This window comes from Danio rerio, chromosome 25 (assembly GCF_049306965.1).
Source record: "Danio rerio strain Tuebingen ecotype United States chromosome 25, GRCz12tu, whole genome shotgun sequence".
Lineage (NCBI taxonomy): Eukaryota > Metazoa > Chordata > Actinopteri > Cypriniformes > Danionidae > Danio > Danio rerio.
This window is the reverse complement of record NC_133200.1, coordinates 26,250,871-26,395,000: the sequence shown is the minus strand read 5'-3', so window position 1 is coordinate 26,395,000 and position 144,130 is coordinate 26,250,871. Positions and strand designations below refer to the sequence as shown.

At 35.9% G+C, this 144,130-nt stretch overlaps 6 protein-coding genes, 1 long non-coding RNA gene and 2 other non-coding genes across 27 annotated transcripts in view; 4 read left to right on the top strand and 5 right to left on the bottom strand.

Annotated features, from left to right (window-relative positions):
- Positions 1-5,420: 5,420 nt before the first annotated feature.
- Positions 5,421-7,418, bottom strand: ccl35.2 (chemokine (C-C motif) ligand 35, duplicate 2). The gene is made up of 3 exons (NM_001129894.1): positions 7,300-7,418; positions 6,802-6,916; positions 5,421-5,541 (listed from the first exon to the last, which is right to left on the bottom strand). The coding sequence occupies exons 1-3, from the start codon at positions 7,367-7,369 to the stop codon at positions 5,430-5,432; spliced, it is 297 nt and encodes a 98-aa protein (NP_001123366.1). The 5' UTR covers positions 7,370-7,418; the 3' UTR covers positions 5,421-5,429.
- Positions 7,419-37,739: 30,321 nt separating this feature from the next.
- On the top strand, positions 37,740-37,812 carry trnaf-aaa (transfer RNA phenylalanine (anticodon AAA)). The gene has a single exon. It is a non-coding gene; the product is annotated as a tRNA-Phe (tRNA).
- A 435-nt stretch (positions 37,813-38,247) lies between these two features.
- Positions 38,248-38,319, top strand: trnaq-uug (transfer RNA glutamine (anticodon UUG)). Its single transcript has one exon. It is a non-coding gene; the product is annotated as a tRNA-Gln (tRNA).
- A 1,501-nt stretch (positions 38,320-39,820) lies between these two features.
- tsg101a (tumor susceptibility 101a) lies at positions 39,821-49,501 on the top strand. Its single transcript, NM_001002089.1, is given in 10 exon segments — positions 39,821-40,150; positions 40,648-40,735; positions 40,828-40,893; positions 40,975-41,138; positions 41,351-41,477; positions 43,086-43,143; positions 43,295-43,389; positions 48,379-48,581; positions 48,677-48,916; positions 48,997-49,501. Coding segments are annotated over 10 exon segments (1,173 nt in total). The 5' UTR covers positions 39,821-40,108; the 3' UTR covers positions 49,087-49,501.
- A 961-nt stretch (positions 49,502-50,462) lies between these two features.
- On the bottom strand, positions 50,463-58,827 carry ldha (lactate dehydrogenase A4). Its single transcript, NM_131246.1, is given in 8 exon segments — positions 50,463-51,695; positions 54,521-54,644; positions 54,894-55,011; positions 55,097-55,270; positions 55,353-55,526; positions 56,391-56,508; positions 57,400-57,534; positions 58,728-58,827. Coding segments are annotated over 7 exon segments (1,002 nt in total). The 5' UTR covers positions 57,529-57,534; positions 58,728-58,827; the 3' UTR covers positions 50,463-51,530.
- Positions 58,828-68,566: 9,739 nt separating this feature from the next.
- LOC100535114 (chymotrypsin-like protease CTRL-1) lies at positions 68,567-89,334 on the bottom strand. Of its 2 annotated transcripts, XM_073943190.1 has the most exons (6): positions 89,264-89,334; positions 88,383-88,569; positions 87,826-88,273; positions 87,463-87,664; positions 87,302-87,374; positions 68,567-68,710 (listed from the first exon to the last, which is right to left on the bottom strand). In XM_073943190.1, exons 1-5 carry the CDS (start codon positions 89,310-89,312, stop codon positions 87,340-87,342), a joined length of 921 nt encoding a protein of 306 aa, XP_073799291.1. In that variant the 5' UTR covers positions 89,313-89,334; the 3' UTR covers positions 68,567-68,710; positions 87,302-87,339. The 2 variants fall into 2 exon arrangements, with proteins under 2 accessions (XP_073799291.1, XP_073799292.1); XM_073943191.1 differs by lacking the exons at positions 68,567-68,710; positions 89,264-89,334 and adding an exon at positions 85,144-86,992 and having other exon boundaries at positions 88,383-88,563.
- A 5,537-nt stretch (positions 89,335-94,871) lies between these two features.
- Positions 94,872-112,380, bottom strand: si:ch73-182e20.4. 4 transcript variants are annotated; one of them, XR_012400420.1, is made up of 11 exons: positions 106,254-106,429; positions 98,123-98,250; positions 97,145-98,032; positions 96,936-96,959; positions 96,513-96,678; positions 96,328-96,406; positions 95,959-96,206; positions 95,764-95,784; positions 95,583-95,663; positions 95,421-95,485; positions 94,872-95,125 (listed from the first exon to the last, which is right to left on the bottom strand). XR_012400420.1 is itself a non-coding variant. In XM_073943189.1 (10 exons), exons 3-9 carry the CDS (start codon positions 97,293-97,295, stop codon positions 95,447-95,449), a joined length of 930 nt encoding a protein of 309 aa, XP_073799290.1. In that variant the 5' UTR covers positions 97,296-98,032; positions 98,123-98,250; positions 112,218-112,380; the 3' UTR covers positions 94,872-95,125; positions 95,421-95,446. The 4 variants fall into 4 exon arrangements, 3 of the variants coding, with proteins under 3 accessions (XP_073799290.1, XP_073799289.1, XP_009296334.2); XM_073943189.1 differs by lacking the exon at positions 106,254-106,429 and adding an exon at positions 112,218-112,380 and having other exon boundaries at positions 95,959-96,406; XM_073943188.1 differs by lacking the exon at positions 106,254-106,429 and adding an exon at positions 112,218-112,380 and having other exon boundaries at positions 95,583-95,784; positions 95,959-96,406.
- Positions 112,381-123,866: 11,486 nt separating this feature from the next.
- The window catches only part of brsk2a (BR serine/threonine kinase 2a), a 324,106-nt gene continuing 303,842 nt past the window's right edge, over positions 123,867-144,130 (top strand). For all 15 annotated transcript variants that reach the window (XR_012400417.1, XR_012400416.1, XM_073943185.1 and 12 more), the window contains exon 1: positions 123,867-124,277. Coding sequence is in view for 13 of the 15 variants with exons in the window: in XM_073943185.1 (XP_073799286.1) it covers positions 124,184-124,277 (94 nt within the window). In the remaining 2 variants the exon portion in view is untranslated. The remainder of the gene's footprint in view (positions 124,278-144,130) is intronic.
- The window catches only part of LOC141380971 (uncharacterized), a 12,324-nt gene continuing 271 nt past the window's right edge, over positions 132,078-144,130 (bottom strand). Inside the window, exons 1-3 of the long non-coding RNA XR_012400424.1 lie at positions 141,119-144,130; positions 138,108-138,373; positions 132,078-134,455 (exon numbers count right to left, since the gene is read on the bottom strand). The exon at positions 141,119-144,130 is cut by the window's right edge and continues 271 nt beyond it. This is a non-coding gene — a long non-coding RNA (uncharacterized lncRNA). The remainder of the gene's footprint in view (positions 134,456-138,107; positions 138,374-141,118) is intronic.

Here is a 144,130-nt window from a genome sequence, read left to right as displayed (position 1 = left end):
GAAAACAGTCCCTTTATTCAGATTCATAACAATAAAATGAAAAAAAAAAATTTAAATAAAAAAAGTTAATAATAATAATAATGATTATATATATATATATGTGTGTGTGTGTGTGTGTGTGTGTGTGTGTGTGTGTGTGTGTGTGTATGTGTATATTTATAAATTATACAAATAGTAATGGTTTTATTGTAAGCAGTAGGCTAATGGCCATGTGGTACTTTACTAATAGTAATATGTTGCCCTCTACTGGTAGCTTGTTAAAACCATTCTATCATAATGGAGTATGTCGCAAAATGCATTAGAGACCATTTAAATATACTCATGTTGATGGCTTATAATGATACATACAGTATGGCTTGTTTTTGAATTAGTAAATAAACTGCCTCAAGGGTTTTTCCTGGTTTAAAATGAGGTGGAATCCCAATCATGACATTTTTGCTACTTGAAACAAATACAATTAGCATAATTCTTGTTATCGTATTAAGCTAAACATTTACTTATTTAAAAAGGCTAACATTAAATGTAATGAAATACATGAAGCATCACTTGGGGTCTGTTGGTAGCCATGACTGCCTTCCTGATTTGTCAAAAGAAGGAGGTGGTACAAAGTTTAATGGAGATGGCCGCCTTATAATTCTTTCTGCAGGAAAACCCTGGCCCCATAAAATATTAATGACATGTGCCTTGTTTCTGGTTTAACCTCTACTCCAGGCTACTTTTCGTCTGTGTGTTTTATTTTTGCTGTATGTTTCATGAGGTCTTAACATTAAGCCAAAAGCCGTTTAATCTTCTTTTGCAAGCTAGCATAATCAATTTATTCTTACCTGAATAGCAGAATCTGGGCAATTTCTGCTGCTTCTTATGCGTGTTGTTGAAACACTTACATCGATTTAAAATGTAAACAGTTTTTCATCTTGCTTATTTATGGTCTTATTTTTGGCTCATTATTCACTTTTAGATAAAAAAAAAATCTTATTAGGCCTGTTTGACCTTTGAAAAGCTAATGACGACACCAGAGGAGATCATTTTATATGTTCTGAACTTCGAAATGTAAAATCTTTCTGCTTACCAAATACGAAATGTCTTTATTTTGAACAGGCAAATTGAATGATGGTAGCTATATAGAGTGTTTTGATGGGTTTTTAAATAATAGTCCTTTTTTATGCTGCCTTTTATTCAAATTAACCAAAGTTCTAACGCTGTGTTCACATCAGACGCGGATTATGTGCAAAGCACAAATTATTTACACGTTAAGTCAATGCAAAGATGCAAATACACATCCTGTGGTGTGAGTTCTCTTAACGCGTAAATCGCACATTTTGTGCAAATCGCTCAAGTCGCAAAAACTAAACTTCAGCCGACATTTGCGCTGCGTTATCTAATCATGAGCTTGCTCTTGTAGGGGAGTGATTATGACCCAGTGCCTGTTGTTGGTGTCCCAAGGAAAAATCCTCTTGCTGACACCAGACAACAGTTCATCAAACTAGGCTCGCTAAGCACAGCTAAAAGCCTACATCATCCAAGTATAGTTTCTGGAGGAGTTGATGAACTCACAGAGCTGGGTGCACCTCTGAAAGGATCTAGTTAACTCAGACATGACGATAAACAAATATACGATGTTTTTTTTAGCTTTCCCGAAGCACAGCTACTCTCTCAGTAAAATCCATGTTAGCCATTAAGCAACAAAGCTAGAATCACAGGGCAGACAGAAGATAAACTTGGCAGAGCCATCCTGTTCCCATGAGGAAATGCAACTATTTTATGTTTTGCAAGTTTAGTGGCTAATTTGTGAAAATTTAGTCATACGAAAATGTAATATTTTAAAAGGTGGCATAGCAACAAACCCTAAATCAAACCGTCATTGGGGATAAACAAATCATACTAAACTGAACAAATGAGATTGTAGAAATTCAAACGAATTAACCTCTAAATCAAAAAGTCCAATTGCCTTAAGCTAGTGTTGGCAAAGCTCAGAAATTTAGGGCTCTATTTTGACGGTCCATGCGCAAAGCGGAAAGCGAAAGGCGCAAATGCATTCAGATCGTGTCAGAATCCACTTTTGCTATTTTAAGGATGGGAAAATCCGCTTTTGCGCCATGGCGCATGGTCTAAAAAGGGTTGAGTTTATTTTCTTAATGAGTTATAGGTGTGTTTTGAGAATAAGCCAATCAGTGGCTCATCTCCCATTCCCTTTAAGAGCCAGTTGCGTCGCGCCATAAGCGCATTTGCTATTTACATGATGTAAAGTAAGGGTAAGTGGAAAAACTTAGCATTTCACTAGCAAGAAAATGGTTAAACATAGGATCTACAGCACGAGAATGAGAGATAAGGCATCTCATAATTCACTTTTACTTTCGCTCTTGTGGATAGGGAAACCTTGTACGCACAGACATCAATTAGCCTATAAATAATTAATTTAGTTTGTTAAGCGCAAAGACTTGTTTCAAAACTATTTCTAAATTCATTTCTAATTCCAGCAAACGAATAAATGAACAATAATAATGAAGTGTGGTCAATATACTGAGTTATATCCTACTACACATGATATGCCCCATATGGTCTAAAACCTGACAGGTGGACAAATCTAAGCTTGTTTTTATGGATATAATAAATAATACTGCTAATAATAATAACATTAAACAAAAGCAAACTGAATGAACTGAAAAAGTCTTCCGAGATGAAGAAGGATTCAAGGCAGTGGTTTTTAAATTTATGTAGGCTAGAAAATAATGTTTAGTAATATTTTAATCCTTTATATTTATATCTTATATATATCCTTATTATATTCTATATGTATCCTTAATATTTAATTCTTTTTCATATGTAAAGATATTTGCGTATTGCTCTACATCTTGTGTGTATTAAGCAGTGTGTAAGCGAGGTGCACTCTGCGCCGGACTTTAAACCGGCTTTGTTCTGGTTTAAAGAACAGACTATTACAGTTTCTCAAAAATAGCAACGTGCCAAAACACTTACTTTTTTTTTAGACCAGAACGCCTATGGGTGCACAAATGAGCGCAAATGCATTTGCTATTTAAACAGCGTGGCGCAAAATTTCAAAACGACTCTTGAGCCGAGCTAAAACTAGCAACTAACAATTGCGTCGCGCCTTGCGCCACATTGCACCGGGTGTATGATAGGGCCCTTAAAGTGGATGTAAAATGTTCTTACATCAACTGCTCTCAACCATATCTCAGCATAATCCACCACCATAATGCACTGCTTAAGCATTTACGCCAAACGGCAACCTCCCACTCTCCCACGTGAAGCTTATATGGAAGTAACTGCAATTCATCAAAATTCCGCTAGTCCTGGCTCCATGTAAATCAAGTTTCCATTGAGCTCACTGTTAAAATGGCCAAATTTACAGCAGAAAAAAATGTGTTTACAGCCTGGTACAAAAAACGATTTTGGTGTAAATAGCTAATATTACCCTTCATGACATCTGTGTGGAGGGCGAATTTTTTTTATAACTCCCCCATTTCATTTAAGTTATATTAAGTATGCATAATTAAGAGTGTGGCCACTTGAGTGACAGCTAGGTCTCGCTTGTGTCCGTCACTTTATCTCAGTTGATTCCGGCTGGTTAGCTGCTGAATTCGACAAATACAACATATTTTTGTATTGTTTTATGTGGCTTTACACAGTCAATTGCCTTTCAGAATTATTTTCTACAATTATCAGATTATATAGCATGCTGTGTGCACTTTATTGTGCTCACAAACCATTCACGTGGCCTCCATTTCCCAGGTGAGTGAAATTATATACCATCTCTATAAATGTATTTGTTTTATTTAAGATCATTTATCATTTATATTTTTCTTTAGAGCTGTAATGCACTCCAGAATCTGACAGACTGGTTAGCTGTAGGCTCTAGAACAGTCATCTGAAATGTTGTCATACAGTGTTTATGCCTGGATTAGTCTTGCATTTACTGACACAGACAGTATTTGAAGTATTTGGGAGTTGTTCGAGTTTTACTCCTGTAGAAAACACCATAAGAACAATGTTTAGTGGCTCAATATATTACAACAGTGTTTTTTAAAGAATAAACACATTATTGATATAGTATACAACCAAGCACATGTGGTCAGAACACAATTAAGTCGCAGGTTATTAAGTATTAAGTGTTTCTAAAAAAAATCGTATCTAATCAAAATGCTAACAGGTGTCTATAGCTCTGCTCATGCTCCGCCTCTGTCCTTATTTGGTTACCCCCGGTTGGAGCAATGATGCGCGAACAAATTGGCGCAGTTTGGCCACACCCACTTGCAGATTCATTTGCGCTCATCACCCATGGTTGATGTCACGGATACTACATCCATATCTTTGAGTCTGATTTACACTCAACTTCTAAAGGAATGTATTGAAGAGCTCACTCTTTACAATGTGTCAATGAAAATGCGCCATTAGGCTACATTTGCACAACAACAATGTAGCCCAAAATTTAAAGGTTTTTAAATTGCATTTCAAAGGTTTCATGTTTACACAACATTTTTAAAATGAGTTTACACATCCATGGAAGTTGTTTAGTCCATCTGTTAGTTGTATTAAGTAAATCCACACTTTGCTGATGAAGTACTAGCAAACACTTGAGCAACTACAACACCACCACATTCTCCACCATTGTTGTGTGTTTGTTCAGGTTAACCTTTAATATACGCCTCCCTAAACATGTAATAAACATGATGTCATAATTTTCAAAGACTTTTGTTTTCAGGTATGTACACAAACATGACAGTGGCGAAGTTTTCAGATATATATGCATTTTTAGTCACTAAAATGCAAGTGTTGTTAAATCAACAGGCAAAATGCATAAAATGTTAGACATTTTTGGTAAAACATGTTGTCGCATAGATGGCTACCCTCTTAAATATTTATATATGCTTGTTAACATGTTTGCGAAAGCAAAGGGGTCTAGAAAGCAGTAAGTGTGAGCTGCATGAATAATTGTAAATGCTTATTTCAACACTAATGAACAAATGTGAAAAAGCCAAATAGAGACCCAGAAAGCCTTTACTTTGAGGAGGATAAGTCAGCAAAACTTACATGAACAGATTTTCATCAGTCTGTTTTGTCACAATACAAAAATATTAAAAACTATTTAATTCTCTTGAAGAAACATCCTTTTATACTCTCAGCTATAGGTTAATCATTATAACACTGTATTAAAAAACACTATATTTTTAGAAATATATTTGTAAGATAAAATAACAATTGAGTCAATAAGATAAAACATTCAAACAACAAACGTTTTGTATTTTTTTAACCTCGTAGCTTAAATCTGCTGATCAGTTAGTTACAGTGCATCAGTCGGTGAGTACAATAACTTCATTTGACGTTTTTTTTTTGTTTATTTCTCTCCACACTCCACTCTTGTGCTGTGCTTCTGAAGTGGTTCAGAAGTTAGAGTCCGCAGATCAGGACGTTTAAAGGGTCCCCTGACTGCCAACACGTTTGCTGTCAATGGCCTGCATGTACTCCTGTACCCAGGGATCACTGGGTCTGGCACACACGTAACGTCCCCTTGCAGTCTTGAACCTGTACAGAGAAATTCAATATCATCAAACACACATGAACTAACATAATAAACATTAATAATAATATAATATGAAATTGCTATCATTATATCATCATCATTATCAGTAGTAGTATTATTAGTAATAAAAAATTATAAATTTATATTATGCAAATATATGTATAAAATTCCCTGCAATAAAAGTAATTATAAAAAAAAGATTATAAACAAATAAGAATTATATAGATGATATTAAATATTAATGATGATAATCATTCATAATCATCATCATCATCATCAGCATCATCATCATCATCATCATCATCATCATTATTATTAGTGAAATACAACAAAATTCGAAAAAAATAATTCCAAAATTATTATTTTGGTATTAAAATAAAATAAAATAAAATATATACTATATTACAATACAATAATATTATTATTATTAATAATAATAATAACAATAACAATGACAATTAAAAAAGACAAAAACAAATAAATGATGCATAAAATAATAATAATGAAAATAAAGCAAATTTTAGGTTTTAATACAACAAATAATAGCAGCAACACCAATTAATAAATAATAACAATAATAATACCAAGTGTGTGCAATAATTGCATATTATAACATAATTACTATAATACACAAATATAATAAATAATTCTAACCAATGTAAACAACAAAACTATTTCATTATAATAATGCATATAAAGTGTGCTGATATATAAATACGAATAATAAGAAATTACTATATTACTAATCAATTGTTCTATCATAAAAATTACAAAGATTATTACAATTTATAAAGTTATAATTATTCACTACATTATAATTAGTCATCTTCTTCTAATCAAAGTTAGTATTGATATAATAATAAAACACAACAACAACAATAATAATAATAATAATCAATATAATAATAAAAATAATAGAGAAAATAATAATAATAATAATAATAATAATAATAGTGAGGAACATAATAATTATAATAATAATGATGAAAATAATAATCATAATAATAAAATAATAATAATAATAACACCAAAATAAACACAATAAAAATAATGGATATAAAAAATGTACTCGCATATACCATATAATAATAACAATAGTGAAGAAAATAATAATTATAATGAAATTAATAATACTAATAATAATAATAATAATAATAATAATAACAATCATAATAAAAAACATATTAAAACAATATATTTTTAATACATAATTTTACTATTTAAAATAACACAGTCAGGTATGTTATTATTGTCATACGTACAGGACGGCTTCTTTGGGGCACTGCTGGCTTGTCATGCTGTATTCCATTACTTGTTTGAAAGGCACTTGACGTTCCGCATACTGGAAACAGCATCTCTTTGGTCCAATGCGCATACCTAGAATAAAGAAAACACAATCAAGTTATTGTTAGTTACTTATTACTTTCTATTACTTATACTACATTAGTTATTGTTAGTTGCAAAAAAACTTATAGAAAATATCAATGTGGTTCACAATACATATTCATTAATAACAGTATTTACTATATTACTTATGAAATACTATTAGTTCAAATATATAAAGTACTTTATATTATACAAGTTATATTATGTTTTATATTATATAAATAAAACAATTACAAAAAAAATGCAAAATTACAAAAATACAAAATAATATTTTTTTAGAAAATATATAATATCAATAATTTATATATTATAAGATAGTTTTCTTCAAATAAATCATTTAATATATATTATTTACTACTCTTTCTTCATCTTACCTTGACTGAGGCTTACGGCACACAGCAGCACCACAACAGCAGATAAAAACACAAAGCGAGAGGTGCTCATTTTAGCACTTTCTACTAGATGATGACCTAAGAATCTTCCAGAAATTATTTCTCAAGCTGGATCTAATGTGTGTCTCATGGTTTGTCCTGTCCTCTTTTATACAACTCCTCAGAGAAGGGAAGATCCGTGATTCGGGGTGGAATTTGAAGAGGGAAATTTTGCTTTGAATTCACCCACGCAGAGAGAAACTCCGTCAGTCTCTTGTCGTCACACTCACACACAAACACGTGCTCTGACCTTCACTGTTCACATTTAAACCTTTTCTGATAGTCTACTGTAGGGGACGTTCCTGATTGCAGACCTTTCACTTACTCTTTTTGTTTCAGAAAAAAGAAAAACACTAGAGTGCTGAACACTGCGGCCCTTTGTAAAGCGGAAATTAGATGCAGACATTTGAATTTCATCATTTAATTCTTACTCCCTCGTGCCATTCTAAAGAATAGAGTCATGAGGAGCTTTATAAAGCATGTTTCAAGAGTTCCCACTTAGATATGCTTGGCACTTATAGCAGGTTTGGCATGCTGTCCTGGGAGAGAACCCTGAGCTCGGAGATATTTGAGCCCAGGGCTCCCGCCCGGTCTAGAAGCATATCAGGAGGACCGAGATCAGGTAGGTCTCGATCGCTCCCCCTTTAGAAGGGGAGAAAAAGGAGGAGATGGGGTGGAAGGGGGGATTCTTCCAAAACGAAGATAGTGCAATAAGGAGAAAGTGATCCATTTATATTAAGCTAGGATCATTCTGATTGGATTATTACTGATTACGGATGAGTGGCCAGTGGTGCACAATCATATCACGTGCTCCTCTCGAAATTAGTTCATGAAACTTCACTTAGTGGTTGTGGAATCTTACTATGGATGCATGTTGCTGCTTTTTCCAAATATTTTGGGTGAATTATTCTTTCTGAGTCTATTCTAAAACGTGATTGTTATGCTGGTGTTTTGTGTTTAAAGTTCTGTTGGCATGACAATTCAATATGATATAAAGTGTTAAAATGCAAAAACCTCTGATGCCATTTGTTTTTTTGTTTTTGTTTTTTTTTTTGTTCTTTTAAGTTAGAAATGTTACTCAGACTCCTGAGTGGAGGCTCATTAATTTTGCTTATAGTGATGAAAAAGTTATTTTCATTGAATTTAAAGTGAAATAACTGAACAAACATAGGAGGCTAAAACACATGCTCATTTTAGGACAAAATTTCAAACAGGATTTAGAGGTTTTTGCATCTGAACTCTTCATATATATATATATTTTGTTATTAATATATGATCATGGAGTGCTGGAGATTACATAATAGTAATAATAATAATTATTATAATAATATTAATAATAATAATAATATCAACAGCAATAATAACAACAATATATATATAATATTTTATATATATATATATATTATTTATTATTTTTATATGTACAGTACTTATCATTAGGAAGTGCTAAAGCCTAAATATTAATAATAGCAATAATAACATAATAATAATAATAATAATAATCATCATCATCATTATTATCATAATAATAATAATAATAATGGGGTAAACTTTATCTTCCAAGTTTTTAAATATGATTGTTATTTTTATTCATTTGTTAATATTTTTCTGCTGTCATAAAATCAAGAACAATAATAATATACTATGATAATTAAAGGATATAATCCAGACACATTAAAATAAAATCATGGGATTTTTGTTATTGTTCTAAAAATAGTTCATAAAATTGTAAAGATTATGTTATCTATATTGTTAATATTTATTTATTCATTTTCTTGTCAGCTTAGCCCCTTTATTAATCCGGGGTCACCACATCGGAATAAACCGCCATGTCATCCAGCAAGATTTTACACAACTGCAAGTTTCCAGCCACAATCAAGACACTTCTATGCAGCTTAAAGTGACTTTTAAAGGCTTAACTAGGTTAATTAGGTTAACTAGTCAGGTTAGGGTTATTAGGCAAGTTATGTATAATGATGGTTTGTTCTGTAGACTATATCGGAAAAAAAGTTAGCTTAAAGGAGCTAATAATTTTGTCCTTAAAATGGTGTTAAAAAAATTAATTACTGCTTTTATTTTAGCCGAAAGTAAACAAATAAGTTTTTCTCCAGAAAAAAAAAACATTATCAGACATGCTGTGAAAATTTCCTTGCTCTGTAAATATAATATGGGAAATATAAAAAATAATAATAATAAATTCAAAGGGGGGCTAATAATTCTGACTTAATATAAATATATGTTATATGTTGCGGTCATTTTGCTTATATTTTTGCATTTTTTGCTTTTTAATATTAAAAACTACTATCTTTATCTTCTGTGGGTTAGGTTTAAAATATGCTAATTCTAATAGTTTAATAAAATTTATTTGACTTTTGGAAATCACCAAGCGACCCCTGTCATTTTCCCACGACCCCCACTTTGGGAACCACTGCATCATATGGATGGATGGACTACAAAAAATTTTTTTTATAAACATGAGTTTTTTTTTTTATTTTTTTGTTTTGTTTTTATACATATTTTGAAAGTGTTTTTTTTCTGTAAATGTATTAATAATTGTAAAAAAAAAATTATGCAATTATTAACCTATTAACCTTATATTTATTAAAAAAATAGAACTTATTTGGTGCAAATTACATTAGGCATTAAACATCTCCTAAAAACAGTTTATGTATCTGAATAACAAAACCTTTAAACAGTTTCAAAGTCAGTTAAATGTTTTGCACTCATTTAAAGAAACGCTAGCGCCCCGTTTTAAATCATGAATACCTTGTCAAGTATCACATCCTCTTTCAAAACGAGCGTTAATGTAAGACAAATGTCATCAGCCACATTTACAGTGACATTTTCTCATTTAACACAGACAGTTTCATCTAAGATTCAGACGCCCACTCTGTGCTAAAAAGAGCAAACATATTTAACAGACATGAATCCTGCAAATCTCTCATACACCTGGATGATTACGATGAGTTATACTGTACTTTCATACACATTTACATTGAGAAACCTGTTTGAGAAAACACGCTTCAGTAACTTTGTCATTTTTGATTTCATCACATAGATTTGTTTTATAGCCGCATAGTTCAATACCAAAATATCTCAATAAATGGGTGAAGTAAGTTCAGGTGCATTCCTGATGATTCACTGAGTTGATTCTGCAGAAAGCTGATGTTCAGTGCATTTGACTTGTAAAACATTTCTTACTGAAGGGAAAGAACTTTTTTTATGTTTAGTTTGGATTACTCATTTTATCCTGACTCCCGTTGGAGTTTTTCAGATTGTCCAGTGCAACAAAGACAACATTGTTTGATTTCAAGTTTCAATCTTGTTAATAACTTGAAAGTTGTGTTGGAGAATGTAGGGGAATTATTTGAGTTTTTTTTTCATACTGAATCTGGTAGTATCATTAACATACAAACAAACAAACAAACAAACAAATAAAAATCTGTGATGTAAAGTATTTGTGCTCGTAATGTAAAAATATAATGTAAATGTATCTGTGGTGTAAAAATGCAAACAAAGTAAATGTGTTTCTAATGTAAAACTGCGAAGTAAATTTGTTTATATTGTAAAAATGTAACATAAATGTATTTTTACTGTAAAAATGTAATGTATATGATGTTGTACTGCTGCAAAGTAAATGTGTTTATTATGTAAAAATGTAATGTAAGTGTAGTTATACTGTAAATGATGATGTACTGGATCTGACAGTATCATTACCATACAAACAAAAAGACAAATAAACAAACAAATAAATAAATAGAAACTAATGATGTAAATGTTTTTTTATGTAAAAATGTAATGCAAATGTATTTGTAATGGAAAACTGTATTTATTTATAAAGTAAAAAATATAAATGTAAAATGTAAATGTACAGTTGAAGTAAGAATTATTAGCCCCCCTGAATTATTAACTGGGAGATAGTTGAGCCCAGGGCTCCCGCCAGGTCCATAGAGCATGTGAGGGGAGTACGAGATCAGGTGGTTCTCGAGAGCTCTCGAGAGCAGGGGGGCCTGGGCAGGGAAAGAAGTTAGGTGAGTGAAGAGTGAAAAGGGGGAGAAGGCTAAGTGCAAATCAGCTGGAAGAAAGAAGGGAAGCTAGATGGCTGGGTCATGCCCGCGCCCTTGGGAGACTGGGTAGTTCCTCTGCACTCGGGAAGCTGGTATGGTTGGGTTGTATTCTCTCCCTGGACTTGGCCCATGCCCTAGGCCGCTGGGATTACTGCGTCTGCTGGTGAGGGTCCTCTGAGCTTCCCTGAGATGGCTGAGTCAGATATAAGATTTGAAGGCGTCGGGAGACCACCTTCCTAGTGTTGTGTGTCTTGTTGCGATAGCCCTTTGTGTGCTGCTGTGGTGGCGGCTCCAATTCTGAATGAGTGACTGGATTATGAATCTGATGGAAGTCTGAATAGTCCTATGACTTTAGGGTGTTTTTGGAACCAAAACATGTTACTGGGTGGTGTGTGTCGTCAATGAAATAGGGGCTAGGGGACTTGCGCTTAGTGTTTTCCTATTGTGTATGAAGCTAGGAGTAATTGGAACGGGCTTGTGGAGGAGGGAATATTGAATATGAAGATGCAATGTCCTTTTCTGTATTGATCTGTTTACTTTGCTTGATGAGGAAGGAAATTGTTTCCTCGTCAATTAAGGTCAGATCTGTAATGGTGGGTGGATAGTGGGATCGAAATTTGGTGTAACTGTAAATTCAGAACATCTGAGAATCCGAAAAAGACGAGAATATACATTGCATCTAGAGTGTGGTCTGTATGAAAGGATAGGTAGCCTTTTCTGATTGTGCAATGCATTTGGAGAGTATGTTGTGTGTGTGGTGGGCAATCTGGTATATGGGGGGGGGGTAATTCTGAATGCCTTTAATAAGGCTGGTTTGTGAATTAGAAATAGAATCAAAAATGGAGCCGTACATGAGTTTGTGGAAGAATTTGATCCCACTTAAATAGCTCTTGATGGAGTTGTCTTGAATGTGTTTGTAAGAATGCAAGTATGTGATGTATAGACTGATTGAAAGCGGGGAAAACAGAAATGAAGTGTTGTGTGGGGAATGGAATGTGTGGATGTGTTGAGCAGTGAGAAACTGATGAGGTGTTCTTGGGTAACTTAAAATGTATAAATGGTTGTTGATGCAAATTGTGTATGTTGTGGTTATGGGATTATCATCTTAAAAGGAGAGATGGGGTCAGCTGCGGCTCTGCTTCTGATACCAGTTTCTGAAAATAAAGCAAAAAGAGAGTCAGCGATTTCCTATGCAACTAGGAACATGTACAACAGTTAAAATTGATTTTTTATTTTTTTTTAATTCAGAATGTAGCAATGAAGAGCCGCCTTAAGCAGGATAATGATAACGCCCTTTATTAGTGCAGTGAACGGCAACTTCGTTGTAACTGTGCATAAAAATATTGGAGGCAGACTATTAATTTCTCCACGATATTGCCCGTTAGAAGCGCGTCGGCGGCCCTGATAATATCCCCTACGGAGGGGGCGGCATCTGTGTAAAACAGATATACTGAGGATAAAATTAGATAGCTAATAGATGAATGGCTTCTATTCCAGCGCTTAAGGAAGGAAAGCATAAGCAGGTCGCATGCTTTAAGCGCCACCTGATGGTTACAAACCTTTATGAATTTCTTTCTTCTTTTAAACCAGGGGTCACCAAACATGGTACCCGCGGGCACCAGGTAGCCCACGAGGATCTCGTATGTTGCTCACAGGCCTGTTCTAAAAATAGCTCACCATAGCGCCACTTACTAGTAAGCTTTCTCTCATATAGAAGTAATCATTTAACAATGTAAATATTTGCAAATATATATAATAATAGTGTTGCACATGGATATATTAATTACAGGGTATTTCCTTCCCTGTTAAATCATTGTTGTTAACTTTGTGAGAATCATTAACATGATCAGTGGCTTCACATGGATGAATATTATTAATTATTACCAAAAAACTTAAATTATAATTAAAAGTAAATTGAGCAAATTGTTATTTAAGAAATGTTTATCAAACTGGTAGCCCTCCACGTTAATCGGTACCCAAGAAGTAGCTCTCAGTTTCTTAGAGGCTGGTGACTCCCGTGTTAAACACTAAAGACAACATTTTGAAGAAAGCTGAAAACCTGTAACCATTGACTTCCACAGGAAGGAAATAAATACTATGGAAGTCAATGCGGCTGTCCGTAGTGCCTAGCCACAATTCATGACACTTCGTATTCGGAGCGCTATTTGTACATTTGATTAGTTTATTTTTTGACAACGTATGAATGCGTGTGTCTGGTGTGCATTAGTCTACTATCCCCTGTCATAAGCGCACCACATCACCGCGCCGTCGGCGCCTCTGGTGCGCGACACCCTTCAGGCAGAGTTTGTTACAGCCAAGATCGGATTTAGATAATTTCTCTTCTACTCCAGAGATTGATGTTGCTAGATGAAGTATGCGCATGTGTGTTTGATGTTCTAAGATGGAGAGCAGTTTGTGCTTTGCGTGATCTTTCTTCCAGAATATAAAAGGGGACTAATTTGTCGATTTATTCAAGTAGCCTATTGATGCTTGAATTTCTGTCACTCCAAATTGATGCTAAAAATTCTATAGAGTGCTTAAGCCGGAGGTTCTTCCGCGATGAGAATGCAAATATTAGAAAACCGGTCACTAAGTTTAGCTGGAGGATATTAGGGAGAGAGAAATGGGAAACTTCTAGTAGATGAATTACATGCAAACGCCGTAGTTATTGGCGAGAATCCAGCGGATTGTTTTTAAGGCATAAATGTGTGTGCTACTTCTGCATCCGAATGTTAAACGGACTACGAAATATAATTGTGACCTCCGATTAATGCCAGAAATCGGGTGGCGGGTGTAATGTTGATTTGCGACCGAGCGTTGCAGCCGTCTATTGCTTGGTTTATAACGTGATAATTTGAGGCATATTCATCAGGCAGAATCATGCTGTTAATGCTGAAAAAAGGCAGAGTTATGAGGAGATGAAAGAGCCGTTATTAGACATTTTTAGAAACATCTAATGCCCATTTCAGTAGGGCTGGTATGAATGTGCTTAATGGGGAATTGCTCTGTGATTTCTGGTTCAGCGTTGGTGGACGACTAGTGAGGTTATGGGAAGGGAGCGTTGAGATCGGCTGTGATCCAGTAGATGAAACCTGGAATGAGAAATTCAGAAAATTAGGTCAGTTTGCAAACGTAATTCAGTAAAAGCTTAATTGTGACAAAAGTCGACAAGTATTTTCTGTTTTCACTAGACTTAGCACTTGGCTGACGGCATATGCATCGCCGCAGTAGCTGCAAGTGTGTAAAAATGAGAGGGGAAAAAGCAGGGATACGCAAGGTAGAGGGGCGGGGTACGTAGCTGTAGGTGGTAAGGATCGCTGGAAGAGGAGGACTGGAGTTTGCACTGGAATCGGGAGCTGCAGGCTGGAAGAGGTGAGATGGAAGTCCCAAGAGTTGCTTTATTGTCCGGGAGATTAGTTTTATTCGTGTTTAGAATTAATTATTGCTGCAATATGTCCTGGGGCAGCGGCTTTGAATTGTGGTCCCGGCGTCTAGGAGTTAGGAGTTCAGTGACAGTCGTTGTTGGATATGAGTGGCGCATGATGATGCTGGAGAAGGTACGTAGCGGAGCTGGGGATTGCATTGTGATCTGGCTGGAGTGGATAGGCCTACGGCCTCTTATTGGAGCCTCGGTCTCGAGCTGACTTTCATGCTGGGCTGGGTATTGTTAAGACAGGGCTGGTGTTTCAGGGAGCGCGGAGCTTTCTTTCATGTCTTTGGCTGCACTGATGCTGTTGTGATCTCCGCCGCCGTCGGTGTTGTTGTTGTTTTTGTCATTTTTGTAGTTGCTGACGATGGTAGTAATGGTGGTGTGGTATTGTAGTTGAAGAATAGTAGGAGATGTGGAGGATCCGGTTTGTCCGTGAGTAACTTTTGGAGGAGCTAGAGCGGACCTGTCGTTAGCTTCTTCGGAAAACGAAGATAAGGGAGTAATATCTAGCTAGGCTACTTATAGTGAGTTAGGATAGATCTGATTGGCTAACTAATGAGTAGATAGGTGGCCAGCTGCAGTCAATTATATCACGTGCTCCTCTCGAAATTAGTTTAAAAACTTCACTTAACAGAGAGCAGATTTTTTACAACATTTTTTAAAACATAAGAGTTTTAATAACTCATTTCTAATAACTGATTTATTTTATCTTTGCCATTATGACAGTAAATAATATTTGACTAAATGTTTTTCAAGATACTTCCAACTAGGTTAATTAGGTAAACTAGACAGGATAGGGTAATTAGGCAAGTTATTGTATAACAATGTTTTTTTCAGCAGACTATTAAAAAAAAAAAAATAAAGCTTGAAGGCACTTATAATTTTGACCTTAAAATAATGTTTAAAAAAAATTAAAAACTGCTTTTAATCTGGCAAAAATAAAACAAACAAGCCTTTCTCCAGAAAAAAAAAAAACAAAAAAACATTATCAGACATACTGTGAAAATTTCTTGGCTCTGTTAAACATCATTTGGGAAATTTTAAAATAAGAAAAAAAAATCTAAAGGGGGTTAATAATTCTGACTTCAACTGTATGTGTTTATTAATATTGTTTATCTTTGTTTTATTAGTCCTATCCTTAATTATTTTGTATGATTTGTCTCATTATATATTATTATATTATATACTATACAGCCAAAATAACAAATTATTTAAATGTATTTGTAAATGTTAAAATACTATGTAAATGCATTTGCAATGTTAAAAAATAATGTTACTGTATTAATGCTGTAAAAATAAAATATAATACATATATAATAAAAGGTTTTTAAATTTGTATTATATGTGAAGCAGTATAGTACAACATAAGCAATAACTTCAAGCATTAAATATTATATAAGCATTACAATAAAATGAAGAAACAGAAACAGGTGAAATAGTGTTAATATATGTTAATATATTACAAATATTTATCTTTGTTTTATCAGTCCTTTATTATTTTTCCTTTTTTGCCTTATTATTAATAAATAATCATAATAAATGATTGAAGGTTGAAGTATACTTTACATTTCGTTTGTTTTTTGCTGTTGTTTTTATCAATAATTGGCATGAACCATAAACATTTAATAAAATTGCAGTATTAAAAAAAAAAAAAAAGTACATTTACATCATATTAAAAGATGGTCCTATTCATCGGCATCGACCGATAACTACATTTGCGACTCGATCAGTAAACGCCAATCTGGCTGATCTCATGAACCAATTGCAGGGGTTTGTTTATGAGTTTAAAAGCAGAGGAAAACGAACATGCGTTCCCATATATTATGCATAGCCTACAGCAGCCAAAACATGTAAGGAGGTAAATGATATGTGGAGGCGTGAGCGATCGATGTGTTTGCGTCACAACAGCTAAAATATATAGAGATGCGGTGCGACCTCTGTTTATACAGTCTATTGGCGCGACTCGTGTGAGTGATGGTCTCTTTGTTGCAAGTATAACTAGTGTATTTGAAAATATTTGAATGGTCTTGCATGTATTTAGGCCTTTTTACATGAAACAACTGAACGTTCTGTGTTTTTGACAATGCAAGTTCACTAGGGTTGGGCATCTAAGCTATAATGCCGATCCGATACGCATCTCGATACAAAGAATACGATCCGATATATTAGCGATACATTTGTGACATATTGCGATGCGACACGATACGATTCACACCCATATCACGATACGATGCGATAATTCAGCACTAACTAATTAGATCAAGTTTATGAGATTATGTGAAAGAGGATGCTGTGCCATTGAATGAGTTTGATTGATTATTTATTAACCAAGCAAAACCAAGACTTTTTTTACAAACTGGCTTTTCTCTCAGAGCCAGAGTGTCAGTTTACAGTAGAGGGCCATTTTAGAACCTATAGCACATATTATTTAAGTATTTTCAAGATAAACAGAATGTATAAGTGCAATATATATTAAAATATATATATTTGCACTCTTTCAACATAAAGGTTTAGCATTGCACAACAAGAATTGTGATTTAACTTTTCAACTATGAAAACAAGTTTTACAAAGATATATTTTGCCACTGAATATTCAAAACTTAAGGTGGTGAACTAGCAGTGTTATGTTGCTTTGAAACATCACTGTCACTGTAAACAACAGGCTAATAAAAATATAACAAACCAGCAATCTTCTTGCTGTGAGGTGGTCAAACTACCCACTGTGCCACCATGACGCCCATTATTTTTATCATTATTATTATTAATATTATTATTATTATAATTAAATAAAAATTAACAGAAGGAGGTGTTCAAAACCTTCGTTCTCCGTGACACTAGGCTGAATATCTTTGCAGATGAACAGGGCCGGCACGTCCATAGAGGCGACCTAGGGGGCCGCCTAGGGCGGCAGTATAGAGAGGGCGGCGTCCGCAACACCCCCCCTTACCACCCGCATCCTCAGTTATGTCCGCGACACCTCCATCAGCGCCCGCTTGTCCTCAGTTATATCCGCGCATAGGGTGGCAGAATAGAGGTCCGCGACACCCACGTCCTCAGTTATATCCGCGCATAGGGCGGAAGAATAGAGGTCCGCGACACACGCGCGTCCTCAGTTATATCCGCGCATAGGGCGGCAGAACAGAGGTCCGCGACTCCGGCGCGTCCTCAGTTATATCCGCGCATAGGGCGGCAGAATAGAGGTCCACTGGAAGATGGAGCTTTCACAACAACACAGTGGCGCCGCTTCAAGTGAGATTTCAGATTATTCGTACTGCCCGTGTATTTTACAGATGCGCGGCACACTTTTGCAAATTGCATCTGTCCTGTCATGTCGTCCATCCTTAAATCCATAATGTTGCCATACTTTAGATTTAAAACTCAGTGGGGAATAAAATGTTTGTTTTGCTTCTCGCGCTTTCTGAGGGCGCACCACTAGCTTCATCCGCACACCTGATACACTGAGTTGTAGTGTGAGTGTACACATCCGCAAATCCGTTGCTAAGGCTTACTTTAAGTAGGTCGATTAAATTATGCGCCAAAAACAGGTTGACAACACTTGTTAATAAATAAAAAATACATTCTATATTAAAAATATAAGCTGTATCTTGGAAAAACCGATGCATCTCGCAAAAACCGATGCATCTCGATTTGCTTCCAAAATTTCATTCATCCTCTGCTGCTCTACCGATGCACTCGCATCGTGCACGCGCATGACCGCGTATCGATACATATCGGTTAATCTTCCCATCCCTAAAGTTCACTAAAAGCTGTCTGGAATAATGGATAAATCTTTTTTTTAAAAATTGTATACATTGTTTAAGGGGTGGTCCAGAGTGTATCTTAAAGGCTAAGTTGTGTTTATAGTGCAAAGCAATATGTGCTGGTTTTTTTAGAAAATCATGTTATTTTGTTCCTATCCCACTTTAATTATATGCAGCTATTCAGCTAGCATAGCTAGTTCCTCTGAAAGGCCCACCCTCAAGAGGCTATATTTATATTTATAGTATAGGCCTATTTTCTTTCAGTAAAAAAAAATGTATTTATAGGTATGTATTTTAACTTCGTATGCATCAAATATGCACTCCAAATGTTTTCTTGATTGAGACATGTTGAATTCTTCTTTCATCATTGGCAATGTTTCCAAATTGCATTGTTTGTCATTTTTCTTACTAATTTTTACATGTGTGTTATATTATTTCCTGTAAAGCTGATCTGGCCATGACAAGTCCATACTAAATGGTTAAAAGAGACATGTTTAAGGTATTATATGGAGCATCCTTAATTTATTCTCTTAGGTATGGAGAGATTGCCGCTTAAGTATCATACTTAGAGGGAAACTATTCTTAATGCATTATAAAGTTTGAAACATCATAATCATTACTTGGTATCAGCCAATCACCATGACAAAAAATCAGTACTCGAAATTGGCTGCAAAAATCCGGATTGGAGCATCCTTAATTATTATTAACCATTTGAGTATTATTATTATTATTGTCAACCTTTTATTGAAAATATATTTGTTATTTAAAAAACATTAGCTAGCATCTCATTGTGTTTATGAATAAAAATATTATATCCAGCTGAAAATAATGAATAGTCTCTTTTGTTAAAAGGAATCTCTGTTTTTATAGATTAAATAGTAAAATAACAAAATTTCTTTTTAGCTTTAGCAGAATTAATTATTATGATGGTTGGGTTTGATCGTAAAACTGATAAATTAGGCATAATGTTACATTAAGAATCCAAACATGTTCATAATACAATGTTGCAATATATAAATAAAAATGAAATATATGTTTGGGACATCATATTAAATCAATTCATCATGTAACCCTTTTATCTGTATTTTACATGAGAAATTACAGAAGTGGTCTAAAAGAGGAATGACTGCTAGTATTTAATATACACAAAATCAATCGCTTCCACAAATAGAAAAGTAATAATGCAGTGGTGCACATAAAATCACATATTTTGATATGTAAGATGATACAAAAGTTGTTGTAGGTTATTGTAGGCCGTATCATATCCGTTTTTATGAGTCATATTCATCTTCAGCCCTGCTAACTTTAGGCTACTTGATTTCATATCTGAAGGAATTAAGACAGCCTAAAATATTAGTTTTGGTTCCTTTAACCTTTGGTATATTTGGTATTATGTGGGTACTTATTAATGTGGTGAGGGCTGCGTAAAGAACAGAAAAAGGAAAATATTGCAACAGCAAAACAGGAAAACGTAACGTAGTCGACGTCAAACATCATGGAGAGAGGAAACAACAGCTTCTCACACGTGAAACAAACGTGTTAAAATCAACACCATGCTGTGAAAGTGTAAAATACGCAATTCTTATCACTTCATTTGCTTGAAGTAATGCTCGTATGAAGCAAATATATTAGAAACCTACCTGAAATTAATCCCATTTCTTCCCCGTGAAACAATATGCATTCCTGTCACGGATAAAGCCAGTGACTTTATGTCAGTCCACTCAGAGAAACTCATTCAGAAAAAGAATCCTTCAGAGGTGCGTTTTCAAAGACACAACTAACCCAATACAGTTTTAGTTAAGAAATTAATTAACTAGGCTAATTTAGCTCCTCTGAATTTTTTTCTGAATGGCGTTGCAGAGGCATCATTTTAACCACCAGTGTTGCTAGATTTAGCTGACTTTTTCTAACCCAAAAGCTGCCAAAACACACAAAAAACGCCCAAAATGTTAGATAAATATTTTATTTAATTTTAATTAATTTAAATTGAAATTAAGCTATTACTTTAACTGTCATCATTTTTAATCATACAGCAACCAGCACCAGCAGTCACAGAACCACAACATAACCATGTCTAATGGAAACACTGCCCCCTCTCACCCGCACACTCCACTCAATGTTGGAGTATGTTTTCCTTACGAAATTAATTCATCCCATGTGGCGTTTTAAATTCTTTTAAACATAATTAGGTGCTGCTTGTCAATACGGCAACACTTCTATGTTTGTTCTTGCTGTGAAAACAAAATAATCGATAAAAGTGTCATGACAAACTGTTGTGAGTTTAACAGCAGACGCTGCTTGATGAGTTTGACATTGATACAACTTTCCTTCATCTCCTCTTCTGGTTGGGCCCACGCGGTTTGTGTTATGCACTAGTCACTGTGGGAAACCAGTTTATTATGTTAACCAATCATATTGTACCTGTTTGGTGCAACCCCACCCCGTGGGGGTCAAAGGGGTTAACCCGGAAAGTAAAAAAGAGAGTTCAGAGGAAGTGCGTTGTTCATGCGTGTCTGTTTAATAAAAAGTAATCTGTGAAACGAATGAAGAGTTTACTCTCATGACATGGTGTCAGAATCGTACATTATACCCAAGAGCAAGCTCGCCCAGTTTAGGAACTGACAATGTCTAAGTTCAACCCACCAGAAGCCTTTGATTTCGTGCAGCCTGCAACCTGGCCCGCGTGGATGCAGCCGTTCTTCCGGTTTCAAATCGCGACGCAACTGAACAAGGAAGACAGTGAAGTACAAGTTAACTCTCTGTTGTATGCAATGGGCAGGGTTGCCAAAACGATATTCGGATCGTTCACGTTTGCCGAAGCTTCAGATGCAAATAATTACGAGACTGTAGTCAGCAAATTTGATGAACATTTTGTGCCCAGGAAGAATGTTATTCATGTGAGAGCCTGTTTTCATCAGCGCACACAGAGATCGGGAGAGACTGTTGAAGCTTTTGTCAGGTGTCTTTATGAACTGGCTGAATACTGCGAGTTTGGCGCGAGCAAAGTTGAACAAATACGGGACAAAGTTGTCATAGGGATTGCAGATCGTGACGTTTCTCAGAAGTTACAAATGGAACCTGAACTAACGTTGGATAAAGCGGTCCAGATTGCCCGGCAGTCGGAGCTTATTAAGACGCAAAATGCGAGCGGTGGAGCAGCCGCTGATGTGACGTACAGCACGGACATTACAAAAGTTCAAAGCGTTTTTCGGGGCCACCAAAAAAGGAAAAAGGTGGAGAGAGAAAACAGATTGTGGACTGCACACGCTGTAATCACACACACAATGAGAAAAATTGCCCTGCACGAAACAAGAGGTGTAGGAGATGCAATAAGCTAGGACATTTTGCAATTGCATGTAAAACTAAAAATGTCAAAGAGCTAGTAGTGTGTGATAGTGAAACTGGCGATTTATTTTTCCTGGGCTCTGTAATGAATGAGTCAGCTGCAGAAGACAGGTGGTGTGTTACTCTGCCTATTCAAGGCAGGTCGGTCCAATTTAAAATTGATACCGGAGCCAACATCAGCATTATGTCACGCTCAGTGTTTGGAAGCTTACAAGAGCGCCCCCTGCTGGTTAAAACAAGTATAAATGTGAGAAGCCCAGGGGGAAAAGTGAATTGGATGGGGAAATTTCTAGCAAACACTGAAAGAAAAGGGAAAAAATTTTAATTTTGGGTTTTTGTAATTGATGGGCCATTTGGCAACAATTTGCTTAGTCGTAGCACTGCCTGTAAGATGGATCTAGTACAGAGAGCGGATGAAATTACAGACCACAGTGATGTCTATGGACACATTGGCTTGCTTAATTGTGAACCAGTAAAAATTGAGCTAAAGTCAGATGTTACTCCCTATAGTCTGTCCACCCCTCGAAGAATTCCCTTTCCTCTATTGCCTAAAGTTGAAAAATAGCTCGAACGTATGCAGTCCTTGGGGATCATTTCTGAAGTCACTGAACCGACTGAATGGTGTGCCCCAATGGTGCCCGTAGTGAAAAAGAATGGTTCAGTTAGGATTTGTGTAGACCTGAAATGGCTCAATCAAGCTGTAAAGCGTGAGCGTTACATTCTCCCAACGTTGGAGGATATAACCCCCAAGCTCTCAGGTGCGTGTGTTTTTTCCACACTAGACGCATCCTTAGAGTTTTGGCAAATTCCTTTAGACCCAAACTGCGTGAATTTGACTACATTCATAACCCCAGTAGGGCGGTTTTGTTTTAATAGATTGCCGTTTGGGGTCACTTCGGCCCCTGAGATTTTCCAAAGGGAAATGAGCAAACTCCTAATTGGACACAAGGGCACGGTAGTTGTCATGGATGACATACTAGTCTGGGGTAAAGATCAAAATGAGCACGACGAGAATCTTGGGGCTGTTTTGAAAACTATCAGAGAGTCAGGTCTGAAATTAAATTGTGATAAATATCACTTCAACAAACCTGAGCTACGGTATTTTGGGCACACCATCAGTCAGAACGGTATCAAGCCGGACGCAATCATGGTAACAGCGATTACTGAGATGCCTAGTCCCACTAATATGACTGAGCTAAGGCAAATTTTAGGAATGATCAATTATTTAGGCAAATTTGTGCCAGGGCTTTCAACAGTGCTGCAACCAATTACAGCTCTGCTGAAGAAAGATGCAGTCTGGATTTGGTCTGAGGTCCAGGAGCAGGCTCTGAGTAAGGTAAAATCCATGTTGGCCACAGCTCCTACTCTTGCATACTATGACCCTGAAAAACCCACAATGGTTACTGCTGATGCGAGCAGTTTTGGGTTGGGAGCTGCTCTGCTTCAAGTTCATGGTAATGTGACACGAGCAGTCACATTCTGCTTGAGAACTTTGACTGAAGCAGAGCGCAGGTACTCACAAAATGAAAAGGAATGTTTAGTGGGAGTGTGGGCCTGCGAGCCTTTTGCTCGTTACCTTCAAGGATTGGAAGAATTTTGCCTGCAGACAGATCATAAACTGCTAGTTCCACTAATAAATCCGTATGATGTTGATCATGCTCCGTTAAGATGTCAGCGTTTGCTAAAGCGACTAATGCGCTTCAATGCAAAGGCAGTCCATGTTCCAGGTAAATGTTTGGTGGTGGCGGACACGCTTTCTCGGAAACCTTTGAGTGGGCACTTCCACTCAGAGATGGAAGATGAGGTGAAGGCATATTTTAAAGCAGTTGTTGCATCTAAAGAGGTGTCAAAATCCAAGCTCGATTCCATTAGGAAGGCTGCAGAGTTAGATGCAGATCTCCAGGCAGTAATATGTTTTCTCAGCATGGGTTGGCCAAAGCACATACCCTTCCCCTTGAATCAATATCATACAGCCAGGGCTTCATTGTCTTTAGTCAATGGGTTAGTCTTGTATGAGGACAGAATAGTCGTTCCTGTGTCGATGAGGGTGGCCAGTACTCATCGGACTTGGACTTGGCAATGACATCAACAGGATTGTTTCAGGGTGCACATTTTGTAGGGCTCATAAACCCACACAAAGAAAAGAACCCCTGATCACTACACCCCTGCCTACTGGTCCCTGGTGTAAGATTGCTGCAGATTTATGCGAGTTGAATGGGAAAACTTACTTAGTAGTTGTAGACTACCACTCACGTGACATTGAAATAGCTCACCTGCAAACACCATCCAGCTTCAATGTTATCAGCAGACTGAAGTGCATGTTTGTGAGATGGGGTATTCCCAGGGAGCTTGTATCTGACAATGGCCCACAGTTTGCCTCAGCTGAATTTAGACAGTTTTGTACAGACTATGATTTCCATCATACAACTTAAAGTCCTCATTTTCCCCAAGCCAATGGGGCTGCAGAGAGAGCAGTTCAAACTGCAAAACGGATTCTCTGCCAACCTGATCCTCACCTGGCATTAATGTGTTACCGTGCGACTCCGGTCGTTGCAACTGGACTTAGCCCTGCACAATTAATGACTGGACGGCAAATTAGAACCAAACTGCCAATGCTTGAGGAAAAATATCAACCTCAACCCAATGATCTTAAAGCAGTGGAGAAGAAAGATAAAGCTGCAAAGGAGTCTTACAAGTTCTATTATGACCGGAGACACTCTGCTCACACACTGCCTGAGTTACATCCTGGTGAGAAGGTTCTTCTTAAGCTGGACAGCGAAAAGCACTGGAAAACACCAGCGGTTGTGCTAAACAAAACATCAGAACCAAGATCGTACTTGGTGCAAACTCAAAAAGGAGCTGTCCTGCGTAGAAACAGGAAGCATTTGCAAGCAATGCCATAGCAACCAGATGCTACAATCCAAGCAGAATTGCAGGAAGAAAAAGAACCAGCTCTGTCTGGGACTGAACATTCAAATACTCGCACAGTTGACCCAGCAACACCTTTACTGGACACTAAACCACCAGTTACGACTTCCAGTGGAAGGGTGGTGAAAACACGCAAACGTTACTTAGACTAAATGGACTGTTTTAGGTGATAGAAAGGAATTAAGATTTGAGTTAATGAAAAAAAAAAAACAATATCTGTTGGGATAAATTGCAGACCATCTGTGTGTTTCCTCAGTAAGCTGGAGCTCCAGGAAGGCAACAACAACTGAGAGATGTGAATCCAACAGTTTATTGCTCTCTTCTAAAGAAGACTGGGGTATTCCCAGCTTTTATACATCATACTCAAGGGTACATGGGCTATGAATACGTGTAAATATTCAGCTCAGTTAAGCAGAACAATTTTATCCAGTGTTCAAGAATGTCAAGGCGCAACGTCAAGGTGCCTAGTACAGGGACAACTTAAGATAAGACACAGTTACAAAAACAGAATATTTGGAGAGTGACTACATGGATATTTCTTTCAATCCCCTCTTCCAGGCTCTGTTTTTACAAGAGCCTGGATCATACCATATTCTCATAAACTCTATTTGTTAAATAGTTACCCTCATTTCTATTCATAGCTAAATGTTCAAAACCCTTCACCTAAGGCATTAACCATCCTATACATTTGTTCCATAAAACATCTCAGAAGACATGGACCAAAAATACATACACATAAGAAAATAATAAGTACCGGTACCACCAATGGAGCCAATATGGAGCCAATGATCCAAACAGGCTTTCTAAAAATCCCAGAAAATCCAGAAGTCCAGAAATGGCATCCGTGGTACTGTTAATAAAAGAGGCCAGTCTATAATGCATAATCTCTTGCTGCTTTAAGGCATCTGCCACGCCAAAACTGGGAATCATAGCCTCCCAGAATCTAGTCCAGTGTGATCTCATACGGTGTTCGTCAGGTACGTCATCCAGGGAAACTGACCTCCATTCCCTTTTGGATTGTCTGGCAAGATGCATGACAGTGACCATGTGTTGTAATTGGATCACAGTACAAAGACCGCATCTTGTCTCGGCCAAGTGGGGACACAAATTACATTGCTGCGTTGACAGTATGTGTTGTTCAGGTTGTAACTTGCCGTGACAGCTGTCTCATTTGTGATATTAGCACATTTAAGTTTGTTCAGTTCACAGGTGCCTGGGATGTAATGGGGACAAACACTTAGCAGAGAACTATATTTTTTATTCTTTCGCCACGGTAAATATACCCCCGAAAATCGATCCCTTTCGCCAATTACTATATTTCAATTTTTAGCTCTTAAGGTGGATACATTACCTCCATTTGTCCCATTAAAGCAAAAAGAAAAAGTGAACCCCTTGGGTTTTGTCAACAAAATATTCCAACCCATAGTTCTAGGTTTCGGTATTACAACAAAACGATTCTTTCTGCTAGTTGATCTGCAAAGGGGGTCCCATGTTTTCTTGTTGGAAACACATGTGGGGCGCCACTCATAAATATCTCCCAAAGCATTTGTACAAAAAGCAAGTTTAGTACATGTAAAAGGCAAAGGTTTCAAGGATATAGTCACAGCGGAGGAGAACACTTCTTGGCAGACAACACATGACTCATTGGTTGTCTGTCGTGCAGTCCAGTTAGCATACTGCCAGAATAAGTTGTGCACTTCAGTGTGGGCCTGTGTCAGTCCCAATAGGTTTATCAGTAGAAGTAGTCTGCAAAACAAAAACTATTAATATCATATCATAGACATTTACTTCAATGGTTTCACTCTGGTGCCTTGGATCCACTGTGGAAAAAGATCAGTTAATACAGCAGTGCGTGTAACAGCCAGAACCTCAGCTGGCCCTTCGTATTTGGGGTCAGTTAAATCTTTCTGGGGTTTTATATCTTTTATTAGCACCTTGTCCCCTATCTGGAAAGGGTGTGCTGCCTCAAGTGGAATTTCAGGGTGTTTCTTTGTTACCCTTTCCCAATACTGATTGAGTATCTGAATTAGGGCCGATGAGAATTCTGACATGTGGTTAGAAAGCTCAATACCCACTCCCATAATTCCCCCTTGCCATGGGATAGGGAAAGGTTGTCACGTTTCAGGATTAAAACAGGAACAAAAATGAGTGTAGAATCCAAGTGCAGATATTTAATGTGAAAATGCAGCAACAGTGACAAAATCCAAAAATCAAAGTAACAAATTAACAAAATAAACAAACAAACGAGCAACTCAAACAGATTAAACTGGGACTAGACTTTAACACTAAGACAAGATACAAGAGCAAGATCAAGATCAAGATCAAGATCAGGAACAACATACCAACAATGACAACGACCAACTGACAAACAGAGGATGAATGACTGAATATATAGTCCAGGTAATCACGGAGAACGGAGACAGCTGTGGTTGTAAATCAGTGTAGATGAGAGACCGGGTGTGTGCGAAAGAATGTATGGAAATGTAGTTCTAAAGCCACTGTAGTCCGCTGGGGGTTGCTGGCGAACTACAGTGGCATCTGGTGGACAAACACAGTTATGACAAAGGTCTTCCCATGACCACCTCATATGGTGATAAAGAATCCAAATTTGCTTGTGGTGTCATTCCTAAATCTGCTAGTACTATTGGTAAAACTTTTACCCAATCTTTATGACCGTGTTGTCTTAAGGCCTTCTTTATCTTTCCTTTCAAGGTTCTGTTAGTTCGCTCCACAAATCCAGATGATTGTGGATGATAGGGTATGTGGAAATGCCAGTTTATATTTAATTTAGTTGCCAATTGTTGCGTTGCCTTTGATATAAAAGGTGTTCCTTTATCTGAATCGATACTTTGTGGGATCCCATATCTAGGTATAATTTCAGAGATCAATTTCTGTGTTACCACCTTTGCATTTTCCCTTGAGCAGGGAAAAGATTTAACCCATTTTGAAAATTTATCCACGGAAACCAGTAGATACTTAAACGGTCCCCTCTTGGGCATATGCGTGAAATCTACTTGCCATTCAGAAAAAGGTGAGATTGGTCTTGGTAAATGTTGGTGCTGTGCACAGGCTTTGATACATTGTATTGAGCACATATAAGGCATTTGTCAAGTATGTTATTAATGGTGGTTTCTAGTTTTGGGACACAAAACAAAGATCGCATCGTTTCATGTACCCCTCTTCGTCCACGATGAGTGACACCATGAAATTCGTGGACAAGGAATGACAGTGCCACATGTGGGAGACATAGGCGACCTGTCTTGTCATGCCATAGACCCATCTTTTCATCAAACGTGGAAGAAAAGGCGTCCCAGAAGGACTTATCCTCGTCAGTGGCTGATGCTTGTAACATAGTTTAATGTAATTTTTACTCTACGCATCATTTGCTGGGGTTGTAGTTTAACCTCATCATTTTTAGAGCACAAGCAAAGAACAGCATCAATGAGGGCTGTCTTATCATATTGAGACCCCATTTTGTTCATCAATATAAATTTATAATCAGCTCCTGTAAGCTGTGCATTTCTAGAGACACATATCATAGTTTCTAAAAATTCTACTGGCCTGCTCATATCAGGAAGCAGTGAAATTACATCCTTGAGCTGTGTTGCGGAGGGAGGGGTTACTTCAGCATGTCCCCCTTTCTTTGAGACCCATAGGAAAGCCTGATTATCCCCTTGATCTGGTTTCTCTGTGCGAAGCCCCTCTAATTCTTGTACAGGATACAGAGGTGTCCTCTGATGTGCCTTTCCTTGCCCCTCATCAGGAATGGGGGAGGAGAGGGTAGAAGTAGGAACAGTAACTGTAACTGAGGGAACAGTAACAACGGGGGCTGGAGGCACTTTGGGTGTCTTCTTTCTTTTTACCTCAATCTTTGATGCTGAGCCTTTAAGAGGCTTCGGAATTAATTTCTTTACCTCTTTTGGTAGGTTAATATTTTGTTTATCATTCCACACACTCATCATCTTCATCCAGTTTTATAACCCTTTCTCATATAATCATGGTCCCATTCGGGATCTCCTTCACTTTCATAAATTAATTTGTGAGCCAGTTTTAGCACATGGGGGTCAAATGACCCATCTCTAGGGTAGGGACGCATCGCTTGTGCCTCAGTCCACCCTGCTAGATTATCTAACCATGGATTAGTGTAATATCCCCACCCACATCGATACATCCAATCTTTAGGGCCTTCCCCTATCTCTGGCTTGGGGTATTAACAACCCATGTTAGTAAATACTTACTAGAAAACACACAGAATGATTGTTCTACTTTTGTATAACGCGCTCTTCTTGGCTTTTCAGGGAAAATCCCAGCCAAGGATTACTCAGTTCAGTAATGAAGCTTATCAGGCAGTCAAAACCAAATTCATGTCTTTCCAGCTTCCTGAACACTCAGTTCAGTGATGAAACTAATCAGGTAGTCAAAACCAAATTCATGTCTTGCCAGCTTCCTGAACACTCAGTTCAGTGATGAAACTAATCAGGTAGTCAAAACCAAATTCATGTCTTACCTGATCAGCTTCATCACGTCGGGGTCACCAAGTTGTTGGGATAAATTGCAGACCGTCTGTGTGTTTCCTCAGTAAGCTGGAGCTCCAGGAAGGCAACAACAACTGAGAGATGTGAATCCAACAGTTTATTGCTCTCTTCTAAAGAAGACTGGGGTATTCCCAGCTTTATACATCATACTCAAGGGTACATGGGCTATGAATACGTGCAAATATTCAGCTCAGTTAAGCAGAACAATTTTATCCAGTGCTCAAGAATGTCAAGGCGCAACGTCAAGGCGCCTAGTACAGGGACAACTTAAGATAAGACACAGTTACAAAAACAGAATATTTGGAGAGTGACTACATGGATATTTCTTTCAATATCATTGCTTGATGTTGCACTCTAATTTGGGTATGCTGTTAAACATAAACCAATGTTTAGGTGTTTGTGTTAAAAGTGGAAAACATGATGTTCTTTTCTAAAGAGGGAAGATGTGGGAAACCAGTTTATTATGTTAACCAAGCATATTGTGCCTCAAATTTGCACAAATTATGTTTCAAATTCGCACAAAAAATCCCAGGGGTAAGGGTAAGAGGAAGGGCTAAGGGCTAGAATTGGGATTGGGCCTTAAACTCAAATTCAAAGAGCTTTATTGGCATGACTGTAAAACAAATCACAATGTTGCCAAAGCAATTAACACAGAACATTCATGTAGATAAAATAAATATAAGTAATAATAAACAAACGCACACACACACACACACACACACACACACACACACACACACACACACACACACACACATATATATATATATATATATATATATATATATATATATATATAGTTATATTATACATATATGTTGTCACAATAAACAAGTTAACTAAAAAAGACTCTTCTGCTTGATTTATTATAATTTATTGGCATAGTTTATGCTCTGCTCTCCAACATGGCTGATGCATGACACGTCTTAAAAACACTCCCTTCCCAAATAATTGACTGAGCGTGTTCTGTTAGTAAGGAAAGTTTTCCTTGCAAAAACAGAATGTTTAGGTTAGAGCATTCCCTGAACATTTAGGTTCTCTTATAGGTTCTCTTTAAAGAGCCCATATTATGGGCTCAGAACGCTTATATTTCACTTTTTGAAGTCCCAAACAACAGGATGATATGTATGCAAGGTTAAAAAACGCTTTCAATGTCTTATAATATAGAATTATTTTTACCTCCTTTTCTCACCGCCTCCCATATGAATCGTCCTAGCGAGTCTTTTTTTCCAAGCCCCTCCTTTACGTGACGCTAATTTGCGGTGATTGGCCGTATGATCCAGTCTGTTGTGAGTGGACTACTGCATGTGACGGAGTCGGAAACATATATAAAAATAAAAGAAAACATGACCTATTTTGCCCTATCAATTTGAACCTGCATCTGACGAAGAGAAGCCACAGTTGCAGAAAACCAAGCTAGACAACTTCAAACACGATTGGAGCAGGACATTTCTCAATGTCAATATTGTTAATGGCACTTCGAGTTGTATTCGTAAAAAACTAATTAATTACCTCTCAAACTTATGTAGGTGCATTTGTGGAAACTGCATCAAAATGCCAAGCGAGGTTGAAAACCTTTGCTGCAAAGAAGTATGACAGGTATTGTTTCTGCTGTAAATGAGCATTTGACGATTAGTGCGTCATCCCCAAGTGAGGAAATAGAGGTAAAGTTGTTTTTTTATTCAGATATTCAGACATTCTCCATAATAATATAATGTCATGAAAGTATTATTTGCAAATTCTAAATAGGGAATTCATATTAGCAGCAAAAGACTATCAAAGTACAGCGATGTTTACAGTGAATTAGACAATGTTAATGTTGTTTACAAGTCAGTCTTGCATGCTAATTCCGATCGAATATTCAAAGTAACATGGTAAACAATATAGAGACTGCTAAAGGATTGAATGTGCGATTATTAAACCAACTTTACCTCTATAGTAAGGAATGCTATAAACTAACACAATCCAAATTTGATGTAAATTTGTTTTACACCTATACAAAGGTTTGAAGCACTGAACAGTCAATTTGTATTATTCATATGTATATAATTTTATAGCAACGTGTTTAAGAGTGTTAATGTGTCAGGAAATATGGAGACCCAAGCGCAAGGGAGAAGATTAAAGGAATTTATTAAACAGAACCAAATCCACAATTCTGCTCTCCTTGGCAGTAAGTAACAGTCACTCAAAAATATAGAAACACGGAGTCTGTAAACGACCCTCCTCTGGGTGGTGGTGGACTGATCAAATGAAAGAGATCCTCTTGGTATAACAGTAGTAAAGTTAGGACAGACCTCAGGGAGCCAAGCAGATGAGACCTCACTCGAGCGTGGACTGAGCCAGAGCACAGATAACAGGATCAAACGTGGTGAAGTAGACAATGCAAGACTTGACGAGACGTAGTGTAAAGTGCGAAACAATCTTGAACAGGGAACCGGTAACTCACGCAACAGTAGAACACAGAATCAATTAACAAGCACAGAATGAGGGAGAAGGGGAGACTAAATAGCTACAATAATCAGGGAGAACAGGTGAGAGGAATGGGGACGGCAGGCACTTTTTTCCAGGGGTTTCAGTACAGCGTAACCGCTACTACGTCATCTGATGGGGTGTGGCCTATCTGTGAATTTGCATAGGTCACGGATCATGCGCAGATTGTGAAAACAGCCGTTTGATTCAGATACCTGTACGTATTCGCAGGGGTTTCGTGTCCAATACCTTTTTTATGCAGTACAAAATAGCTGTACTGATCGCAGGTGTTTCATGTGAAGTCAGTGTATGTTATATTAAACAAATTAACTTAAGAAACCTCTCAGATTACATTAATACTGTTATAACTTAAGATACCTGTCCTCATGTATCCCAGGGCTTTTGTGTCAAATACTTTATACATTATATACAGTAACATCAGATACCTGTCCTGATCTCAGGGGTTTCATGTATGATCGCTTTTATATGTATTACCATCAAATACCTGTCTTGATCCCAGGGGTTTCATGTATGATCACTTTTATATTATATACAGTAACATCAGAGACCTGTCTTGATCCCAGGGGTTTCATGTATGATCACTTTTATATATATTAACATCAAATACCTGTCCTGATCCCAGGGGTTTCATGTATGATCACTTTTATATTATATACAGTAACATCAGATACCTGTCTTGATCCCAGGGGTTTCATGTATGATCACTTTTATATATATTAACAGCAAATACCTGTCCTGATCCCAGGGGTTTCATGTATGATCACTTTTATATTATATACAGTAACATCAGATACCTGTCTTGATCCCAGGGGTTTCATGTATGATCACTTTTATATGTATTACCATCAAATACCTGTCTTGATCCCAGGGGTTTCATGTATGATCACTTTTATATGTATTACCATCAAATACCTGTCCTGATCCCAGGGGTTTCATGTATGATCACTTTTATATTATATACAGTAACATCAGATACCTGTCTTGATCCCAGGGGTTTCATGTATGATCACTTTTATATGTATTACCATCAAATACCTGTCTTGATCCCAGGGGTTTCATGTATGATCACTTTTATATGTATTACCATCAAATACCTGTCTTGATCCCAGGGGTTTCATGTATGATCACTTTTATATGTATTACCATCAAATACCTGTCCTGATCCCAGGGGTTTCATGTATGATCACTTTTATATTATATACAGTAACATCAGATACCTGTCCTGATCCCAGGGGTTTCATGTATGATCACTTTTATATTATATACAGTAACATCAGATACCTGTCCTGATCCCAGGGGTTTCATGTATGATCACTTTTATATGTATTACCATCAAATACCTGTCCTGATCCCAGGGGTTTCATGTATGACCACTTTTATATTATATACAGGAACATCGGATACCTGTCCTGATCCCAGGTGTTTCATGTATGATCACTTTTATATTATATACAGTAACATCAGATACCTGTCCTGATCCCAGGTGTTTCATGTATGATCACTTTTATATATATTAACATCAAATACCTGTCCTGATCCCAGGTGTTTCATGTATGATCACTTTTATATTATATACAGTAACATCAGATACCTGTCCTGATCCCAGGGGTTTCATGTATGATCACTTTTATATGTATTACCATCAAATACCTGTCTTGATCCCAGGGGTTTCATGTATGATCACTTTTATATGTATTACCATCAAATACCTGTCCTGATCCCAGGGGTTTCATGTATGATCACTTTTATATTATATACAGTAACATCAGATACCTGTCCTGATCCCAGGGGTTTCATGTATGATCACTTTTATATGTATTACCATCAAATACCTGTCTTGATCCCAGGGGTTTCATGTATGATCACTTTTATATGTATTACCATCAAATACCTGTCCTGATCCCAGGGGTTTCATGTATGATCACTTTTATATGTATTACCATCAAATACCTGTCTTGATCCCAGGGGTTTCATGTATGATCACTTTTATATGTATTACCATCAAATACCTGTCTTGATCCCAGGGGTTTCATGTATGATCACTTTTATATGTATTACCATCAAATACCTGTCCTGATCCCAGGGGTTTCATGTATGATCACTTTTATATTATATACAGTAACATCAGATACCTGTCCTGATCCCAGGGGTTTCATGTATGATCACTTTTATATATATTAACATCAGATACCTGTCCTGATCCCAGGGGTTTCATGTATGATCACTTTTATATACAGTAACATCAGATACCTGTCTTGATCCCAGGGGTTTCATGTATGATCACTTTTATATTATATACAGTAACATCAGATACCTGTCCTGATCCCAGGTGTTTCATGTATGATCACTTTTATATATATTAACATCAAATACCTGTCTTGATCCCAGGTGTTTCATGTATGATCACTTTTATATTATATACAGTAACATCAGATACCTGTCCTGATCCCAGGTGTTTCATGTATGATCACTTTTATATATATTAACATCAAATACCTGTCCTGATCCCAGGTGTTTCATGTATGATCACTTTTATATATATTAACATCAAATACCTGTCCTGATCCCAGGGGTTTCATGTATGATCACTTTTATATATATTAACATCAGATGCCTGTCCTGATCCCAGGGGTTTCATGTATGATCACTTTTATATTATATACAGTAACATCAGAGACCTGTCCTGATCCCAGGTGTTTCATGTATGATCACTTTTATATACAGTAACATCAGATACCTGTCCTGATCCCAGGGGTTTCATGTATGATCACTTTTATGTTATATACAGTAACATCAGAGACCTGTCCTGATCCCAGGGGTTTTGTTTATGATGACTTTAAATAAAAATAGAAAATAAATATGAGTTATGTTAATTAACTAAGATAGAGAAAGAAAAATTAACCACGATTTATTACAGAAAATGTGGTATTTATTTGTTTAAACATGACTGAATACTATATTTTAAACTACAAAAACACGGTTAATCTTACCACAACCATTATTATTTGGTTTAAAAAGGAAGTACAAAAGCCCAGAGACAGTAAAACGGAGTAATACGGATTAAAACGAGGTCAGATGTTTTTACTCATTAAATCTTTAAAATATAACATTATAACAACAAAAAAATAACCTGTATGATTGTTTTTTTTCCTTCGTTATCCATCGCAGGAGGTTCTTTATCCATAATCATCCTGTTTGAAATGACCGCGCTAAAAAAGAACCTGTACTGCGCATGATCGGTGACCTCTCAGTATTGTTTTTTTTTTAAGGGGGCGTTTCCCAAACACCGACCGAGCCACGCCCATTTTACGTCGCGGTAATGAAACCCCTGGAATTTAGTGCATGCCGAATGGGGACGGGGAAACAAGCAAATTGATAACAGGTGAAACTGCATACAAATGATAATACACAAGAGGGAGACAGAGAAGTCACAAAAAAACCCGACATAATGTTTTATACCAGTATAAACATTAGCAGCAACTTGAGTTGGATAGTAATAACCTCTTATGCCAATACAAATATTTGTTATTATAAGTTGTTATACAAGTTATTAACAAAGAAAACAAATTTCTATATTTATGAGTTTTTTTATGGTAACATATACAATTTTATTTGTCCACTGAAGTTAATATGTATTATTCATATGTAACTATACATCATAACAAGCTGTTTTGGATAGTGTTAACGTTTTATGCCACTACAAACATTTATGTTCTTATAAGTTATTATAATTTTTTTTTTTTATTCATTGTCACATATAAAATTGTTGTGTCCACAAAAGGTAATCATTATTACTCATATGCATAAACATGTAATATCATATCAGTTTGTTTTGGAGAGTGTTGAAGTTGTATGCCAATCCAAACACTTATGTTATTATGAATTCTTCCAGACCCACCAACATGCATGATACACCATCCAGGCTTTGAACCCAACTGTCTGAATCCATATACACTGCAAAACATCTACGACATTTACCAATGTGACTATGTTCTGAGACTAAGGCTCAGAACAACAGAGTAAGAACATCTTGATTAACCCCACAAATAATAACGTTAGAGCAACCACTTTGATATGGGATAAACAGAACATGTAAATGATGACATTTGAATCAGATATGTTAATCAAACGATCTTTATTCACAAAATAAATTGTCACACAGATTTTTTAAAAAAAGTCTTCATTTCTTTTAGGCGGTTCCGCTACCTGGCGTATCAAAGTTTTGTCAGCTGGTGCTGGGGCTACTTGGGTCGGAGTGTTTGTGTTGTAATTCCGTGCTGTGTTGTAACCCGGATACGGCAGGCATATACAGGTCTGGCTGGTTGGCACGTTGGCTTCCGACCCCCTCTTGACTGAACCGTGACATGTGATGGGCAATGGCTTCTTCCTTTGTTGGTCTGTCGTATTCTGCACAAGGGGGCTTGGGAATGAGAATTTTCTTCAATTCATCCACAAATGGAGAGGGTTCCATAATGATGACCTTGAAGAACAGTTTCAGTAGCTCCTCAACATATCCTATAATTAGAAAATTATATTATAATTTTGTTAGATATTTATTACATGTAAATTACGTATTTATTTCTAATAATAAAACTTTTATAACTTACTATAGGTTGGTTCTGTTTTTAATGCCCGTGTTGTCCATTCCCCTCTTTTTGAGTTTAGCAACACCATTTTGTTCATCGCTTGTCCTGTAGCGGTTGTGGCTTGTTGACGTTTTGGCTTGTTCATTGGCTTGTTCATTGTGATGAAACACTGCAAGGTACAGTCTACAATAGCAAAGCAGACAATTAACAAAGAGAATAAACAAAAAAGGTAAACTGATATATGTTGTAATATTTTGAGTAACTGCACAGCATTCCCATGAATGGGAAAACAACGTTTTTTGGTGTAAATCTCCATATGGTAGCTACCTTCAACCTCATTGCTCAAAAAATGCATAGCAATATTATAATTGGTTTATTTAAAAATTGGAATACATCTTTATTTAATGTTTTATATACATATATATATATATATATATATATATATATATATATATATATATATATATATATATATATATATATATATATATATATATATATATATATATATATATATATATATATATGAAGTTACACACCTGAGCAAGCTGGAGGTCCACAATTGTATTACTGTGCATGTCCATTACTGTGTAGTTTGCAAATTTGGCTGAATGGCTATTTGCTATTATGTTTTGCTTCTCACTTTTCCACTTGTGAACAATTGCTGGTTCCAAAAAACTTTTGCATTGTTGACGAAATGTGTCATACTGGAACAAGTTTATTTGCACAGCCTTGAAAATCTATACAAGAGAAAAAAAGTGTATTAATAAATAATATTAACAATTTTGATTTCATAAAATTAGATATTTCTTCGTATAATAATTTACTACCTTCTGTAGTTGGGTAAATGAGCCTCCTGTAAAATAAGTGGCTGCTGATAAGAGGATGTATCCTACCGGTGTACTTCCAACAATTAGCTGGCTCTGCCACTTCCTGTTGTACATACACTTGGGCCAAATCTGGCTGAATGCAACATATGTGCCCATGCTGTGTTGCTCCGTATCACACTTTGATTTGCAAATTGGACACGTTGCAAACAGCTCCCACAAACATGTTTCAAAAACAATGTATTTTGCATCTCCATACATGGGCCTTTCCACAAACCTAATAAATAAAGAATTATTTGTAAAGTTTTAAAATAAATTACTGGCCAAGCTTTTACCCTCTTAGGCCTCAGATGCAATCAAGGGCTCTGCTCGGTCTCACCGACATCCATGCTGCAGAGCAGCAGAGCCAAGACAGCTGAAATAGCTCAGTTGCGAGAGCATTAGACTAAAGATCTTAAGGTCCCTGGTTCAATCCTGGGTTTCGGCAAAGCAGTCTTGTCTTTTGGTTTTTGGCATGAGTGTCAGGGAACCGAAAGTCACTCAAAAAGCCTAGCTGCTTCACACTTAAGTCCACCTGCTTCCACTTGACCAAAACGCCATCTTCCTCCCAGATGGTCATGTCGCTTCTGGTGATGATTCCAATGGTCTAATCGACAGCACTCTGCTATATGTTTAGCGCTTTGATGTCCCACTGCGGACACGCCATTGACTAAAAGAAAACTGTGACTTGATAGGGCTTCTGAAGGGTTGCAATGATAAGTACTAGACAGGAACCGGCAGAGCTGACGTAAGAAGTTTCGCTATAAAGTCTCAAGGTGCAACCAGCTATGCAATCAAATCAAATTGCTTGGAATAGCATGCTTTTTTTTTTCATTTTTTATTTATTGTCTTCACCCCGGGCAGCAGCTCTCAGCAATGTTGAGGTTCCATGGTGTAATGGTTAGCACTCTGGACTTTGAATCCAGCAATCCGAGTTCAAATCTCAGTGGAACTTGGGTTTTTTTTGCCAGCACCGTGCAAAAAAAAAAACTGGCATAGCATGCTAATCCCTTGAAGGCCGGAGAATGACAGTTACTCTGAGCTTTCTATGAGAGTGGGCAGAAAGTGGCCGATTAGCTCAGCTGGTTAGAGCGTGGTTCTAATAACGCCAAGGTCGTGGGTTTGATCCCCTTACTGGCCAAGCTATTACCCTCCTAGGCCTCAGACGCATTCAAGGGCTCTTATCTGTCTCACCCACATCCATGCTGCAGAGAAGCTAAGACGTGACAGCTGAAATAACTCAGTTAGGAGAGTGTTAAGCAGGTCGCACACCAGAAGCGCCGCTCGGCGCCGCGACACGGCGCGTACATGACAGTTTAAGGTATCACACACCAGACGCGCACATTCGAATGATATTTAACATGAAACTAATCAGATGGCGCTCTGTGGCGCGGCTGAAAAATGAACTGCGTCCTGAGCCGTCGCCGGGCGCCGCCGACAGCCGCCGACTTGCGGCGCCGGTGTGTGTATCCTGATAGAAACCTATGTTTAGAATTCTAAAATACATGGCGCTGCGCGGCGCGCCGCCGAGCGGCGCTTCTGGTGTGCGACCTGCTTCAGACTGAAAATCTAAAGGTCCCTGGTTCAATCCTGGGTTTCGGCAAAGCAGCGTTGTCATTCTGTTTTTGGCATGAGGGTCAGGGAACCGAAAGTCACTCAAAAAGCCTAGCTGCTTCACACTTAAGTCCACCTGCTTCCACTTGACCAAAGCACCATCTTCCTCCCAGACGGTCACGTCGCTTCTGGTGATGATTCCAATGGCCTAATCGACAGCACTCTGCTATATGTTTAGCGCTTTGATGTCCCACTGCGGACACGCCATTGACTAAAAGAAAACTGTGACTTGATAGGGCTTCTGAAGGGTTGCAATGATAAGCACTAGACAGGAACCGGCAAAGCTGATGTAAGAAGTTTCACTATAAAGTCTCAAGGTGCAACCAGCTATGCAATGAAAGCCAGTGTGAAAGGCATGAAAATAGATGTGGAGAATGGCAATGGTACTTAGCTGTAACGCGTAACGTTACACCCTTAATATATATATATATATATATATATATATATATATATATATATATATATATATATATATATATATATATATATATATATATATATATATATATATGTGTGTGTGTTAAATAGTTTTAGTTTTAGTTAAATAAAATTTATATATTTATTTTTATTTTTATTATTATTATCATTATTTTTTTGTATAAAATTGTGATAAAAAAATAAATAATAGAATGTACATATATTCCCTAAAAACATTTTAGAGTAAATGACAGGCAGGTGGGCCTTCAAACAATTGATGTTTTGAAGAAGTTGGCCGCGAAATGGAAAATGGAAGGTTGAGAACCCCTGTTGTTGGTTGTTTACATGACTAAATCATATATTTAAAATATCAAGACTTTTATTTTGGAAGATCCAACCTACCGCGGAAGTAAAACCCTCACTGTAATGACGCTTCCACCGTTCGTCTTGTTTATCTTCTTCGACATGAATGCTAGTCTTCATTGCTTTATTTTATTGAATTCTCATTAAGCAATTGCATTTCCGAATAATTTAGTGTGTTATTAGTGTGTTTATAGGGTTTTGAGACATACTATTTGACTGATTACGAGCGTTTTAGGGTTTGTCAGAGTTGTTTGGCCTGAGCTTAGAGACTCGCTTATTTCACATTTCGGGCGTTTAATCTTTTTTTTCTTTAGAGTTTAGTGTGTTTAATAATAATCCATTGTTAAACCATGGCTGTTGTCAACGAAGGAGCTCTTAAAAAGATGCTGAAGGTTTGTATCGTTTATTTTCTATCGTTAAATGTATGAATTGAGCGATCGATGGTATTTTGACAAAATCTGAAATACTCTCATAATCGGTTATCAAAATCTCATTAGCTAGTTATTTAATTGAGGTAAAAATGATTTTATTTTTGCATATTTGTTTAGTGACAACCAGTGACATGCTTCTTATATTGTTTACCATGGAATATTCGGTGTGATATCATGTGTTAGTATGACTTGGAAAAAAAAAAAAAACATTTGCACAATTTATTTTACAATTTATTTTACTGTTAATATGATTTAACATTTGCAGAGAATATTTTTTTTTATTTAAATTATTAAGGAGAAAGTCCGAATTCGTGCATAAACCAAATTTACCTAAATAGTTATTTACCTGTATGCATTACGGAGTACTGAAATAATTGTCACATAGATTTTAGGTCTTGTCATATGGCTTTTTATATTTGCAAATTCTAAATCACTATGCTCTTATTTTCATGTTTCAGCAATACAAATACAGAGATCTCACTGTGCGAGAGATAACAAATGTCATATCTCAGTACAAAGACCTCAAACCTGTTATGGATGCATATGGTAAGATCATCTCATCCTATAATTACTTTGTAGAGAGAAATAGAAATGTTATTCTTTGGGGTTTTCATTAATAACTGCTGTTTAATTTGCAGTATTTAATGATGGATCCTCCAGAGACTTGATGAGCCTCACAGGAACTGTACCAGTTAGTTATAGAGGTATGTTATAGAAGGATTTACATTGTAAATAGGAAGTCAACATTTATAACATGCATAACCATACTGTTTTTTCTGTCTCAGGGAATGTATACAATATTCCTGTGTGCTTGTGGCTTTTGGACACATATCCCTACAATCCTCCTATATGTTTTGTGAAGCCCACCAGTGCGATGATGATTAAGACAGGGAAACACATTGATGCCAACGGCAAGATCTACCTGCCCTACTTGCATGAGTGGAAACATGTATGTCTCCCAACACCCAACATTGTTTAATTCAAACACCAACATTTTTCCCCCAAGTCTAACTATTAATACTGTACGGCAATGTCAAATGAATGTCAGTCTGTTGATAATATAATTTAAAACATATATTATTATAACACACTTTACTAATGTTTGATTTTATTATGAAATCATAAATGTGGAACATCTCATCTTTTTTTGACTTTCTCTAGCCTCAGTCAGATTTATATGGACTTATCCAGGTCATGATTGTTGTTTTTGGTGAAGAGCCACCCGTTTTCTCCAGACCCACCACACAACCTCCATATCAGGCTTTCCAAGCGACTGGACCTCCAAACCGTAAGCAAAGCATTTCACCATCAGTGAATCTAAAGAAAATAAAAACTGTTTGATGGTTGATGTTAAATGCAGACAGTTTCTGTTAAATCGTTTGAATAAAACTAAAAATAAAAAACATTGTATTATGCGTCTTTAACTAATGTTTACTTGCACAAAAAATAAATTAAGTACAAAGTACTTGTGCTTTTGTATTATAAATCAGTTTTCTTGCTGTATATTTAGAATATGATTCTGTGAATATGATGATGAACTTTGGAAAACCAAAAGTTAGTTTTAGTGGTTGGACAGACAACAAAGCTCACTTTTAGTGGTTAAACAGATCACAAAGCTCATAGTTAGAGTTACATTTCAGTTTAGCACCATGGATAGATTTTTTTTTATAAGCAAAGCATTTATTAAATAAATGAAATGGTTAAATAAAATATTCAGTTATTTTCAATAGCAACCTTATTAAAACCCCAACAGTTCATTGTTATTATTTATCTAAATCGATATAAAACAGTAAAAAAAAATATATATATATATATATATATATATATAAAACAGAAATTAAAATATCAAATTAAATTAAATCAAGTGATTTCCCCTTTATTTTATTTTTTTAGCTCAATATAATGTTCAATCCAATCTTCCTTAACTGCTTATGTTCACTTAAGACATGATGCTTGTTTAAATGAATGCTGATAGTATGAACTATTTTAATGGAACATATTATTTAACATTTTATTGTACATAATTATATAAATTAATAGCTGAATATTTTTTTAAAAATCTAAGAACTTCTGAAATAATTTAAATCTAGTGGGTTGTGCAGTTTATACCATATTTTGTAAACTTTTGTGATTGATAACCATTTTTGACATCAGACAAGCACATTCAACATATTTTATCACACACACAAAACTGAAACATTAGCAACTAACACATGCCTTTTGAAGGACAAATAATTTGCATATATTATGTATGTCTTTCCGAAGGAGAGCACTAACCTCTAATGTTTTTGTTTTGGTTTCAATATTAGGGTTAATACAGCTAAATATAAAACAAAACATAATTTTTAAAAAGATGATATAACGGGTTATTTTTTATTTATTTTTTTTTTTGACTCATTGAAGAAAATGGTATTACTGTAGCTGTTTCAAGGTGTTCCATGTGACCTGAAAATGTGGACCATTTAGCAGCTTACTCATGGATCTACTTTGAAATTGTTGGAAATGAAATCTATAGATACTTGAAACTCAATATACCATACGACAAGTTTAATAGTAAGCTTTTTACATTAGATCAATTACTAAGATAACAGTACAAAAATATTTAATGTATTAAAATAGATTATAGTACTATATTGTACTAAAATAGATAATTGTACTTTAACATAACTGTCGTGAAAAATATGTACTTTCATAATTTATGATAATAGTATAAAAAGTATGTTGACATTTTTACAGTGTCTTTTTGGCCAGAGTGCTTATTTAAGAAATAAGCCTTACATAATTGCTTGCTCTTTCCTATTTTTGAAAGTAATGCTGATTTTAAACAGCAGATGTCTCCCTGCACCAACAGTGCATATTAAAATGTATTAGTTTTGTGTCTTACTCTTTCTTTCAGAGTCTTATATGCCAGGCATGCCAGCAGTATCTCCCTACGGGCCCAACCAAAACCCATGGTAATCTTCTCACTCTCATTAAAGATTACATGCAACACTGTGTAAAGTGTTTAATAAATCTGTTAAAGTTTTTTTTTGCCAGGTATAACAGGCTGTGTTATAATTAGGGTCCATGAATAATTGGTTATGTAATAATTTATGTCTGCCTTAGTGGTTACCCAGGTTACCCTTACCCAGGAGGGAATGCTTATCCTGCCACAGGTGGCCCATCACATTATACTTCCCAGACTCCAGTCACTACTGTGGGTGAGTTGTCATTTTTGCCTTCGGCTTTATTTTTAGGTATAATGCTTAATCTTATGATTTTAATTCACCAGCCATAATAGCCCTAAAATAATCAAACAAACTTCATTTTCTAAGCTCCAGGTTATTCCCTAGATGTAATCCCAAGCCCCAATTTTAATAAGCAAAATTGAATGTACGTTTAAGAGGCTGAATTGGGTATTGCAGTCCAAAATCAAAACCTTAGCTCAGGTACTGATTATTCAGCGTTAAATGACATTGACAGTTTATTTATATAGTGTAATTAAAGACAACCCTAGTTCACTAATGTGCTAAACTATAACTAAAAACCACATACAACAAGATTAAGATGAAGAGACAAAAAACTAAAAAGTTTTTTAAGTTGTTAATAAGTTTTAAGCTGTCAAACACGGATTTTGAACGGATATAAAAACAGATAAAGATGGAGTTTGAATACCTTTTAACTTTACATTTATTCCCATACTAAAAGCAGCAGCAGATAGTTTGTCTTAGATCTTAAGAATAAAATAAACATATTTGAATATGAACATTATAACTGTGAAAGATTTTAAAATTTACCTTTTCGTTGGAGTACAGCGCACTATTCTGTGCTCCTGAATGCCTCCGGTTTTTAATTGTATCTGTCATGTTGCATTTGGTGGTGCAGGCAAATTGCTTGTTACTGGAATCTTGTCATGTTTGCTGTGATGATATGGTGTTAAAATGCAAGTTGTTCAGCTAATGTTTAAGTTAGTAATGTTTTTATTATTTGATCATTAAAAACCACCTATATAACTTTTAATCTGCATGTCATTTTGAAAGCTGCAACTGTCCCCCGGAGGTCACATTTTTGGTCATGGCCGCATACATTGAGGCAGCCATCTATGGAGTGAGTTTAGTATCTAAAGTAATTCACACAAAAGACACGATGCACACATGCGTAGCCAAACTCGCGTGCGTAAAATATGTACAAATGTAAAACACTATATAAGAGTGTACAAAAAGGTTTGAATGTTTAAAATTTGCCAGTTCATCCTGAATGAGAAATCCTCTTTCAAATCTTCTTTCACGTACAACTGAATACGTGTGTGTGTGTTTTTGAGACAGTCCTGGCTAAAGCAGGCAACTCGTACCTTTCAGCCAATCAGATGAGAGCTGTCCAGTTGGATATTCTGATTTGCTGGTGGTCTAGGACATTATAACTTAAGCAATAAAATAAATGAGTAGTAGGCTATTGTGAAAGCGATATGATATGTTAATCTGGTTTACATTTTTTTTTTTGCATTAAATGCAATGTTTTATTTTGATAGTGTCGTGTGTTCTGTTAGTTTCAGTTTTGCTTTGGGCTTTTACTTTTACTCAACGCCTTGAACAACGGAGATACACAGTTCACTCACAACGTACAAGTGGCATAAACACACAGCTTACAAGTCACTGTTCCTGCTGTTTGGAGATCTTGCACTGGTACAGAACGGCAGCTTTTCCGACCGTGCGTTGAACATGCGAGCAACCTCTAAATTGAACTGAACTCCCCATACACAATGTAACACAAAGTGCATTCTCTCAGATTGAAATAACTAAACAGCCAATAGAAATGAGAACAGAATAAACACTCTTTACTAAGGTAGTTTTGTAGTCTTATCTTGTTTAGGCGATCATTTGGAGTTTTACGTTTTAAAATTCTGAAAAAATCAGCAGAACATATTGGCCCAGTCCCAATTCTACCCCTTAGGCCTTCCTCTTACCAATTCTCTTTACCCTGAAGGCGTAGGGCTAAGGGGAAGGAGTGAATAGCCCTTCGAATGAAGATTTTTCAGGACCACACTTAAAACCAAGGTGTAAGAAAATTTCCCAGAATGTACCAGCCACAAAGCCAGTATTGCTGAAACCGGAAGTAAGGAGATCCACAAATTAGTTTTTTTTTGTCATTATTATGAATTTTACGACAAACAAACACGTTTTAATATATTCACAACCGCATTCATGTTTTACTGTCATGCTTTAAAAAAATGCTTAAAATTTTTTTTGCGATCTATAATTTATAATCATAACACCTGAATAGTATTCCCAAAACATTCTGACACTTGAATACCCTGTCAGAAAATTTTAAGGGGTAAATTTTGAAGCCCTTCCTCTTAACCCTCGGTTGTAAGGGCTATGGGGGTAGGGGTACAAAAATAGAATTGAGATTGGGCCTTAGATCTTATTTGCAGTGTTGGGGAAAAGTAATACAATACAATACAATCTAAAGTCACTTAAGAAAAAGAGCTAAATGTGTTACTTTTTAAGTAATGTCAAAATTGTCTATTTGTTTTCTTATTTTTGTGTTTAAAACAGTAAGGGTTATTTAAAACAATGCTTGTTTTTGCAGTTATTATTACACTTTAATTTTTGAAATGGGCTTAATTCAGTATACTTGTACTACATTTTATTTAATCTGATGTACAATATTTAGTTGCATTTGAAAGGTCTCATCACTTCTCATCACTGATCTATATGCACCACCTACTGGAATGATTTAGCATTTTTGTTCTGCAAAGTCTTTTCTGCAGGAGTGATTAATGCTGCATAATTTCACAAAGTGAAGATATGTTTTAAATTATGTTTTAATTTGTATTTTAAAATAATAAATCTAATTTAAATAAACAATTACTCAGGCTAGATAATGGCCACTTGGGTGTGGATCACCATTACTGGCAAATAAGTTCTACAGTCTGTGGTAAGCAAATGAACAGTATATGTTGTAATATTTTCATTGACCGAGCTGGGTAAAATCGCTTCAGTTTTAACACACACACACACACACACACACACACACACACACACACACACACACACACACACACACACACACACACACACACACACACACACACACACACACACACACACACACAGGCGGTTTGTTCTGTAGACTATTGGGAAAAAAATTTACTTAGAGGGGCTAATAATTTTGACCTAAAAATTGCTTTTAAAAAATTAAAAATTGCTTGAATTAGCTAGCACTAGCACTTCTTGCATAGATTATGCAATGGTGGATGGATTAATATCGACCAAGGAGAAATCCTCCTAAATACTGATTTAGGCAAATGTGTGAACAATATTTGAGAAAACAATATGCCTTTTGTGTACACAGAAAAAGTTTAATACCTTTAAAGTTCAGCTCATGGAGATGGAAGCAAAAACTAAGTGTAGAATTAGGCTATGATTAACAAATTTAGTCTTGTACTTTAAGATTATATAAATAGTTGTTAAGTGTATATTGCAGTTTTGGGAGTAAATAAAATATTTAGAATTTGAACAAAATAGACAAGACAAACTGCCCTGATCAAACATTATTGTCTGATTCATAATTCACTACAACACACTTTACCCTTTATATATTATATATATATATATATATATATATATATATATATATATATATATATATATATATATATATATATATATATATATATATATATATATATATATATATATATATTATATATTTATATACAAATTTTGACCCTGACCTCTGGTCTTCTGCCTGGTTCTGTGCCCAGTTTACAGTGACCCCATTGGACTGCTTTGAAAGGTTGAGTCTGTAACTAGATTCTGAGTTTGTAAAGGTCAAAGGACTTCATCCAGTTTGACGGAGTGGCTAGTAGGTATATTTAGAGTGGTAGGAGCGGGAAGAGGATATCTTTCCCCTGGGAGCTTTCATCATTACGTTTGAACCATGACATTACACTACAGTGTCATGTAGATTGTGTGAGTCTGTAATCTATAAAGTTTCTTTGTATGGCAGAGATGATAGGAACACACATCAGTAGTGTCTCAGAAACCATATTTACCAGGCATTTCGACCATTCAGCCTGCTAATACATTTATAATTGTACAAAATACATCAAAAAATCTATATTAATTAAGTTTTATAGTTTTTCTTGTCATATAGCCATTGCTGCTAATATGGCATTTCATCTTGAATGAATAAAGATTAAATAAGTTAACATTTTTTAAAAATAAATCAAATTTTTATTTATAAAATATGCAGTTTGGTAGTATGTAGATCCTACACTTCTAAAAAAAATAAGTATTGAACACGTTTTTCACAAAAAACTTTTCTAAAGGTGCTGTTGACCTGAAAGTTACACCAGATGTTGATAGCTACCAAAGATATCCATATATGCAAAGAAATTTACTAACAAGTAAAGTTATGTGTAGTAAAATGAAATGACACAGGGAAAAACATTGAGCACATGAAAAAAGGAAGTTGCAGAAAGGCAGTGAAAACCCAGACAGCAGCTGAAATCTTTCAGAAGTACTTCAGCAACCCTCTGCCCTCTGTCATTGTAAATTATTATTCACTGCTTCAGTCCTACTTCTTAACTATCAGGATGATGAACATGAAACCAGCGTGGACATTTCAGCAAGATAAGGATCCAAAACACAACCAAGGAAACTCTCAGATGATTTCAGAGAAAGAAAATCAGCCTGTAGAATGGCTCAGACAATCACAACACTTGAATCCAATATAAAATACAAATTAAATATCAGATTTGATGGTTGAGACTCACAGAACCATCAAGATTTTTACTCTCTGTTGAGGTCTGTAAAAAAATCACACCTGAGCAATGCATGTGAATTTGTCCATATGAAAGGAGTCTTTAAGCTGCCATCATTAAAAAAAGCCTTTTTAAAAAAAAAAAAAAAAACATATTAAGTACATTTCAGTAGTTCAGTAAATTCCATTACAAAATATTCTATTGTTATAACACATACAACTGCTTTTTCAGATTTTTTGTTTTGTTTTCATGTTTGTATTGTTTAGGTTTTTACCTAAATCCATGATTCCATGTTAACAGCTCCTTTACAAATATTATTCCACGAAAAAAAGTTCAATACTTATTTCCCCCACTGTAGATTAATGAACAAGTTTGCTTGTAATTCATCATTATTTTGAACGGTGATTGGAACTAAATTTGCTCGTCTGTCTTAACCCTCCAGGTCCAAGTCGTGACGGCACCATCGGTGAGGACACCATTCGAGCATCACTAATCTCAGCTGTGAGTGACAAACTACGCTGGAGAATGAAGGAGGAGATGGACAGAGCACAGGCCGAACTAGATGCCCTAAAGAGGACAGAGGAGGACCTGAAGAAAGGACATCAGAAACTGGAAGATATGGTGTCCCGTCTGGACCAGGAAGTGGTAAGAACATTTGCAGTTATTCTACTTAGGTGTCTCGTTTTGTTGAAACTTGATGTTCAAAGCTTGAGTTTGTGTGATATTATATGCGTCCTCAGGCTGAAGTGGACAGAAACATTGAGCTTCTCAAGAAGAAGGATGAAGAACTGAGTGAAGCTCTTGAGAAGATGGAGAATCAGTCAGAAAACAATGATATTGATGATGTGATCATACCAACAGCCCCGCTCTACAAACAGATCCTGAACCTGTATGCAGAGGAGAATGCAATAGAGGACACCATCTTTTACCTTGGAGAAGCCTTACGTAGAGGAGTCATCGATCTGGAGGTCTTTCTCAAGGTATGTTCCTTCCTCCTCCTTTTCTTTTTTTTCAATCAAGTTGTTTTGATTTCTGACCTCCTCGCCTTTTTTGTCTTCAGCATGTGCGCCTACTGTCCCGAAAACAGTTTCAGTTGCGAGCACTTATGCAGAAAGCACGAAAGACTGCTGGACTTAGTGATCTATACTGACCACGTCACCACCAATACACTCTCCCCAACACTCCAGCTCTGATCATAAGACCCAGACTCTCTTCTAATCACTTTGTGGCATGTCAGTGGACGTTCACCTGTTTATCATATTTTACTTTTCTGAGAATTTTAGATGCTGTGCCTGCCTGATTTTAATCTCTTGATTTAGAAAAGGTACAAAGGTACAGTGTTTGAGTAGACCTGAACATTCGAAGTCAATGGGATATTATGTTCCTTCTTTCATTTGAGCTTCTAATGTTAAACTGGTAGGTGTTTTGCGTTTAGATGCTACTGCTATTGACTATACAGATTAATATTTAATTTCAGGGTCAACAGGAAATGTATGAGATCAGGCAATGTTACAGATTATTGTCTTACTCAATAACTGTGAATCTCGCAGGGAAATTTACCCCAATTAAAAAAGAAAAATATTGAACTGTTAAGATTATCATGTACAATAAGGTACTTTTTAACTTCCAAAATGTTTATTGATGTAGTGATTTTTTACAATAGTACAGAAATAAAAACGTATCAACATTTGGGATTTTCCCCTTAAAATAAAATCAGTATAGCATTTACTTTTAGAGAAACAAAGACAATACAAATTTTACAAGAATAAATTCAATTTCCAGGATACAATGTCACAATGCAAAAATCTGTCTAAAATTGTCATAATTTTCTTTATGCAAAATATAATTTATTATTTATTTTGAATCCGGGGGGAAATATGACAGTGATGACATAGTTCTATATTTCAATTTCATTACATTATATTTTCAGTTGAACTATTTATCTCTTTGCAATTGGGAATTATTTAGCATTTCCTATTCATTATGCTTTAACTGTATATAAAGGATAGATTGTTACTAATACTTTGTCATGTTAAAACTTGAGCTGTAAACTGTTGTACTGTACTTTAAAACTCTGGACTTTTTATTCTTCCAAAAGTAAACAAATGACTTTCTTTTGGCTTTTTTGTTACCTGCTTCATTTCAGTTAGATATTTAAATGCACCTTTTGAGATGTGAATTACATTTAAGACTTGATTTGATGTTTCTTAGACTTTGCCCTATTTGTTCCAGACTGTAGGTTATTGTGTCAACAAAACAGATCAATAAAGTAACATTATCTTTATTTATGACAGGCTCGTGAATGGTCAGCAACTGTATCGTGTTTTCGTATCAGTGTGTACAATGGTGGTGCTGTTTTTTTCTCCAGATTTTTCACCTCAATTTTTGACCAGTCTGAAATTGAGGCTATTTAACTTAATTCACTTTTGGATTTAAACAACATAGTCCACTAACCCAGTTTGTTTCTCTATAGCTGTTTTTTTTCTATTCAGTCTGCAGAATAAAGACGCACAAGGCAGCTTTTGTAGATAGTCACAATGTTTATTCAGTCGGGCTGTGTCTTAATTCTACAATCACACATTTCAAGTAAAAGCTAAAACCACTGCTGTGTTTTACCACCTGGATAGGAGCGCTTTGTTGTTCTGATAAACACACACACAAAAAATACACTGACAACAGCATTTTTTCAGATGATACATATAGTGTGGACTTAACGAGTAGTTGGGGTGATATAGTTATTACCATCATTTGCACTACTGTATTTCCCTTATTGAGTTTGGTTACATGCACTCTCAGCATGTTTGTCAACATCTATTCAAATACCTTAAGCAGTTCATAAATAAAATTTCTTTTTGTTCAGAGGCTCTGCTATGGTGGTCAATGGACTTCACTCATGTTGGAAACTTATTTGTCCATTCATTAAACCATTACAACTGTAAATTCAGGATGGTTTATAAAGTCACTTTGTTTAACTTTATCCTTTTTAAAACAATATGAACCATTTAATTTAGAAATTACAAATTATTTATAGGCCCATTGTAAGATACATTGTTGCATTTAATAAATAGAAGTATTAATCAATCAACAGATACATTTTTCATAAATAAGGACTATTCCATTCTTTTTTTTAGGTCGATATCAAATTTTTATAAATAATAATTGTAGATTTAAAGCGAAAGAGCTATTTTGTTGTACATGCAAAACATAGAATTGATATTACAATGAAGTTTGCTTGTTGGTAAATGACCAATTGCTTGATGCAGGAGGCAAGTTCGGAATGCTAGCTGACCTCAGAACGGAATACAATGAGAGTCTGCAATTGTACATCTTACAAGTGCTTCTTTCTTGAATAGACAATAATATGCATGTAGACACACACACTTTCACTAAGGCTGATTGTTTTGTAGAGACAACAGGAATAAATTATCCCTTTGAAGTTAAAATCACTAACACAAGGAGTGTTATCTAATGGTCTGCGAGTGACATGGAGTTACCTAATCTTAACAGGCATTAAGGTTTATGAGGTCAGGAGACAGATAGGCAGGACTCATTGAGGTTTGCAATTTGTGGCTACATTTTGGAGGAGACCGCGGTTCACAGGGTCAGCTCCTTCTGAACACCCCACAAGGTCTCGGCGCTCTTCACCAACTGTTTTTCCTCTTCTGGTTTGAGGGTCATGTGGACGACATCTGTCAGGCCATTATTACCCAGAATGCAAGGCACACTTAGGAAAACCTCTTCATTTACACCATGCATTCCCTGGTAATACATAAAACAAGTGTCAGATATCAGTGCTAAAAACAAACAAAACAAAATAAAAAATATCAATGGCTTCTAATAATTAGCATGTTGCTAAAGGTAAAAGTAAACATTAATATGAAAATTTAAATTAAGGCATAAGCACATTAAGGGTATTTATTTGTTGAAATTCATTTAATAATGTTTTATTTGTATTGTGCAACATATATTTGTAAAGTCTTTATGCATACATCATATATATTGTGAAAAGGGGAGAAACAATAACTTGAATGTATGCTGTAATGTTTTAATAATTTTCCATTAAAACCCGTGAAGGTCACGTGAACATCAGGAAGAACGCAGCATCTCATTTCTCACAGAACTCGTTCTCTGTTCTTGCAATCTCCAGAGTTCGTTCTTCCGACATGACCTGGCAAGACCAATCTTCACAAGAACGCAGGTCCGTTCTCTGCGTTCGTTTAGTTGAGAAAAAGCCTGCGAGTAGTATAGAGTTGGGTACCGAAACCCGGTGTCATTATAGAACCGGTACCTTTGTAACCGGTATGTACCAGATCAAATCAGCATATGAATTTCGGTGCTTAATTTCGGTGCCATTGGTGCTGCGACAAGGACATAAGAAGCATCAAAGAGGTGCATCAAAGGCACACAGGCGTTGTGTCACGATCTCTAAACATTTAATTCTTAACAACTCTGAGGCGATGTCAGGCATTTGTTAATGTTGCTAGGGAACGTTAACACGCAACGTGCGCAGTTCTCGGTGAGCGAGAGCAACACTCTTTAGATCAACACGCATAATCGTGTTCATCAAATTTGCTTAAACTAAGGATTTTAAAGCGTATTTTACAAGCAAGGATTCTGACACAGCAACGTGCTTTACAAAAGTTGCGTGTAAGGGGAAACATGTCAAACTTAAATGACACATTTGAGGGCTCAAAAAGGCAAAGGAATGCCTCTCTCGCGTGATTTAGGCGTTACGTGCAATCGCTTCCTTGGGCACTTGGGCTGTCTCTGTGACGGTGATGCGCGCATCAGTTCCCCACATTTCTCAGAAGTTAAAGCCCAAATTGACACAGGTAATAAAAAGATTAAACTTCAGTCATGTTCATGCAGTGAAACACTATCAAAATGTACACTGTTGATGATATCAGATTTCTGTTTTCAATAGCGATTTCAACACTTTTAAAATAGGAAGTCCTCGGCTATGCAGAGATCGTTATTAATCAGAAATCTAGTGTACATAGTTTTACGTTAGAAAATGCAGTCTTGAGTTTACAAACAGTCGGCAAGTTCCCAAGAAGATATGTAACACATTGATCAAATGTAGTTTTCAGTCACGCTCATGTCAGTCATATTCAACTCGTTTGGTTTTGCCTTCATTGATTTTTGATTTCTGACTTTAACACATGATTTATTTACAACACATTTTTAAAGTTAATATCTAGTAAAATGTTATTCAGTGCATAACATTTTACTAGATATTTTGCAGTACAGTTGTATTCAGACAAAGTCCCTTTAAGTATTTTATAGTCTTTTATTTAGATTAAAGTGTAATTTAGACTTAATCAGTTAACTATGAAAGTTGAAATAATTAGTCAAATTATTTTGTAACTGATTTGTTGTGTATATCTAAAACATACAGTAAATAATTCTTAAAGAGGCTAATAATACTGACCTTATTTTTATTTAAATTAAAAACGGCTTTTATTCAAGAAATAAACAAAAAGAAATACGACTTATGACTTCAGAATAATATTTTAGTAAACACTGAAAATTAAAAAAAACATTATTGTAAATGAATGGGAGGGCAAAATAAATTGACTTCAACTGTAGGCCTGTTAAAGTTTACAGGTGCAGCAATGTGCCTTGATGTACTTGAATGTTAGAAATGTGTTCTCCTACACCAGTATACCGTTACTTGTCAAATAAATTAACAAGGAAGGAAGATTATTTTAAGTTTAAGTTATTTAATTATTTTGTATATAAAAGACTACAGAGTGATGCATGAAAAATGACTTTGAATAATTAAGTATTTTGTAATATACATGTTAAAATGTGCTCCCAAAAGTACATGGCCCCTGCCTGCCCCCCCACAGGTTAATAGAGAGCTAATGTAATTTCATAATGCAAATCTTAAAATTCATGCTAACCAACAAATGATCAAAGGAAACATATTAAAGTAACTCAAATATATAAAATATGAATTGATGTTTTCCTTAAACTTAAATTATATTGTTCTATAATTTTTTTAAGACTTTGTCAAATAAAAAGGTTTTTCTAGAATCATTCACCATAATTTTGTGGCTAAAAGGTATCGGTTCAGGCACCGTTTTGGCACCGGTATCGTTTTAAAAGTACCGATTTAGCACCGGTATTGAAAAAAAAGTCCCAAACGATACCCAACCCTAGAGTAGTATCAAGTATGAATAGAACTTCGCAATTTTGTCTGATCACGTGACAGACCTACGTCGGCTGTGTCACTTCTCTCCCATTTATAAATTCTCTGAAGTGGCATCATGGGAGAGCATGGCATCCATTGGATGCACACTTCAGAATCTAACCAAAAGTACTATGTCATCCAGGTACTTCTCGCATACATAATTCTATAAAATCAGTCAGTATCAATTTTGTGTTTCATAAAACTGTGCTGCAAAAAAGTAGTTCCAATCCTTTCACCAAGATGCTACATTAGAAGGTAGTTGTTCTCATAGTTATTAGACAGAGATTTCTAAATTATTTATATTATATAGAAATGTATTTAAAAATGTTCCATAATATTTATTTAACGATGATCACTAATCTTCCAAAAACATGCCAATCCATCTCACCTTGACCAAAGTAGAAACCGGGTGACATTTGTGCATGTTCTTCAAGATACTTTCACACAGGTCAGCTACAGACATTCCAATAGCCCAAGAAGTGTAACCCTTCAGCTTAATAACTTCATATGCACTGCCAAAACAAACAAGATTAATGTTAAACAAAGATAAACACCCATGAGCCCAGACTAAATACATTTACCCAAAGAGTTGATTTAGAGATTTAATGTGGACACAGAGTACACATTTGTTACAGATCATATACAACGTGATTTGGCTTCTCTTTCTAGATGCATTTCTGAGACTAATCCTAGTAGTTATGTCTAGTCGGTAAAAAAAAAAAAAAGTAATAATAATAATAATAATAATAATAATATTTCACCTGTCAACCACCATCTTGTGGACGCTCTTCCAGTCCTCCTTGTCTTTATCTGTACCCAAGTCAGGGTTTAGAGCTTGGAGGGACACCCCAGCCACATTCACACCACTCCACACAGGAACTACAAACAAAAATAGATTTTTACAGGTTTACATATTTTTTCTTACACAAACAAAGATTCATTGTGCTCTTGCATCAGTGCTCACCGCTGGAGTCTCCATGTTCTCCAACGACCCAACCATGGCAGCTAGATGGATGAATTCCCAACTTCTCTCCCATCAAGTAGCGGAAACGAGCAGAATCCAAGTTTGTGCCACTGCCAATCACACGGTTCCTGGGCAAACCGCTCAGCTTCCAGGCCACATAGGTCAAGATGTCAACTAAAGAGTAGATAAAGTTGGTTTATAATTTGGCTTTATTGCCAGCCCTGGCATTATCAGAACTCCTTGTGTAATTGCATACCAGGATTTGAGACCACCAAAAGGATGCAGTTGGGGCTGTACTTGATGATGTTTGGGATAATGAACTTGAAGATGTTAACATTCCTCTGGACGAGGTTCAGGCGGCTCTCACCCTCCTGCTGACGAGCTCCAGCGGTCACAACAACCACTTTTGAGTTTGCGGTCACACTGTAATCTGTAAAAATAAATAAATAAATAAAATTCACATAAATTTTAAAACAATCTCTCTGAAATGGTGAGAAACCATTTCTATATGGTTTAATTTGATGTCTGATGTTTGGCAAATATTTGTTTAGACTAAGTTGTAACAAGAACTAAAAAAGATTTATGTTGCAGTGTTTGACAGCAGCCAAATTATTTTTGAACTGTGCTCCTGTTAGTATGAATTATCATTACATATGCATTGTTTTACTTGTTAGTTTTGTTTTTGATGCAGATAAGTATTTGCTGGACATTGGTTTTAAAATATTTCCTCATGAAGAACTTTATGAAATAATTTTCCCATGATAAGCCAAGCTGCCAGATTTGGTTCAAGTTGCTGTACATACAGTTTATTAACCTTGCATGTTTCATATCATGGGCATTAGTTGGACTGGTTGGAGCATGTTCAATTGACAGTGGAGCACATAGCTCAGGTTTTATTATAAAAAAAAAAATAAATAAATAAACACTAGTTTCCACACAATTCCTTTTTGTTGTCCCTACACAAATCTAAGCAAGTTCTAAATAAGCAGTTTGTTAAGTAGCAAAAATATTTTTTAAGTGCCATTTCAATAAAAGTTATCACTTTTGTTAATTAAAAAGTATTCCAGTGCGGTTATATAATGCAATTCCATTTTAAACCACTGACCACTTTTTCATTATACTTCTGCATAAATAGTATAACAATTTTGAATGCAACCCATATCACTGGTATATTATTGACGTACTATAAAATCAGCATCAATCAAACTTGTCTGTTGCTTATCAGCCATAAATTCAGCTGCTTTATTCCTCCTTCCACATTTCATGTCTTCATTAGTCGATTATGAAACCTGACCTTTATCCGCTACAATCTTGTGCGTCTTGAGAAACAGGCTTCCATGCTGCAAGTCCATAGCCTCTCCTTTCAGCTTATCTTCCATCACGTCCACCAGGGCGAGTTCATCGGTCAGATCCTGCACATGCATGATTCAGATTCAGCACTCCTCTACTTATTGTTTGCTTCAATGTTTACATTTGTTTAACATTTTTAGACCTTTCTAGAAGACATAATAGATTTATTTGTGCATTTTTTAATATATTTTTTATTTATATAACTACAAAATATTTTAGAGATTACATATGAATATATGAACTGCACATTTATTACCATTAAAATAAGATCCCCAATGGAATGGTCTCTGTTTTTGCTCAATTTCCAGTTATGAGGATCATGTTTCATTTTCGCAGAGATACAAGCCCTTCATTCTTATTCAGAAATCATTCCTTGTTCTAATGTCAGGAGAACTTTAATTTATTTGAACAATAGCAGAAAAAGAACCACTCCCCTTCAGTCTAGCAAAGATCTACAAACCATTCAAATTCTTACCATGTTTTCTAAAATTTTATTAAAATCAAACAAGCCACTGGCACATACATTTATCTCTAAACATTAAACTCTTATTACATTTCAGTATAATCATCTCTGTGAGACAATCTCTAAATTTCACAATTTTTTTAACAAAACATTTAACATATGCCAGATATAAACTAACAAAATAGAAGCATGGGTCATTAAACATGGACAATTGCCACAAGGCATATTTCTCTCCCTTTTTTATCAAAATATTTTATTTTAAATTGAATACAAAAAAAAGGAGTAATGTAGATCATTTAAAAAAAAAGACTCAATTGGACTATAATTATTATATGTAATTTAATTATTTTTATAATTTTTGAACATGCTACCAATAATGTATTGGTAAAAAAATAAAAAACAACAATAACAAAAAAATTAAACCGCAGACTGATACTGGGATTATTTTTATTTTGTGTGACGATTTATCCAGTGCAGGGACCTCACTGACCTTGAGAAGGATGCTGACGGCGGCAGCCATTCCTACCATTCCAACACCAACCACTGTCACCTTGTTTGTGGGCCCAGCAGGCTGCTCCTTGCTCACGTGAGCAATGAGTTTCTCCTTTGTTGAGGCCATCTTCAACTGTGGAGACACACAGAATCTCGTGAATCAATTTACTTTTAGGTAAAAGCACTTTAGGAGACCATGTCTGTTTTAATTATTTCTATCAAATTGCCATTTTAAAGCTTTGACTGTTCAATTACATGACACGTAACATTGAAGTCTACTAAGGGATGTAGCCATTTCATCTCAAGTGCAGCCACAAGAAAGGTTAAGTGTATAAGAGCAAAGCGCTATTTTCATCCCGCTCTCAAGTCCAGCTTTAGCAGTGTTGTGTGCACAGAGGCACGTAGATGGTCTGTGGAGTTGATGCAAAGTGGAAAAACAAATGACATCAAGAACCCTTTACTCTTCATTAAACATCTCCTTCAGCATCCACAGATCACAAAACATCAACACAAAAACAAAACAATAAATTGATGCATTATGTTTGATCTAATACAGAATTACAGCTGCACAGTACTATATAGACAATTAAGCCTAATTTTTCCAATTGGTGATTCATAGTTGCCTCTCATTACTCAGATAGAGAAATTAAAAACAGTTTCATAGTAGAGGTAATAATCTAAAACATGATGAGTGAATTATTTCGAGATCACAAATGGGGAAATCCTGCCCGTACTCACTGGATGAATAATTACTGACTCATGTCACGTACAAGTTGTGCACATAGGGATGCCTAAAAACCACAAGTACCAGAATCCTTTGCAATTAAGGAAGCGATACGTGCATCAAAAAGCGTAGTGGTCCATGCTGAGAAAAGCACGTACGCTTCAATGACTCGTAAACCTGAATGATGTGACAGAACTGATACACATGGTCCAGTATACATGAAATATATACTACAAATTAACAATGTAAGATGCATGAAAACGATGCCTCAAAGAAGACAATGTATTTGTTTTACGTTAATTTTATTTTTGATGTGCATCCAAGATTACGTAACGGTGGAAATACAAACGTTGCTTTCGTACAAATGATCAACAGCTTACAACATCAGCTCTCTGCGCGGTTTTATAATACATAAAATATGCTTTTACTAAACACAATTCTGAGGGACAGTAAAATGCCATATAGTCTAATGATAAATTTATTGATTATGGAGGAAATATCTAAACACGACCCATATTCTAAGCTTTAAGACTATAACTTTCTTTCGTTTAACGGGTTACCTATAATACTCTATTACAAATAAATGTTTGCTCATGTCTTACCTGTGGATAGTTGATATTTGACTGTGTAATTCAGAGTAGACTGGGCTGGAATGTCTCAGCTGTGACTTTTTTTTCCGCACTGGTGATGTGAGGAAGGGGCTACGCAGCTTATAAAGCTTGGAACGCCCTCAGACTACAGACCGATTTGCAAATGAATGAGATGGGCGTGATTTCGCGTCCCGTGGGGGAAGTCACGTCCATCTGGGGAAGCGTCATGGAAGCGGATGTGGTTCAGCTGTTCACGTGTGCAGTTTCATAAAAAAGGTGCCCTTTTCTTAAAGAGACAGTTCACCCAAAATAGACTAGGCACGATCCTCTTCCGCGTTTTGCAGTTAGCCCGCATGTCAATTTCCGATGCAGCACGGCGATCACTTCAAGCGGATGGCGGTGAAGGTTATAGATTACACTCACTGTTTCTAAGAGTTTATTTGACTTATCATGAAGGACATTTAGAGCAGGCCTGTGGCATAGGCAGTATTGACCTTATTCTAAAATGCGGAAGCTGTGTGCCTGTTTTCGCGATTGTCTTAGAACTTCCGTTTCAGTCGCCTATGGGAGAAATGACAAGGAATAATAAATGGCAAAAACGGTCAAACTACTTGCTCTACAACAAATGTTTGCATGACTATACAGACAGGCCCGGCGCCAGGAAGTCAAAACTGAGGGGGCACTTTAAATCCATAGGGGGCACTAGACCTGGTGACTGATTTTGGTCTCTTGTTTCTTTCATTTAGGATATTTATTCACATTTATCATTACTTTGCATTACTGCCTAAGTTACTGACCTAAGGCAGTAATATAGGCTACATTTTAATAGTAATAACAATATGCAGTTTCGCTATTATGAATTTTATTAACGATGGTAATGCATACCGCTTATTAATGTAGATGGATCATGGCTTCAGTGCCAAACGAGTGCTTTAAATCATATGTTATTCTCCTTATTTCCGTTTTATTTCAAATAACAGACCTATGAATGTTTAAAGTTTTAGGTAAAGACGTCAAATTATGCCCACACATGCAAGCTGACCCACGATCAGACTATTCATTTAACCGGTAAATAAATATAGTGACATCAGCTTAACCGAGTCATCACGCTTCACGTACCCTATTATCCAACCAACATCAGTGTTAGGGAAAAGCTAAATGTTACAATCTAATGTCATTTAAAACAATTACTTAGTTACATTTTAAGGCATTAGTGTAGCCAGAAAAATACCTAAAAAAGATACCAAAATTCACATGTTGTTACCGTGAAAATTGGTAATTTTTTTCACGGATAACACGCAACTCAATATGCTATATAACTTTTTTTCCCATAATTTTAAATGTAAATACAAAGATTTATATTAGGCTATTTAAGTGTTTTTTTTTCGTGATATTGTAAACCATCTTAAACCATTAGGTTACTAGGCCTACCCGTCATTTTATTTATTAATTATTTTATTTATTAAACCTTTTTTAATAGCTTGTTTTCAGGTTATTTTCATTTTAGGGCCATGAGCTACACGTCAAAACAAACTCGATATGTTGTATTCCAGCTCTTAAAATAGATCTACAATATATTTTATGTTGTTTAATTTTGCATGAGCAAATAGCAGTATAGCCTAAATTACTTATTTTTTAAAAGATTATCATTCTGCCTACCTGCAGCGCACGTGAGAGGTTTCTCGGTTGATCCGCGGTAATTCCACTTAAGCACTAAAAACCTATTCCATTTATAACACTGCAAACTTGACTTCGCAGGCCGATCATCTTTAAATGCAAAAGGTATTTATTATGAGTTATAGCTTGACTGCTGCTGCATAATGAGATGTTTCTCTACACAACTGTAAAAGTGCGCTTTTTAGCAAAATGAAAGCAAACATTTAAAGGGTTCTGCATTTTGTCAATTTTAGCTTAATTGTAATATTATTAATAATAATATTAATAAATTAATTAAAATATTATTTATAGTGTAGCCTACTGTGGGAACGTGCAGTAAACTAGGCTATTTCTTTTTAATAAAACATTTTTATTAGGCTACATTAGGCTACTATGCGCGTTTTATTTACGGGCGCACCAGACCTGACGCGGGGACTGGAACTCTGGACTATAGGACTAGCTTTAATCTCACCATTTTCATAATTCAATTGCTATGTCATATATTTTAAAATATTTAAATGTGTGTTCTGAAGCTTGGAACGACGGGGGTGTTAATAATTAATGACATAAAGAATTTTCAGTTTGAGAGAACAATCCTTTATAAAAACTGGGGGGGCACAAACTCTTTCTGAGGGGGCAATGCCCCCCTTTGCCCCCCGTAGCGCCGGGCCTGTATACAGACCAAGTAGAATAATATAACAAGGAAATATCAGTTTGCAACATCAAACAGCGAAACGAGCAGTTTTTAATGTCTAAAAATGAATGGAAGTGAATGAGACCGGAAGTCTCGTGCCAAAAAGATTCAAATGACAGCGCCCGCTCGTCTGCGGAGAATAAGGTCAATAGGCAAATGCTAAGTGCGTCCTGGGGGGCGCCAGAAATAGGGTAAGAAAAAAAAGTGTAACTTCCACTATACTTAAAACTAGTTGGTATTATAACTTAAGAAAAAAATAGGCCCAGATTAAATTAACTGCATAGTGCATAGCCTACTAAGTAGTAGTAGTAGTATAATAATATTATTACCCAAGTTACTTGCTTAAGACACCCCCCGCCCCCTTCCAAATAATTAGACTTTACCTGCTGCGGTGTTCATTTTTTTTGATGGGTCAAAATGCTCAATATGTCTAAACATCCTAAACTGTCTAGTGTGCAGGGGAGGCAAAAAAAAATTTTAAATAAAAAGAAGAGGAGGAAAAACGCGACAAAGACAGTATGAAAAAGATTATTATTTTACTGTATCTGTGATCGATAACGCCATTAATAATTAATGTGACATAGGCTACTTGTCAACTCTCTGGTTTTCCCTGCTATCTAAGTATTTTCCCGGATTAAACTTTCTATGAATAGTGAAAGTACCGTCAACACAGAGTCTATCTCAAATGTGATATAGCCTAATTGCAAGAGCTGTTCAAGAGAATCATGCTTTCGCTTTATTTTGGCTTGAAAGCACCTTGATAAAAACGTCTGCATTCACTTTCAATCCGTTAAAGCTGTGCGTTGATCATCGCAACCCCTGAATCAGTGTACATGCTGACTGACGGACGTGCTGTGTATAATAAACTGTTCCCGGATCAGCTTCTGTACACAGCATTTAAAGAGGAGCGAAAGTTTGGCTTACTATGGGGATTTAGGTGTGTGTTTAAACAGACACATACACTTAATAATATGTTAACATTTCCGTCCTGCATGTTTTATTTTAAATAACTAATTTTCTCTTAAATGTGCACAAACAGTTACTAAAGTAGTCGAATGCTTATGTTATAGAATTGTGCATTCTTACAGTGACACCTCTGTTATCAAAAACAGAGTATAATGTTAACAGGTATGGCATAATATGGTTTGCTAATCATTAAATAGCTAGCTCTATCTGTTAGTTTTAATGCCAGCTAATGTTATGGAAGGGCATAGATGTTATGGCAAATACTAACTGCAATTTAATGACCCCTATCATTTCTTTCTCAGGCAAATGTGTAAATATTAGAGATATTTAGCAGCATTAGGTGTTATAACATTAATTGCTTTGGCGTGGTTGTAGTAGTTAATCAAAATGCTCTTGATTTTAACCATAGTTGTAAGCCTAGCTGTTTATTGTGTTAGAGTTCATAGTGTCTAAAGTGCATTTATAAAAAAACTTTACATCAGTGCTAAAGTGCACATTATTAATGTTAGATCATTACCACATGGTCTATTATACTGCAGTTTACTCTTTTTTTTTTTGGGTTGCATTCTGCAAATTAGCATTTCACTGTAATGACAATAAAAGTTTAATTGTCACTAATATGAATTACTAATATAATTTGTATATCAGAAAAAGTACATAGTGTGTTATACAGTCGTCTACATCACGCACGTATCTTTATGTTTTTCAGTTATTTCATCTTATGTTATTCTTAAAATCTCGTGTTTATTATTAGACTGGTGTCACATACTTCTCTTCTGTCTTCAGATGCGCTGCTGAGGTTTCTCTGTCTCACAGTTGCAAATCCTTCTTCCTAAGTATTTTGAATGTGCATTTGCTTAATTTAAATAAAAGAATGTCCGAGACAAAGCTATTTAGTTTCTTATGGGTATATTTACACTAGCTGTGGTATTTACTGCGATGCAACGGGGCGCCACCTGAAATTTTGCTTTGAGTGCCAAATTGGTAAGGGCCGGGCCTGACGACATTAATCGTGAGACAGAGAGCTGTCACACCAAGCAGCAAAGAAGGGAAGAGGTTCAAATTCTACATTTTAAGTAACATTCATCATTTTGAGGGTGAGTATTACCATGCTTAACATTGTGTGAAATTATTTATATTTATACTGCAGTGCAAATGGTTAAAGTTCTGTTTTTACATTACTGCAGTGCAAATGTCTAGTTACTTATATTTACATATTTCAGCGTTTTTCCTTGTTCAAAATAAGTTGGAGGTGGTATCAAATTTATTACATTTTTGCAACTTGAAACTAATGCATTTTGCAATATTCTTGTTATCTTATATTCAAAACATTATTATTATTATTTAAAAAGGTTAACATTAAATGTAATTAAATACAACCAGTGCTTGAGCATCACTTGGGTTCTGAAGGTAGTTGCCTGCCTGATTTTTTGAGTACATAGAAGTAGTACATTTGATGGGGGTTAGCGTTGCATAATTCTCTATGCACAAAAAACCTTGCTTACTTACACCTGCATGGCAAGTATCTAAATTTATTTATATTTACATTAGTGCAGAGTAATTGTTCACTCAAATTGTTCTGTTCTAAATTAGTGTTTCTCAACTGGTGGGTCGCGACCCAAAAGTGGGTTGCAGGAACATTTTCTGTGGGTCGCAGAGTGTGTGGTCAAAAAACAACAAATGTTTGATTTTTAACTTGTTTTGCTTATACAAGACTTTTATTTTAAAATACGTGAGCGACAACTGTACCGATTGACATGTGAAATGTCATCTTATTATAGCAACAAATAAGTCGAAGCGCAAGAACGACCCCAAATATGTAAAGTATGGATTTACATATATTGATGAAAAAAAGGCCTAAAACCTCAGGGTGTCATATGTAGTGATGTGCGCTCACAAGAGCACTTTTAGAAACCAAACATTTGTTGTTTTTAATTTGTAATATTTCTTTAATTTGAGACATTTTGTTTTTTGACATTTTCCCCCTTACACGCAACTTTTGTAAAGACAGGTGCTGGGTAAGAATCCTTGCTTGTAAAATACGCTTTAGAATGCTTAGTTTAAGCAAATTGGATAAACGTGATCACGCGTGTAGATCTGAAGAGTGTCGCTTTCGCTCACTGAAAACCAGGCTGAATGTGCTGTACTACCTTGCGTGCGTCGGTTCCTTAGCGACAATAACAAACGCCTGATATCGCTGTTCGTATTCCCCAAAGTTGTTTAAAATAAAAAGTTTAGTGATGGTGTGACACAAAGCCTATTTGTGCCTTTTTTTATGCACCCCTTTAATGCTTACGTTCTTGCCGCAGCACCAAAATTAGGCACCAAAATTCAGGTACTGGTGCTATAATGGCACCGGATTTTGGTACCCAACCCTATAGTCCAAAAAAAAAAAGCCAGAATTAGTTTTTCCCCCCCAAAAATACACTTGTGAATAAATAACTTACCTGTTATAATAAAAAAATTAATGAACTGAATGCAAGATTTTGTTGTAATAAAAGAAAATTATGTCAAAAGTATTTAAACAAATATCTACCTTTGTCTTTTCTGAGAGATAGATACATAGTTCAATCCAAAATAGTTTCACACAAGTGCATTCACAAAAAAGGATGAACAATGGTTTCTTTCAAGTCCCAAAATGCACGTTTTCATTTCATTTCAATTTACATGTGATTTTTTTTACTTAGAAAGTACTTTAGTTAGCAAATATTTATGTGGAAGAATGTCCCAATTTATGTTATATGTAGCCAATCATTTAAAAACAGAAGCTGGTATTGTTTTATTGTTTAAAAAATATTCGGCATCTTACGATTATTGAATTTGTCATCGACTATTGATTTCCCAACTTTTGAGATTGGGTTGTTTGGTCTATAGATAGGATCCAAACTAAAAGTTTGTACTCCTTTCAATAAAGTTTTTAAACTATTGGGAATGACATTAATTACTGTGTTGTGTTCTTTTACCGAGGTTTTTATAAAACCCAGAAAATGAATATTGTCATCTAATAATTGACTAATTAAAAAAAAAAAAAAGATATAATTTAAAAACCAATTCTCGAAAAATAAAGATTTGCTTTTGTACACAATATTGTGGTTGTTCCATATGAAGCAGTGGTGAGGAGAAAACGTGTTTGTATATTGATGACCATAATTAATACCTTTTTATGAAATCTTGTTAATTTTACTTGGTAATTTACCAAGTGAGAAGGGGGATTGTAACAGAAAAACAATACCTCTTATAATAATTTGATTAAAAATAAAGTTGGGAAATATATTCCACATTGAATCAGGTTTTTAAAGAAATCTTTTAAGCCAATTTATTTTTAATGTATGATTAAATAAAGTGAAGTCATATTATTTCTTAGAATATCTTTTTTGATCTTATGTGGCTAGTTTTTCCATATAAAATAATTTAATAGTTTATTCAAGTTAATACATGTTGAAAATTCATAACAGAAAAAAATATAAGAGCTTCTAGAAGCCCCTCTGCTTTTGATAACATCACTCGACCAGTAACAAGTCTCTAGCTAACCAACAATTAAACTTTTTTAAAATAATATCTTTAATTGGGTTAATATTAAGCTCTGTAGTTATATTTGAGTTTAAAGATATTTTAGGCCCAAATAATTAATCACATCTTTAGGTTCAATTCCACATTTTTCTTTTTTCTTTCTTTTTTTATTATAAGATAAGCAATTAGCTCACATTTTGAAATATTAAGATACAGACCAGATATTTGAGAGAAACTGTTAAGCATGTCTAATGCTTTAGGCACCTCTGCATGTTCCTTTAAAATAACAGAGGAATCAATTGCATATTGTAAGATTTTAATCTCCTTATCATGGAATGTAATACCTTCAAATTTTCAAGTGGTATCCATTTTCTCTGGGAAACTTTATTTTTCTCTTGCAGTTTTAGAAGTATTTGGAAGTTTCTGAAGACCTTTCTTTTGTTTAGCATTTGTACCTCTCATTTTAGCTTTCATTTCAAACATAGCTTTCACTCAGAGTATTTTAACCCTGAAATGAGAGAAACTCTGGATTTTCCGTTTCAAAACGAATGTAAACATTAACTTCCATAGTATTTGTTTTTTTCTACTATGTTTGTCAATAGTTTCAGGTTTTCAGCTTTCTTTAAAAAAACTTCATGTTCAACACAAAGCAACTTACAAGTTTTATAAAAAAAGGTTTACAACCACTTGAGGGAGAGTAAGTAGTGAACCATTCCTTTAACCCAATCTAGTTGACTTTACTAGAAAATTGTATAGAAACCCATTGCCTTAAACTCCTTACATTATATACAAGATAAACTTAACAGCCCTACTTGAATTAAAATATTACTGTAAGTCCAATAAGATTGTTAAGGTTGTAAATTAAATCAAGTATGGCTGTTTAGTTTCACCTTGTATAAAAACATAAGTGGTTTAAGGCTACAGGTTTCTATACAGTTTTCTAATAAAGTCAACTATTTTGGGTTATGAGTGTAATGGGTTACAGTAATAGCAGTGAATCATGCAGACATGAAATACATGTTTAGCCATGTAAAGCAATAAACTTGTCATAATTTAGCAATATTATTAGGGTGGAGCACTGTATACTGTTGTAGTTTTCATATAATTGATGAGTCAAAGAGTGTGTTTTAAATAGCAAGAAGTGATCAGTGCAGTCACTGTCCTTATATCTGTAGAACTGTCAGATCTGCTTGGAATACATGAAAACATGCTGAAAATGTTTAACTTATTCAAGCAGTTAATTCAAGAATGCCAGATTTAATGACACTTCAGTGACATTTATTTGTATCTGTAAACTTTCTTAATGAAACCTAACAATCATACTGATTCTTTGTTCTTTAATGATATTGTGCACTTCTGATACTTTACAGTGGCAAAACCTGGGATAACACATGGGAGCCTTCCAGGAATTACCGACACTTTACACCCAAGTCTCCTCATGCCAACCGGTTTGCAATTTGACAGTCTAGTCACCATAAACACCTGGACTCGCCAAGCACACTTTGTTTCTCAGTGTCAAGAATGAATTATCTTTAAGTTGGCCTATAAAGTAGCTGCATTTAAAGCCAAACTGGATTTGTGGGGACGGCGCGTGAACAGACACATATTGGACATGTTTCAAACATTAGCAGGAATTTTGTGTGAGGCTGAGCCTGCGCCGTCACTCACCAAGCTGGTGCACGATCACCAGTCTTCGCTGTTTGAGCTTCGCTTGAGTTTGAGTGCTACTTCCCAACCTCAAAGGACCCACAAACGGCCAAGGAATGGATACGTGACCCATTTGTCAACAAACCAGCTGAATCCAGAATGTCCGTGCAAGAAGAAGACCAAATGCTGGAGATCACAAAAGACTGCGACCTTAAACAGTGTTCGAGACAACAACTCTGCCGGTGTTCTGGATTAAAGTGATGGCAAAATACGCGGTGTCGCGGTGTTATCGCGCGTGTTCTGATCAGCTGTGTTGTCGCGCGCGTACTCAAGAGCGGTGTTGTCGCGCGCCTACTGAAGGTCGGGACGGAGGGTGTGTCGCGTTGCGGGGGCACTTTTTATAATTTTGGAAGGGCACTTTCTATCCAAGACTAAAAAGGGCATGTGCAGTGTACAGGTTGAGCCCTATGTTTGCACGTGCCTGGATACCGGTAAATATATGGAAAATGTCCGGAACGACTATACCGGTAAATTCAAAAAAGAGCTGTTCACACAGGCGAGGACGTTACGGAATTTTTTCAGAAAAGAGCATTCACACATCCATTCCAAAATACCGGTAATTCTGACATCATTAACCAGAAATGAGCTCTTAATGGCTGCGATTGTATTTGTAAACATTTGACTACATCACAAACTCTGTGGATGGATCAGTATTGTGAACAACTTCGATGAAAACATATAGCGAAATATTTTCACATGTCGAGATGTACATGATTATGTGTGTGCTGGCGTTCACGGCTGTTTCACGGGCACACGCAAAGCTTGAAAGTAAACAAACAACAGCTTATCATAAGCATCTTATCGATAATAATTTACACGGTTGGCATTAAGATGAACATATAATCGTTATCTGCCTAATTTCTAGCAGCTAAATGTGTCTGGAAAACTATTTCAAAAGTTTTTAATCTCATAAACCGCGTGGACATGAATGCATCTGACTGTTGTGGTTGGCTAAAGCAGACGTTCTGATGCAGTTAGGGAGTTCATTCCACCAACTGGGCAGATTGAATGCGAGAGTTCGGGAAAGTGATTTCTTCCCTCTTTGGAATAGAACCACGAGGCGACGTTCATTCACAGAACGCAAGCTTCTGGAGGGCACATAAATCTGCAGAAGTGAGAGCAGATAAGAAGGAGCAAAGCCAGAAGTCGCTTTGTAAGCAAACATCAGAGCTTTGAATTTGATGCGAGCAGCAACTAGCAGCCAGTGCAAACGGATGAGCAGCGAGTGACATGCTCTTTTAGGTTCATTAAAGTCAAAGAAGTTTAGTTGGTCATCAATCGTTACTCCAAGGCTTTTCAGGTTTTGGATGCAGTAATGGTTGCCCCATCCATCTGGATTGAAAAGTTATGATGTAGAGTCGGGTTTGCAGAAACTTCAAGGATTTCCGTTTTCGCAAGGTTAAGCTGAAGATGATGATCTTTCATCCAGTGTGAAAGTCTGACAGGCAGGCTGAGATGCGAGCTGGAACACAGGATCACTAGGGTGAAAAGAGAGGTATAGCTGGGTATCATCAACATAGCAGTGGTAGGAAAATCCATGTTTCTGGATGACTGGTCCTAAAGATGTCGTGTAGATGGAGAAGAGAAATGGCCCAAGAACAGAGCCCTGTGGTACCCCAGTGTTTAGATGCTGTAGGTTGGACACCTCTCCCCTCCAAGACATCCTGAATGACCTGTCAGAGAGGTAAGATCTGAACCAATGAATAACAGTGCCTGTAAAGCCCAGTGACTCAATGTTATGTATTTGTGTTTTTTGTGCTCTGTTTTCTCTGTGTTTTTTCCCTCTCTCTCTCTCTCTCTCTCTCGCTCTGTTCTCCCGTATCTGCTCTCATGTATTTTCAGGTTCTGTTCATTGGTCCATTCAGCTGTCAGTCATTCCTCCCCGGTTACGTCACTTTTACGTCACATCCAATGAGCAAAGACCACCCGTCTTAAAAGCGCGCGCCAGACCACTCGCTCTTTCTTGTTTTCTTGCTTTCTTGCTTGCATTTGTCTCTTTCGCTGTTTCGTCGCTTGTTTGTATTTACCGCGTGCGTTTAGAAATAACCCCGTCTAACTGTGTTTTGTTGTTGCTTGTTTCTGTGTGCACGTTATCCGTCCGTTATTCGTACATTGTTCTTAGTTTATCGTTGTTTACGAGGCTTGGACGAAGCGGACAGGTAAGAAGGTCACGTGACATACATTTTGCAACACTCAGGACTACTCTGCTGTCTAGTACATTAGGTTAGGGGCGAGCGCCACTCCTTGTACTTTTTGGATAGATAGATAGAGTAGATAGTTAGGACTCGGAAGATCTTCGTGTGTTAATTATACTGTTTTTACATAGATAGTTAGCTAGATGCTTCTGGGAAGTTAGATTTAGTTTGGGTTTTGTTCTTTTCATTTCTTTAGCGCCGCCCGCGTCCCTTCTGCCAGCTCTCTTGTTTTCCCCGTCTTTATTTGTTTCAGTGTTGTACATATTGTAAATAGAATATTTTTGCTTTACTTACTTTTTCTTTATTTTTGATTAATTCGTTGTTGTTGTTCACTTTGGGATTGTAAATAAAAGCACACATTTTTGGCATTACTTTGGTTGTCTTTCTCACTCATTCACTATTTATACAAATATATTTTAATTAAATAAATGTCAAACCCCACACCCTAGACTAACATCAGGGGTTTGTAACATTTTTGGGGGCTCGTCAAGGATCATTTAACCCATTTTTAAACAATTAAAATTGTTTGTATTTATAGTTTGAGTGTGAAAGCAACCTGCTAATTTACAAAGGCCCACAGTAGGCCCGACCCGCGGAACGCGCTGCTCAGGTAAACACGCACACACACATACACATTTCTCTCTGTTTTGTTTCTGGTATAAGTAAATAAACAGGATGGCATTGTTTGATTTACAGACATTTATTGATAATCCGACAATAGAACAATTCGACCGCTGTAGAAAAGATGATTTAATACAGATAGCGGACCATTTCAAAATTTCAATGGTAAAACAAGCTCTTAAGAAAAATATTAAGAGTGCCTTATACGAAAGGTTGGTTGAATTAAAGGTTCTCATAATGCCTGTTGTGGAAGAGGAAGAAACCGAGTTTCTTGGTGCTGGCGCGCAAAGCTCAAGTGCAGATGAGCCGGATGAAGGGCGAAATGAAAGCGGTGCTGCGGCTGCGCTCACTGAAGGCAAGCCAACACTGTCACCTTTCGATCCGTTTTCCCCCGTTTATTCTGGGTCTAAAGAGGATGGACGTTTAAAAGTCCGCCTGGCCCGTTTACAGTTTGAGGCACAGGAAAGGGCACAAGCGCGTCAGGCTGAGATGGAACTGAGACTCGAAATCCGCAGGCTTGAAGTTACGGCCGAAAAAGAGGTGAAGCTGCGTCAGCTGGAGTTGGAGGCTTTAAAAACTCCTCCTAAAGTGGCTGCGCAGTCCACCCGTGCTGAGACCTCTGTTGCTCCGGTGGGCGATCCAACCTCAACCACCTTCGATATAAGCAAATATGTATCTCTCGTACCAATATTTAGGGAATCCGAAGTCGATACATATTTTAGCGCTTTCGAGCGCATAGCGGCTTCTTTTCGCTGGCCTAAAGATTCATGGTCCCTTCTTCTCCAGTGCAAATTGGTTGGAAAGGCACAGGAGGTTTTTGCTACACTGTCCTTAGAGGACAGCCTTAATTATGATACTGCTAAATCAGCAATCCTCCGTGCTTATGAACTCGTACCTGAAGCATACAGACAGAAATTTAGAAATCACAAAAAGCTTTCTAGCCAGACTTTTGTTGAGTACGCGCGAGAAAAAGGCGTTCTTTTTGATAAATGGTGTAATGCAAGTAAGGCAACTGACTTTAATTCGTTAAGAGAATTAATTTTGCTTGAAGAATTTAAAGATAGATTGCCTGAACGTGTGGTGGTATACCTTAACGAACAAAAAGTCGTGTCGTTGTCACAGGCAGCTGTGTTGGCAGATGAGTTTGTTCTTACGCACAAAAATGTGTTCTATCCAGTCCGATCGGATAAAAATCCCACTGTTCAGTCTGTGAATTTTCCACGTATTCCGACTGCTACTTCCCGACCTAAAGAGGCAATAGAGTGTTACTACTGCCATAAGAAAGGGCACAAATTATCTGAATGTTCCACGCTGAAGCGAAAAAATCCGCAACAGCCATCTAAAAGTGTTGGTTTTGCAAAATCTATTTTAACTGACAGCAATGATGAGAGCACTGATCCGAGCTACACACCATTCTTGCTCAGGGGTCTAATTTCATTATCTGGCAACCCTGAAGATCAGTGTGAGATTGTACTGCTGCGTGATACAGGCGCTTCTCACTCGTTCATGGTAGAAAATGCATTATCTCTGCCTGAACACTCATCTTGTGGATCTAATATTTTAGTCCAAGGCATTGAGATGGGTTTTGTAAATGTGCCACTATATCGCGTTCATTTACAGTGCGATTTGTTCACTGGGTTTGTGTCAGTCGGCATTCGTCCTTCTCTTCCTGTTAAAGGAGTTTCATTTATTCTAGGTAATGATTTGGCAGGTGGTAAAGTAATGCCTATTTTAGAAGTTACTGATCACCCAAATCTTACCTATTGTCCAGACGAATTATCAGTAAATCACCCAGATACTTTCCCAGCATGCGTAATGACGCGCGCCATGTCACGGAAAGATGATTCAGTTGATTTATCAGACTCTTTTATTGCGCCAGTATTTTCTGAGAATGTAGTTTCTCCTCCAGACAAAACAGCTACACAGAAACAACAGGAAAAATCAGAATATTTTAATTTTGATGGTGATGCTCTGAGTTTGCCCGTTACTCGTCAGCAGATTATTGCTGCGCAGAAAGATGATGATTCTTTGGTAAAGTGCTTCGACTCCGTTGTTGATTCAGATCAGATTGATAAAAAGCAAATTGCGTATTTCGTTGAAAATGGCTTGTTGATGCGCAAGTGGTGCTCTAATATTGAGACTGATGCTGATTGGAACAATGTCTATCAAATTGTCGTTCCCTCCGCTTACCGCCAACATGTATTATGTCTAGCACACGATCATGTGATGTCAGGTCATTTAGGTATCACGAAAACATACAATCGGATACTTAAACATTTCTTTTGGCCTTGTTTAAAGAAGGACGTCGTGCAGTTTTGTCGCACCTGCCATACGTGCCAATGCATGGGGAAGCCAAACCAGGTAATTCCACCTGCTCCTCTCTTTCCCATCCCAGTCATAGGAGAGCCATTTGAACATGTAATTATTGATTGTGTGGGTCCATTACCTAAAACCAAAACAGGTAATCAGTTTCTTCTAACAATAATGTGTACTGCTACTCGATTTCCCGAGGCAATACCGCTCCGCAGAATTACAGCTCCTCTTATAATCAAATCATTGATTAAATTTTTCTCCACATTCGGCTTACCAAAAATCATACAAACTGACCAAGGATCAAATTTTATGTCAAAAATGTTTGCTCAAGTTCTAAAATCATTGTCTATCACCCACCGAGTATCAAGTGCTTATCACCCACAAAGTCAAGGTGCTCTCGAGCGATTTCACCAGACGCTCAAGTCTATGTTAAAGAAATACTGTGCGGATACCTGCAAAGACTGGGATGAGGGCGTTCCATTGGTACTATTAGCGGTGAGAGAAACTATTCAAGAGTCTCTCGGGTTTAGCCCCGCTCAGCTTGTATTCGGTCACGATTTGCGAACTCCTCTTAAACTTCTGAAAGAGAACATTTTGGAAATTAAGGAAAGTCCAAAAATGAATGTTCTTAGTTATGTAAGCCGTTTTAGAGAACGTTTACATGATGCCTGTAAATTGGCAAAAGAATCACTTAAAGCTGCGCAAAATGTCATGAAGCGTCAGTATGACACCCGAGCGGTCGCGCGCTCCTTTCAGCCCGGCGATCAGGTGCTCGTACTGTTGCCAATGCCTGGTTCTGCTCTCTCTGCCCGCTTTTCTGGACCCTATGTGGTGCAGAAAAAGTTAAGCGAGACAGATTACGTAATTGAAACACCTGACAGAAAACGCAAATCGCGCGTATGTCATGTTAACATGTTAAAAACGTACCATGTTAAAGAGAAAACTCAGATCACCACACCTGTTCTTCCTGCTGTTGCAGTTGTGAGCGATGTTACGCATTCTGAAGCTGATGATGATGGCCTGGTGTTACGCAATGCTCCTCAGCAGTGCGCTCGTTTAACTAATTCAGAGATGCTGAAAAATCTGAATTCACATCTCACGTATTTATCAGATTCACAAAGGCAAGATATCATTAATTTAATTCAGAAATTTCCCAATCTTTTCAGTGACACTCCAACGCAAACATCCGTAATTAAACATGACATCAATATTCAAAATTCTTCCCCAATAAAGCAACATCCTTACCGTGTGAACGCACACAAGCGTGCTATTATGAGGAAGGAGGTTGAATATTTGATGGAAAATGGTCTTGCAGTTCCTAGTTGCAGTCCATGGAGTTCACCGTGCGTTCTGGTACCCAAACCAGACGGAACATTTAGATTCTGCACAGATTACCGTAAGGTTAATGCTGTCACTGTCCCAGATTGCTACCCTTTACCCCGTATGGAAGATTGTATTGACAACCTTGGTTCAGCTAGTTTTGTCACTAAACTTGATTTGTTAAAGGGCTACTGGCAAATTAAATTAACTCCGCAAGCTTCTGCTATCTCAGCCTTCGTTACACCAGATCATTTCATGCAATATTCAGTTATGGCCTTCGGATTGCGAAACGCACCTGCCACATTTCAAAGATTAATTAATACGGTTTTATTCGGCGTTCCAAATTGTAACGCATATTTGGATGATTTAGTGGTTTATGCATCTGAATGGTCTGAACACATTTCTTTGCTGCACACTGTTTTTGAAAAACTGTCCAACGCCACATTAACATTAAATCTGGCAAAATGTGAATTTGCTAGGGCGACCGTCACATACCTTGGTAAGGAAGTTGGTCAAGGTCAAGTTCGGCCAGTCGCTGCGAAAGTCTCCGCCATAGCCGAATTTCCCGTACCTAAAACCAGGCGAGAGTTGCGCCGGTTTTTGGGTATGTCGGGGTACTATCGGAGTTTCTGCCGAAACTTTTCCAGTGTGGTTTCACCCCTAACGAATTTACTTAGTCCTTCTCAGCTATTTGTTTGGTCAGCTGAGTGTCAGCATGCTTTTGAGAGCATAAAAGCTTTGCTCTGCTGCGCTCCTGTCCTCGCGGCCCCAGATTTCACCACTCCTTTTAAACTGGAAGTAGACGCGAGTGCTTTAGGTGCTGGCGCGGTACTTATCCAGGAGGACCGTGATAGTATCGAGCACCCAGTCTGTTATTTTTCCAGAAAATTCAACAAACACCAAATTAATTACTCCACTATCGAAAAAGAAGCACTTGCATTACTATTGGCATTACAATACTTTGAAGTTTACCTTGGTTCCAGTTCGTTTCCAATCATGGTTTACACCGATCACAATCCGTTAGTTTTTCTCTCCCGTATGTACAATCAAAATCAGCGCCTCATGCGCTGGGCTTTGATTGTACAGAATTACAACCTGGAAATCCGTCACAAGAAAGGCACCGACAATATAGTGGCCGATGCTCTTTCCAGGTGTGTGTAGTTGGTCGTAATTAAACCGCAGGGTTTGTTTTGCGAGTTTTTTTTTCTTACTATTTCACAATTTTTTTTTTAACAAACAATATTATATGTTTGTTCTCATGGGTGGGAGTGTTATGTATTTGTGTTTTTTGTGCTCTGTTTTCTCTGTGTTTTTTCCCTCTCTCTCTCTCTGTTCTCCCGTATCTGCTCTCATGTATTCTCAGGTTCTGTTCATTGGTCCATTCAGCTGTCAGTCATTCCTCCCCGGTTACGTCACTTTTACGTCACATCCAATGAGCAAAGACCACCCGTCTTAAAAGCGCGCGCCAGACCACTCGCTCTTTCTTGTTTTCTTGCTTTCTTGCTTGCATTTGTCTCTTTCGCTGTTTCGTCGCTTGTTTGTATTTACCGCGTGCGTTTAGAAATAACCCCGTCTAACTGTGTTTTGTTGTTGCTTGTTTCTGTGTGCACGTTATCCGTCCGTTATTCGTACATTGTTCTTAGTTTATCGTTGTTTACGAGGCTTGGACGAAGCGGACAGGTAAGAAGGTCACGTGACATACATTTTGCAACACTCAGGACTACTCTGCTGTCTAGTACATTAGGTTAGGGGCGAGCGCCACTCCTTGTACTTTTTGGATAGATAGATAGAGTAGATAGTTAGGACTCGGAAGATCTTCGTGTGTTAATTATACTGTTTTTACATAGATAGTTAGCTAGATGCTTCTGGGAAGTTAGATTTAGTTTGGGTTTTGTTCTTTTCATTTCTTTAGCGCCGCCCGCGTCCCTTCTGCCAGCTCTCTTGTTTTCCCCGTCTTTATTTGTTTCAGTGTTGTACATATTGTAAATAGAATATTTTTGCTTTACTTACTTTTTCTTTATTTTTGATTAATTCGTTGTTGTTGTTCACTTTGGGATTGTAAATAAAAGCACACATTTTTGGCATTACTTTGGTTGTCTTTCTCACTCATTCACTATTTATACAAATATATTTTAATTAAATAAATGTCAAACCCCACACCCTAGACTAACATCAGGGGTTTGTAACACTCAAGTGGCTGATTTTTTTGATGGAAGTATGTCTTTTTTGCAAAAGTAACATCAGCCGTATGTTATGAGCTGTGCAGGATTTTTAGTTTTTCGCCAAATTCTCTCTGCAGCCCGAAGTTTTGAGCGATGCTTACGGGGAACATCAGAGAACCAGGGTGCAGGAGGACTGGCACGGGCTGGCCTGTATGTAAAAGGACATAGTCTGTCGAGACATGATGCTAGTGTGGAGCAGAGTGTATCAGTGGCGCTGTTCGTATCAAGTGCAGAGAGATTGCACGATGGAGGAAGAGAGTCTGAAACAATGGTGGATAGTCTATTGGGTGAGAGAGAGCGTAGGTTTCTGCGAAAAGCAACTTTTGTTGGAGTGTGTAGCGGCTCAGGAGTAAAGTGAATGTTGAGAGACAGAAGGAACTGATCCTGTGTAGTAGATTAATCAGTTTTTGGATAGTTTTGTGTCGTAAAATTCTCATGGTTCTCATGGTCTTGTCTCATGTGAAGTTCCATAACAGTTTTCAGGGTTTAATATTATGGAGAGATATAGCCATCCTTACATTTCTAAACAGAAGAATGTGTCATTTTGTGTGGAAAATGAAAACCACATTTCATGAAACCGCAAGTTTCTTCACCTACCAACACAAGTAAAGATAAACAGCCTAAATACAACTGGAAAGCTAAATAAAATCCATGATAGGGACACCAGTGTTAGAAATTAAACAAGGTTTTTACTGAATTGTGTTACATCGATATTTCCTCAATTATCGAAGTAAAATCTATTCTATCAGGCTTTCATTTCTACAAGCTAGAATTTACTTTTTAAAATTTACAGTTGTTTTACTAAGTTTTAATTACCTTCTCTTTAATAAAACCATTGAATGTTGACAGCGGCGACGCAGCGGGTAGCATGTTCGCCTCACAGCAAGAAGGTCGCTGGGTCACTGGTTCGATCCTCGGCTCAGTTCGTCATTTCTGTGTGGAGTTTGCATGTTCTCCCTGCATTCGCGTGGGTTTCCATTCGGTACTCCGGTTTCCCCCACAGTCCAAAGACATGCGGTACAGGTAAATTGGGTAGGCTAAATTGTCAGTAGTGTATGAGTGTGTGTGTATGTGTGGATATTTCCCAGAGATGGGTTGTGGCTGGAAGGGCATCCGCTGCGTAAAAACTTGCTGGATAAGTTGGCGGCTCATTCCGCTGTGGCGACCCCAGATAAATAAAGTGACTAAGCCGACAAGAAAATGAATGAATGAATGTTGACAGCAAAATATAATTCAGCCTTTAAAACATTATGAAGCAAAACACGGAAACAATTGTTTCTGATCTAGAGAAGTTATTTGATGTATTTATGACCTCTAGAATGGATTGTTGCATTAACAAGTATAAAAATAAATTAAGTCATTTGTTAAAAAAAAGAACTTGGAAGCTGAAGGTTGATCTTTGGACTAAAAGGATGTTTTAATCAGACACGTTTCAGTGGAAAGATAATTCAGTGTCTTTATTGCAACTGTCATACAGAACTATGTAAAACTGATTAAGCAGTAAAGTGGACTTGTGTCCCTGCTATGCTGGGAAGTTTGAGCAGTACATGCACAACTGAAGTGATCTGAATGAAAATAAATGTGTTTGCTGTCGGTTATCATATAGCTACCAATAAATAGACTCTAAAAATGCTGGCTTGTAAAAATACGGACAAACTCTTCCATTGATGGGGCTTGAAACATGACTTTAATTTTTGATAGAGACAGTTATTTCTCTTGAGGAATGAGCACACAACAAGTCACATGTTGTTACAAGTATTAATTGAACTTAATAATTCAATATAGCCGAATCATTAAGTAATGAATGTTTGTTTTTAAGAATGTGTCAGTAAAGCTATTGCGCACATGCAGCTGATTAAAAAATAAGTAACAATTTATATCATAATTATATATATATATATATATATATATATATATATATATATATATATATATATATATATATATATATATATATATATATTAGTGTTGGGGTACTCGAACTTGGACTCGGACTCGAGTCCGGACTCGAGTCCAGTTTTCATTGGACTCAGACTTGTCACGGACTTGGGGAAACTTTTACTCGGACTTGACTCGGACATTTTGGACTCGGAAAATATCACGAGTCCAGTCGAGTCCACATCATTCACAACACAAATAAAGATATTAAAAATGAATAAATAACAGCATGAAACTATAACAAGAATTTAGCGATCTCTCTGGCTGCATGTCAGCTTTTATTTACGCCACCGCACCATACCAGCAGGCAGCAGCAGCACGTCATCACCCTAAACGTGTAACCAGAAATAGCCATAATCACACAATGCGTGGCTAGGTTTAGGACAATAATGTCTTCAAAATCAGCAATAATTTGTCTTCTACCGACATGTTGAAAGAAAACAAAGAAAGGTAAGAGCTTATTTACTTGAATTGTACATTCATATCGTAGGGATGATGTTAAAACATCTTGGCAATATTGTTTTGTTGTTTATATTGGTGTCAATATATCCGCAAATAACTGTGAGATTCAAAGTTTCATGCTTTGGCTCTGAGCCAGAGAAATATTCGTTCAGCGCTTGATTTAGGCCAGGGCTTCTCAAATCCGGACTCCGTAATATTCAAAGTTTTCCTGTGTGACTCTTATAATGACATCCCCGCAATCATCCCGATTCATTTTCCAATACTTCCCCCTTATGCTTAATCTTTCTATGAAAAGTGAAAGTACCGTCAACACAGCGATCTGAAATGCGATAGAACTGCAAGAACTGTTCAAGAGAATTGTGCTTTCGCTTTATTTTGGCTTGAAAGCATGTTAAAATGAATATAAAAATGTCTGCATTCACTTCCATTAAAGATGTGCGTCGATCACCACATTTCTGAATCAGTGTAGCCTATACATGCTGACTGACGGACGCGTTCCGTATAATAAACTCATCCCAGATCCCAGATCAGCTTCTGCTTTTGAGGATAGGGTTAGGAGAGTATAAAGATTGTGTAAAATTACAGTAATTAAATGATGGAATAGCAAAAACGTTGTAATAATGTTGCTTGGAGTTGCATATTACTTTAAGTCAATATAAGCACAAATGAATTTAATGTAGAGTTATATTCGAATCCAGACAACATTCAGAATGGATAATCAGTGGACTCAAAGTCCACAAATTCAAGCAATAATTTAATCTTTTTAAAGATAAAATGAGGTTTGACTTTGAATTTGTGTAAAAATTAATATTCAGGTAATATTTTGATGAGAGACATTGGAGAGATTAGGGGTGCCTGTGTCCACAATGTGAGTCTTCTGTGTGAGAATAAACATTACTGATTGTGAGCAGCAGTATATATCTGCCTTGTTGAATATGCAAGAGAGAATCTGATAATGACACATTTCTGATTCTATTTATATGTAGTCAATGACCGAGTGCAAGAATATGTGTATTGCACAATTAATCATCTCAAATGTTTCGTTTTAAAATGATTCAGAATTATGCAAAGTTGTATGCTGATGTCATCATCACTGTCTTTTGAACAGAGGACCAGGACTATGACCTATATCCTCAAAAGCCCCCCACCCTCCATTTATTTATATATATTTATACGATATTTCCTCCATTTATTTATATATATATATATACGATGTTTCATCGTTTGCCTGAAGTCGCTTAGAGTCAGTATGCTGGCCAGTTCCATCTGCTCACGGACACATCCTCGCCAGTTCTGATTCTTAGCAAATAAGCTAATTTCCTTTAAGTTATAATGACATTTATTCGGACACGAGTCTGTAGTATGTCTTGTACATTCTAGCCTTGCACTCCTTTATGTCCCAATATTGCCGTCAGAACTACGAAAAGAAATACATAAACTGCAATTAACCCTTTAAAAGTGATGTTGCACGTAATGAACAACATACATACAACCAAAAGATAAAGTGCACATTCAACATGTAAAGAAATACACTTAATCGGCTAATTATACATTACATACGTACACATAATCATACATGTTCACATACGTTAACACCAGTGTTGTGCAAGTTACTTCCAAACTGTAATACATTACAGATTACTTATTACTGTTATTTAAATGTAATCCCTTACCTTACAATATTACTGTCTCAGAATTGTAATGTTACATTACTCTTATATTACTTTTTAGTTACTTTCACCAAAATAACTACAGAATTAGAACTTAACATTATAAAATTCTATAATGTTCTATAATGAGCATTTTATATCTAGTAGAAAGTGATTTGATGTATCAGAATGACTGTAACCTCTCCAGGCTACTAACAATATAGTATATAATTGGAAATGTGAAGGCTCAAGACAATGCAAGAAAGGATGACAGCCAGAATCACAAATGATCTGTTAAAAGTATGCTAGAGGTAAAGTGATTACCTGGCAATATCTGTGAATGGCTTGGCTATATTCATATTAGACACAACAGGCCGATATGTAAACTCCAATGCCATGACAAAATGCTGATTTTGTTTCTTTTCTTATTGTTGCCATTATTGTATTTACTTTACATTCAGTGGTTTACAACACAAAACCGTCCTGCACAAAGTGAGCATGATGAACAGCTTTCTCAGTATAAAGTTTGTGCACCGATTTCCTGTTTGTGGACAAAACTGCTTGCGAGCTCTCACATACGCTGCTCGCGCACAAATTCTCACAATCTCTCAAATATGCACAGCTCACGCACAATTTTTTTGCGTGCTCTCACTACACTGCTCTCTCAGTGAGATTATATGCAGACTCACAATTTGTGTCTTGTGTTCCCTCTTCCTTTCGAGCTTTTTGATATGATTTATATTAGTACACTATTTATAAACAATAACCAAAATACTAAAATAGACATATAATTTTTAATCTAATAAATCATAACATTTTTGGCTGTATGTTATATGATGAGATATTTCCAGTTTTAAACACCCTTTAAACACAAAACATTTATTAAACATCCAAAAGGTGCACCATACTAATACAAATAAAAAACATTTAGACAAAAATAAAAACTAACGCAAGCAGAAGTGTAACTAATAGAAACATTTGATAAGGTATTATAGCCTACTATACAATTCACTCTTCAAATAAATCTCATTATCAATCACATTTTTTTATGGCAACTAAAATAAAGTGAACTAGTGTCTGTTGTCTTGCACATTGTTGATGAGATTGTGGAGGACATTTTCCCTGCCATCATCTTCATTTTGAGAAGAAGCTGTTCCACAGGGCCCCTGAACACACATATTGTCATTAAGTACTTAATTTACTCTGTTGTGGTAATACTATAGTTGCTATGGTAACACAGCAAGTGTAATATAAACAACTGATCCAGTGCTGTAGTTTTTTTACAATATGGGGTATATTGTACTACAATTCACCACACTTTACTGTAGTAAAACTACACTTTATATTTCATTTTGTTAGTTTACTATTCTTAATAGGACAGTATGCTTAAGCATTCATTGTAAATACTAGCCTAAAACATAGGCAGTATACCTTACTCTCAAAAACACTAGTATTTATTATAGAATTTATCCTAACCTGTAGGTAAATAGTGTAGCAATATATAAACCATATAAACATTATTGGGATAACAATTAAATAGGAGGATCTCTGAAGAGCAACAGCACGAAAGGAAGAGGAAACACAAGGCACAGATTGTGAGTGCATCATCTGATGGAGCGAGAGCAGGTCGTTAGCACGTGAGCAGCCCAGACGTGTTGAGTGAACGCAAGGAGTTTTGTCCACAGAGGAAACCGGCACGTTCACTCGCTCGTATTACATGAATGAGCTTACGACATTTGTCAGTGAAATATCGCCATATGCACTTACGTCCATCTCGCGAATGCACTGTCTTCTGCCATTTTCATCTATTTGCCGCTTTCCGCTGTGCGTACTGCGAACCGGGCTGAGCCAAATAGCCCTGGACCTTGAGCTCAGAAGCTGAAATCATTCCGCGTTCATAGTAAAAAGGTCCCATAGCCAGAGGGAGATTAATGAAAGCACGCGCATATATTCTCTAGCCACGAACAGGAAATAGAACTGCGGTTTTTTAATTTGTTAATGTCTTGTGGGCGAAAAGTGTGTTGTAACGCACGTGTTACTGAACATGTACCGAGTAAAATATTACTGAAAATGTATTAGTAATGCCTTACACTACTGCGTTACAGGAAAATGTAATACATTACTTTAATACATTACTTTTGTAACGCATTACTCCCAACACTGGTCAACACCATACGACACATACCTCATTGGCCTCTCTAACTCCAGAGCAGTGGTTCTCAAACTGTGGTACGCGGGCTTCCTCCTAGTGGTACGCGGAGGAACCGCTGAATAATGAAAGAAACAATTAACACTTTTAATCCTTTAATGCCTAATATAACATCGATGTGATCAGCATTGGCTGTTTTGTGAAGCGTACGATCACAACGCTGTGCTTAGAGTGTTTATTTTAGTGCATTGTGTCATAAGCTGCTATAAATCAGTTTCCAAAGTTTAAGAATTGATTCTGAAGCGTGATTTGACTGACATGAAAAGTAGCCAATCACAGTCGACCTTGTCTAGTTGCGTGAAACGTAAGGGCAGGACAAATGCTTTCTGTGTTGCAGAGACAGAAAAAACAACTTAAAAACAAATGTTTTGTTGGAATAATGCTTCTCGGATGTTTTCACTATAGAGATGTCTAGCAGAGTAATTAAACCGCGGACATATTTCCTGCCTTTTTGATGATCTACAAACACGTTTCGCTCTCCGACAGCGAGTCGACTCGCCTCTGACCTGTCACTCCTCTAAATACAGTCTGAATGGCGGCGCGGGAATGGAGGTATTGCGCAATAACTAATTTCTACAAATGTGGCAAGTGCTTTATTTTAACACGAGAGCGCATTCATGTACGCAAATCGCTAAAACAGATATGTGGGCTCTTAAATAGGCTTTTTTTTTCAAATGAACTGCAAGTCCTCTCAGGATCGCCTGTGTGCTCAGATTGAATACAATCGCGATCTTTCCACTATTAAAGTAGACATTATTTATCATTGTTCCTTAAATAAATTTAGTCAAAAGTATTCAAAGTAATCAAGTATTAAGAAATAGATTGATACATGATCGATGACAATGCTAATGGTCTTCTTATTTGGCTGTGTTGTGAAGTGAAACTTACTTTTAGCAAAGGTGGAACTTATTTCTTTACGACAAAAGAATTATGCTGGAAATGTTTCTGGATGAGGTATTTGTGTGATTTATACATTTAGCTGTATTTTGATCTGTCTTAAAGCATTAAAGCTCAAAGCAATCCGTTGTTACTTATTGTTTATTTATCAAAATTAACAATAAGGCTCTTAAAGCACTGCTTTGATAAATGTAGTGTTGTCATATTTTAAATACCTCAAGTAAAATGAAGTCATTTGTTTTATTTTTTTACTGACAGTGTACTTGTATTTTTTTTAAAGTTTCTATTTTAGATTAGGTTAAATGTAAAATCAAATCTACATGTGATGTACAGCTATTTAAGAAACAAATTTGCCATATTGTAAAGAAAAATAGTGTAAAATATGTAAATAAAAGGCTAAATTTAAATCTTTTTACCATATACTTCAATTAAACCTTTCAAAGCTTGTAAATATCGTTTAAATAAATTGGCAAAAAGTGTCTCTATGGGCTTAAAGATTATTTGGTAGTTTTACCAGTGCTATTGAAAAAGATTAATTGTCATGAAAGGAAAAATCGATCATACTTTCTTTGTTAGTGCAATTTCCTATACATGTAGCTTTGGGATTTAAGCAATTAAACCATTCAATCAGGTTTCCACGTAAAAAAGTGATTTCATAATGAAAATCTGATTTTTTTTTCCAAAAGTAACCAACTAGTACTTTTTAAAAGAGTACTTTGTACTTTTACCTAATATTAATATTATTTACTAAAATTTGTGTTATTTTAGCTGTGTAATAGTATTTTTACTTGAGTACAAAAAAGATTTCTCAAGCATTTAGTGCAGGTTTATTATATTATTAATATATGATCAATAAATATTATTTTTTTATGTTTTTTATTTGTATCTATTCCTATGCAATGTTTTATGGGTTGCTGAGAATACTTTTCAGGTCTTCAATACATAGCATGTCAGTCTTGAAAAAAAATAAAATAGGTGCTGGAATTGATTTTTCTTTAGGCTGTGCCTGTATGAACCCTGTCATATGTACATTTAACATATTTCAAGATTTGTCTGAAAGTGTAGGAATGTGACATATAGCCTATATTTATAAGGTAAAAGCAACATCTCCAGCTTTTGATGAATAGGCTACAATGAATACTTTAGATTTAAGTACAGCAGTTTTCTTTTTACTTTTTAAGAACAGCGCCATTTTTTAATGAACTTTTAAAAGCACATTTTACAAAAACTTTTTTTTTTAATCTGCAAGCACAGTTAATGTTCAGACTATTTCAAATGTTTAAAATGAATGATAATAATACATATTCTTAATAATAGGAATTAATCTGCATCGTTTTTAAACTGTGCACACCTGTAGCTGCTTAATTTGGCCTACGACGCTATTTTTTAATACTGGTTAAAAAATAGCGTTGTAAGGTGGTACTTGGAGAGACAATTTTTTTCTAAGGTGGTACTTGGTGAAAAAAGTTTGAGAACCACTGCTCCAGAGGAATAAACTTGAAGAGTTTCAGTTTCTCTTAAACAAACTTCTTTGCACTTCTTAATCTTTAAAAACGTGTTTTAGCACAGCACCTTGTGGCTGAACTACTTGTAGTTCATCGGAAGAATATCTTGATTGCAACAATGAAATAATTCCCAAGCTAAACATAACAAGAAAAGGTTCCCCCCTCCCCCTTATAGTTTTAGTTAAATAACTTTAAATGAATTAACATGCATTAACAACAAATATACATTACTTATTTATTCTAATGATTAATTTGAACATTTTAACTATTTATTGACTTTTTAATGTAAAGTTTATGTTTATAGAGTGTAATATATAAGAATTGCTTCTCACGGCAGTTACAATAATAGCCTGTCCCATGCTTGCACATACTTAAAGAAAGTTTGATTTAGCCCCTATATTATATCATACTAAGGCAGGGATGGTCAGAAATCAACAGTCTCTAATGCTGTGCCTATGCTCCATCCATTGAGCCTAAATGTATGACTAATCCTGGTCGTAGGCTGCGGAAACATCAGCCTAAACAATCTACTAGATTTAATTGATTTCAGGAGATATTAAAGTTAAACAAGAATTTTACATTTATTTGTCAGGCAAAAATTTTTTATTCAAATTCACATAATTAAACAAAATAAGCCAATCAAGAATGTACAACATCAATTATTCAAAGATACATTTAAGAGTTAGAGATTAATTCCTGACCATGTAGAAATACATTGCAGCATATAATTCCTGATGCAGAGCACAGAGACTCACAAACTGCAATGGGGTATCCTGTCTACACGATCCCACAGACACTTCTGCACCCTTTGCCTAAATACTGAAATCATCATTAAATCAAGACAATAAAAGCTTCACCAAAACTCTTGCGTGAAGACCATTTTCCCTGGAGTGGAGCATCTGGCAAAGATCTTATCAAAGTCAAAACCCAAATTAACTAATATAAGAGAGATTGTAAAATATTACATTGAAATTAGGACCACTTTACCATTTAAAATGACCCCAAAGCTACAAGATACACCATATTAAAAACATTCTGTGTGGAATGTGAGTAAGCTGCTCTGGTAAAGGTAAAGTCCAGGGCAAAGAGGATGCATCATCGAGACAACCTGAACAATTGGTTTTCTAGCACTCTGAGAAGAGTGTTTCAACAGGTGGTTTGTCAAGCCCACTCACCTGTGTGAAGTACACGTCATGAATATTTTAGAAATTTAATGGGAATCCTCACTCACTCACTTTCCTCTGAAATCGCAGTTAACCAAAGTGCTGGGAAGAAACACACTCTCTTATTCATGCACACACTCATACAAAGTGGACAGTTTTATCCATCTCACCTTTACCGTATGTCTTTAGATTGTGGGGGGAAACCACAGTGTTTATATCAACACTGGCCAGAAGAGTTTGGCTGCAGATCAAATTTGATTTTGTGACTTTATCCGATTTTTTTGATGACCTGCTTACATCATCTTTTAAAAGTGACTCATATCCGATCGTCTGCATTTACACAGCACACGGCAAAGGCACAATGACCAGAAAAAAAGAGCTGGCACTGACTAACAGCTGATAATAAAAGAGCGCTCTGTTCTCTAGAGGGGTCTGGATGCAGACCTGGTGCAGTGCAATCTGAGCTGCATCCAATGCTTTTTAATGCTCTCACCTAACCCCTACCCACTCCATTGAGTGCATTGTGTCTGACATTGCATTGCTAGGTGATGCAATCTTAGCTTGCATCATAAAGGCTGCATCCAGATTTCTCTATTCCTGTATGTAATCTGTTCGCAGCTTTTGACAAGCTGTTTTACTATAGTTTATGACAGAAAGGTTCTCATTTGGCCATCTTCTTTTGATATATAGGCTTTTTTAAACTTTTAGGCATCTTAATGTAATGTCAATGGTTTGATATGTGTATGGAGGTGAGCGACATAGATGAAAAGCGGGGGGTGGTGGGGAGGTGTGAGTTTCACCTCCTTTTACAGGACTTTATATCTCATTTGCGGGCATACGGAGTACCATACAGAGTTAGTGGTACCGCCATGAAGTGTTTGTTTTACACACAAAATGCAGCCATATACATTTACATGCAAATATTTCTCAATTTTTAAAAATGTAGCCCTGGGCACATATTCCCAATAAGCCTGTGTTGCATAGATCACCAAGGGACTTTAAATTAACATGTAAAGAGAGAGAAGGACACTGACCATCTGGTTAAGAAAGTGAATCTGGCAGGGAAATAGAGAAAGTGTGGATCTGTGCCACATGGGAAAAAAAAAAAAAAAATCGGAATTGAGTCACTTGAACAGTGCTGTGTAAATGCAGCCTTTCACAGACAGCAGACAGGAAGAGGCATTATCGTGTGACAGGCAGGTGTGCAGGTAAAGCCTTGATTAGGATCCTCCATCCTCCAGAACATTAACCTTTAGATGCACAAAAACAAACAGCTCAAACAACTGAAAGAAGCTTTTCATTCTCCTTGAGTGTCTTTGTTTTTGTATCACGTTGGGCACCTGAATGCACAGAGACTCATGAGGACTTGAGTGAGATCCCAATCAGAAAGCATGCTAATAAATCATACAGAATGAAGCATTTGGATACTGTAAAAATTCTGATTGTTACATGTGAGGGTTGGGTTTAGGGTAGGGGGGTATAATTCACAGCAGAAACATGTCTATGAGAGTCCCCACTGGTATATAAGAATAATTGTGTTTGTGTGTGGTTTGACTCACCAGAGCATCAATATACGTAACCACTGCAGCAGTTTTTATTATCCAAAGCAGCAGAAGACTTTATTGAGAACTTCTAAACAAAATGCAAAAACAAACATAGGTCAAAGAAGTGCATGTTGCTGTATACTGTGTGTTTAGGCACGAGAAGAGGAGAATCTTACTGCGAAGTAAACATGTTGGATCAAAGAGGACAAATCCAGGCAGGTTTCCACCAATATTGTCTGTAATCCATTGTTTATACTCTGAGACGCGAATGAACACACCAGGAATCTTGGGCTGTGCACATCCATACCCATGACTGACAACACCAGCCTGAACCCACACTGAACACTGCTTACTCATCAGTGGACCACCAGAGTCCCCCTATAAAGAAAGATTAAATTATTTAGGTACTGATTTAGTTTATTGTATTTGAATTATAAAGACCACATACAGTCAGTCTTGGTGGAATATAAAGTATAATCTATTTAATCTATAAAGTAGAGTAAAAGTCTTGATTAGAACAATCTCATTGATCGTCATACATAAAAGGTTCCTTTGCCTCCACTTCGTGTACCAGCACAAATCATGTTGGGGGTGATGGGTCCCTGACAACGTTTACTGCATTTTTCATTACTGTACACTTGAAGCTCAACCTCTTGCAGAATCCCAGGAGCAGGTAAAGGCACAGACACTGTGGTTCTGCCGCTTATACCACCTGTGCCCGAAACGCCAATACGCCCCCAGCCTGTGACCCAGCTCCTGGTCCCACGAGGGAAGTTGCTGTTTTGATCTGCTAGACATATGGGTTTAATGTAGACAGTATATTGAACTGTAGCTGACAGCTGCAGCAGAGCGATGTCATTATCAGAAGTTCTGTTATTGTAGGAGGGATGTGGAATGATGTCTATGACAGTTCTGGTGATTTCATTTTGGTCAGTTTCATAACGTCTCCACTTTCCCAAGTACACATGCATGCTGGATGTGGTTTTACTGTATACAAGGAAGAGATATCAGGAGTAGAAAAACTGGTTCATAAATAAAATTCCAACCAACCAAAACAAGACCAATAGATTTGTAGTTTGTTTGTGATGTCCCTTACCCACTGATGCAGTGAGCTGCTGTCAGCACCCATTGATTGTTGATGAGGGAGCCACCACAAAAATGAACACCACTCTTACGCAGACTGACCATCCATGGCCACGAGCCCTCAGTTGCATTCACACCACCCACAATACGAGGGTTAAAGTTGGGATTTGGACGTCCACAAACTGACGGAGAGAGAGAGACTGTTCACAGTGACACAAAAAAGTGCACAACATCCAGACCATTTCTAATAAATCCAACCCAGGCTCATTGGAGTTACCGAGGCATGTTTTATCATACGTGTCATTTCTCATTAAAAATCTACCAGGCCACTGTATACATTTCTGCCAAACTCAACATCGTTCTTGTGTGGTCCGTGAGAGAGGTTGGTGAGCGACGTAGATGTAGAGTGTGGGGGGATGGAGGGATGTAAGTTTTACCATTTATGGGACATTATATCGCATTTATACAGCAGGAGTACCAGACAGAGTCAGTGGTACCGCCACAAAGTGTTTGTTTTACACACAAAATGCAGCCATATACACTCACATGCAAATATTTAGCAATTTTCAAAAATGTAGCCCTGGGCACATATTCCCAAATGAACCTGTGTTGCATAGATTACCAAGTGACTTTAAATTAACATGTAAAGAGAGAGAAGGACACTGACCATCTGGTTGAGAAAGTGAATCTGGCAGGAAAATAGAGAAAGTGTGGAAGGGATTATTACGGGAAAGCATCAAGACACTTAGTTTCATTAAGTTAAGATTTGAAAAAAAAAAAAAAAAAAGAAATAACTATTCAACAAGAATGTTTGCTGTTTAATGTTAACGAAAGCTTGTTAATTCAATGTAATACAGGCACAGATTAATTTAAAATAATGAGACAAGTTCTTACCTCTGACACACATCACCAGCAACAAAATCACACAAGTTTTCCTCCACATCTTTATTCAGATAGTTTAGTCCTCTGTATCTCTCACAGTCTCCGTTTATAATGCCTCACTTCTCCATTATCACTTCTTATCTCCTCTTTGACCAGTAATTTGTCACACCCCTCTTTCTTTTTTCATAGCTATCTTTAATACTATTAAAATGTTACAGTGCCTAACTAGACATACAGATTGAGACTGATACAAGGGAGGACAGCCTCAGTAGAATTAGAGCTTGTTCTATTAATTCTAGGCATCAATCAATTTAATTTAAAGTAATGCACAGACTGCACTACTCAAAATCTATATTACACATAATTTTTGCTATCATCTACTCTACATATGACTGGTGTAAGTGTGCCAACCATTTCTTGATCATCTGGACCAATATAACGTGACAATGAATCTGAGCAGCAATGTAATGCTTAATATGCCACTACCCCTATTGATTACCTCTTTGTATTTATATAATTAAAACTGTTTATATGACCTAATTGTTATTTAATATTAACTTAATTTTTTTATTTAAAAAATTGTTCTTAACTAATATTGTTACCATTATTTTCTTTGTATTATCAAGCTTATTTATTTATTTATTTTTTATTGTTGTTGTGTTGTATGGTAGTTATTGAAAAAATGTCAAACTAATACATGTTTAAAAAAAAATGTTAAAGGGCCTGATGGGGAGTGCCTGAATATGTATATTCTATTGAACAAATAGCCCAGTTTTACAAGAAAACAAAACTATTCACAATATGTCATAAAAGTGGCTTATTTGTATGAATTTATTCATATGAAAACATACGATTTTTATAAGAAAGCCTGCCTCTAAACAACACCCACAAACCTACCCATCATTGGGGGATGAGCAACATTTATCCAAATTAGAACATTTATTTAAAGTACAGTTTTGTATTGTTCGGATGTTTTAAATTTTTTTAATTTTTTTCTTTTAGAAAATTAATTGTTATAAAATACATTTAAATATGATTAAATTATGTTATTGCTTGACACCAGAGTATTGATGTGGAGAAAGCATATTTGTTAGTTTTACTAATTACAGAAATAATGTTTTGCTTTATTTATTTTTCCGGGCATTTAATAATTTTATTTCGTTTTTTCATTTATTGTTAAAATTAGTAGAGAACATATGACATATTTGTAGAATCAAACCACAGATTTAATAGCAAAAGTGGTGTATTATGTAGGGTGAACATGAAGTAACCAAGAACTTGAAAATGTTTTTTTGTTGTTGACCATCAGTAAAAAACTTTTCATTTAGATCTGCTGACATGCAGAAATGGTAATAATATGGTTTTGCCATCCTTTATTATCCTGTTCCAGGATATTTGAATAGTCCGATGAGAGAATTTCAATAGAAACTGAATATCATTTACATACTGGTTAATCTAATCAATAATCGATTCAAAACATCTCACCAGTACTAACTTTAAAGGGCTATTATGCAAAATCAACTTTTGGAAGCTGCTTGGACAGAAATGTGTGAAGGTGTAGTTTGTCCACAGTAGTGGAGTGATATAAACAGTCTCTTTAAAAAAATAATTCCTGACATTAAATAGGATCCAAATCCCACATTTGCTGAATAAACTCCACAACAACTGCATCAAACAACCACTGGGAAATATGGGTCTCTGCTTCATAATGTCTGAGTAGCTGTCTGTCATTGTCAGAGATGTATAAAGTACTAGAGACCCAGACTTAAGTAAAAGTACAAGTATCAAAAAGTGACTTAAGTACAAGTAGAAGTGCTCTTTAAGCACTATAGTTAAGTGGAAGTACAAAAGTATTCAACATTTTTTGTACTTAAGTATTGCAAGTAGTTTATTTCAAAATGTACTACTAAAGTACTGAAAGTAAAAGTATTGTGTACTGTAGTTATTAAAGAAAGCAGTCAAAAGACATCGGGCCCTATCATACACCCGGCGCAATGTGGCGCAAGGCGCAACGCAATAGTCTTTTAATACTTTAAGCTTGGCGTAAGGGTCCTTTTGAGGTGTTGCGCCACGCTGTTTAAATAGCAAATGCATTTGCGCTCAAATGTGCGCCCATAGGCGTTCTGGTCTAAAAAATCAGGCGTGTTTTGGTGCGTTGCTATTTTGAGAAACTGTAAATAGTCTGTTCTTTAGACCAGAACAAAGTCTGTCTATTGTCTGGCGCAAAGTGGCTACACACTAAGGCAAAGTGGCCTGGCTTACACACTACACACAAGATGCAATACGCAAATATTTTTACATATGAAAAAGATATAATATATTAAGGATATATATAGGATATAATAATGATATATATATAGGATATAAATGATTAAAATATTACAAAACATATTAATTTCTAGCCAACATGAATTTAAAAACCACTGCCTTCATGCTTTCTTCATCTCGGGAGGCTTTTTTAGTTCATTCAATTTGCTTTTGTATAATGTTATTATTATTAGCAGTATTATTTATTATATGCTATTTATACTTGTTTTATTAAAAACAAGCTTAGATTTGTCCACCTGTCAGGTTTTTGACCATATGGGGCATAGCAGGTGTATTTGGAAATAACTCCATATTTTGACCAAACTTTGTTATTATTAATCATTTATTCGTTTGCTAAGAAATTAGAACTGAATTTAGAAATAGTTTTGAAACAAATCTTTGCGCTTAACAAACAAAATTAATTATTTATAGGCTAATTAATGGATGTCTGTGCGGTAAGGTTTCCCTATCCACGAGAGCAAAAGCGAAAGTGAACTTACTTTACGTCATGTTAATAGCAATGCGCTTATGGCGCGACGCAGCTGGCTCTTAAAGGTAATGGAAGATGAGAGTCTGATTGGTTTATTCTCAAAACACACCTATAACTCATTAAGAAAATAAACTCAACCCTTTTAGACTATGCGCCATGGCGCAAAGCGGATTTTCCCGTCCTTAAGTTAGCAAAAATGCGTTCTGACACGCCCTGAAAGAATTTGCGCCCTGGGTTTTGAGATTTGCGCATGGACCGTCAAAATAGAGCCCATCACATTGTTTTGTTTATTTTAAAAAACTTTTTTTTGGGACATAACGAAAAGAAACTTGGCTTACAATACCGTTTTTCTTTCTTGAACCACAGATCTGACAGATTATAACAGCTTTAACACACACCTTTCAAAGTTGTGTAACAAAAACATTCCGTAATCCACCCAAAACGCTATTGAAACCCATTTTCGGATTGCAAATTCTCGGTTGTAAACGCTGTAAACGAAAGTTCTAAACATTCTACCGGAAGACGCTGGTCTCTTAGGCGCCCTCCATGCTGCAGCCAAGAAAAAGGTCTAAAATTGTAACGAGTAGGGGTGTGAATTTACACTGGTCTCACAGTTTGGTTCGGTTACGATTATCATGCCATCGATTCGGTTAAATTCGATATCTAAGCATTGTCAATGCTTTCCATACACAGATTTTTTCTTTACAACACAATATTTTTTTTTATTAAAATCTATAAATATATTAATATTTATATATTATCCCTTTAACTGCCTGCTTGACCAAATAGTTTACCATATTTTGACTGACAATATCTTATTGAGAGGAGTACCTAACTTAACTAAACCTGATTAAGCCATCTCTACCAGTTGGTTGAAGTATGTTATGCCAAAAAAATCCCCTAGTTGTCACTAAAACATTCAAAAGCACTCGTCACAACATTGCTTTTACATTGAAATTAAAAACAAGGAACTCAGGCCTGACATCCTGTGAACTGTTTTTGGTAAAAATTTGCAAGGTAAGCATATTTTTTGACATATTACCCTCTAAGACAGGGATTCTCAACTGGTTTGGCCATGGGACCCAAATTTTCACATGGTCATCAAGCCGCGACCCAAATTTTTTGGAATTATAATATAATTTTAGGAATTATAATTAACCTGTATTTAATTGTTAACATACACAACTAGTGACAGATAAATAAGAAAATCACCAAGACTTACAAATAAACAATATTTTATTTGTTTAATGCTGTCATTTAACAAAATGTATCAATTTATAGAAATAGTATAGAGTAAAAATGTCAAATACTGTAAACAGTGGTTAGGGTAAGGAAAAGTTAAGTTACCATTAACTAAACTGAACTGTTTATGAAACATTAATACTGATCTGGTTGAACTGAACAGAAACCAGCAAAATAAAATAAAATTATTAAAATAATCATAACCATTTCAAATAAATCACCAGTTATTTGCTGTTCTGCTTTTGTGTGAGCTTTCTTGGCCTTTGCTTTTATTATAATTTTTTCATATCGGTCGATATCGATAATTATCACGATAAATGTAACATTTTTATATCTATCAATTTTATAGGATTTTTAGCATACCAATCCCATTGTGCAGCTGATTTAACACATTTTGTGAAATATTTAGCTGTCTGACAATATAAATAAAATAATAAGAAAAAGAAAAATTCGAATTCAGCATTTACTGTTCAAGTTTTCAACAACCAAAGACATTACAAGTTATTGGATATTATTGTTCAACATCAGAAAAAAAATAAAACAAGTTTGGAACAAGTAAAAGGTGAGTTAATGGTCACAGAATTTTCAGTTTTAGATGAACTCTCCTTTTAATGGTGAGTATGATAAATTTAGGGTAAAATATCTTTAATTTTCTTTAGGGATGCTAACGATTACTTGATGATCTATTGATTGTCAATAATCTTTTAATCGATAGACCTTATCAATGACTGATTAAGCATGGACATGTAAAGGTTTGGTTATGCTTTGCGCTGTGAGACTCCTCCACGCATTACATCATGAAGTGTGTGCAGCTTATTTTGTCACCCTCTTGACATCGCATATTGGGGGACGCACAAAACCCTGTTATGTGCAGACTTCCGTTATATCAGCGTGTGTTTTTACCAATTTTATCTGACAGACTGGCACGAATATGGGCCTATGCAGACTCTCATTTTATAAAGCGCGCATCACGGCGAGATATACGAGGAACCTCTCAAGATCAATTCATTGTTTGTCTTTGGACATTTTGGACATAAAAGATGACGAGGCCTTGTGCTTGATATTATTAATTAATCATCTGTTTCCAACCACATCTTTTATTTTAACCAACTGATTCATGAACGAGCACTTATGTACAAATCAATTATTATCAAAATTACCTAAAAAACTTCCATATTCAATTCACACTTTATTCAACATCTCATTCATGTATTTTTATTTTATGATTTGAGCCTGGTGGGCTGACCACATCCTATTAAGAACAACTTGCCATGAGGTAAATTAACTTGTGTTTACACACGTTTTACACGTGTTACACATATAGTTTTACCCCTTTTTAATTTGTTTTATATAAATTAAACCCACTAATGTATACAGCATCTAACCCCTGATGTTATTGTCAAATGTTTCATTCAAATGACTTTCAGATATTGCAACTTATTGTAATTGCGTTCGACAACACATTGGCAACTTCAAGCACTTTTTTTTTTCCTCAGATGACAAATATTCAGATGTGCAAATTTGACATTTTTTGTTTGCATTTAAAACGCAAAAGACAGAAATAGACACAGATGTGCAGTTCTAACCTATTTTTATTCTCACAAACTTCTGCACATTCTGCCAAACAATCAAGCACTCTTTGTCATGTTTCAAACACATGTTGTAATCTCATTATTATAACCAATATCATGCACGAACAGAAAATTTAACAGTGTTGTATTTTTTAAAATAGTTTTCAGATCAACATTGGCCAGTAGATCGCAGACAGGAAGAGGCTTCATCATGTGATAGGCAGGTGTGTATTGATGAGAATCCTCCACACTCAGAACATTAACCTTCAGACACACAAAAACAATTTTTTCCTAATTTTGTGTGGACCAAATGTACTCATGAATATATAGCAATAACAGTTATTGTTGCCCTTGTGAGGACCTTTTTAAATATGCTGTATTTTTTTCTTTATGGTTATAGTTTAGGGGTCAAAGAGGGCAGAATATGCAGTCTGTACAAAGCAGTACATCTATGGGAAGTTTAAAAAAATGAGAACCCTATATATATATATATATATATATATATATATATATATATATATATATATGTTTGTGTGGGGGTATGTATGTGTGGACTCACCAGAGTATGAAATCACTGCAGCAGTTTTAATTACCCAAAGCAATTTCTGAGTTTAACGCAATTGTCTACACAAAATACATAAACAAACATTAGTAAAAATATGTGTGTTATTGTACAATTTGTGTATATGCGTGTGTGTAGGCATGAGGAGAAGAATCTTACTAGGAAGTAAACATGTTGGGTCAAAGTGGACAAATCCAGGCAGGTTTCCACCAACAGCGGCTGTAATCCATTGTTTATACTCTGAGACACGGATGAACACCTCAGGAAGATTAGGCTGTGCGCATCCATACCCATGACTGACAACACCAGCCTGAACCCACACTGAACACTGCTTACTCACCAGTGGACCACCAGAGTCCCCCTACAGAGAGAGATTATGTTATGCAGTTACTGATTTAGTTTATTGTTTTTGTGTCATCAAATAGAGACAACATACAGTCAGACTGGTTGGAGATTCAGGTTTGCAGTGTGTTTAGGTGTGTGCATATACAGAAGAATAATGTCTTGATTAGAATAATCTTATTGATTATCATACAGAAAAGGTTGCTTTGCCTCCACTTCGTGTACCAGCACAAATCATGTTGGGGTTGATTCGTCCATGACAAATACTATTACAGTCTGCATTACTGTACACTTTAAGCTTAACCTCTTGCAGAATCCCAGGAGGAGGTAAAGGCACAGACACTGTGGTTCTGCCTCTTATACCACCTTTGCCTGAAACTCCGATACGCCCCCAGCCTGTGGCCCAGCTCCTGGTGCCAGGAGGGAAGTTGCTTTGCTCATCTGCTAAACAAACGGGTTTAATGTAGTCAGAATAGTGGACTGTAGATGACAGCTGCAGCAGAGCAATGTCATTATCATAAGTTGTGCTATTGTAGGAAGGATGTGGAATGATGTTGCTGACAGTTCTGGTGATTTCATTGACATCAGCTGCATAACGTCTCCACTTTCCCAAGTATACAAGCATGTTGGACCTAGTTAAGCTGTATACAGAAAAAGAAAACAAGAGATGGAAAAACTGATACATGAACATTTCCACCAACAAACAAGGTAATTTATTATAGTTTGTGTTTGACGTGTCTTACTTACTTGACGCAGTGAGCCGCGGTCAGCACCCATTCATTGTTGATGAGGGAGCCGCCACAAATATGGTTTCCATAGTAGCGCAGACTGACCATCCATGGCCATGCGCCCTCAGTTGAATTTAAACCACCCACGATACGAGGGTTTAACTGCGGGTTTGGACGTCCACAAACTGAGAGAGAGAGAGAGAGAGAGAGAGAGAGTTTACTGTGTAAAAAATGCAGAGCATCCAAACAATTTCTAATAAAACAAAGAAGTTTCAACAAAATAATTTAGAGAGAAGCATGTGATAGGATTGATCGCGGCTGGTTTCTCAATTATAATCATTAGTAAGCTAATCGAAAACCTACTTTTATTATCAAGTAATATTTAAGCATGAACTCGAATTGATATTTATGGCTCGATGTCAAGAGAGAGAAGAACACTTACCTTGCAAATTAGAAAGTGAATCAGCTGTAAAAGAGAGGGTGTGGAACATATGAAGGAAATTTGAAAGTTATTTATTGAACTGACTATGCAACAGTTTGATCTTGCAATTAGAAACTACATGTTTGATTTTTAATGTTAATGTAAGACAATTAATTCAATTTTAAAAGAGTCTCAGGTGGATCTTAAATCATAAGACTGTAAGTTCTTACCTCTGACACACATCAGCAGGAGTAAAGTCACACTGGTTTTCCACCACATCTTCACACAGTCTCTCTTCACTGGCTGGATTTGTAGATGTCTGTGATGGTTTAGTTCTCTGTGTGTCTCGCAGTCTCCTTTTATAACGTCTCGCTTCTCCATTATCTCATGTTTCTCATTTGACCAGTCGTTTTTCACACCCCTTTGTTATTTCCCAATAATCTCTTATTTAACTCTTCATACAAAGTGTCGCAGTAAGGAGAGTGGTTTAGTTCACAGTGAATACCCGTTGTTTATTCCATAAATGTTCTGTTTTTTTGAGATTTTGTCATTTTTAACAGGCAAGTCACTACTGCTGATTTTTTTTTTTTAAAGTGAGAAATTAAAAGTTTAAAATGGTTTCTAATGGAAACCAATAATTATCCTGAATTTAAGCTAAAATTGAATGGGGACAGATGAGGACAGAATTATATTTTCATCTTATAAAGGTAATTACAGTTTAAATACAACTACTAATTCAAATGTACAATATGATAATAATATTAGTGTAATAATTGTTATTTGAAATACATTGTACACTATTTTATTCATACATCACCTTACATCAGAACTAGACTCATTACATCAAGCTTCAAAACCTCCCAGATTCATCTATCCAAATTATTTACAGTACATTTTTATATTCTTTTAACAAGCAAATTATTTAAACCTCTATTACTCAATAAAAAACTAAATTTAAATAACACATTAATTCTCATAAAATACATGTAAAAATGTTTAGATGATGTGATTGCTTGGCAAGAGTTTTGTGCAGAACACAATGTTTAGTTTTACTGATTGCAGAAATTATTTGTTATTTACTATAAAACACATTTAAAGGATGCTTTCCTTGACATATCCTGGAAGAAAAAAATACCGCAAAACGAAATAATAACTTCAATTAATAGCCTAATAAGGCGGTATGTTGGCTCAATGGTTAGCACAGTCACCTCACAGCAAGAAGGTCGCTGTTTTGACTGGTCCAGTTGGCATTTCTGTGTTGAGTTTGCATGTGCTCCACATGTCTGCTTGGGTTTCCTCTGGGTGCTACGGTTTCCCCACAGTCCAAAGGCATGTGCTATAAATGAATTGAGAGTATGGAATCAAAATAGGCCTACATTTCTTTAGGCTTAAACATATCCATCTTTTTTTAAAACTGCTTTTCCTTTACAAATATGAACACGTTCATCAGTAGAATTAAGATATTTTAAAATAAGCTTATTTTATTCCAATATACCGTTACAGCGTACAGAATATTCATAGAGATGATTTCCGAATCGACCATTTCATAAAAATTATGAAGTAAAGAAAACGAAGTATAGAAAATGAAATTGCCAAAAGAATGTACCATGCCAAATATACAAATGCACAAAACCACACGGTAAAGATACGAGCAAAGCAAATATACTTTACTTTTAAACTGCAGAGGTGGACCGTTATTATCTGTGTGACATGCAGGCAATAGTAAAAAAAGAGCATTTTTTTGTGCCTACTTTTCATTCAGATCTGCAGGCTGTGCAAACTGAAAAACTGATAATGATGGTCCTACACCGACAAGCACACATTCATGATTGTGTGATCTTAACATAATTAAAATATTAAATAGACTATAGGTTTACACTATACTGTATACGGCTGGTTAGACTTATACATTTAATGCAATTTTATTTTAAGTTTAGTAAATGTAATCCAAGGCCACAAGATGGATCCCCTAGACCATTTAAATATGTAAATGCACAAATAAAACATCATATTTTTCTGAAAAACTACAGTGATATTCATTTCAAATAAAATAATATCAATAGCCCTGTAAAACAAAAAAGAACTGTGAAAAAACAAAAGGCTGTTTCTAACCTGTCACTCCAACAATCTAAGCTCACAGCATTTGAAAAGCTATTCCTTACACCATAAAAAGTAATTTATTAAAGTTTACTTAATTGAATTATGCAAACTTGTAGCTGAAAAAAAGAAAGAAAAGTAGAGGAAGAAAAGCAAGCTCAGTACAGGCATGTTCTGCTATGCATATTATATTATTTATTAGTGTAGTATTAGGACTTGTTTTAATAAATGTAACAATGCCCATGATCACAAAAAAACTTGTGTAATATGTGAGGAAAAATAGGCCATATTCAGCATGTATTAGTAAATAATCAATTCATTTTCTATCCCACTAATTCACCCTGCTGACAAAACACGTTTCCCCTCATTTTGTCAAAATCCACTTTCCAACATCTAATGCAAAGTTTTTTTGTAAATCTCTGTGTAAAAACAAGCTAAAATGTATCCTGCATTTATAGTTAGTTATGCATTTACTGTATTTGTATGTTATTTATTTACAAAAATAATACATTTGATTCAAAATGCACTTGGCCCATTTCTTTTAAATCTCGTCTGGGGCCCCTCAGGCCTACGGGCTGGCACTGGTTTCTCAGATGGAATTCCAACATGATTCATGTTCAATAAGTATATAAAATACCACAAACGAGTGAAGAAATAATAACATTAGAGCTTCTACAGTAAAATAATGTATATTTTGCATTGTAAAATTGCCAGTTTGAATCCCATTCAAAGGGCGCCACACGAGTGAATGCACCTTCCGTTTGCGCATGTGCAGATCTTACTCCACCTGCTGACCAAAATGCGGTACTGCATGGATTCAACCTTTAGTCAAACTTACTTGATGAACTTCAGTACAGTTCAAAGTTCTTTAGTTTATCTATTGGATCCACGTTAAAGTTTACCTAAGACAGTCAAATCAAGTAAAGTCTACAAATTTGCCTAAATTTGTAAAGTTCACAAGCATTTTAAGTAGATTAAGTGATGACTTTTTACAGTGTACTTCTTAGGACCTTCAAAGGTCTTAAATCTTCAAAACCGACAAATCCTACTTAAACTTCTCTGGGTCAAGTACATTGGTCAGTCCAGCTTTAGTTGACAAATGAGGGTGACTTACTAGCAATATTAGCAATATTTATTGTTAGTTTATTTTATAGTACCCCTTACGGTGGCCCAAAGAGCTAAACGCACTGCTACAAAAAACCCCAGTAAATTAAAAGACCTGTTTGACCATATGTGTTGCAAAGTCTCACAATGCAAGTATTCATTTATTCATTTTCTTTTCGGCTTAGTCCTCACAGAAATGCCAGCTAACCCAGCCAGAGCTTGAACCAGCGACCTTCTTGCTGTGAGCCAATCGTGCTACCAACTGTGCCACGGTGATGTTACAATGCAAACAAATAATTAAAAGAGAAGAAACGTGCTGCATTTTTTTTACAACACGTGCCAATAAATGACATTTACTTATTGTGCTGTGGCTATTACTTAGTGTTGTTGTAGGTGATCTTTGAAAGGTTGTAAATATGCCAACGGAGAGAGTTCTCGCTCGACTACTGACTCAGCTCCGCTCCCTGTACACTCACTTCCTGTTTGTGCTGTATTTCAGCAAGAGCTCAGGCCATGCTTCCTTGCGAAGTATTGCCAGTTCTCCTGCCTTACCAAGCGTTGTTTCAAGAGACTTTTGTGACTATCTGCCTGTGTATGACCCTGCCTGCCTTAAGTACGTTATCTGTCTTTGTTCTCTTGCTCTGTTTTGGACTGCTTATTGTTGTCTTGAACTTTTGCCTGCCTTCTCACCACATCTTCTGGATTTGTCCCTGTGTATCTTGATCTGTTTTGGACTGATTATTGTTGCACTGATCCTCTGCCTGAATTACTACTACGTCTCCTGGAATTGCCCCTGTGTTTTTTGTTTGGTTTGTACTGCTTACATGTTGCCAACTCTCCACTTGTTTACCCATTGATGTCTCTGTCTAATCCCATTAATAAACTTCTGCATATGGTTCTAACACGTTCTCAGACTGCCCGCTACAGAATACTTAACCTCTCTTGAATCCAGCAGAAGTTTCAAGCCTGCAAGCTACAGAAAACTTTTTGTGAACTTTGTTACCTGGTGGATTTTAGTGAAGTGGCGTTAAAGGACATTTTTAGAAATGGAATTAATGAACCATGGAGATCAAGGCTGCCAAGGGAAAAAAAATAAAAAATTTCACTGGCCCAATACATTGACTACGCGTTATTGATCAGTGGTTCTTCTCTCACTGTGGGTCCAGTGGACGAACACCGCAAAACCTCAGCTCCTACCACGCCAGGGCCTGCTCAAGCCATGCCAGGGCTTTCTCCAGCTCACAAGAAGGCTGACTCCAGTCATCCAGGTCACAAGATGTCTGTCTCCAGTCCTCCAGCTCACAAGATGGCTGCCTCCATTTCTCCACCTCACAAGATGGCTGATTCCAGTCCTTCAGCTCACAAGATAGCTGTCTCCAGTCCTCCAGTTCACAAAATGGCCACCTCCAGCCCCCCAGCTCACAATATGGCCGCCACCATTTCTCTAGCTCACAAGATGGCTGACTCCAGTCCTAAAACTCACAAGATGGCTGTCTCCAGTCTTCCAGCTCACAAAGTGGGCACGACCAGCCTTCCAGCTTACGCATGGGTAAGCGCCAATCTGCCACAAGCTCACAAGATGGCTCCCTGTTCCAATTCTGTTCCTGGTATAATTCCAGTCAAAGTTCCTGTTCCTGAAATGCCATCACCTAAGCCACCAGAACGTCTGCCACAACCTGAGTTGCCAAAGCAGCTGCCACCTCCAGAGCTGTTGCTACCAAAACTGCCAGAGTCGCCACCAGAGTCGCCGCCGCTTGAATCTCCCGTATGGCGGGGGCCAGAGCCTCTTAAATCTCTCGAATGGCGGGTGCCAGACACCTCTGAATTCCTTGAATGGTGGAAGCCAGAACCCTCTGAATTTCCAGAATGGCAGGCGTCAGACAGATACTTTTGAATCCCTTGAATGGGGAGTGCTAGGATCCTCTGAAATCCTTGAATGGCAGGCGCCACACAGCTCTGAAATCCTCGAGTGGCCAGGGGCATGAGACCCACTTGAGTCCCACGAAAGCCAAAGCAGTCACCTGAATCCCACAAAAGGCCAGAGCAGTCACCTTAGTCCCATGAAAGGTCAGAGCAGTCACCTGAGTCCCACAAAAGGCCAGAGCAGTAACCTGAAACCCATGAAAGGCCAGAGCAGTCTCCTAAATCCCACAAAAAGCCAGAGCTGTCACCTAAATCCCATAAAAGGCCAGAGCCATCAACTGAGTTCCACAAAGGGCCAGAATTATCAACTGCATTCCACAAAGGGCCAGAATTACCAACTGCGTTCCACAAAGGGCCAGAATTACCACCTGAGTTCAACTAATGGCTGCCAGAACCATGTGACTTCCCAAAGCCACCTAAATCATATAAACCTTCAGTGCAACCTGAACCAAAGCCCCCTGATTCACTGGGGTTATACAAGCTGCCAATGACTCCTGAACCAAAGCCTTCTGATCCACTGGGTTTATATGAACTGCCAGTGGCCCTGAACCAAAGCCCCCTGATCCAGTGCGTTTATATGAACTGCCAGTGACTCTGGAACCAAAGTCCCCTGATCCACTGGGCTTATATGAACTGCCAGTGCCCTCTGAACCAAAACCTCCTGATCCACTGGGTTTATACAAATTGCCAGTTACTACTGAACCAAGACCTACTGATCTACTGGGTTTATATGAGCTGCCAGTGGCCCCTAAATCAAAGCCTCCTGACCCACTGTAGTTAAATAAACTGTGTCTGTTTTGTGAGAAGTGCTTCTTATATGATATGCGAGCGACCCATACAGCTTTATTGTAGAGCACAGGTGTCAAACTCCGTTCCAAAAGGGCCGCAGCTCTGCACAGTTTAGTTTCAACCCTAATTAAACACACCTGATCAAACTAATGGAGTCCTTCAGCCTTGTTTGAAACCTACAGGTAAGTGTGTTGGAGCAGGGTTGGAACTAAACTGTGCAGGGCTTCGGCCATCCAGGAACTGAGTTTGACACCCCTGTTGTAGAGATTTCCTCGAGCGAGAATGACATTGACTGAAACTTTCTTTCATACACCACGCCCACTAAAAGGGTACCCTTGGAAGTGGAAACTAAAGCCTGATAAAGGTGACCCGTACTGACCCGAACTGTATCGTACTGTACCAGTCAGTGGAAACGAGCCATAAGAGGTACTGAAAAGAGGAATTGGCAAAAATTCCCAAAGACAGTAATTGCTGCCAAAGGTGCATCAACAAAGTATTTGTCATGACTGTCCATGTCCACCAGATGCCACTGTAGTTTGGCAGCACACTCCCAGCGAACTACAGTGGCTTAAGAACTACAAATCAATACATTCCTTCACGCACACACCTGGACTTCCATATATACTGATTTGCTATCACAGCTGTCTCTGTTTCTCCGTTGATTACCTGGACTATGTATTCAGTCATTCATCCCGTTTGTCAGTTCATCCTTGTTGGTATGTGTGCCTGAATCCAGTTTTGTATCTTGTCATAGTCGCTAAGTCTAGTTCTAGTTTAATCTGTTTGACTTCCTTGTTTGTTTGTTTACTTTGATATTTTGTCTTTGATTTTTGTCTCTGCCATTGCACAAATTATCACGTTAAAACTGCACTTGGATCCTACACCCATTTTTGTTCCTGTTACATTCCGCCAAATGTGACAGTATTAAGCAAAGGTTGTGAATACTTATGTACTGTACATGTGATTTTTTCAATTTTTTATTTTAATTTGCAACAATTTCAAAATATGTTTTTTCACATTCTTGTTATAGGGTATTTTGTGTAGAATTGAGAAGATAAATTAAATAAATCCATTTTGTAATAAGGCTGTAACATAAATAAAAAAAATGTGGAAAAAGTGGAGCACTATGAATACTTTCCGGATGCACTGTATATATACCTTTTTACATTTTAAATAGGTCAGAATGAAGCCTTGCAAAAGAACGAAGCGTACGCCAAACATGCAGATGCACAAAACCACACTGTAGAGATATGAGCAAAGCAAAGAAACATTACTAAAACTGCAGAGACGGACCGTTATTATCATGAAGCTGTGTGAGATTCAGGCAAAATGAAAGAGAGAGCAGTTTGTTCTAGTGCCTACTTTTCATTCAGATCTGTATGCTGTGCAAACACACTTTATTGGGATGGAAATTATGTTAACGGAAAATAATGGTTCAGCATTGCCCAGCACAAAGCATTCATGGTTTTGTAAAGGTTATTTCTTAAATATTCTTTCTTGTCACCTTTGTGTGAATTTGATGTAATTAAAATATGGAATTGACTGTGAGCTTACTTTATTAAGCTGTAAATACACAATGCAATTTTATTAGGATTAGTAAATCCAAGTAAAATCTAAAAATGTGGCGATGATGCAGGAGTTGCTATAGACCATTTAAACATGTAAAGTAAAATACAGATATAAAACACGTGCTGTCTCTGTAAAAACACAGTGATTATTTCTTTTTTAAGTCATATATAACAGTAGCACTACAAACTCTCAGCTAATTCAGAATGGAGACAGATGATGCTATGCTAAGATTGAACATTTAATGATAACACTTTAAATAATAGTCAATTATTTAATGTTAATGTATTTACTAACATGAACAACTAGTAATACATTTATTATATCTTTGTTAACATTAGTTGATGTTGTTTGAGTTAAATAACACTAGTTAATTTTACTTTGTTTACTCATAGTGTGTAACAATGGGTTTTAACCACAGCCGTTCGAACTGTAGTTCTGCCAAATGACTAAAAAGTTATCAGCATGATGGTAAAAAAAAAAAAAAAAAAAACACATTTCTTGTCAAACCATTCTTCTGCAATCTCATAGCAAAAACGGAAATAAGGGCAGTATTAATAGCTATAATTGTGGGAGAGCGTAGATATTATGTGATTGTTTTGTATTGCAATATGGAGCAATTAAGTGTTGATATTAAATCAAAAGGAATTCACAAATACTTGAAAATGAGATGATTTAATGACAATAATTTGCTATGGTTACAACTGAATTAATTACAAAATGAGTGTATAAAATGATAAAATATGAAATGATAAAACATATGATATTAATTGTACCCTGTTTAAATTTAAAATTTAAGTTACCAGAAGTAGAAGAAGGCCCTAAAGTTAAGACCAGGCCCTGTTCTTATAAGTTTCTGCCTTTGGAGTCAGTATGGACATTCTTGAGTCAAAAAGACATGTCTTGTCATATAAACAAATGCACATGATATTTTAGCCTCTTACAGAATGCAAGAAAGTTCATATTTCTCCTTTTATAGATTGATAACTCTTTAAATTCACCAGGCAAGGGAATGCTTCTAATTTTTTAAAATTATCGCTGTTTGTTCTTGAGAAATTTAAGGAAATGTGAACAAGTATCATTGGGATCTTGTAGCCAAGACACCCCATTGCAGCATCTCAGAGACTTATGCAGCAACGTACTTCTCTGGTCAGGTATGGATCTCTAACTGTTTAATTTATCTTTGAGTAATGGATGTTGTATTTTTACAGTGTCTTCTCTGAATTGGCTTTCTGATTGTTTTTTTTATTATGTAATTAGCATAATACAATTTTATCTGATGAATAAAATTTTAAGTTTTGATACATCCTGAATTCTCCTGAAATCTTTTTATATCCAGTAGATTAAGTGGAGTCTGCGCTACCTTAGATTCGACATCATTAGACTTTGGATTCGACACATTTGACTATATGGAGCAGTGTGGCATGACAGCAGGAAGATTTAATCGTCTAATTGCTGAAATTAGCAAGTTGACTGGAAATGGCTAAATCTACTACTTTTTAACATGAGTAAGCAGTTAGCAACTACAATATTTAAGTATTAGCTTACCCTACATCCTCTGAGTTTAGAGGGTCGAATTACTGTCCGTGAGAAGACATGCAAACCCGGGGCTTGAAACTTTGAGCGGCATTTGGTCCCTAATGAACACATAACTGAAGAGTATGGGAACAGGTCTAGATCAAAACTCTAAATTAAGTCATAAATGATGAATGTGATCCATTCTTACAATTAGAAATTCAGTCTAAATTTGATGGTCACTTAAAATTGGAGTCAGATTAAATTCGGAGCTAAAAAAAACAAATATAAATAAATTTTAATAAATAACAAAATTATTTTCAGAAGCACTAGAGAAAGGCTTACATGCATTCAATCTTCGACCATGCTGTTAGTTTCGTCATTGGGTTAATAGATGGACATCTACAACTAAGAATCAGTGACGTCCAGCATAAAGAACTGGTGAAAGATCTCTCATTGGTGGTGGTGGCTGGATCTGGGCCTAACTTTTTGGGAAGAGTTTGGCTGGCTGAATTGGACATGGGCTGAAAAAGGTAAACCACATGCAGGCAAGCTCAGGAATTTTGTTAGACATTTTAAAGAAACATGAAATTTTTTTTATTTTTTTTAAAGAACTTAGAACATTAAAAGGAGCCACAACAAAGATTCATGTATCTAATGGTGCAAAGCCTTACTTTTTAAAATGATCCTCGTTACTATTTGCTATGAGAGCGAAAGTGGAAGATGAACTCAATCGACTGATCAAAAAACACATAATTTAACCTGGGAATTTTTTAGGTTTAGGTTTAGGTTTAACTTTATTTGTCCCCGAGAGGAAATTTGTCTTGGGCATAAAAGGTGCTACAACATTGTCTAAACAGACAGTAAAAAATAAATAAAACAAAACAATTAAGAACAAACAGTTAAGAACATACATTGTTTACAGAGTAAGACCGTATATAAATATAAATATATAAAACACAGAACCCAGTCAAGTGCTAGCGTACTGCAGGAGCAGTGTTATTGGTAGAGTTCAACAGTTTTATGGAGGTAGGAACAAACAAAAGCTTCAGTCTATTAGTTTTACACATTGGCATTCTCAGTCTTTTTCCTGATGGTAACAGCTGATATTCACTGAAAAGGGGATGTTTAGAATCAGTGCTAATACGTATTGCTCTTTTTATAGCCGCCTGTTTGTATAGAGTCTGGATGGGCTCATATTGTTTTATCCCTATAATTTTCATGGCTGTTTTTTGTATATGAACCAATTTATTTTTCAACTGAACAGACAGGTTTCCAAACCAGACTGTGATTCCATAGCGAATAAGACTCTCAAACATAGCTCGGTAAAAAACAAGCAAGATATGGCTACCCACCCCATACAATCTCAGCCTTCTTAAAAAATAAAGCCTCTGTTGTAGTTGTGTGCATAAACTCTCAATGTGTGTTCTCCAACAAAAAACACTGTCCATATAAAACCCCAGGTATTTGTAAGATGTGACTTGCTGTATCACTGTGTCTTTAATGATCACAGGCCTGTGTTCAGAAACACTTCGTGGGTCAAGTACCGTTTCTTGTGTCTTTTTTTACATTTAACACAAGACAGTTCTTATCACACCACTGAGTGAAATGATCGATTTCACTGTGGTAGGATGATAGGTCCATGTCTTTGTGTAAGAGACTTAAAATGGCAGTGTCATCAGCATATTTCACAATATAATTATTAAAATGTGTGCTCCTATAATCATTTGTGTACAAGGCAAAAAGCACAGGTGATAAAACACAACCTTGTGGCACTCCTGTATTACTGTATCTGACCTCAGAAAGTGTCCCATTAACCCTTACCTGCTGAGCTCTGTTACTTAAAAAAAAAAAAAAGAGTAAAACCATTTAATTAAGAACGTACTGACACCCATGTTATGCAACTTCTCTAAAAGTAGATGTGTCTGCACTGTATTAAATGCCGAACTAAAATCAACAAATAAAATACGAGCATAAGCTTCAGTATTCTCTAGATGCTTGGACACAAGATGAACAATGCTAAGAGCGGCATCCTCAGTGCTCTTATTCTGCCTATAGGCAAACTGGCATGTGTCTAGGAGTGGCTCTACCTCTTTTTCCAGTAACGAGGTTACAAATTTCTCAAAACACTTCATAACATTGGAAGTTAGAGCAACAGGGCGGAGGTCGTTATTAGCTCTAGCCCCAGGTTTTTTAGGAATTGGTGTTATATAAGATTTTTTCCACAGAGCTGGCACATTGTTGGTATTCAAAGATTGCTGAAATAAAGGACACCATGCTACTGCAAGTTCTTCAGCACAGTTTTTTAACAAAAACGCTGATAACCCATCTGGCCCAGTAGCCTTATTGGTGCGCAAGCGTCTAAAAAGATGCTTTACAACACTTGGGTCTACTTCTATCGAGGGGGTATCTTTAGTATCAGAGTGGGTATCTCTTAGTTTTCAGAGTGGGCAGCTCCTGTCATGCCCGTGTTGAAGTCTGATGGATCAATAAGACTTTGTGGAGATTAATAGAATGACTGTGAATAAAGAGTCATCATTGGAGCACTATCCCATTCCTGGAATGGAGGACATGCGGTGTTAGGAGGAGGTGAGAAACAAACAAAATTAAACATGAGTCATGCTTATCAACAGATTTTGTTTAACGAAACCTCTAAGTAGTATGTCACTATCAATACGCATAAAGGCCTCTTTATGTATACTTTTTTACCATTTGGGGTGAGATTAAGTCCTGCAATTTTCCAAAGAACAATGGAAGGAATATTAAAGGACATTCCAAAGGTCACTGTATATTTGGATAATGTTCTGTTGACAGGAAGAAATGACAAAGATCATCTAAAGACACTGGATAGAGATTGGAGGAGTGTGGATTGCGACTAAAACGAGAAAAGTGCAAGTTCATGGAACCAAAAGTGGTTTTCTTGGGCCACAAAATCAATGCCACGGGTATTCATCCAATGCCAGAGAAAGTTAAGGCAGTAAAGGAAAGCACCAACACCAACTTCTGAGACAGAACTAAAAGCCTGTTTGGGTTTGTTAAATTTCTAAAACAGATTTCTGCCAAATCTTTCTACCTTGCTATCTTCATTGCACAAGCTCTTGAGGAAGGGTGTTGGTTGGTGCTGGGGAGAGGATCAAGAAAAGGCCTTCCGAAAATCCAAACAATTGTTACAATTTAATAATATTCTCATCCACTATGATGACCAGAAAGAGCTAATCCTGTCATGTGATGCATCAGCATATGGAGTGGGGGCAATATTTGCACACTGTATGAAGGATGGAACAGAAAGACCTATTGTATTTGTGTCTAGAACACTAACAGTTGCAGAGACGAACTACTCGCAGGTAGGGAGTATTGACCACAAACCTCTACTCAGTTTATTGGGTGAATTGAAGGCTGTCACTTAAATGGCCTCTCAACCAATTATGAGGTGGGCTGTAATGCTGGGGGCCTATGAGTATTCCATTTTTTACAGAGCCGGTAAAAATCACAGAAATGCTGATGCTTTTAGTAGTCTTCCTGTTCCACAATTGGTTGGGGATGAACCAGAGCAAGAATGTTATGATGTTGCAGAGCGGTTCTTTGACTTCTGCCGAGCAGATTAAGCAGTGGACTTCAAAAGACCCCGTGTTGTCCAGAGTATGTGAGTATGTACTTAAAGGATGGCCAAACCACAGAAATACAAAAGGAATGGTCCCTTATAAGCAAAGAAAACATGAACTTATTGTTCAAGATGGATGCGTTTTGTGGGGAAACTGTGTTGTTATTCCACAGCAAGGACGATTGGAGTTGTTGGAACAATTACATCAATCTCACCCAGGTAGGTCCAAGATGAAAGGATTGGCCAGGAGGTATCTGTGGTGGCCGATTCTTGATGCTGATAATGAAACTCGAGAAAGAGATTGTGATGTTTGTCAAGAACATCTGAAAAATCCTGTGAAAGCCCCACTTCATCTCTAGGAGTGGCCTAGACAACCCTAGAGGAGAATTCCCATGGATTATGCAGGCCCTTTCCTAGGTAAATAGTTTTTAATTCTCATTGATACTCATTTCAAGTGGATTGATGCATATGTTGCAAATTCAGCAACCACAGCAGCTACTTTGGACTGTTTACGTAAGAGTTTTAGTGTACATGGAATTCCTTAAATGATTGTGTCTGACAATGCTCAGTGTTTTTTAAGTGAAGCCAAAGCATTTATGTCTAAGAATAGAAAAACCCATGTTACTTCTGCACTGTATGCACCCCTCATCCAATGGGTTGGCAGAGTGAGTTGTGCAAACTTCTAAAGACCTTTTGAAGAGGAGTTTGGGGGACACCCTGGAGACAAAGGCATAGAGAGTTTTGTTTAATTATTGCTTTACACCTCAGTCTACAACTGGACTGTTTTCTGCTGAATTGTTAATGGGTCGAAAATTGTGTTGCACGCAATACAAGATGCACCCAGATTTCACTGGTAAAATGGAAATAAAGCAGCAAGTTCAGAAAGAATACTAAGATCAACATGTGAAATCTTGTTACTTTCAGATTGGAGACTCTGTGTATACTCTGAACTTTGGATGTGGACCAAAATGGGTGCATGGAACAATCCAGGATATTACAGGACCTGTCTCTTATGCAGACGCCATGTGGATCCATTATTCCATGGCCGACCAAAGGAAATGCCTATGGAACTACCAAGCATGGATGTTCAATTAAGGGAGGATGATGCTGTGTCTCAGGATGTGGTTGTTCATGTGCTCAAATCACCTAGCATACCCATAAGACAAAATGAGTGTATTACAACGAATAAAAATAAGATGAAAAACTGGCAAACTTTTGGTTCCAGTCCACCTTTGGAAGAGTTATGCAATACTCCTTTGATTCCTGAATTGATGCTAGGAACTGAATTAACAAGCTCTGAAACTGTGTCTAACAAAGGGTTACGACAGTCAAGGAGGGAGTGTAAAACTCCAAAACACTCAAGGGACTTTGTGATGTGAAAATAAAAAAAAATAAAAAAATGATTTATTAACTTTATCAATATTGGCTGAGATCAGACGACTGATTTAGCCCGTACAGCATTTGAGGAGCGACTGCTGGACCTGCGATCAGAGGTGCCCCCACGGCCACCCCTGGGTAAACTCTGGCCAACCCTGTGGCCACCCCAATAGGATTTTGCTTTTGATATTAATTTAAAATGTAAATTCCCAATAATTCAATAAACAAATAAATAAAATGCAGCCACTAAATTATTGGTGCCATTGACATAGCTGATTCACTGCATCTCACCCTCCCCTAGTGGCGGATTTAGGCATAGGCAATGTAGACGATTGCCCAAGGCGGCATCTTGCTGAGGGTGGCATACGGAGATGGTGCAAAAAACAAATCAAAAACATCCCCTAGTAAAAGCGTTGGGATACGATTTACTTTATGCAAGTGTAATTACTTATAGTGGCAATCCTAGAATAAAGATGTTTGGGGATGTTCACAGTTGGCAACTTTTGCACGCGAACTGACGCATACGCAGAGAAATCATTCCTGTGCGCCTCACTCAGGATCCTGTGTAAATCCTGGTTGTTTGCATTCACGCTGATAAAATATGCGCCGCTCATGCACGGTGAAACCGAAGTAACTGCCTTTTGAGCAGAGGTGTCGGCACGCAGCAAGTTTTGGAAGTAGACAAAACTAAAGTTTATATAATATGATGATGTTACTTTCACTAAGCATGGCTATAAAGCAGAAAGGAGGGATAAAGAGTCAGGGAGGTAAGACAGATCATTAATTCTCAGCCATGAGTCATGTCAAAGACCACAGATAATTCTATTTAAAAAAATTGTATTATAGAATTAATTCAGCAGAATTAATCACTTAAATCTTTTGCATGCAGTTTAGTTATGACAATTGTCATATAACTAAACTGCATGCAAAAGATTTGTGATCTAAGCATATCACAGTTGTTACATATTGTACATCTGACAATATTTAATTGCATATTTTTTTATGCCTTATCCAGAATATAAAAATACAAATACATTTAGATAATTAACATTAATCAGTACTATTGAAGTGTGAAGAGACTTTCAAAAAGCACACAAAAAGAGTTTCCACTACATCTTTAATTTTGTAAAAAAAAAAAAATAAAAATAATAATAATAATAATAAAAAAAACTTTGTTTTAATAAGGATAACATTATTATTTATGGTCCGTTTTTTATGTTTACTTAAGTTAACTTAATTTGTGTTGGGACAACATGAAGGAATTGTGGAACCATTTGGAAGCGTTTTAATGTAGTTTCGTGTTTTTATTTCCACAGAAATATTGGAAGTACTTTGGTTAGCGCCTCACAACAAGAAACTGGTTCGAGTCCCGGCTGGAACAGTTGACATTTCCGTGTGAAGTTTGCATGCTCTCCCCGTGTTCTCGTAGGTTTTCTCCGGGTGCTCCAGTTTCCCCATAGTCCAAAGACATGCGCTATATGTGAATTGAATAAACTAATTTGACAGTTGTGTGTGCGTGTGTATATGAAAGCAAGAGTGTATTTGTGTTTTCCAGTACAGCTGTGTAAAACATAAGCTGGAATGTTGCATTTAGCCGATGAAAAATTAATGGATGAATTAATCTTATGTGGAATTTATTTATTAACATTGTTGAATATTACTAACTTCCATTACTACTAAAGATGAATTGTAAATGTAATCAAAACTTAAAAAGGAACATATCTTGTTAAGTTAATGGGTGACATTTTCATATATTTGATAAAATATTTTCAACAAAAATAGCAACAAAAGTCGAATGTTAAAACCTTCAAATGTCCAAAAGGTGGCGGTATGCCACTGCATTTGAGAATTTGTCCATGGCAATGTAATGCTACAGTGTATTGTTACATTAAGGCACAATAAATTTGCAACAAAGCCATATAATGTTTTGAGGTCAGTGCAATCAATCATTCTCCCAGGGTGCACGACTATAACATACAAGATGTAATATTGGTATCCATTTGGGCTGTATATTCAGCTTTTTCCTCTACAAACACTGTCACTCACACAAATTTACTTAAACCTGAATCAACAATGGATAATAAACAAACCTGTGGCTAAACTGACATGTGACATAAATCAGTTTCTGGTCACTAATCTAATAATGCTACATAAAAAAGAAACTAGCTCTGAAGCTCTCTGGCTGCAGTTTAGTTATTTTAACACTCAACCAAAAGCCTATATACTGTATACACTATACAATATGAGAATATCCAGAGTCTTCCAGATATAATGTCCACTTTCAAGTGACCTTTGAAAATATAAAGTTAATAAAACATTGCAAATAAATGTATACATGTTGTTTCCTTTAGAATTAAATTACTGGCTTTTTCTTCCCAGCAGGCACACACGTCATAAGATGTTAATTTTAGATTAGACATCAGGTGATCAAACTTCAATGTTTAGGCAGTTTCTAAGCTTCTAACAAGATATTGTTATTTTGACGTCCAATAACAACATCAAATGACATTGATATTTGGTTGATATTTGATACGAGGTTGTGTTTGAAAGTACCCAAAATCCAACATCTGATGTCAAATACTGACATTAATTCGTTAGGTATGGCAACCAAAATCCAACGTCTAGTAGATGTCATATAGTGACAACACAATGTCAAGCTGTAACATTGTTAGACGTTAATATTTGGTTGATTTTAGGTCATTGATGTTTCTCCCAGCCATTTAAATTAGAGCTATACACGAAAAACTTTTATTTATTTATTTATTTATTTTTATTATTTGCAATAGATTTTTCAGAATTAATATTGTTCCTAAGCATCTTTACAGAAAACCACCACACAACCAACAAGTTTATGTATGTTTTTTTGATAAAACTGCTACTATATGTATACAGTATAACCATCATCCTGTATGTTGTTGATATGATGTTGCTTTTTCACTTACACATCACAAACATTAATATAATTAGTAGTGTCATCATTTAAAATGCAGTAAATGGTTAAAAAGAATTCCCCATGAATCTCTTATTATAAAAACTATTGTGTTCTTACATTCCTTTTTTTTATTAGCCAAATCTCAAAACGGTCCTATGGTATGACTGCTTCAAAGTTCAATAAATTACTACTCACAAAAAATAAATAAATAAATAAATAAATAAATAAATAAATAAATAATAATAATAATAATAATAATAATAATAATAATAATAATAATAATAATAATAATAATTAATTGATTAATAAATACTTCAGGCAAAAAAAAAATGCTTACACAAGCTTAGGAACTTGGAACATTGTTTTATTGAAAAACATGTCCTCTGGTGTGACATAAGCTAAATTTAAATGGTCTATTCCATTGAAAATTAATTATTTGACAGATGCCATTCAATATCATGTATCTGAAGCAATAGTATCTAACTGCATACTGAGGTACGCAGTCTCAGGCATGCAATGTCACTGTCAGACACAATGCACTTAATGAAGCTAGTGACATCACTGTGAGAGGGGTAGGGTTAGGGACAGTATTAGGTGTACACATTAAAAGTATTGCATGCAGCTCAGCTTGCATATGGCTGAGATTGTTTTGACATGCATCTGCTATTGTCCAAATTCTAAAATGCTTCTTGCATGTATCTGACACAATACAACAAGCTTTTAGAAACCTTTAAAGTGTCTGATAAACAATTATTTGTCAGTTTTCTTTTTCAGATTTGTCATGTATCTTTTATCTTAAGTCATGGTTTGCAAAGTCTTGTTTGAGCCCAGTATTGATATCGGTTAACTCCAGCTCCAAATGAGCTGTAATGGACTTACTCGTTTGCTGCTGATCCTTCTCTTAAACCGCACCTTTTGAACCTTTTGTTCACACTCATCTGGTATCTGCTTTTTCCTCCTTAGTCCAAACCACATAACAATCCAATGTAACTAACATCAGTCTTAGAGAGTATTTTTTACTTAATTTTTTCATATTTAAATGTACAAGATGAATTGATCTTTAACAAAGACAGATAGTCAAGTACAAGTGGATCAATTTGTCCTGTTTGTTTGTCCCTCTAATGTAGAATATCAAAACATAATCATTTTCAGGGCTGGACAAGACAAAATACACAAGGTTCTATCTTCCTGATTAGGAAGGACAGGTAACTTATGAAACTCACAGACACAAAATAATTATTAAGCACAGAATGAGGGAGAAGGGGAGACTAAATAGCCAAATAATCAGGGAGAACAGGTGAGAGTAATGGGGACGGGGAAACAAGGGAATTGCTAACAGGTGAAATTGCATACAAATAACTAGACACAAGAGGGAGACAGAGAAATCACACACACACACAAAACCCCCCCTGACAAATGGAGAGATAATTTACATACAGCATACAAAATAAATGAAATTTGCATTGAATTGTAAAGTTTAATTTATTCTGTTATTTCTCTGGATGGCGTGGTGGCTCAGTGTTTAGCACTGTCGCCTCACAAGGAGGTTGCTGGTCTGAGTCATGGTATTGTAATGCTGATATGAGTCTTAGGTGGTATTTCTTTGCATGGGCTTCCTCTGAGTGTTCTGAGATGGTTGCATCTATGATCGCCCTGATGTCTTGAATGGAGATTAAACTAACTACGTTTAGTAAATATATAGGCCTTGCTGGCCAATTTTGGGGAAAATCACTTGGGAATGAAGAAGGCTTTATGGCTGGGGGCAAGGTGCAATAAACAATTTTTAGGTTAAGAAACATGAAACATGAATTTTTATAGACCTGGCCAGAAGGAATAACAGGCATAATTGCTATAAAAATGCTAAAGAGACTTATATTTTGTGTTGCCAGTTTATGGGATTCCAACCACTGGAGAAATATTTGGCAAGGAGCCATATTCTTGCCATGGACTATGGCCTAATAGTTAGCAATTTGAACTTTCAAAAGTCTTGTATTGTAGTATTGTAGGTTGGAAAATGACTACCCAGCACCCTCTTCCACCGTTGATTCCATGGCTGAGGTGAGTGCCTTTAGAAAGATACTGAACCCCCACTGCTTCCGGGACAGCCAACTGCTTGAGATGTGTGTTCACTGGTGTAAGTTGCTTTGGATAAAAGAGACTGTAAATTTAAGTGTAATCAAGCACTTCATTACCCTTTTAAGCTCACAACTTACTCTTCCAGTCTAGCCATTGAGTTGGGGTGGAAGACAGAGCGCATGCTGATATTGGACCCAAATCACCGGATTAAAAGCTTTTCAGACTAATAAAAACTTTGGCCCTTTTGGTCCTAATCTACATGCTGAACCCCAAATAAGCAAGCTAAAGGCCTAGGTGGCAAGAACACAAAACTCCACCATCTGAGAGAAATTGAGAAAAAACCTTTGGGGAAACCAGACTCGGCCAAAGGAATGAAAGGTGAGAGCTGCAGTCCAGTTAGAAGTTCAATTATCAGTGTTGAGAACTTGTCCCATCATTAAGTTTTTTTTCCCTGGGAACTTGTGAGTCTTGTGGCCTCATTTCATCAATGTGCCCCTGGCCAAGGAAAACTGTGCTGTGAATGCTGGATATGGACTGTATCCAAATAATTATATTACCCTAAGCAAAAGTGATCAACAGAAAAGACAGAAAGACTTTGAGCGACTGTAATTGGCTACATTACAGTTTATTCCAATTGTTTTGCCACAAGGTTCAGAACCCTGATTTCAATTTTCAAAACTCTAGACACAAAACTCTAAACAGTCACTATTTTAATGCATGATCTCCAGTGTTCAAACCACTACATGATGGGTTCATTTCCTTAAAGAAGTCTTGCATTTGCATTTGGATCATTGGTTCACATAATCCTGTTATCATACAAATACTACAGGAACACAACTTTAGATCACCAGCACACAAAATGCACATCGTTTCAATAAACAATCTTTAACAATCATTAAATATTGTTGTGGATCCAGGTTTCATTATGGTTTATACATAAGTGTAGAGGGAACAGTACAGACAGTGGACACACTAAACTACTTTTATTCATACCATCATAATGTAGGTTTACTGTCATTTTTTTCTCATAGCAGGTCTCCTTATAGAATAAATAGCTGATATATGGCATGATTTATGACAACATATGCAAATTACAATTGGATTCCACATACTCTATATAAAATCTCATAAGTCAATAATTTGTCAAAATAGTACAATAATCATTTTTTTTCAACCATATCATACATGTATGTGTGTGTGTGTGTGTGTGTGTGTGTGTGTGTGTGTGTGTGTGTGTGTGTGTGTGTGTGTGTGTGTGTGTGTGTGTGTGTGTGCGTGCGTGTGTGTGTTCATATACAGCCATATGGACACATAAAAATTATAGATAATTTATTTGTAAAGGTAAAATATATAACATAATAGATCATGTATTTACGTAACATATGTACATATTTGTAATTATAATAGTTGAAAAATGGCAATATTTTGACATGTATAACATATTTTATATACGTAAAATTCATACAAACTATTATGCCACATATGTTATTTGCATATATTTCTATATATCAGGTTTCTATTTTGGGATGTGTGTTTCCATCAGTATGGTCTTGTGGATTTGGTCACAGGTTCTCCTCTACATCACAGTGGTGTTTTTATTACTCAAACATCTTGGAAAGAACCTTCTGTCAATGTGAATCCAGGCCTGCCATTGGTCTGCTGTGATTGGGCTTTCTTACATACAGTACAGTAATGTCAAATATTGTACATCAGTTTCCACGCATCAAAAGTAATGCAACAGTTATTTATCATTTTGAGTGCTTGTATCAGTGTATAATAAAATGAAGTGAAGTAAATGAATACGCATTTATTTCAAATGTAATGTTTGAGTTGCATTTTGAAATGGGATCAATTTAATGTTTAATTGTGCTATATTAAAAAGGTGATGACTTATCTTAGGTATCTTTGACTTGTGTGTGTTGTATCCAAGCATTTGAAAAAAAGAGTTAAGAGTTTTGCAAAAATGTGCAATTTTGACTGGTTGTGAATTTTGTGTCTAAAGTTTTTAAATTGACACCAGAGTTCTGAAATTTGTGTCAAAACGATTGTAAAAAAACTTTAATAGGGGATTCAACAAACAGAGATGTTTGGTTTCATGAAGCTGAAGGCATGTCAAACATCTTGCCATTGGGAAGAGTAATGATGTAGACCACCTTATAGCTTTCAGTCAGAACACAGTTTTGGGTTAAATTTGAAGGCCAGAGAACCTGTACACAGTGTAAACAGGGTATTGAATCCTCTGCATCTTTAAGACTGCTTTCGAGCAACTCTGGGCTAGTTGTCACGTTTGATGTAGGGAAAGGGTTGCGAGGACTCAAGTGTAATAAAAAATAGGTATTTATTTATTATAAAATAAAGCAAAAAGGCAACATAAACAACCCTAAAAGGGAAAACATTACCTAAAAAACAAAACACAAACTTGACTGGGCTGGCAGGACAGGAAAGGAAAAGTCTAGACAAGACTTGACAAGAGTACCATACATATAATGTATGATCAGCCTGATCTCACGAGAAAACGTAAGTATTTTACGTTTTGCAAGTTTAGTGGCTAATTCGTACGAATTCATACGAGTTCAGTCATACGAAATTGTACGATTTTAAACAGGAGGCATGGCACCTAACCCCACCCTTAAACCCAACCGTCATTGGGTGATAAGCAAATCGTACTAAATTGTACGAATTACATCGAAAAAATTCATATGAATTAGCCACTAAATCAAAAAGTTATGAATTGCCATGAGATTGTGTTGGTATGATAAACAATTACAACCTGGCACAGCACAGCAGACATGTGGAGACTATAAAGAAGAAATAAGAACTCATTAACTGCATGTTCACATGAAAAACAACACTAAACCACACGGTGCAAGTAAATATGAGCCACGTGCGAAATACAACACCAACACAAACAGAATGTACAACACGAGTACACAATAAATGAAAACTCTTACTGTGCACTCGCACATGCAATGTGCATTTTTCATCCCAGCGCCAACTGAAACCATCTAAGACGCTGAGAATGAAACAACATGCTCCGAACAGAACAAACACAAACACCAGGACGAGAGTGCGCATGCCAAGCACCCCAGAACTCTGAAGCATGCCCGGCAAAGATGGCACTCATACAAAAAAACGAAGACAGACGAGAACAGAATAAGAGTGCTTGACCCGAGAAAAATCGAGCTGAGCACAACATACAAGACAAGACAGGACTAGTTTCTGGACTCTGACATCAAAACAGGAATTAACAAGGGCGAAGTAGCTGAATCCTGACACGTAACTTAGTTAGGTAATTTAGTCTCAAAAGGGTGTGTCTGCAAAGATCTGTATAAAATAGCATTACACTATAGGGATTCCTGTAATTAAGACATTTCATACAAGTCATAATGTCTCTTCCTTAAAGAGTGAACACATGTAAGTAACTGAACACTCTAGCAATGAGGAGAAAGACTTATGAAGTTCAGACACAGGTATAAGAAATCAGGGTTAAAGAGGGGTATTGAACTTGGTTCTGGATGGGCATATAAGTATAAAGAGATTGTAATTCATGATGGATGTTCCATCTGCAGATTTGGATGGAGTATAACACAGAAGACAGCAACACTTGGTTAGCCATGATAAAAAAATAAAAATAAATAAATAAATAAAAAAAAGTTACCATAACTCCTTGTATGTAGAATTGGATTAAAAGAATATCCATTTGAATTAATTGGTTCATTCTAAATACTCTACCTCAAATGGAGAGATAATTTGCATAAAATATAAAAAACAAATGGAGAGATTTGCATGGAATTAAGTTTAATTCATTCTGTTAACTTACTGAGTGGTATTGTGGCTCAGCGTTTATCACTGTTGCCTCACAGTAAGAAGGTCGCTGGCTCGAGTCCTGGCATTTTTTAAGGCTGGTTCAAGTCCCAGATGACATTCCTTTAGGTTCACTATCTTACATAAAGTTTAGATGTCTGAATCAAAGTAGAAAAAAATAATAATAGAACAGTTCTTGTAAAATTATAGATTAAATGAAGATTAAAGTTCATCTATGATGAAAATCCTCTTTTGTAAGCTGTTTGGACTAAACTGAGTGTAGGTATAGTGTGTCCACAGTCATATCGAAGTGATATAAACACAATAAGTATATTTTTTTTACGAAATGATCGACAGTCGTAAATTAACATGTCTCCAGGATTAAACGATCTTTTCAGCTCTCTGTGTTCAGCAGCACCTCAAGATTAAGTATTACAAGTCTAAAATGTTTCTTAAACAGTGCATGTTTGTAATAAAAACAGGTAAAATTGCCTTGTAATTCTTCACCACGGCTGCATGTCAGTACAATTATACAAGAAGATGCTTCCTGGTTTGTTAAATTAGGTTCATTTTGTACATAACGGATATCCATACCGTAGTGGATATTAACGTGTATCCTGTCACATTTGCTGTGCAAAAACAGTGCAAAGCTAAATGCACATGTGTGTGCAAACTTTATAACGACTTTGTGTGTGACTCGTTGTAGAGGAAAGGCTTGAATTGACTCCACAGCAAATACATCAATTAATAGTTGGTAAAATTCTTACTATGTGGGAGATCTGCTTTATTCTTGTTTGATATTGTGCTGCTTCTGTGTGAGATGCAGCAGGAGAAGCTACACCCAGGGCTGCTGCTGGCCAAAAACTGGTAAAATGCTGGTAAAATGTAAAATCTACATACAAAACAAAAACACATAAACATATTTATTATGTATAATTATATAAATCTATAAGTCAGAATTATTAGCCCCCTTTGATTTTTTAACATTTTTTTAGATTTTTCCCATATGATGTTTAACAAAGGCATTTTCACAGTATGTCTGAACAAAGACTTATCTTAAATCTTAAAAAAGGGTACCCTTTAAATTTAAGTCCATCTTCTGTACAAAGTAGTTGCCATAAATTTGGCACGATTTTACTGTAAGTCATTTAGATGTTGTGAAAATCAAGTTTATTCTACATTTGAAAAATTCCATTGTAAACAACTTTACTAGTTGCTAAATAACTTCAAAAGGGTCAACGTAGCTTTTTGTATTAGAATAGTGTCCAACACACAATTTATGAATGCATGTACCAGAGCAGCAGAATCAAATTGACCGGGAGTGATAAATAATATTTGAAGGTCAGTTTGTTTAACAACATGCATCTCATCCTATTGTAAAAAACGTTGAGGTAAAAATTAGCAGACATATGTAAGACCTTTAGTGGACATTACCATGTAGCATCATAGTCATTTTGTACCCATCAGATCAACAAACAATTTCCAGAGTTTCACCCTTTTATCAGAAATGTACATCGGCATCTCATTGGCATAAATCTCAACAAAATTCCTGTAATATTATAAATATGCCTGGATGCTCACATGGACAACAGAGCAGTTATAACTAAAAGACACAAATGCTATTTACCAAGTTTAATTGGTTTGCACCTGTCAACACACAAACAGTAAATGGCATAGGTGCTTGCTGTGACTCCTGATTAATTTCACAGTGTTGTGATGCAGGGAGTGAACGATGTATTGACAATCTTGATTGGACACAACATGTACAGATGCTCTTCAAAGGGAGATTCTCACAAATAACTTGTTAATAGGGGTTTGAGGTTTTCTTTATAGATGACTGTTATGTTACATTTGTACTGGGTAAACCTCCTTTGTTGATATTGGAGCAGGATTTCTTTCACATAAACACTTTCATTTCTTCTTTTATGTCCTTTTTGGAACTTAAAGTCTTTGGGCTAAAGGTTTGGTTTAGTTTACACACACATGCATACACAAAGAAAATTAATCATATAGTAGATAGTAATTCATCTTAAACGTTTTTTTTCAGTTGCCAACTAAAATAACTGCTTCAGAGTTTTTATCTATATTAATAAATTAATATATATATATATATATATATATATATATATATATATATATATATATATATATATATATATATATATATATATATATATATATATATAATGTTGTTCAAGGAAGTTCACCTTGGTGAAAAGACATTTACTGTAAGTAACTTTTGAGTGCACATCCATGTTTACTTACATATATGAGATCATTCTAGATATATAAATGTGCATTTTTAGAACACTTCTTAATGCAAAGCAAGTTCATAATTAAATGTAATTAAGTCTGTTCAAAACATTGTTTTGTAGCCCTAAACGATGTAATGTAGACCTAAATTTCAGATCTTCCTAGGAACTTCAAGTTCTCACTTGAAGACAAATTTTAGGATTGTTTTAGTTTTTGTTCCTGATATTTAGTTTCAGACATAACTGCTGATAGTGTGTGTCAGATTTAGTTTTTTACAACACATGCTTTAATGTAACTCACAGGATGTACAGTTGAAGTCAGATTTATTAGCCCCCCAGTTTTTTTCCCACAATTTCTGTTTAACGGAGAGAAGATTTTTTAAACACTTTTCTAAACAAAATAGTTGTAATAACTCATTTCTAATAACTGATTTATTTTATCTTTGTCATGATGACAGCACATAATATTTTACTAGATTTTTTTCGAGACACTTCTAAACAGCTTAAAGTGACATTTAAAGGCTTAACTAGGTTAATAAGGTTAACTAGGCAGGTTAGGGTAATTAGGCAAGTTATTGTATAATGACGGTTTGTTCTGTAGACAATCAAAAAAAATTGTAGCTTAAAGGGGCTAATAATATTGAACTTAAACTGTTTTTTAAAAAATTAAAAACGACTTTTTAGCTGAGATAAAACAAATAAGAATTTCTCCAGAAGTGAAAATATCATAATTTATACTGTGAAAATTTTATTGCTTTGTCAAACATAATTTGGGAAATATTTAAAAAAGAAAGAAAGAAAAAAATCAAAGGGGGCTAATAAATCTGACTTCAACTGTAAATGTAAGTGTGAGCAATTAAATGACCCCTGGCACTGCAGTGGGTTTTTCAAAGATAGGTTCTGTCACAGTTAGGGATGCGTCTCATTTGGTGCTGCACTTCCAGCACCTGCTCATGCCTGTGCGCAGGTCTGAAATCAGTAGGTTGTAAAATGAAACTTGTGGCCAGCACACTCTACTCAGCAAATTTACAGCACTGAAATTTAGGCAATTGAAATAGGCTACCTGTTTCACTAATGAGATAATACCAGACAAAAACATATAATAATAAATAGTCAAATATTTCATAAATATAATGTAAACAAACTTTAACATTCTTTAAGAAATTCTCTCAAAAATAAGCTTTGCAACCAAAAGTTATAATCCTACTATGACAAAGTGTTTCAAACTCCAATTATAAGGGTTTGTCTTTTTTTTACTGTTCAGCTTTTTTTTTTGTATCAATGTTGTTTCAATGTTGAAACATAAACAGACAGTACATGTTTGAAGGTTGTCATGTCAGCTGCATACGTCATATGCATAGACTTTATGCTTAAAAAAAAAAACTGAGCACATGTGAATGACAAAAAACAGCATTAGCAATTAATAAACAAAAACAAAAAAATATGTTAAATACCATTTTAAAGGGTCCTTAAGGGTCTTGCAAATTGACATTTTCTGTTTCTTTTCACTTTATTTTCACAGATTTGGTTATTTGTTTATTTAAATTATTTGATTATTAATAAAGAATTAAAATAATAATAAATATTTTTTACACTTCCAAAAAAGTAATTTTTTTTAAAGTTAATAATGTAATGCTTATTAATTAATTAATCTTTTATATATATATATATATATATATATATATATATATATATATATATATATATATATATATATATATATATATATATATATATATATATATATATATATATACATACATTAAAGAAGCCAAGCAACCCATTTATTCAAAATAGCTGTGTTTGTTGATTTCTAATTTAAAAAAGGGCATTTTAACCTTGCTGACGTCGTTTAGTGACTATCCAATGGCGAAAGCTTAGCTTTTGAATATTAACAAGTGTGCCTTCACCGTAGTAGCGTTGGTGGATTCGCAGACCGGCTATTCAACAGAGAGCAAACTGCACAGGCGGACGCGAGCTGTGCAGGTCTCCGCAATGCCAGTCGGATTTTAAAGCACCCGGTTCAGCCCGTAAAAAGGAAGGAACAGGACATATTAAAATAACCCCTTTTCCCACTTAAACCACAGACTATCTGGCTGATACGGACTGGAAAAAAAAGATAGAGGCATCGTTAAATTGGAGTAAAGCGCGTCCTCCGGTGCAGCGCAGAATTAAGAGGATTGCTGTATCCCAAGAACTGCAACGCCGCGTGAAGTGTGTTTAGACGGGAAACATGTCATTGTCTGGGAAAGAAAATAGCACTACCCCTCATGCCAATTACGTGGGACCATACCGCTTAGAAAAGACCCTCGGGAAAGGACAGACAGGTTTGTGCTTTAAGGCATTTTGACTGTAATATGCATTGCTTTTGCCATTGGATTATAATCTCCAAGTAAGAGAAGTCAGTTGATATGAGTCCAGTTGATATTGTTTGTTGGTTATACTGTTTTGCATGACGGACAGGTGGATGCATCTGTCATTGATTCGTTTCCGTGTTCAGTAAGATTAAACCAAATAGCCTCTGCAACCTTCAGCTTGGTTGTTGCAGCCCTGGAGCGTGGATGTGTCCTTTTGAACTTGTCTACCTGAGTTTTAGAACATGCATTGATGCATTTATGCATACACGCTAATCACTAACTGCCCAATAGCTTGAACTTTTCTAAGAATAGCTGGAATAGTATTGCTGTGATTCATATGAAAGTGTTCAGTATAGAAATTCACAAAAGTACTTCCTCAACTTTCTTTCTTTCTTTCTTTCTTTCTTTCTTTCTTTCTTTCTTTCTTTCTTTCTTTCTTTCTATCTATCTATCTATCTATCTATCTATCTATCTATCTATCTATCTATCTATCTATCTATCTATCTATCTATCTATCTATCTATCTATCTATCTATCTATCTATCTAACACTAAATGTTTATTCTATACCACATTTTTATACATTACAAAATATATATAATTTTTTTGGATAATTTGGCATACAATTTACTTTGTCACATCCTAATTATGCGAGCCGGAAGAGGAGCACAATCTGGCGGGGCAGCAGGAACCATACAACTGCACAAGGAAAGTGATGCAACACTTCATTGCAGTTTAGGCCTGTTTGCCATCCCCAAATTGTACAATGCTGGATATTTTTTTTTCTTTGACCCTTTCTCCAGAAGAACTTTAGTTGATGCTTTTCGTATAATGACTGTATTGAATTTTAGGTTGACTGCTGGATATTAGCTGAAATTAAAATCTTGCAATACACAGAGCAGGCTGTTTGCTTAAACACGAACCATGGCGGTTTTATCAGTGGTGTTCTGGGTAAAGATATTCTGCCAGTAATATTCACAAAAGTAAAAAAAAAAGAAGTTATTTTTTGATCATTACAATTGTGAAAACAGACTGAAGTCAAGTTAATGTAAAGACAGAATTTTTCTCATTTTAATTTATTGCTAGATAATTTAGGCACATGTAAAAGTTTATGAATAGCTCTGCACAAGCACCTCGACAAAAGATAAAATGCAGAAAATGAAGACAAAAAGCATTTGATTCTCACTCTTTGAATTTAGGGAGAACTAACAACATACTGTATGTTAACCAAAAACATGTTGACGTAGTTTATTTAAAAACATTATGGAATTGGCTCATGACACTGATGATATTTCACAATAAATAATAAATTAACATGAACTAACCATGAAAACTAAAAAAAAAAAAGTCTTTGCTAGAGTAATTTATTTAATTAATAAACACTGAACAGCATTTTATAAACCAATATTTATTTACTAATATATTGCAATTGTTTTACTTTATTTTAACTAACTAATGGAATCTTATTGCCGATATTTTGTACATTCAAAAAGCTGTCCAAGTGTCTTTCAGCTGCTGTAAACCAAAGTCTGTTTGTCTTCAGGCAACAGCTTAAATAAACTCTCCATGTCTACCACATCATCATATCTGCATGATGCTTGTTGGACGTTTGCAATCATGTTTAATGCTACAGCTTAGTAATAATCAACTCACTTTACAGGTATTATCTAAGAATTTGAAGACAAATCATCAGTGATTTTTCACTTCCTCATGCAAGCTGTATCTGTTAGCTGTTATTTATAGTGTAAAGTGGAAGGCCTTGGCTGATCAAGGCATCCTGCACATTGCCATATTCATTATGTGATTAGGATCCGACACAAACACACGTGTGTTTGTAATCCCTCATGTTAAGTCTCTGGCTCACTCAGTCTTTCACGTGGACTTGTTGAACCATGCATAACAGTGACAAACTAAAATAAAAGGAGGCAGTTGGAACTAGGAATAAAGCTGCATATTTGAGTTTATACAACAGTTCTGCCTGGTTCTCGAATCTGATTGGCTGATAGCTGTGTGATATTCTGCAATAACAGCACTCGTATAGCCTCCTTACCCTTCTGTTTTACTCCGTCCACATGGTGACAGTAGGACCAATAAACTAATTACAGTTTGACAAATATTGCAGCTGTTGTACAACATGAAGTACTTTTGAGGCTTTTTTTAGGCGAGGATGTACTTGTTTAGTATGCAACTATGCAGTTTATTATATAAGGATAGTGGCAATTTTAAAAATTAATAATTTTGGAGATACAGCACGTCAGCATTAGCCTGTCATACTGAGCAGAGCAAAGATGGTTGCCGCTCTGCCAGAAAATGGTGACAAAACTGCATAATAAGCCCTTAGCTTATTTTCGAATTACATCTGAATAAATCATTATAAAACAGGTAAGTGTCATTCTAAGTCGATCTCTCTCTTTTGTATGCTGTAGTGCTGCATTTATACCATAGTAATCTGGTAGTGATATCCCAATTGCAACAGGGAAATACTGGGAAATGTCCTTAAACTGATGGCATTTTATGTAAAATGTGAGCAAATCAGCTGTCTTGTCATTACTTTAGGCATTACGCTAGAGAATCACTCAAATACTAGCTCTAAAGTGACATTTGTGAAGTAGCAACGATTTCTGCTGTTCTGAGGTCAGCTACAGATATGAATGAATGGTGGAAGAAAGTAGTTTTTTAATTCAAAAGGATTTTTGAGGCTCTTCGTGTTTGATTTACTTTATGTACGCGATTACGCTGTCAAACTCTTGATAAAATCAATATCACTCATAGCAGTACAATATGACTGTATATCGTTACTGGTGGGACACTAAAGCATTGCATGCATCCCACCAGTGTTGATTATATAGCCATATCACGCTACTACTTGTGTGATATTGCTCCTGTGTCTTTTTAGCCTTTTCTAATGAAAAGTACTTTGTTTAATTATTGTGTAATGGAGTGAATTTCTTTGGAGTATTGCAGTCTGTTTTAACATTATGGTATAGGGTTATGTTAGTGGCTTATTTTAACTTAAGCATCTACTTTAATTGCACAAACAATAACATATAACTGTATATTTGGTGCTGTTGTGAAATTGTGGGGGGTGGAACAGTGTGATTTTGCTACAATGACACATTACATTACAAGTTGTGTATTTCCACTTCACTTCGCTGATCTAACACAGGCAGTGGGGTTGCAGTTAGGTTTACGGAAGATGAATTACACTTACAGTTGAAGTCAAAATTATTAGCCCTCACATTAATTTTCTTTTCTTTTTCACATATTTCCCAAATTAAGTTTAACAGAGAAATTATTTTTAAGAAATTAAGTATTTCCATAATTTTTTTTCCTATGTTGAAAGTAATAATTAAGCAGGGCTAATAATTCTGACTTCATCTGTATCTTGTCCAGATTTGTTCAGGATGCATTTTGTATATTTAGGTTTAATTGAAATTGCTCCACAAGACAACTTCAGTTATTCAGGATATTAATATATATAATTTGTAATATCTGGAACAAATAATTCAATTAAGTAATCTAATCTATAATTTAATTAGAATCAAAACATGTCAAGTGCTTTTTCATTGTCAATATTTGTATCAGCTGATTTTATGTGCAACTGTTTTTGGCTTTGTGTGTGGTTGGACAGAAACAGGATGACTTCATTTCTCATTCCGTTCTGTTCTGTTGACATTGTCATTTTTAACAGTTTCTAGGCACATTAACTTGGCACAATAAAGCAATTAAGGTGTTTATTCTCCTTCTCATTGACCTCTGAGCTGGTAAAAGCTCTTCCAATTTAATAGAGAAATTGCAGTGTTTTGGGCCAGTATAACAAAAAAGTGCATGCTTCATATTTTCATTTTTTTTTCAAGCATTTTAGTGTGCAAAATTTGAATATTTTTTTATTAAGTTGCTGTTAATTAGAGTAGACATTCTGAAAGTTTGTGGCTTTTGAGAAAGTTGTAACACTGCAAAGGATTCAAATAAACCATCACAGCCCAGAGCTGTTGGTTGTTGATTTTATAGCAACAGTGCTTGCTTGGTTTAATTTTGCAGTTTTTATTTTGGTAGAATGCTTGCTGTATAGCTGCTAGACTTGAGTGAAGTTAACCAAATGTTGTTTACCAGTATTAAACGGTGTATGCATGTGTGAGTTATGAGCACATTCAGGTGTGTATGCTGTATTATTAAAATAATATGTTTTTGAGTAGATGATAGATATTTGTACTGTTGCCTTACAGCAAGAAGGTCGCTGGTTTGAATCCTAGCTTGGTCAGTTGCCATTTCTGAGTGGAGTTTGCACGTTCACCTCATGATCATGTGAGTTTCCTCTGGGTGCTCCTATTTCCCCCACAATCCAAAGAGATGTACTATAGTGAGGCTATTGATAAATCAAATCGGCCATAGTTTATGAGTGTGTGAATGCGAGAGTGTAAGGGTGTTTATAGTACTGGGTTGTGGCTTGAAGGGCATCCACTGTGTAAAACATATGCCGGAATAGTTGCAGTTCATTCCACTGTGGTGACCTTCGATAAACAAGGGACTAAGCCAAAGGAAAATGAATGAATCAAGTATAGATATTTAGAGTTTGCTGCGTGGTTTTGTTGAAAACTGAAATGAAAAAGTTATGTGACTTGCTTTCATCAACTACAAAGAACAGTTTTTTTTTTTGTTTTGTTTTTTCCTGAATGATACTTATGAAATGTTGACTGGACAATTTGTCAAGATAATTTACATGGCAGTGCCTCATAAAGCAAGCAAATCAACCTTAAAAGAAAATGTGAACTGGTGTGTCAAGCTCCTAATATTTCCATAAATTTGCTCGATTCTACCAAAGAAATAAATGACTATAGTTTGAGTGATTAGATTTTTGATTTTTAGGCACAATGTCTATTTAAGTTTACTTTCTTGTTTTATGCAGCAGGTCTGTTGGCCAGGTTTATTGAGCTCTGTTTGGGGTGTAACCCAGCGTATCAGAGGCTGCTGTTTTGTCGTCAGGTTTTTGACAAGTGCAAAAGCCCTGAAATTGTCACCGAATGATGGGGCTGCTACGCTCAATTTTCCTTCAATTCCAAGCGCTATGAGAGATTTTCTGTTTTCTTGGTCTCCCGTCGATTGTTACACTGATACACATCTGTGCTGCCTCTCTGTTTACATCCACGACACATTGTCAAGTAAATTCGATAAACTACATCATCAAACTTGGTGCCATTTAACACTAGTTGTTCTTGAATTGCTGTTTTGATGGATTCTGAAGCACTCACCATAGCTTGATGCTATGTAAACATACTTTTGCAACAAACCCTTTCTGTTCCACTAATAAGACAAAATGTCCACTTGCTTCAATAGTCATCCACTTTATTGTTGTGGTAAGTTAGAATATAAAAAATGAATGAGTACTTTTATTTAGAAAAAAAACACATTTAAAATTCTATAAAATATTTATATTTTAAAGAAAAACTATTCTTTTGAGCTCACTCAAGAAAAAAAAAAAATACCCATGATAAAAACATTGAGCGATGCGGGGGGAAAAAATAGAAATGTTTCTTGAGCAGCAAATTAAAGCATTATATGACATAAAAGTAATTAATTGCAGTAATGGCTGATGAAAAAATGTTTACATTTAAAACACATTTTAATAGTGCAGATGGAAGGGAATTCAGCCATATAAAAATATGCCAGAGTTATTGACAGTTCATTCCTGTGGCGAGCCCTGATAAATCAACTCTGATTTTACTGTATATTTGCTCAAAATTCTAACTATTTTAAATAAATTTACATAAACAATTGAATATATATTCATACATATGATGTTTTTTTTAAGCTAGTGAATTATACATTTTTGAATTACAAATTTAATACAATCTTTTTTTCAGTATAAACAAAAACAGAAGCAGAACAGCAAAATAGAGATCTGTGCTAAAAGGGAAGAACAATAGTATTGCATTCAGTGATACACTTGCTTGAGGTTTGGTTGATATGAAATAATTTGAAATTCATTACTGAAATGTTCCGCATCTGTAATAAAGCCACTGACTGAGAACAAGAAGCCATTGTTTAGTCATTTCCTTATCTCCACTTTTCTTTTTTTTAAATAAAACGTTTAATCTTTTTAGCTACTGTAAGTCTAAGTCCCAATCCCAATTCTACTCCTTAGCCCCCGCTAAAAAATCTATAATCCATAATCATAACTCCTGTATTGTAGTCCCACAACATTGACACTTGAATACGTGTCAATGACGTGTGCAAGTGCTGTAGTGCTGTCCCAATTCCTAGGGGTAAATTTTGAAGCCCTTCCCTGTAACCCTCTGTTGTAAGGGCTAAGGGGAAGGGGCAGCGGTACAAAAATAGAACTGGGATTGAGCCTAAATCTATGTATCTAATTTTCAGCATTTAGAGATACTAGCTGTTCAATAAATTGGCTGAAGAGATACCATACCTCTTAGACTAGGTTTTTAATAATAATAAAAAAAAAGGTTTTGCCAGTTTTATATAGATACACCTATGAATTCATCATAAATATTTGTTGAAAATCTGCCTTTTAAGATAAACAACAGCATTTAAAAGAAATAAACACCTCTATAACTGTTATTTTTGTAGTGTAGTTTGAGATAACCCCCACATGACTGCTATCCCAGGTCTCTGCTCTGTAACTGAAACGGTAGTTATTGTTTCATGCAAACCTTTTAAACAGTGACATTATTACCGTTTTGCTTTTTAAATCAAATGTTTCGTGTAAGCCTTTGGCAGTTTAAATAATAAAAAATAAATTAAATGTAAATAAAAAATGTTGTTTGACTGTTTGATTTAACTGATAATTATTGAAGTTCATAATTTTGTGTGTGACAAATGAGAAGTAAAATCAGTAGCAGTGCGTAATATAGTATTGAGTCAAATGTCATCTTTTGTATACTGCATGTTTTGGGAAATACTAATTTGGGAAGTACTGTAGGTCAGCTTTGGCGAAACTACAGATTTACATTCTGCATAATAATGCCAGCTATAACAATACTACTGTAGAATGCAATTTTGTTGCTATTCTGTACCTACCCAGTATTTTTTTTAAAGAAATTATCAAATATGGTTTTTTTTTGTAAAAAATTGAACATGGAGGATTATGGATACATTTCTGAAAATGATGAGCTGCATATTATTTCAAAGCAATTTAGACAGAAACACTTTCATAGATTAAATTGTAGCAGTTGCATGAACAACATGCACGCTGATGAGTAACACCATTTTGTGACATCACTGTCTCTCACTAATGTGTGACATGAGTTGCCATGGGAACTTCTGCAAAGGCGAACAACATGCCCATGTGTTTTGTGTACATATGTTATTTTTGCTTCATGGTGCATTTCTTAAAGTTTTTCTGCTCCTGTGTGTCACAGTCCACTCGTGATCGCAGAATCACCCTTAGCTGAGTGGAATAGAGCAATTCAATTAGCTTTTAAATTATTTCATACATGGCGATTAAATCTCGCTGACCACTAATGGGATTCTCTCAGTAGGGTGCTCAGACCTCTCCCACATAATAACATTCAATTACTACAACCTCTCTCTCTCTCTCTTACTTTCTGTGTAAGTTCCCTTCTGTTATAGTATGGCACCCCTTATGAATTTTGAAAGCATGTGCGTTTTGGGTGTTTTTTATTTTTAAAATTAGAGTTTTTTTTTTTTTTTTTTTTTGCAGACATGCTCATAAAATGACAAAACAAAAAAACTATAGGGATGTCCGATCAGGTTTTTGTTTCCCAATCCTAGTGCAAAAAAACTAAAAAAAAATAAATAAAAAAAATAAATAAATATATATCTCTGTGCAAGTTAATCTACTGTTAAAAAATAAAAAATAAAAATAAAATCTGGCCATTTATTTCTGCTTTGGAACAGCAGTTCCTCTTTGATGATGCCAGTTTGATTGCTTGGGCCAGGGGTGTCCAAACTCAGTTCTGGAGTGCTGGTGTCCTGAAGAGTTTAGCTTCAACGGAAATTAAACACACCTGAACCAGCTTATCAAGTTCTTACTAGATATAAGACGTGTCCTAAATCACATACTTTCATATTGTATCCGCTTGTTAAGTGTGATGTCTCGTGAAGCGGCTTCCGGGTCCAAGCGCTCTATTCAACTGCATGGAAAGACTCATGAAATGGTAATTATAAACGTTTACAAAGCTATTTAATACTTCGAAAATCACGATTACAATATATATGTCCATGCCTAATATCCGATGGCCAGAAAGTGATTTATTTTTTTTATAAATTGTTAAAATTTTGGTATTTGTGATGCAGCAAGCCCAGAGATTGTTGTGTACACTATGACTTTATATAAAATTAAATTTAATGTGTAAAAATAATTAAAAGTGATCATAAACAAATAATTTCTCAACTCAAATGAGTGGCGGCTTGGATCTGGAAACAGTATTACATACGTCACTGACATGTCATCACTTAACAAGCGGATAGTACGCTAAAAACAGTATGCGAGAAGAGTAGTATGCCTGAATTCATAGAATTTGAAAAACAGTACTTGATGATCTACTACTTCCGGCAAATATCTGAAGTGCACAACGGATCTTTTTTAATTGCAGAGTAGTACATTTAAATTTAAATGCATAACCTACTGAGTAGTAGGCAATTTCGTACTCCGGTATACTAGAAACTTCTTGGCAGATGTGTTGTAGCAAGTTTGAGCTAAACTCAGCAGGACAACGGCAAACCGCTAGTTTGTTGCAAGTGAAATAAGAGAGGAGGGCAAAAATAAAACCCCACCCCTTTCTCAATATGCAGTTTCAGTTGGAAATATATCATTCTACAGAAATTGAAACTCCGTAGCAACTTCCAGTTCATGTGGTTTTTAATGCTCATAAAAAAATGAGGGGAGGTGGGGGTTGGGGGTTAAGCCACACAATCTCTTGACAAACTTGACTTGCGTGCAGTTTAATAAGTTGTGGCAACAATTATACCATAATGGCAACAACATGACAGAAAACAAGAAACTAAGCATTTTAATGTGTGTAGGGCAATGTGTTTCTGTCTTGCACAATGAGTCTTTACTGGCTATTAGATGGGCCGGCCTCATTAAATGAGAAAACACTACTGTCAGTGTTAATGCTACATTCTCCCAGACGCACACATATAGTCACAGGGCTTAGTGACTCATCCTCTTCAAATTACACTGCATCCAGACCATAAAATGTAACCAACAGTTGAAATGTTTTTAGAGTCTTTGTGTAAAAAGGGCCATTTATGTGTAGCAGAGAATATCTAATGGTGGTTTTTATGGAAAAGCAGTAATTGCATGCGAAATCTGTTTGCTCAGTTAGCAGTTTGGTTATAAATACCAGACATTTGGAAATTAAAATTAGCAGCAATGTTAGGTTATTAAGCTTTTATTGCTTGAAAGATTTCCAAATATTCAAAACTTAAGCGTGAGATTTTTACATGTAGCTGTTTACTTAAAATATAAATTTCATGCAGTGCTTGAATGCAGCAATTAATTTAAGATCTTTTCCATTCCAGAGTTGCAGTCATTTTAAACAAGATCTTATAGTTATGATGGGGGATTCTGACCACTACACTAAGACTAGACATGGGCTGGTATAAGTTTCTGACGGCATGATAACCTTGGATAAAAATATCATGGTTTTACGGTTGCGATTACTGCTTTAAAATAAGTTCTTTTTAAAATGTATTAGAAAAATAAACATTTTGCCCCCTATTGAACACTATATATTTTATTTTAGGACACATTTATAATATTTTGGAACAGTAAACAAACATGTCTGGCAGTTAATTAAAATAAATAAATGACAATTGTCTATTTCCAATTAGTTTCAAAAACACAGATTTTTTCACAAAACTTAAACACATAAAAAAAGTACATATAGTTGAAGTCATAATTATTAGCCTCCCTTTGATTTTTTTTTTCTTTTTTATTGTAAATATTTCCTAAATGATGTTTAACAGAGCAAGTAAATATTCACAGAATATCGAATAATATTTTTTTTTTATGGAGAGAGTCTTATTTGTTTTATTTCGGCTAGAATAAATGCAGTTTTAAATTTTTTAAAAACCATTTTAGGGACAAAATTATTAGCCTCTTTAAGCTAATTTTTTTTTTTTTTGATAGTCTACAGAACAAACCATCATTATACAATAACTTGCCTAATTACTTTAACCTGTCTAGTTAACCTAATCGACCTAGTTAAGCCTTTAAATATAACTTTAAGCTGGATAGATGTGTCTTGAAAAATATCTAGTAAAAAAATTATTTTCTGTCATCATGGCAAAGATAAAATAAATCAGTTATTAGAAATGACTTATTAAAACTATTATGTTTAGAAATGTGTTGAAAAAAATCTTCTCTCTGTTAAACAGAAATAGGGGCAAAAAATAAACAGGGGGGCTAATAATTCTGATGTCATCTGAATACCTTAGGAACAATATAACAGAACATTTTATTGGTTTTAACACCTTGACTTTTTTCTAAACTGAAGTAAACTCTAAATCGATTATAATACAATGCCTAACTAAGACTACTAAGTTTTCTCCAGCACATCCAGATTTCTCCAGATTCTCAATAAGATTAAAGTCTGTACTCAGTGGTGACCAAGCCATGTGTGAAAAAAAAAAAAGTGTCATGCCCCTGAACCACTCTTTCACAATTTGATCCCAATGAATACTGTCATTGCTGTTTTGTTTCAGAATATGCCCGTGTCGTCAGGGAAAAACCTGGGGTCTCATGTACAAGGACTTGTGTTGAATTCTTACTAAAACATTGCTTACGCACAAAGCTGTAAATGTGTATACGCAGTAAAAAATTCAGACGTATGAAACAATGTGTATGCAGAATCCCACGCATATTCTCTTTGTACATCCGAACTAACGTGAAACTGAGCGCATGTGCACAAGCGCAAAACCCCTCCCTGCCTCCTCCCCCGTATGAATATGCTAATGACTCTACTTTGGCAAAAACTATTGAAAAAGCAATGGCAAAAAGAGAAACTTTAAACAGAATGTGAATTGGAGTTGGTCTTTTCAGAGACAGATCGGAGAAAAACTGTGTTATTTGCAATTTTGTCCTCCGGAATTTATAACAAAAGAAAAAATTGAGTTTAGCTGGCGCGGTTAACGCAGTTGGGTCTGAACATCGCACTATGAGTGAATCAAAAGGTAAAAATTTTTATAGTATCTCTAGCTGCGTGAGTGTCGTAGCTTGTAAAGTGCATGGCAACATGTTTTGAAACGTCCGATCATGAACTCTGTTCGTCTGATGAACTCATTCTTTTTTCCCCCCCCCCGCTACATATCAGATTTTGCCTACTATTCATCGCGAGGAAGAGAAGTAGAATCATTAAAAAGTGTGTGTATTATGTTAAGCGCATTTGAGCATCACATAATATTTGCACATTTATTGAATGGAAATGTTTCTGATTCACATATGCAAATTCGTCATTCATTTCATCGTTAGTAAATCCAAACGTGAGCGTGAAATCTGGCGCACGTAAAAGTTTTTGTGTCTACGCAGCGTTGATACATGAGGCTCCTGGTCATTAAGTATATTCGGATAATCAGCAACTGCAGAGTCACCAGATAATAGCACTGCCCCCAAAGTCTTGTATAGTAGGCACTACATGTGCACCTCTATTTGCCATCACATAGTCCCAGAAAAAGTCTCATCTTTCTAAGAACAATGATATTGGAAATCGCACTGTCTACATTTTATGGCATCAACTGTAATGAAATGTTTTGAAAAGTACATTGTGTCCATATTGAAAAATGTTTCATCCCCAAAACTAGATCCCAGGCAATCTGTGTATGAACGGGATAGGAGTACAAAAGACTCTGTACACTTAAAAAATTGTTCATTGCAAATTGTTGCAAAAATTTTCATAAGCTGAGTTTAATCAAATGATCAAGTTGAACATTACTAAAATTAATTTGTTTGTTTAAATTCCGCCTATAAAATTATTTAACTAAAATAAGTAATGCTATTTTTGCAGTGTAGGCTGTGTCATTCACTTAATTTATAAGCATCTAGATAACCTAAAGACACATAAACACTTCTTATTTTAAATGATTTTAGTTCAGCGTTTAATATTTTGCTATCTTTTGCATTATTGGAGACAATTAAACAGATGGATGTAAACCTGTATGCTGTTAAATTTTTTTTTTCTTTTACTTTTTTAATGAGCTGGAGACAAAAGGTAAATAAGACAATCTCTGACTCTCATAATATAAGTACAGGAATACCTCAAGGGTGTGTGAGTTCTCCAGAAGCACCCGGCACATCATACACTATACTAACAAAAACAACCATATTGTAATTATAATTTTACTTTGTTATACAAAGATCAAGACACCTGATGTACCACTCTGAAGTGAATCAGTTTATAGAGTGGTGTGGTGTTCACCATCTAATTGTGAATGTGAAAAAAAAAAACTGAGGAAATTATATTTGATGTTATATTTGAATTTAAGTCCGTCAATTTAAGCCCTGGTATATTTTGAGTGCGTCCATTCCCTAGCGACATTTACAAATGTCTGACATCGCCTGTCTGTATTTCTTAACGTTGTTTAGAATGAAATGTTTAGAGATGCCTATGATGCCCCCCTTTGATGCTTCTAACGTCCTTCTCGCAGCACTAGTGGCACCGAAATTAGCCACCAAAATTCATATGCTGATTTGATCCGGTACACACCGGTTACAAAGGTACCGGTGCATATAATAAACAACGCTGTTAATAATGATATTATGCAATATTATATATTATACAAAAGCAAAGTGTCATGAGTAAACTGAAAAAGCCCACCGAGATGAAGAAGGCATGAAAGCAAGGGTTTTTATATTTATGTAGAAAATAATAATTTTTGTAATATCTTATTCCTTTAAATTTTGTTTTTGTATATAAAAATAATAATTTTATATAAAAACAATAATTTACCTATTGCTGTACATCATGTGTGTATTAAGCAATATGTAAGTGAGGCAACTAACGCGTTCTGTGCTGGACTTTAGACCTCCTCTCAGCTGGTCTATTGAACAGTATATTTTAGTTCCTCAAAATAGCAACGCAACAGCAATGTGCCTTAACACACCTCCTTTTTTTTTTAGACCAGAATGCCTATGGGTGCACATATGAGTGCAAATGCATTTGAACAGCGTGGTGCAACACGTCAAAATGACATTTGCGTCAAGCTGAAACTAGCAAACAACATTTGTGTCATGCCTTGTGCAGCATTACGCCGGGTGTATGATAGGACCCATAATGCCTCTCCAATCAAGTTCTATGATGTAACTGAGTCTTCCATAATACAGACACTTATGAATTATTCCATACTGCCTCCCTCCTCCTCTCCCTATATGTTTTTCTAACATTACTCTCCTTGTCATGAAAAGTCGTCAAACAGCATATGTCAACTTGATTATAAACCTGAAAGTATCCTAAAATCACACACAATACCTCTTCTCTCCTGTCTTTCTCTTCACTTCAGGGGCTTTTTCTGTCCCTGTTTCTCTCTCTTTTTTCTGTTTGTCTCTCTACTCTTCAAATACACAATGAACCCAGTCTCTGCTGCCATTAGCCTCCTTTACCTGATTAACGCTTGCTCATCTAACGCTTCTCCTCATCATGGGTCTGTTTGAAAAAGGTGTGTATACATGGAACATGCCTCATTAAAGATGCCTTCCTCTCCTCTTTTTTTCTTTTGTTTGGTAACACGAAACGCTTGTCTGCTCATTTTAATCTACGTTAACGATTACACTACATTTCCACTCAGCGTGGTTTATTTCAAAACTTACATTTCCATGCTTGACCAATTTCAGAATTCGTTAAAAAAAAAATATTAAGAAAAGTAAAAAATGTAACACATTTCTAAACATAATAGTTTCAATAACTCAGTTCTAATAACTGATTTATTATCTTTGCAATGATGACATTAAATAATATTTTACTAGATATTTTTAAGACACTTCTATACAGCCTAATGTGATATTTAAAGGCTTAACTAGATTAATTAGGTTAACTAGGTAGGTTAGGGTAATTAGGCAAGTTTTTCTATAACGATGGTTTGTTCTGTAGACTATTCACTGTAAAAAATGTTACTTAGATCTAACTTATAAAAAGTGAGGCAAGTGGTTGCATCGGACGTTTTAGGTTGATTCAACTTCCAGCCTTTTTTAAGTATTTTAAACACTAAAACATTGCTTAAAACAAATGCAATAAAATTAAGTTGAGCCAAATAATATTTCTAAAATTACTCAAATCAGATAAACTTACTTTTTTTGTTAAACTTAACTTACTTATACATTGCTATATGTTGACTGTACTCATTTTAATTAAGTATTATGAACTTAATGATCTAAATAAAATTAACCATGCATATGTCATTTAAAACGAATTTAATTGACTTCTGGCTGTAACCTCAGAAAATAAATCAGCGTTTCTATATTGTAAGCACAATATACACTAGTAAACACAGATAAACAGACTTTCCTGTCAATAACAATTAAATAAGAATGGGAAGATGGATTAAAGACCATAACATGTATTCAATATCAATCAATGTTCCTTTTAATAGTGACTTCAAAATAGGCCATTAATGTGGCTACACGTACACAATACATAAATAAAAACATTAATAATACCAGATCCTATTGAGAAATCATCCAAGGCAACTCAGTGAGGAGATTTGCATATTTTGATGAAGATTTTGGATGCATAATGTCCAGTCCCACAAAGAGTCTCTAATATATCTCAAATGTATACAGTTTTGATGGATACTTGAAGTCGAGGACATCGGTAAGTCCAAACAGGAGCCATCATGCATTTGATAGGTTTGGCAAACCTCTGACAGTCCTATGATAATCCAAACTGTGTTGGGCTGATGGCAAATTTTTCCCGTGGGCAGCCGCATGCACCTCTGATTCCTCACAAATCTATTGGTAGAGACAAAAAGAAACAGGAGTTCAGGTGGTTGCTACCAAACAACATTAAATAGCTAAATACTAAATAGAAAATAACTACAAGTGAAGTTACAAAAGTCCAGTGAGAATGATGCATGGATGAAACACCTTAGTTTATCAGTTAAAAATTACCTTAGTTAAAATTACCTAACTTTTATTTAAAAAATAAAAAAAGGTTATAGAGGTTGTGTAATTACATTATTCCAGGTGTTTTTAGTTATCAAATTTTAAAGAAAACTGTGATTTTACTCAGTGTAACAGTGCATGTCATTGTGGTTTCCTGTCAATCACAGAATTGTTAAAATTTAGGTATTACATTTTTTTGTCTATTTTGGCAACTTATAAAGCATAAGAATGTGTATTTAATTTAGATATTAAAACTGTTTGAAAACGGCTATAAGAAAATTATAGAATACAAATTCTATAATTTAATTGTCATCTTCATTTTGCACCAAACTTTGCACGTCATAATACAAATTTTATTAAAGAAATAAATAAATACATTGCCATTTTACACATTACATTAAGGTTTACATTAAATTTTTGCTAAAGCTACATTTAATTGACTTTTTCTTCAAATTTAATGTCACTGGCAAATGACAGTTCAGTGATTCAGTGTTATCAGTTAGCTTTATTGAAAGACTGACAGATAATAAGAAACTGCATTAGGATATTTTTATACTGTTTTTACTGTTGCACACATAAAAAAAATCTTCAGATATCAAATGTAAGTTAATTCTATGGAGCCCACTATTGTTTGCAATTTTACCAATGTTTTACTTACCTGCAAATAATTATAGCTGTAATTGTATCTAATGTTTTTCTTACCTGGATGTGAAGTTTGAAGATCCACAGGTAACAAAATCACTTTGGTATCTAAAGACCAAGAACATGCATTTTAGAATGAGGTGCATACAATTTAAATGGTTCTGTAAACATCAGTAGTAAATGTAATTTAAGTTAAAATAAATTGTAAATCTGTAATTTATTCACTATGCAGCATTAAAAAACTTATGGACTAAATCTCTAAAACACAAACTTTAAGTTATACTTTCTCTTACGTTAAACACAAACTACTTAACTGTTGCATACGTTTCTGAATTTAATATCCATCCTTAATGTGCTGCTATAACTTAGGTGAGCCAACTTTAGCTAAGTTAGCGCTAACAAACTGAACCCCCACACCCCGACCGCCCACCAGTGACCTTGTTAATCGGTTCTGCAACGTTAGTTTTACCTACTAAGTGTTTTAAAACTACTTTCACTATTTTTCTCAATAATATCACTTTTAATCGTTAGTATAAACTAGCGTTGGTTAGCGTTAGCCAACTTAGCTTTCCATGTGAGAGCAGTCTAACTGTTAACATACCTGAGGCTACAGTACAATTTACAAAGCTAAAACCTCACCTGCCTAGCGAAGACAGCAGTTTTGCATGACTTTACAATTATCATTCGGCTAAATTTGCAACTTACCGTGTTAATCAGATCCGCTGCTGGGAGCAGTTAATGTCGACCATTGCAGAAGCTGCGTCTGCCTGCTAAATCCCGGGCAATGAAAAAGGAGTCACGCCAAACTATTAAAATCACGTTTTATGAACACCTGCCCACATCGACAGCTGCTCTAATAAATTGTCTGTGTCAACTCACTTTTATAACATTTATTCTACACAATAACCACGTACAAAAATCTACTCAAATAAATTGCATTAGTTTTATTTAAAATATACAGTTATATAAAAACTGATATATTTTAAGTAAAGAGGAAGCAAATTTTATTTTTTTGGTATAAAACAAATAAAATTAACTAGATTGCAATTATTTAAAGTAGATAGAACCAACTTTGTGAGTGTAGCACTTTTTACAGTGTTGGAAAAAATACAGCTTAAAGGGGCTAATAATTTTTTCCTTAGAATAGTGTTTAAAAAATGAAAACTGCTTTTAATCTAAGAGCATTAGTCTACGAAATAAGACTTTCTCCACAAAAAAAACAAAAAATATCTGACATACTGTGAAAATATCCATCATTTGGGAAATATTTAAAAAAAGAAAAAAAAATAAATCAAAGGGAGGGGCTAATAATTCTCACTTCAACTGTAGTTGTCTAACCAACTTGGTGCTTTTTACAGAGAGGGAGGCACCTTTATTAAGGCATGTGCCATCTATTAAATGTTCTTCAAACAAAGTCATGAGGTAAGAGAATATGGGTGATGTAGGGCTAGTTATGTGGCAAATGATGATTTACAGGCTAACCAGGGTTCTGGAGAGAGCAACTAACATTGTCAATGAAAATTAATTCCATTAAGATGTCACTAACATGGACATAGGTGAAAAAGAACTGTTTCTAAAATATTTAAAATAGCTATTTACATGCTGTTTATACATATACAAAATAGGCTAAACATTAAATACCCATGTGGCACTTGTGACATCACATTTTCATTATTTTTATTTATTTATTTATTTTTATTTCCTTCCTATTAAAAGTATTTATTTCCAATCTGATATTTAAAGGAGAGAAATAGGAGGACAAATTCAGCAGATGCTGGATTCAAACTGTGTTAATGACAGATCGCATCAAAACATGTTGCTATGCACTTTACAAGCTACGCAACTCACACTATTGTTGGTTGCGCTCTTTAGTTAAGTTGTCTCTGTTGATAAGATAGTGATGGGTGGAAATCATGCAAATAGCTTATTCCAAAGAGGTGCGCTATTTGCACTTAGCCTAAATAGACGTTCCAACACTGGCATTTTTCCTACCTTGCAGGGGCCCCAAGTACGCACAGGCCTGTGCACAAAATGTCCATTGGTTAATCCGGCCTTGGTTAAGATGCAATTGCATTTTGGGAATATTAGACTGTTTCTGTTAATGTACTATTGCAAGGTTTTCATTGTGTAGGGATGGTGCCAGCAGGGTCTACATGCACTCCATACATTAATGGATAGCACATTAATATTAAAAAAACTGTATTCATATAAAACAATTATGTATATCCATATGAAACCTCATGTTTACATGACCATGCAGCAAAATCGTAGCCTTAAAGAGCCTTACTTTCATTTTACACCTGCTTTAATTTGAATTGAGACTCCTGAAAACACTTGACAACTGCATTTCCGTTAGCTCTTGAGAAATTCACAATAAGAAGCAGTAAAGAATTGGTGAACTAGAAAGAGTCTACTTGTTTCCATACGTTCATTAATATTGTCCCTGAGGGTAGCTGAGATTTATTGCCAAGGCCTGGGAGTTTTAATCGACTGGCCCCATCCTCAGTAGCTGCTGGGAGCTCAATAATCACCTTCACTCATATAATACCCCCATGAGTGCTCTCAGAGGCCTTTACCACTCCACGTGCCTCTTAGTAACACTCAAAAGTGTTGTAAAAGCAAAGAGCTGCTACAAAATGGATAGAAGGACATAATGTATATTGTCATAAATAACGTTTATGCTAACATTCAGAAATGTGCTTCTGTTTAGCAGCACAGACTTTTCCCTGCTTGCTTTTTGTTGTGACTGTGTAGTATTACCTAAGTTGATCCATCCACACTAATTTCACTGAACCAGATTCTTACCCGACAAAGGTATATACAAAAGTGCTCAAATTTTGACCTGTTTTACAAGATGTTTTGTGTCTACAGAAGTGTCTGTACAGTTTCAGATCAAATGATCAGATCAGATATTCTACCCTGTTAAACATGTAATATTTTGGGTCAGATGGAGTTGTAGCTGTTTTTGTGCCTGTACCTTTAAATGAAAATGAGCTGGTTCTCCCTTTCCACTCATTTTGCTTCAGAGTAGGATAACCAGGGTCAGATGTCAGGATAAACACTGCAAGATGACAGACATCAAGGCAGACATTATGAAACCGAGATCCACAGTCAAAAATAGCACAGTAATATGAATTAGCCACACAAATCTTGTTACAATGTTCTTTGTGCGTGTGCACACACACACATTTAATATGTTGTGTGTTTTGGCTAATCTACTCATGGCAAATGTAACAGGATGCTCACCCAATAGGTAAATATACTGCTGTATAAAGATCCATTATAGCTAAGTTACAGTACTAAATAAACCCAATGTCCACAAATCGGGACTCCTGTTTGATCGATGCGTCCTCGTTTACAGTTGTGTACTCTATGCAGCTGGTTATTTCAGTGGATTTGAGTTATGTTGCCCAAAAAGTATAGTCCAAATTACTATAAAAATACAAAATCCTTCCTGAAGTGCAGTTGGATCACAGTTTGAACAGATCTTTTAATCCCACTTGTCTTGTAGACATGATTATAAGTGTTAATACTGAGACATAGTAATGTGCAGCTGTCAATCAATATCTGATTGATCTACAAACTGCAGTGCTATGTCAAGGTGCATTGGGTCTCAAAATTACTGTGATTTGACCCTATTTTAACATCTTATTGTGGTTTATTGTGTTTAAATCACTCCAGTATGGCTGTGACACGCTATACCCACACACATTTCTGTTCAGACAGCTTTCAAAAGTTGACTTTTGCATGGTAGGTGCCATGTTTTGATTGCCAATTATTTTGCTACTTCGTACAAAGAATATAAAAATAAAATAAATCGAATGTGCCGAAAACCTTTACATCAACTATTGTAGTACTTTAAATCAACCTTTTTGTTTGTGTTAATGAATAAAGAGGAAAGCTAAATGCCATAGCAGTGTGATTTCTGCAGTACAATTGTCAACAAACAAAAGTGCCATAAAGATTTCTTTTATTTATTACCATTTTAGACAAGTTTGCTAAACAATCCCCACATTGATTGGACAAAAATATCACAGTCGTGGCACAAGTTTAGCTTTCAGGCTAAATTGGGTTTTCTGACAAACTCAAAACATTTTTAATATCAC

What these genes read in the sequence shown, in the direction of transcription:
- ccl35.2 (NM_001129894.1), bottom strand. Translation starts at nt 7,369, where the DNA reads ATGAGCACCTCTCGCTTTGTGTTTTTATCTGCTGTTGTGGTGCTGCTG. An exon ending in TGCCGTAAGCCTCAGTCAAG is followed by an intron (nt 6,917 to 7,299) that starts GTAAGATGAAGA and finishes TCTTTATTCTAG; the next exon opens with GTATGCGCATTGGACCAAAG. An exon ending in TGCCCCAAAGAAGCCGTCCT is followed by an intron (nt 5,542 to 6,801) that starts GTACGTATGACA and finishes TTCTCTGTACAG; the next exon opens with GTTCAAGACTGCAAGGGGAC.
- LOC100535114 (XM_073943190.1), bottom strand. Translation starts at nt 89,312, where the DNA reads ATGTGGAGGAAAACTTGTGTGATTTTGTTGCTGGTGATGTGTGTCAGA. An exon ending in GCTGGTGATGTGTGTCAGAG is followed by an intron (nt 88,570 to 89,263) that starts GTAAGAACTTGT and finishes CACTGTGAACAG; the next exon opens with TCTCTCTCTCTCCGTCAGTT. An exon ending in GCAGCTCACTGCATCAGTGG is followed by an intron (nt 88,274 to 88,382) that starts GTAAGGGACATC and finishes CCTTGTATACAG; the next exon opens with TAAAACCACATCCAGCATGC.
- si:ch73-182e20.4 (XM_073943188.1), bottom strand. Translation starts at nt 97,295, where the DNA reads ATGGAGAAGCGAGACGTTATAAAAGGAGACTGCGAGACACACAGAGAA. An exon ending in ACCGCGGCTCACTGCGTCAA is followed by an intron (nt 96,407 to 96,512) that starts GTAAGTAAGACA and finishes TTCTGTATACAG; the next exon opens with CTTAACTAGGTCCAACATGC. An exon ending in CCCAACATGTTTACTTCCTA is followed by an intron (nt 95,486 to 95,582) that starts GTAAGATTCTTC and finishes TATTTTGTGTAG; the next exon opens with ACAATTGCGTTAAACTCAGA.